We start from the raw sequence: 125,422 nt of genomic DNA, 5'->3' as shown, positions 1-125,422 counted from the left end.
ATATGTAAACATCCTATTGTATGGGAACTGTTGAATCACGGCCTGAACCACTGATTGACTGCCTGAGGCGAGCACTGAGTCAGCTGTGGGGGCACAGGTGAAGGCAATTCGCCTGTGTGACCAGAAGAGGTGGAGTTTGACTCCACCTCTCCTAGACCCCATTTATGGGCTGACCACCCCTGTGTGAGATCTCTTTTTCTGGAGATTGCACCCTTTGGAGCTTTTCTACTGCGAGCCTGGGATGTGATTTCATCTTTTTTGGTTATTCCCTTCTGCTGCGATAATCTTTCTTGTTATGCGTCCTGACTACCATACTATTTGAACTGCTTATTCTGTTAACTATACATCTGTCAACTATACACCTATTTTTGTTGACTGAAGACAGTTTTCTGGTTAAAGCAATTCCCTTATTTATACTGAAGTCTTAATTACACCAGGATGTTATCAGATGCAAACAATGTTGCACTGGAAGCTCTTTTTGATTTGTGTATGTCTTTTAGGATATTCTGGAGACAGCAGTCACTCAAAGCAGAACTATAGAATTATCACAGTATCGTTATTGCTTATAGTGATTGTCATTTTGCTGCTGAGCGTGCTGAACTATTCATGTTCATATGTATATAAGTAGCCCTGAGGCATTAATGAATCCTCCATTTGCGGAAGTTCTTGAAAACAGGCTGGTTGAAGGCCTGATCTATTTTACCTGTGCTCATGGCTGACTCTGTTCTGAGCAGGAGGTTGGACTACAAGCCCTCCTGAGGTGCTCTTCAACCACAGTTATTCTGTGTTTTTTTAACTATAAAATCATTGCTGTTGGAGAGCTCAATTAAAGGTCATTATGTCCAACTCCTCTGCAAGGAGCAGGGATAGTAACAGCTCAATCAGGTTGCTTAGAGTCTTTTTAAGCCTGACCTTGAAGGAGGGATGGGGTGTCTACCACCTCTATGGGGAACCTGTTCAAGTGCCTCATCACCTTTATTGCAAACAAATTTTTCCTTATGTGGAGCCTCAATCTCTTCTCCTTCAGTTTGACGTCATTTCTTCTTGTCTTATCAAAACAGGCTCTGCTTAAAGAATTTGCCCCCTTCTTTCTTATAGATCCATTTAGATAATGGAATGCTGCTAGCAGCTCTCACCAGAGCCTTCTCCAGGCTGAACAGCCCCAGCTCTCTCAGCCTGTCCTCATAGGAGGGCTGTTCCACCCTTGGATCATTTTTGTGATATACTCCAACATCTCTGTGCCTCTCCTGTACTGAGGACTCCACGTCTGGACACAGTACTCCAGGTGAGGCCTCACCAATGCAGAGCAGAGGGGTAGGATCATCTCCCTCGACCTGCTGGTCATGCTTCTTTTGATGCAGCCCAAGTTGGCTTTCTGTGCTATAAGGGCTTGTTACTGGCTCATGTCCAGCTTCCAATCCACCAGTACCCTTAAGTCCTTTTCAGCAGAGCTATGGTCTATCCTTTCATCCCCAGCTTGTACTGATAGTGGGGGTTGCCTCAGCTTGGGTGCAAAACCTCGCACTTGGCTTTTGAACCAAAAAAGGTTCACCTGGGCCCTCTCTTTGAGCTTATCTATGGCTCACAATGGCATCCCAACCCTTGGTTGTGTCATCTGCACTGCTACAGCTTAAGGTCACCTGCAAACTTGTTGAGAGTGCACTCAATTCCATTGTCAGTGTCACTGATGAAGATATTAAAGTGCACCAGCTCCTGTACTGATCCCTGAGGGACTTGTCACAGATCTCCATTCAGACGTCATTCTGTTGACCACCACTTGGTGATCTTGCAGCTAGCTCCTTGTCCATCGAACAGTCCACTCATCAGATTTGTATCTTTTCTGAGAGAAAAGTGTTGTGGGGGGAAAGTTATTTAGCTTCCTAAAGCTATCAGGGCTTGCCAGTTTTAGGAGTGAGCTATTAGTGTGGTTTGGACTGCCCAGTGAAAGTGAACAAGCCAGTGATAAGGAAACTTGATGGCAACACCAAGATGGACTGGAGTCCAAGGCAGCAGCAAGGTGCTGATGTCAGAGACCTTACAGGACAAGAGGGTGGAACTGATAGTGACTCCACTGTGTCTTCTGAGTTCCTTCTGTATTGTATGAGTCATTGATAATCGCATCACAGCAGCCCTATCTGTTGTAGCAGGGGAGTTGGTCTTGATGAACTCTAGAGCTAGTCTCTGCCAACCATTGCAATTCTGCCCTAAGTTCAGCTCTATATTCTCATTGTCTGATGTGGTACAGTGCTCTTCTACTGTTTCTTCAGCTCATGAGCATGCTGCTTCTGAAGATACACAACATCAGTGTTTCTGCTCCCGCAAAGAGAGTGACTCAGAAATAATCTGTGAGGCTAGTAGTGATCTGAAAACTTCTACTGCAACCTGCATGGATTGTATAGGCTGTAGAATTTAGGGTGTGTAGATGAGCCACAAGGGATGTGAAGTAGAGTTCTGGCACAGTGTTGACTGAAAAAAGGCATTGCGGTAGAAGAAATATATGTAGCTGAGGATCAGAAATGGAGAGGAGAAGTTAATGATGAGAAGGGGAAGGAGCAGTAGTCAAAAAGTACTGGGAAAAGGGGAAGAGTTTCTTTAATGATTTCTTGTTTCCAAAGGCTCACTCTGATACAGAGAAATGGAAATGAGCCTACTAAATGCAAATCCTAAGGGACCATTTCTGTCCAAAACATCTGCAAAAGAAGTCGGGTGCAGAAATAAGAGGTGCTGAGGGTGTGAGCAAACTGCTGAAATAGGCAAGAGAAAGAACTGTGGAAGTACCCCATGGCTTGTCTTCCAGATCTTGGAACTCCTCCAAGCCACCAGTGTGCATTTGACTGGATTGATTTTACAACCAGTGTATAAAAACACACAGAAAAAAAATGAGTGATGAAGTTTCACTCCAATAATTTTGAAAGTTAGATCAGTAGCTATAACTACTCTGAAATTCATATACATGTTTACCTGGACATTACAACGTGACTGATTGTAGAATCACAGGGTAGCCTGACTTGGAAGGGACCCACAAAAATCTCTACATCCACACAGTACCACTCAAAATTCAAACCCCGTGTCTGAGAGAGGAGTCCAATGCTTTTTGAGCTCCAGCCATGTCCAGCTCAGTGCTGCTCCCTGTGAGGCTTCTCTGCTCTGGCCCTGAGCAAACCCAGGGACTTCAGTTGCTCCTCACACATCTTGCTCTCCATCTTCATAGCCTTACTGTATTGTAGTGACTGAACAAGACTCAGCTGCTTGAGGTTTCTACACACACTGTGTAAGTGCCGTACTTCTGCTATTGTCTCGTCTTCAGAGACAGGCAGTGCTGGTGAAAAACAGCGGATTTATTTTTCTTTTGGTTTGTTTTACCTTATTTATTTGTTTATTTATTGAATGAAGATGTTCTGGAAGTGTATCCTTTGCTTGAGATCATTTGTAAGCTATAGCAGTTTTATGTAATGATCAGAGTACTGCTTACAAGATTAAGATATTTCAGAAAATAGACTTGGTTAAAATGCTACCTGTAGAATATCATCTAGCTACTTATAAAACCAGCTAAATAATAGGACCAAGCCTTTGGCAAATATTGATCTGATGAATGACACTCATCAGTTGTCATGCAGCTTGTTGATACAAAAAATATTTCCATAAGCATTGTTATATATGAGTGTGCCTTTGTTTAAGCATTAGCTCCAGGTTGACTGAGACAAAAATGAGTTTGATTTTGAGTTGATGTATTACTCTTACTTATTTTGTCACTTATGCATCTACTGACAGAAAATACTGTAAGCATAATCTGACTTCTCTGGGTCTGCCAGCACAGGTAAGACCAATACAACCACAGCAGTGCTGGCTTAAAGTTTAGCTTAATTTATCAGTTAGTGGGCTTTTGAAACAGATTCAGAAACCTCTGCAAGAAGAAGAGGGATGGGGAACTAGACTTTGTTAGTCCTCACTTGCAATTAGCTGACATTCATGTTTATTTGATGCTGTACTGTACTGTGCTGTGCTGTACTGACCGCAAAGGCGGTCTTACTTAAATGGCTCAGTACATGAAGGTAGCTTGAGTGGCAAATCTGAGAGTGCTAGCATGGCCATTTGATTCAGAAATAAGTTTAACTACTTGCTTTCAGAGGACTGATGAAGCTCAGTTTCATAGCATTTCTTGCAATTCTTCCTCTGCATTCATCCTGGCTAACAATGAGTCTAGTGTGTCTCCATAATTCTGACCTTGTGAATTATCAAGGCGAGCTCTTTTCCTTAGCAATTGTTTGCAAAACAGTGCAATATGGTATTAACAACTTTATTTCTATATGGCAGTTCTTAAAATATAATTTTATATGGCTAACAAATCTGGTGATGTGGGCAAATGTTCTTTGTGCAGTATTTCTTGCCTTCTTCCTAGAGAGCTGATTTAACAGCTGTGCAGAATATGGCCTGAGGGGTCTGAATAGATGTCAATGATGAACATGAGGGTTTATCCACAGAGACACACACATGATAATGTTTCACAAGAGGGGAGGAGACATGGTGTTTTGATTGCTATTCTTCAGAGTGGATATTTATCAAATCCATTATCAAGCAGATGGTGGCATCTAAAATTGGAGTGTTCTGCATATTCATCTTCAGGCTGGCTGAACAGGGGTGAGGATGCTATGTGGTATGAGCAAAACAAGATGAAATGAAATGGAGTTATTTCTGGGCAGGATGGTCGGGAGATTGTCTTCTGACCCAGCTTACTTGTGATAGGTTGAGAGAGAATGGCATCAGATTGTGCCAGGGGAAGTTCAGATTGGATAGTAGGAAAAAATTCTCCAAAGGATTTATCGAACACTGGCACAGGCTGCCCAGGGAGGTGGTGGAGTTACTGCCTCTGGAAGTGTTCAAGAAATGTGCATATGTGGTACTGAGGGATGTGGCTTAGTGTGCCACATTGGTTGTAGGTGGACAGTTGGACTGGATGATCTTATAAGTCTTTTCCAATCTTAATGATAGTATGACTTTATGATTCTATGAGGAACGCATTGAAATGAATTTATCTCTGTCAGAGCCACTGGGCTCAGCTGATGGAGTCTGCTGCTCCTGGGGAAATCACTGAGTTTGTTTTAAGCAAGGTATTGTAAATCCCTGTGCAAAGCCAGCAGTCTCAAAGAGCTTGCCTTTGGCTACAAAATTACCTCTGAGGGTGCACAGGTCAGCTTCTGGTTATGGAAACCAGTGGATTTGGATACCAGTGATCTTGGACAGAAAGTGCTGTTTTACTGCACTGGGAACTTCATGGCCTCTGTGTATATGTGTGATGGACCACCTTTTTTCATGCAGCATAGAGATATGTCTGCAGGACATGCACTCCTCTGAACTATTCATAAAGGTATGCTCCTCTTTGGCAGAACTAGTGTAGTTTATGTAAATTGATGAGTGCTAAAGAAAGAAGCTCTGTGAGGCTGGAAGCCTCACAACTGGGGAAGAAAAGTCAGCATCACATGTAGAAAAGTTGTTTCTAGTCCTTGATTGTGCTGGACTGAACAGCTGTTCTGCTTATCAAGGGAAATATTGAGCTACTGCTTTTCTCATGGTGCAGAAAAAAATATTTTTATCATAAACTGATTTTTAACTCCTTGCCAGTGGCACCACTCTCTGCTGCTACTGGAAAAATACCGACTGCTGCCTGGCAGAGTTTTAATAGGTTGCAAACAGCAGGCAAGGCTTGTCCAAACCAACAGAGTGCACTCTTGCATCAAAAAATGAAATGCTAATCTATTGCAGAGAAGTTCTTTGTGTCTGCTCCTTCCAGGCTAAGAATAATAGCAGCAACCCAGAAGCTCTTATTTCTAGAAAAAAACCCATATTTTTTTAAAGCCCTCTCCTCTCCTGCTCCTGGCAGAATCACCTGATGCAGAGGGTTGAGGAGCTTGTTGGGAAGACATTCAGCTCCTGGCCTGTTTGGTTGCTTGATCTTTGCAAGGACTACAGGGCAGAAGAAGCTTCTCCCTGTGTTTGGCATGGTGCCTGGTCCTTTGAAAGATCCCCAAAGTGGAGTCTGATCCCCATGTCCAACCCCTTTGGACCATCCCAGGTTAGCAAAACAGGGCAGGGCTCCCTGCTGCTTTCAACATGATGTTGGTCACACTGCACAGCTGGCAGCATGGCTTGATGAGCTGTCCCATGTCATTTGTAGACTGGTGGCCCCCTGGACTATGGGTTATGCTTTTTTTCTTTTCTGGGCTATTTCAGTGGTGAATCATAGGTTATATTTTGTGGGAGGCGGGAAGGGGAGAGATGACAAAATGATTCTTGGCGTATAGGTCTTACTAGACCCAAAGAAAAACAAGTTGGTAGTTAATGCTCTCAACAGATTTCCATTTGCTTGAGATGAGCTGAGGTAGATTTCTTAAAATTCATGAAGGATCAGTTGGTTTGGTTATAAACACTATGTACTCTGCTGCTGAAGAAAGTTACCATGATGAAAAAAATTGGCCTTTTAGGACTGGTTATTCTGTAGTGACTTCTATGAAGGAGAGGTGAGCTCTGAGGCAAGGAGTCTGGCTGAAGCAGAGTAGGAGAAAATGGAACCATGCAGCTATTTTTCTATATCCAGGAACTGAATAGCATCTTTGGAAGAGGATAATTCCTTCTTAAAGCTGAGTCATTTTTCTGGAACCAGGTTATTTTCCATCTGGGATTAGATGCCAGAGTGGGCCCTAAACTGGTATGCCAAAGCTGCTGGGATATCAATGCCTGTCCCTCTGTTCTCAGGTGGTGTCAGCTTTCATCCATCTGAAGAGAGCTCTGTACTCAGTTATGGCTCCCAAGGTCTAAAAATAGCAACTAACTTAATAGAATGCTTTAAACTGTCTATCAAGTATTATACTCGAAGCTAAAATGGCAGAAAATCTACAAGTGCTTCAATGAAGTTGTCAGTTGCGCTCAAGTGTTTGGTTTATTTTATTTTGTGTGTGTTTAAATGTGTTTATATAATCAGGTATGTCTGGCAAAGACCGCAGCCATCCTCTGCGGTCAGGATTACTTCGGAAAAAAATAAGAAATAAAAAAAGATTTGCAGAACTGGACTCTTACCTACAAAAAAATCCTGTCTTTTGGGGATGAATGCATTGACTGCAGCTGTCTTTCCCTGCCTCCTACCCTGGCCTACAGCAGAATTCTGCCCCAGGAAGCTTTGCAGGGTTTTCTTACTGCTTAGACTTGCTCTGTGGGGACCCATTTCTATGCAGGGACTGCTACAGCTGATTTCAAACCAATTTAATGGACTATTAGAAACAGCTTCTGATCTTGTATCTGCCAAATACATCTCCATGCTTCAATCACATCTGTGCTTGAAGCAGTGGCCATCTGAGGCTTACTGGTAGTGGCTTTAGGGATGATGAAATCATGGGTACTGATCCTGTTGCCAAGCCCCTGCTCATCTCAAACCGCAAAGATTGACTTTCCTGACTGACTGAGGGCTATGGAGCAGTTATAAACACAGCTCATTTTACACCAAGACAGACTTAGAATCATAAAACATCCCAATTTCAAAGGGATCCATGAGGATCATTGAGTCCAGCTCCTGTCTCTAGCAGCATGGGGAGGACAGGCTTTGCCTCATGCCTTTGGAAGTGCCCTGCCTTGCAAATGTCCTCATGACAGGTTGGTTTGAAATTGCCAGCACCAAAAACTAGAGTTATTTATTTATTTTTTATCTTGACCTTTCTGAGGAAACTCTGAGGTGGGCCAGGGTGTATGTAGCCTGGGACAACTCGTCCTGGTCTGGACCTGTTCTCTGGTTGCCAGGGACCTGGAGCTTCACCTCAGCAGGGTGAGAACAGGTCACAGTGCCCACATAATTCCCACATAATGATGAAATCCTTATGCTAGTTGCAGCTGTGTGGAAAGGTTTGCCCTGTCTGACAACAACTCATCCAAACTGCCGAGGCACAGGTCAGAATTTACATCCATTGTATTTAATCACACAGCAGTTCTAGACTTCATTACTGTAACAGAAAGTGCACTCTCAGTTGTTTCATATTTTGTTACTGTGTGTGTCCCTTATAGATTTGAGATTTCAGTGCTCAGCATCTCCTTGGGCTGCAGAAAACTTGTTTATGGATAGGTGGTGGGGGAACAGGGCGAACAGGGTTCGCTTCTTTGGGGAGGAAAGAATGCCTGAACTGAATAAAGATGAAAATGAATGAAGTTCTTCTGGGCTTTGGCACATCTTTTTAATACTTAAAAATAGAGTCCCTATCTCTGAAAATTATTGAATCATGCTGTATGCTAAATTATTTTGCTGCAGGCTTATCTTTGTTCTAACTGGGACAGAAGAAAACTGTGAGTGCATTGTACCATTTTATTTGTCTAAGTAAAAATAGAAAACTTCTGGTCTACCTATAAGCAGTACAGGTACTCCCTTAAAAAGAAGATGCTTCACCCCTGAAGGATGCATTACAACAGCCCTGGCAGCAGCCCAGGGAAGGGGGGAAGCAGTGGGGGAGAGGTCTCCATCTCATATAGAGCATCAGCATTGTATTCTATAGGCTCATATGTTGGAGCTCTTGCCAGGGCTCAAGTCAGCAGAAGGTCAGATGCAGATGAACAAAAGTGAAATGTCTCAGGAGATGCTCCAGCTTTGTGCTGCCTCTACTGTGCTTTGTTGAAAAAGCACAGAGCCCTGAAGGGGTGAATTTGTCGTATATTTGCAAGCTTGACTGAACTTACAATTTTAATTGCCAAGAAAGCTACTGGAAAGTTATTTTGTATAATTTTTGTATCCTTGTTATTGAGAGTGCTGCACAGCATTGCTGATGAAGCCAAGGGGTCTAACAGATTATTTTGGATGAAGCTGGTAGGGAATGTGTATAAATGCATACATTCATATTTAATGTCGTATATGCGTTCCTTTCTTCCATGCTCTCTTTTCCTGCTCTGCAGTAGGTGTCCCTGGAAGAGATGCTCCCAGACTGAGTTCTGTACACGTGAAATGCACAAAAGCCTCCAGCCCTCTAACCCTGCCAGCCTGGAAGTGTCAGAGATCCTCCATGGGGGTTTCACATCACCCAATTGTTTTAGGAGCTCTAAGAGACAAATCTTAAATATATTAATTCATAGAAAAATAATCAAGATAGGAGACAACAAATTCTCATTAAGTGACTAAAATTGGCCAAAGTGATGGTTGTTCCATGTGCAATCCATGCAGTATTTGAGTGTTCAGCCAGTGTGAGTCTTCCCAACCTAAAAAAAAAGACTTACAAAATATGACAATACATTGAGGGATTTTTGCCTTTGTAGAAGCAGCAGCTTATGCTCAGATCATGGGCCAGAGTGTTTTTTAATAAAATGAATGTGAGAAACAAGGTTTCTTCTCCAGGTAGAAAAACATAGCTGTTGTTATCTTTGGCACCAGATATGCAGCAATAAAACTTTCCAAATCTGTGTTCCTTTCAGCAATAAAAAATGATTATTTGTATCACAAAAGGCAAAGGCAATAAAATATTAAAATTCAATTCACAGTCCAGACTCTTCTCTGGTCTCAAGAGGTCTCCTGAAGACACTTTTAGTCACTTTACAGTCAGTTACAATTTGTGGTGGTTCAGCATGGTGCAGCAAAACATACAAGCAGGAATTCTGCTCAGTGTGACTGCAATTGTGTGACAAAACACCATACAAATTCCCATGTTTCATACATGTGACTCCAGATTGCTTTGGGACTAAGTTTATGATGGCATCACTGAGCACAGCTGACTCCTTTCAGATATCATAGAATCATTAAGGTTGTACAATACCACCTAGTCCAGCCATCAACCCATCACCAGCATGCTTACTGAACCATGTCCCTCAGTACCATGTCTCCATGTTTCTTGAACATTTCCAAGGATGGTGACTCCACCACCTGCCTGAGCAGCCTGTTCCAATGCCTCAACACTTTTTGCTGGGGAGAAATTTTTCCAAATATCCAACTGTCTGCCTACAGACTGTTCACTGTGTAAACCTCGTTGAAGAAAATGCTGTTTCTTTGATTTTCTGCTTGTTTTTGGTATCTTTCTCCTTTACCAAAAGGTAAAGAGCTCAGGACTGATGAAGAGGAAGCATGCTGCTGGGCTTGGATGCATGTGTCCCAGGAACACAAGCTGTGTTATTATCACTGAAATAGTTTGCAAATTTTATCTTCATCTCTGCTGTAGTTGTAGTGGTAAAGAAGGGATGGCCAGTAATATTTCCTAACAACAGAGATAAGGTGGCTGAATTTCAGAAGCAGAGAGGAAGAAATGACTGAAAAGATGCAGAGAAGTCTGTGACATTCTTAAACTGTAAGAGAGATGAACTTGGGGCTTTTAAAGAGATTTGCCTTGGAAGTCCTCAAGGAGGCAGCCTGGAGGTGTCAAAGTGGAGCTAATATTCTCCAGGCTGAGCAGCAGCTGGGGATACTCAAAGCATAGAATCATTAAGGTTGGAAAAGACCACTAAGATCATCTAGTCCAACCATCACATCACTACCATGCCCAGTGCCACACGACTCTGTTTGTGGGTCTGAAAACTTTCATTAGAACATGGCACTAAAGATGCCAGGGAGATTTGTGGATGGTATTTTGCAATGGTGATTTCACATTTCATCACAGTCTCCACAGACTTTGCCTGAAGACCATGGCATTTTGCTGTCTTTTTTAATATTTACTTTTTTACTGTCAATATTTAACTTCCCAGTGTGATTTTGCAAACTGGCTGCCCTAGACTCAAGTTGACATTTTCATCAGACCATTCTGATGGCAAACTAATGGGCACAAAATCCCCAAACAGATATACGATGTATAGTCATACTGTAATGATTTATATCTTCAAAATCTATTAAAATGTTATAAAGAGAGAGATTTAGCATGGTTTGAATGTTGATTTTATGGAACTGATATTATCTGTGTTAGCAGTTTCTAGATGGTGTTGTGCTTTTAAAATGGGAAGAGTAATGTAGAAATGGATGGAGGGTCTAGAATCTGCCTGCAAAAAGAGTGATATTTAAGTGACTGTATTCCCTGTGGTTTTTAATCCCTGTCTAACACCTGCTGCTACAAAGCTTTTGCTCTGACACTGTAGTTGTTCACTACAAACTATTCAAAGCTTTATAGGGTGCTGACATTTCTGTAAATGGATTTTTAGTTATCTGCTTTGAAGAGGTTGAAAAGTCACCAAATTAGACTCTGGAGAGACTGTTGCTAGCGTTGCAGATCACTTGAGCATGACATTAACTTCTTCTGAAAAGAGAACTACGTCAGATGAAAATTTAAAGAGTAATATATTTTAAGAATAATACATTAAAACAACAACAGCAAAAAAGTTAAATAAATACAAGTGATATTTTTTAATTGGGCACAAAATTGTTCAGCCTTTAGGAGTTTGTTGTGTTGCTTTTGCAAATTTTGCTGTCAACTTTCTTCAGTGACTGGAGCAGTTATTAAAAATGTGGAAATGTATTTGGAAACCTGAGTTACTGCTGCAGATCTGTTGGCAACAATGATACTGTTGTGTTTGCTTTCTCTCAGTGGTGAGGTCAGAAGGACAGTTTTCATCATGGAGGTTTTCCGATGTATATTAACATATCTGATTGTCACATTTCAAGCGATGGTATGGGAAAGAAAAGCTAGGAAAAAAGCCCTGATAAACCCCATTGGTGGCTTGGGCAGAGCTACAGCAACAGCAACAGCAAGCACCTGTGCGCTGGGACATCAGCTTTGGGAAACGGTAACTGAAATATCCCCATGCCCATGCAGGGCCACCTATCTGACATCAGGAATCTCTTATCCTACTGTCATGACTAAGAGGAAAATCCTCAGCTTTGTTTTCAGAATTCCAGAGCTTCGTAACATGACTAAAGCAGAACACCAAACAATATGGTTTTGGTGTGCAGGACCACATCAAGGAGAAAGAAGAGACAGTGATCTTCAGTGTGGGCTCCTAAGAGTACTAAAAACCTGAGGTCACCAATTCATCACAGGCAGGGGAGCAAGAAGATCAAAAAAATCTAAATATAATGGTGCCAAGAACAGCCACTGTCTTTTTTGAACATGATGGCCACATTGCTGGTGGAAGCACTGAAAGATTATTGTTCCCTCTGTCTTCATCAGCATGCAATGGATGTGGAGCAAGATACATGGTACTGTATTTCCTTTCTCCTATAATGTCAGAAGATGAGGAGTGTCAAAATCCTTTGAAGAGAGAAAGAGAGGGAAAGTGAACTACGTTCCCTAGTTTCTTTGGGGTGTTTTCAGGTTTTTTTTTGGTAGCTTATAGGCCAAAGCGTGCATGTGGCCTTTTCCAAGTGTTATGTTAACTGTTCCTTATGTTGGAAACAAGCTGTGGGCAATGAGGCACTGGGTGTGTTCTGTAGTGTGTTTTGTTTCCTTTCTCCATTTTGTTTTGCTCTGGAAATTATGGATGAAAAGGTTGTGTAAGAGAAGTACAGTCTGGACAATTTGTCACACCAGATGTTTCAGGACGTCACAAGTCTTTCTTCTGGAATAAAAATCACTTGAAGGGCTTCTCCTGATCATCTTTTGTTTATTCTGGAATGGGTTGAATTTCACTTCCACTGACTGTCATTCTGAATTCTGAAAACTGAAATGTTTTATGCATCCAGAATGCCAGTTACAAAGGAAAAGATTGAGCTCCCTTGCTGTGTCCCTCTTGCTGTGAGTGCAATCTGTGTTCTGCTGCTCCAGTTTATCCAAAGATTTCACTCTCACTTGTTCAAGTTTGCAAACCAACCTTCAGTCCTGTGCAAGGAGCACGATAGCAGAAAGATTCATGCCTGCACCAAACTCTTACTTGGTTCTTTCCCACTCTGTTTGAAGAGCACAATACTCACATTTCTAGAGAAAAGGTGTTAATCTGTTTCACATCTAACAAAATGAAGCAACAAATCGTTTAGGCAATTTCATCTGCAGAAGAGGATAAGATGCTCGAGCTAATAGCAAAGTGCTTATGTACGTGGTTATGTTATTATCTCTGATCATCCCTGAAAGAATCATCATAATATTTGTTAAAAATGTTGGCTGAAATGTCATCCCGTTTCCTTCCCAATTAAGGAAAAAAAGAAGTCTTTAAAATTGAAGGCTGAAACTGAGGCACTCCATTTGAATGACATTTTTTGGACAGATAGTTTGTATGTTGAAAAAAATGTAAACGAAATAGCTCTTTTTTTTCTTTTCCTTCCTGAACTGTTTGCTGATTTCATTTAAGGGCATTCTGTTGTCAAGCATTTTGCTTACGCTCTTCAGAGCAACCCAAGTAATGTGATACATAACAGCAAAATAGGACGAAGGTATTGTATTCTAATGCATCAGAGATACATATATTGCAGTAGATTATCCAATTCACAGAATCATTAAGGTTGGAAAAGACCACAAGACCATCTAGTCCAACCATCAGCCCATCCTCACCACGCCCACAATTCCTAACATAACCAGCAAATTCATGTGGTTAGGACTTTCAAAAGTACAGGGTTTACTGCTAAGTTATAGCTGTGTTTGCATTGTGTAGTTGGAAATGGCTCTGTTTCTAAGCACACACACTTACTGGCAGACTTTGGTTAAATGGCTGCTGTGAATGTGCCCTCAGCTGATGATGGTGCTGACGCTAAGGATTTGGCTCAGCAAGTAAAAGGACAAAACAGCCTGATGTTTCCAAAGAGTGGGGAAAAGCATATGTTTGTCCCTGGATGCTGGCTGTGGGAGGGTTTTATCCCACAGCCAAAATAGGAATTTTACTTACCTTTGAAATTACTGGGAAAATGACAGGACTGTTGTTAACCTTGATGCTGCAGTCACTGCAGTGTGGCGGGAGACAGATGCATAAATACAAAGGCAGTTTCAGGTGTGCTAACTTGGACTGTCAAGTGACCTTGGCAGTCCTGAGTTATTGACAACTACTGGCAAGATTCAAGGCTGAATCTGTCCCAGTGTCATAAATCACTGGAGCTTTCAACAACACGGGCCTGTGGGCAACACTGGTCTCTATCCTGACATCTCAGCTCTGCCTGGGAGATCACCATAGTTTTTTCCATTTTAGATGTAGAGGGACTGTGGTCACTCTGGGCAGGCAACGGTTCAAGTTTTCCCAAGCCACAGATTTACTTGACACTCTGAGTCTAAATTAGCCTGTGTTAATGTGAGCTCTTGAACACTCATATAGTTATGTCAGATGTCTTCAAGAGCCAGCCAGAGAGGAAATTAAAGGCAATGGGAAAGTTTTGACATCCTGGGAATTTCCATGAGAAAAAATTAAATATAGCTGGTGCTTTCTTGCAGACAAATTGGTTTTGGAGGTAGCTGACCAAAAAATGAAACAGAAAACATTAATACCATTCCTCAAAGTCTCCCAAGGTGCATTTACAGTGAGCAGAGATCTTGTTATTTTGTGTTTTATTCTGTTTGAATGTGTTTGCCTTGCAGCTCCAGAACTCAGCCCAGTCCCAGGCTCATACAGCTGCAGCAGTGGTGAGCAGGGGCTGCTGGCTACGAGGTGTGTGCACAGTCAGGGAACCTCTGAAATGCAGAGATTTGGCTCCTGAGGATGTGTATCAGAGTTCAGGACAAGGTAGTGTTTGCAGTGTGGGTCAGAGCTCTGCTCATGGTTCTGATGTTGCACTGCAGCTGAAGTTTCTGTGGCCGAGCTGTGCTCTTCTCCCCTGCTTGGAAAGGAAAGTAATTAAATGACAGAGAACTTCAACATCCTCCACCAGAAAATAATTAAAAAAAAAAAAAAAAAAAAGGAGAAGAAAAAAAAAAAAGAAAAAATAGCAAGGCTTCTTTCATTCAGTTCTATGCTGTATTTGTGTGAAAACATTATGACAGTTAAACGAGCTTTGTTAAATCTCTCATCAAACACAGCTGTGAAGGAGGCAGAAGAGATAAAAGGGAGCCTAGTGTTTTCCCTACAGACTTTCTTATGGAGGCTGCTACCAGTACTGAGGTCTGCAAATATGTGGCTCTTGCATGCAGTTGCTCATTTTTGCACACACAGTTTCTAGTAAGTGGCTATTTTGAGGGAGAAAACATTATTAGTGAAGTTTGTGTTTCATTTTTCTCTCATTTTCAAGTGGAATAAAAAACTGGTGTAAAAGAGACAGTTTCTAAAGTAACCATTTTTTCATGGAGGATCAGATTATAATTTTAGAAGAGTCTGTATGGAGAGGGAAGGAGAGGAGAGGAGTACTTGAGGGGACTACTGGAAAATTCTTAGACCATCCCAGTTCCTAGGTATCGGATATCAGTTATTTCTGGACGTGAAAAACCCATTCTGAGAACAATCCAGGTCTGTCTTGGACAGAGATTTTGGAAAAAATAAAGGCCATGTGTGCTAAAATGCTGAGGTGATGTGAGTTTATCACAGCTGACTGATAACTATATTTCAAACTCCAATGATTATTGCAGTGCTGCTTTGGCTTCATTCTTCTACTCTTTAAGTTTTAGCATGACTCAATTTTGTGGTGTTTTTTTTTATTTAATAATATCTAAGTTTAAATTAAGAAACATGGTTACAAGCCTACAAATACCTTTTACAAAACTAACATAAATGTATTGAAAATAGATTTTTACTCACATTTATCTCAGTAACTGACACAACGCTTCTGTCCTCTCTTTTTCACTCCCATATTTATATTCCCAGGGGCATTTGTCTGCCTTCCTCGCCCTAATGCAGTGGAGTTTTGCTGATTCAAAGGAAGCAGTTCCCTCACAGGCCGACAAATGTGCTTCCACGTCAGGGATCTGGGTGTTGAGGTCATTCTCCCTTAGTTTTGGTACTGCTTTGGTATGGGGTCCTGCAAAGCAGAGAGCTCTGTGTCCTGCACATCTTAAAGTCCTTGGAGCACAGCCCAGCCTGACTGTCCATGTTGACATCTCTGAGGGCTTTGGCTGTAACCAGCTGTGGGGACATGCTGGTAGCTGTGGTCCCTCAGTTTCATACTGTTCTGATTCATGATTCAGTATGCAGTTGTGTGCTGCCCCGTATAGGCTGTATACTGAAATGTACCCTAAGTTTGCTCAAGTTTTTAAGCATTCTGGGGCAGGAGTTCTCTCCTCTGCACAGGGCTGAGATTGTGGGACCCAAATTTTGGCTGGGGTCCATAAGGGGAGATCATTCTTGGTAAAGCAGGCACTCAGAAGCACTCAGCAGTTGATGAGGCCATTCAGAGAGTTGTAAAATGTTTATCTTCAGGCAACAGCACCATCACCTTTCTTAGGAAGAGACTGCAGTGACCAAGGAAAGATGTGAAGAGCAGACATGATGCCAAGAGGTCAAGTCTGATGACACTCGAAAGAATAACGTGGCCAGGTATGTGTGCCAGCTCTGCCCTCTCCTCCTTGCCCTGATGTGCGAAGCCCTGGCCTTGCATGTACTAGAGCAGCACATGGAAATACAACCATGCTAACAAAACTTTGCCAAAAGCACAAGGACAAAAGGCAGAAGAAAGACAGGAACTGGAAAACAGCCATTAAAAGATGAAAAATCTGGATCCTACTGGCAGAATAAGGGTGGGAGCTTGCATTATATAGTAGGCTTGAATTATTTGCAATAATTGCACCAAATTCTCCAAACTCTTAGGAATTTGAACAGTTGTTTGAACATTAACATCTGTAAACCACTCAAGGGTAGAGTGCTCCTGCTGATAAGACCCTGGGGTTATTCCTTGATTTCTCAGCCTGTAGGAACTTTTGTTGCAGATGTAGTTGAGTTTCTCTGCAACCAAAGCATGCTGAAAATGGAGAGGGGTATTTAAAGAACAGCTGAAGTTTTCAAATGATGGTGTTCCTACAGGCCAGGTAATTAAAAAGTAAAATAAAATGGTGAAAATGATGCCTTGCAAAAATTCTAATGGCAAAATCAAGATGAGCCTGGTCATGGGAATCCTTGTGAAAAAAATTCTAGCATCAGTCCCATCAAAATACCGACCTTGTGCTTTTTCCCTTCTGTGACAAGTCTCTTCCAGCTTGCTGCTGTTATTAGCAAACGTGCCATTCACCTGTCGTTTTCTTTAAGTGATTTGAACTTCTGCTTATGGAGAACTGATGACAGCAGAGCACTGTCCAGGATGCCGAGATGGGGGCCAGTTATCAGAAGTTTCTAATGTTGTAGTGGCAACTTGTCTTCCATGCCCAAGTTGTAACACATTACTTTGGGAATCTTGTTTAGAAATGCAGTCCTAGGTCAGCAAAACCAAAAGATGCCAAGTATGAGGTAGTGCTGGAGTTTTCTGGTCCCGGTCTGCAGCACATAGGACAGAGAGCTGCTTTTGCTTGATGAGAAAGCTAAGTGAGGGGTAGAGTGAAATCTCCTGTTAGGAAGTGGGGAGTGGGAGGGCTTTATCATATTGATGGAATTACTTTAGTGGCATTTATTTACAGCATTTGCAGGACTGTACATTTTAGGGACTGTAATACCTATGCTGGAAGCTAAAGACAGGCTGTCTATTTTTGGCTTTCTACCATATTTCAGTTTCTGAAGCTGGTCTGTAGTGATTTCAGGCAGCAAGAAGTGAGACTGTGACCTACTACTCCTGCAACTCCTTTTTGGTTTAAGACCTAAGTGTAGCTTTGAAGCAAAGCCATATGAAGACATCACCATTCTGGTCTCATTCTAGTTTGAGACATCATGAAAGAAAATTAAATAAGGAGATGATACAAAAACTGCCTTACAAATTATCCCACAGGAGAAGTGCTGCAAATAAAATACACGAAGCAATTTCAAATCCATTAGCACTGGATGTGCTTTGAAGCTCCATGTCTGTTATGGAAATTTGTGGGCAGCTGTCCATAAATTGATAAAGTACTCTAAGCAGAGTGAGTGATGCCGAGACTGGAACAGCAATGAGGGAACTGCACAAGGCTCTGGTGGTAAGTATTCTCCATAACGACACAGAAAACAAAGATGAGGTTGGGAAATTAATGGGAACCCAAGTTGACAAGTAGTAGTTGTTTCATGAGTGCTTATAGAAGGAGTTAATCTGTGAAATTCAAAATTTAGGAGAAAGAAATTTATGTATTGCCAGGGGCTCAATCTGATTCATTCCACTGTCTTTCCCTTGTGCTGTGGGATAGAGACTAAACATGAGAGGTATATGATATTATAATTGCAATTACTACCCAGTTGTACAAATCATGAGAAAACAGAAAAACAATTCTATGGGCAGTGTTAAATTTAAAATAACTTGTTTGTAGGAGAGAGGGTTTGAGAGCATCAGAGGAGGGTAATAAGATGAATTTTGGAGAGGAGAATGAAAGATTAGTGTGGGCAATGCTGAGTGAGGTTTTAAAGCACCAAACAGTCTGAATGAAGGTAGCTGAGGCTTGGAAGCTTGCCTGGAGGTGGGATGCTATTATGGACACTGCTGAGAAAATTCTGTACAAATTTGTCTCAGCTGAAGTAAAAAAAAAAAGCAAAATAGGTATCCTTTGACATACAAGCATAAAAATGTCACCCACAAGATTTTAGATTCAATTTAAATGAATAAACTTGTCATGGATTAAATAAACCAACAGAGCATATCTGCACAGAATACCAAGATGTTCAGCTGCTGAATATTTTCTTTCTAATGCAACACAGCTGAGGAAGAAGCAAACCAGCTTTGTCATGCTTGTAACTGCTATTGTGTAGACAAAAGTGTTTAACTTATACAGAATTTTATCACAGAAAGGAAACAAAACATCTATGCCTGAGCTGCATAGAAAAATGTAAGGATGCAAATGAGTAGAAGAAATTTATTTGATTCAAATAGAAGTCTGGCCATGAAAAATCCAGTTTCTCCACACTAATTGAAAAAAAAGGATGCATGTGAGGCAGGGACATCTGTTAGCATGATACCTTCAAACCACTGAAGTTCTCATGTAAAAGCGATGGGGTCCAGATAAAAACCTTTTAAGCTACAATTGATTTTGTTAAGTAAAAGTAGATGAAAGATATGGTTGAAACTTTGCCTGTGGATAAGATTGTCACGTGGAAGGGTAGATCAGCCTTGTGTATACTTACTTGATGTCTTTTCCATTTGCCAACACCAAACACTTGGTGGTATCAAATAATATGGTATGGGAAGGCTGCATTTTCAGCAAAAATACTGTGGGCTAAGATGGGAAGCTTGAAAGGAGTATACGAATAGGTGCATTTCATGATATTAGTTATTAGATACATTTTCTTGCTGTGCCAGTCAGTGTAGTATAGAATCACATTTATTCCACTCTCTCTTCCAGGCCATTGTCACAAATATTGAACTTGAACATGCCTAGATTGCTCCTCTTTCACTCCCACATCAGCTCTCTACGAGTATATTGGGTAAGCCGAGTTCTCAAAATGCCTCTTAATCTCCACTGACCAAGTTCCAGGTGACTGATTGACAAGTGGACATCCAGTCTGCAGACATCTGGAGTTAGAAGATGAAAGCCACCACTGTCAGCAGCACTGAATGGATCATAACCTAGCACCTTTGTGAGTTACAAAGCAGCTGCACTCTCAGCAGAAAGAGGAGAGAAAAGAGCAGAAGAAAGGAAATTTCACTATGAGTTCAAGTCCTTCCCTTTATTTGAGCACTGGGTGGTATGTGTCTGTCTTCATTTTTCACTTTGTTTGTTTGTTTGTTAGATTTGTGAGTTTAGCAGGGAAATGGATTGTGTTAATATGGATGTAATCTGATGAGATATACGAGGGAAAATGAAAGAGTGCTTTTGTTTTTGTAGGCTAATATTGTGCTTGCTTTCAGCAGAATTGCTGATGTTTCTATTGTAAAAACAATCATATAATGGGTGCGTCTGTGTGAGAGAAAATGCCAGTGTTGAAGGAGTTACTATAGGAGTTACAGAGATAAAAGATCTTGGCTTAGTTAGTTTCTTGGTACTTAGTCACAGCAAATGAAGGGGAAAAAACAAACCAGAGTACTTAAGGCACTCATGTCGGGAAGTCCAAAATGTGGCTAGAGAAGCAGCAGCATGACTGTATAGCACCCACATCTGTGGGTGCTCAGTAACCAGACCTCCAGGGTGTACTCGTTCTGTCCTATTGATGTTGCATGAAGGAGGAGAAGTTATACATTGTGCTCTAATGAGGCGATCAGAAATTGTTGTGGTGCTGCTATGGGGCTGGAGAGTGGAGCCATAGAGGGAGGACAGGGCTGTGGTGGTCTCTCTTCAACTTCGGATAAAACTTAGATCCTATGTCTGTGTTGTGATGGGACAAGGGGAAATTGAAAAAAAGGAGATTAAGATAAACTTCTTACAACCATTTACGTTCAGGGTAGTGAGGCATTGGAACATGTTGCCAAAAAATGTAGTGGATGTCCCATCCTTGGAGACACTCCAGGTCAAGCTGGACTATGAGAAACCTGATTAATGTATAAGTCCCTATTCATTGCAGGTGAGTTGGACAAGATGATCTTTAATGGTCGCTTCCAACTCAAAAGATTGTATGATTCTATGACTTTGTGCTGGATACCTGAGCCTCTCTTTGCTTTGCATTTGGAAATGTAGGATATAGCATCAGCATAGCCTGATCATACAGGAAGATAATAAAGAGAGTACCCCTCCAAAAACCTTTGTAGTGCTGGAAGCATCAAAACCTTCCCCCTTGGGAAACCAGTAGTGAAACAGGAAGTGTTCAGGGAGGATGGCTTTGATGATTCAAGGAATGGGAAACAGCTAGGAGCCACAGAGCTTTGTGACTTTCTGAAGGAAAAAGGAGATGAGGAAGCACATGGTAAAAGTCTTTAGGAGGGTTGTAGTTATCATCATCACTGCATATTCATATGCAAGGTTTCCAGGCCATGAACTTTCACTGAAGAGTGGTGTCAAATAAAAAAGGTTTGACTAGTCACACCAAATTTAGACAAGCTGTAGAAGGGGTGACAATGGAAATATGTGGTTGTTAGAGGTGCTAGGGTGAAGTACTTTAGTTTTCTTTATTTCCCAAATCAATTCAACTCTCAAGACCAAGAACAAATAACTCTTCTAGGGCTCGACCCCTCTAGCAGTGTTTGCTAGGGATGTGCCCAGCCAGCATTACCCAATAGATATTCCTCTTGTCTTAGGTGCTGCTCACTGTGTTTCTTCCTTCAGGCACCAGGCAGCTTTCTCCAGAAGGCTTGGATCTCCAGGAGACCTCATACCTGAATGATGTTTGGCCCACACATTTCTTGGACAGGGTGGCCCAGAATGTGAGAGAGAAAAGACAGAGGCTGCAGCCTCTCTGTGGTTCTCCAGACTCCACACTAGCTTCAGTTAGGCAATGTAAGATGGCAACTGTCTGCCTCAGGGCCTTCAGTTTAGAAAGCAGAAGGAGAAGAGCTATCAATATTTATGGCAAGTTGTAGGAAAGTTAATTTACATGAGAATTGTTCCATGTCAGTGCGTGGAAAATGTTCATACAGTAGTTGTATATGAAATCTATTCCAATCCTTTTACATCAACAACTCCTTTTTCAGGACTGAATTTATGCGTGGTAACCCATTGACTTTCTCTGAGAAGTCTGAATTGCTTGAGAAAACAAAGATAATAACTGATTGATCATAAATTAAAAAAATCTTATTTTAGAAAACTTTCTACATTTAATAATCTTGTCCTCTGTGATCTGAATGGAGTAGTTTTAGTCTGAGTCTGTTCTGGTGTATCAAGAGTATATGGTCCTGTGCTAACACTGACTAGTTGATGTGTAACAGCTGAACTAGTTCATGTGTTCAACGTGGAAGTTATGAATTTCCTGCAAAATGCTTCTACAGAGAGGGAAAGTGAATAGGTGTTTCCTTTTCATCTTTGCTGTTCCACTAATAATTTTACAAGCTTATAATATGTCCCAACCATTTGTAGTTTTGTAGGTATTACTTGTCTGGAAACTTGGTCACCTTGGTCACTCTCCTTAGCACCCTGGAAGTTTCTGCCATTCTCTTTTTGGAGGACTGTACAGAAAATGAAACCACATAGAATATTAAAGGTGTGTCTTTAGAGAGGCACATTTCTTCCTTCTTGTCACAGAACAAACAGATGATGGATGCTTGGTCTGCAAAAGGCACTCTCAGGCATTACTGCAGCATAAATAAAATATCCTCGTGATAATACCCCCAGATGATTTTTTGCAATAAACCAGTCCTTTTGTTGTACTTTTCCTTTTCTTTTTGGAGTGTATGTAAACCTCTGCCAGCTTTACATCTGAGCTGATCCCTTGTTATCTGTTTTCTCATTTCTGTCCAGCAACGTGCTTTACCCAAACCACGCTTCTCACTGTTTCAACAAATGATGTATTACCCAAGCTCGCCCTTGCTGTAATGATGACACTGTTCAAACTAATTGTGATACTGATATAATGAAAACTAACCACACCTTTTGGTTATTCTTAACTACACTATTTAATCAGCTCACCTTGCAGTCAGTGGCTGAGCAAACAGCGGTGTTTAAACACTGGTGAGTCACAGCTGCTTCTACAAGTCACCTGTCCAGGAACCAGGAAAGCATCCAGCTTATGTAACACTCAGCTAGGAGCTCTTCCTGGTCTACAACTTATCGTTTTCATTTATTTCCCTTCCAAACATGAGCAAACCTGTCACATAGCATGTCTCTTCTTAGAGAGTAATAATACAGCTGAAATCACCCGCTGTCAAAATTAATGCAGATTAGCTCCTCTGTTTCCCCCTTACAATAAGGCCTTTGGTGGCCTCCCACAGAGCCAGGAGCCTGGCTTTCAGAGAACTAGGGAAATAAAAATACATGAGGCAAGATTGCTGTCACTTAATCTCATAAATTTTTGTCAGCGGGAGGCAGCAAGGCACAACTCCATTGGCCTTCTTTGGATGGGTACATCAGGTGCCCTGCAGTGGTGAACCAAAGGCAGCTGGGCCTGGTGGATGTCAGGCACCACGCGGAGCAATTCTTCCTCCTTAAGATGGATCAGTGAACTAAATGTGAAACAAATTACACCAGTAATGGTTAAAATATCAGAGTTTTCCCTGACTGCTGAAAACTAGTGGGTCACATTCAATTCCCGTGATCTTCTACACAATGTGCAACTTGGGCTGCTTAAACACTGGCACCCAGTGGCATCACAGCTGCCAGGGATCTAAGCCATACACAAGGGCTGGCAGGTACAGCACAAGATCCATAGGAAATGCACACTTCTCTGGAGCAGAGACCAAGTGGGATGTCCTGAAGAATCAAAGATGGCACTGGTTGCCACTTTTGAGGCAGCTCCCAGTGAAGGGAAGGGATTGTACCATTCTGCTCTGCTTGCTCTGCTACGTCCTCACCCGGAGCACAGGGTACAAGGCTTGGGTGCCACAGTTTAAGAAGGATATAAAACTAGTAGAGTCCAAAGAATGGACTCTATGAGTCTGATTCTAGTTGAATTCCTCTGTTTGAATTCTTATTTCTGAACCTGGATCCTCTCCTGGCACCAGCTGTTTAATTGGAGAGCACCTACTTAGATATACCTAGAACCTTCCTCAGCTACCAGATTTACCATGTCAGGATCTTATCTTGGCCCAAACTTATATTTGGAACAAGGAAGGAAGACGCAGCTCTCCACAGTGACTTCAAAGGTAGTAGTGGGAGCAAGTGAAGCTAAAATGTGTTTATGACAGAGTTTTCATAAGCATTGAGTCTGCTCCATCTTTCCTCTCATCTTGACTCCTGTTTCCCACTGAGTAATGGCTCTTCCTCCTTTCCTCCAGGCTCTTTCATTACTCCTGCAAACCAGCTTCAAATTGTCCATTTGTTTTCAGATGGTGTGGTGATGTAAGGTGGGTCAGAGAGTGTTGCTATAGTTGGCATAACATAAGCAGCAGAGACACACCTGAGAGCAGAAAAGGAGGATGGCAAAAGGCAGTGATGCCTCCACCCAATCAGTGGGCTGTTGACTGACTGCTGTGTGAAACCTCATGAATGAAAAATATTTGGACTAGTTGGTATGAACACGTCCCTCTGTGTTTTCTTAAGCACATAGAACACTTATGCTGCCAGACCACATGCTAAAACAACCATGCAGCTTAAAAATTCCAAACCATTAAAAATAAATGTTGGTATTATTTACTGTGTCTGTCTGATAACCTTTTTAAACAATGTAGAGAGTGCTTTCTGTTAGAAAAGACCCAAATTAACATTCATGACGATATAAGTCATTCCTCTTACCAGGAGATTAGTCTTTTCTGCTCTTCCCAATTTGCTCTTCAACAGGACTCTTTGGCAGCACTTGAATATGAGTTGCAAAGTTACTTAACTGAGCAGTAAAATGACTATGCAGGCAACGTCCTGCTGAGTCTCCTCTTTTCTGTGCTAATCGTTTTAACTGTGCTCATTTGTTTATACCATTGCATGAATGGCAATTTTTGATATGTGAAATGGGTTTATTTTCACAGAACTTTGCAGTGCAGTGAAGCATGTATGCATTTCTGATGTGAAAGAGAAAAGGATCAGCTAGTCACCCCCCTCTGTATTTGGTCAGCAAGTTGATGTTCAGTTGGCTTAATTAGGCTGACCAAGGCATTGCCTGAAATATGACTGTGCTTTGTCCCTAAGTTTACATTCAGATTTCTCCAAGGACTAATGGTAATGCTGTATTTGTTGCATTTCTGTGACAATACAGAGCATCATTTTCTGTATGAATCATCTGAAAATTATATATTATGCTTGCAAATGCCCTAGGGAAATAAAGAACTAGATACATCTCCACATTGCAGATGAATAACTTGTATTTCAGAAAGGATATATGACTGGTGTATTCACAACAACATCAGCATCACTACAGGGAGCAGATTTCATTCTCAACACAAGCTATGAATACATCTGCATACACCATTGCCACTATCAGAAGATAGGATCATAGTATAGGATCAAGAGAAAACTGAGGTGGGAAGAGACTTCAGGTGATTCCTGATTAGAATAGGGGCAGCCATGAGCTCAGACTAGGTTGCTCAGGACCTAGACTAGTCTTTGAGAACTTGCAAAGACAGAGACTGTGTGCAATCTCACTGAGCAGCTTATGCTAGCACTTGATTGTCTCCATCATAAAATTTATTTTTAATACACCCAAGAATTACAGGGGATGATGCCTCTGAACCCCTAGGAAATTGTCCTCCTGCACTTTTTCTTGTGCCTATCCACCTCACCAGTCTCTAGCATCCTAGACAAACTTCCATTCTTTTCACTGAGATATAGATTACACCGAGGAGAGTAATCCGTACTGGCAAAAATGGTGATGGTATATCCTTGTGGGGGAGCAGGAAGTTTTTCAGTTCAGCAAACACTTGAACTACTTAAAAATATGCAAATGAAATTGCATACTCTTTTTTGTCATGGTAGCACTTCAGAACATCAGATAGTTTTGTTTCTGGAGCTGGTTTTTTAAACCAAAATGTCATCCATAATGTAAGCTGGTCCTGCCTGGCTATGGCGGCAGGGAGAACCTTCCAGGTGGGAGAAGGAAAGATGTCCCTGCAAAGAAGCTCCATTAAAAAAATCTACCAAGTTTTGAAAGGATTCACTAAGCAGTTAACTACACTTGCAAATTCCTGTGCTTTGGACAACCTTATCTAGAGTAAGAAGAGAGTCGTGAATATAATTGTTTAAACAGCCTCACCCTAGTACTGCACATATCTTGGTGAGTTAATCATAAACACAAGCAAAACCCCTATGGCATCCAAGAGAAGAAGAGTGGTGTCTTGCATACTCTGGATGAGCTGCTGAATGCCAACTTGACACTGGACAACAGAAAAGCAAAGGAGATGGAGGGAAAAAAAACAAGGTGATGTCTCTTTTATTTTTTCTTTATCTTTGACAGTGAAAATGCAAGACATCCCACAGAAAGGATGCTCAGAAATACTTCAGTACTCATAATTCCAATGTTGGCAGCTTGTGTGAGTGCTTTGTTTATGTCCACAAGTTTTGTGGTGGTACAGGCTCATCCTTTAAGTCTTTAAGGAAAGAGCATTAATTCTACTGAACTGAAAGTGGGAGGAGATAAATTCCCATTATAAGCATATTTTACTGTGCTTTTAGTTTTCTGTTAATTTTGTTTTTCCTGTTCACTGTGTTTTAGAAGTGTGGCATCTTTGGGATCACCCTGGCTCACAGTTGGTGTGCATCAGCCCAGCAGAGCCAGCTAGAGACCACAAATTATTTGGACTGCTCTGGTTCGGGGCTTTGGGGATTGAATGTGCAAAAGAGCTCTCTGTAGCTGCATCAATTGATCTGATACGACTGATATCTCTTCCTACAGTTTTGTATTTCTGCTCTGAGTGTGTTAATAGTACATTAAAACAACGTGCTGTGTTTCCTAAGTGTGTGCATACTTGACTTTACCCACTGAAAACTTCTTTGATTTCAATAGGATGCATCTCAGTGCACACGCTTTAATCTTCAATACTTAGGACAGCTTTTGGAAATAACCTTGGCTTCCTAAAATCAATCAAATTCCCTAAATTCTGAAGTGCTTATTTGTCCCAAGAAAAGAATACTGGCTTTTTGCTGAAAGAGACGAGAGAAATATATACATTTGCACCTCTGAGTGTATAAGTATTTTCTTGTTTCAACACTCTTTTTGCAGTAGAGCTGAATGTAAACTTTTACCCTTGCTGTAGCAGACTGAACGGAGAAAAGAAAAGCATGTTTTATTTCACTTACTGTGTTTCTTCATTGAAAAAGACCAGGAAAACATACATAAAACAATTCTAGCATTAGCTCTGATAACATTTGTAACAGCTTTTCTATTCCTTCTGCTGAAATGGATTTGTTCTCCATTGGATTCCTGGAGTGTTGCATTAGGAAAATTGCACCAGAAAATTTCCGGGATCAGATCTTTTCAAGTTGGCTCTAAGCAATATATATTGGATAATGGCCTGTTTTTCAGGGATTCAATATATCTAATTTCTGCAGATGTGTTTTTTTTTTGTTTGTTTTTTTTTGTTTTTTTTTTTTAAGAAACTGTAGTTGCAACAATGGTAAGGGTTGTAAACAAGAAGTACCAACACACTTGAAAATTTTGTTCACAGGAAAATGTGAAACAGCATAGTGAAGTAAATGCAATACAAAATATTAATCTTTCTTATTTGCTGCAAGACAAGATGTTCCTTTCTTACACTGCTCTATCTGACATCGCTAAGTTTTAGTTTGATGATACTGAAGTACTTGCTATTTTATTCAGTTCATGCTCTGCTATTTTAACTACAGAAGTGATACCAGTTTTGATAGGTGGTAGGAAAATGTGGGTAATATCAGAGCTTACATTCTATATATTGATCCTGATTTTATCTCAGATGCAGTTCTGGGACAGCTTCTAGAGAAATAAGTAATTGCTTCAGGGATTACACCCGCATACCTACTAGTAGAAATTGGTCCACTGAGAATAAACATTGCAAATAATAGAGGTGCAAATAACTGATTAAAAAAATAGAAGTAGCACAACTGTTAATAAATGAGACCCCAAATCCTTTGACAGTGGAAAGAAAAGCACATGAATTTCCACTTGAATGTATTTCTTTGCCACCCCATAGTCTATTCAGTATGGATTATCATCTGCACAGATGCTGAGCATGAGGAATGGGAGAACACCCAGACAAGTATTTTGTTCTTGTCAACCCCTACATCAACAGCACAATCTAACCCTTGTGTGTGGCATGAAATGAAAACTTGTCGGGGAAATAAAAGGGCTGGTTTGTTTAACGGGATCATGGTGACAGTTTTAGCACCTTAGGACTCTGATTCTAAATGTTGTAGGTTGATCTCTCCTGACTTGGTGAGCTATGTCCAACCATGGGCTCTGGATAATCTCTGTGCTTGTGGGTAGGCTCAGGTCAGAATGATCTCAGCGCCTATGTTTAAAAGTCTCTGACATGTGAAAACCCTGAGGGTTCAGATGTAGAGCTCTGAGCATCAGACTGTTGCTCAAGATACTCTTAATTCAGGGTGAGATATAAGCTATGGACACAAGTTTTGTGTGCTGGGAAGTATAAAGCCAGCTTGAGAGTTGTATGACACATCTCTTTAGAAGTAGCTACTGGTGTTAAGCCTTCAAAAAGAGCACTTACTAGTTTTTTTATCTAGCTAAAGTGTGGTGGCTTATGAGGTTCAGAGAATGTTTTCTGCCAAGAAACATAAAATGAAATCATATATCTATAGAACATTCTTTTTGCCTCAAATATCCAGAAAATGTAGCTTTCCTTCTCTTCCTCCCATGTGCTTTGTATCAGCCACTGATCCTCAAAGTCCAGGACACTAAGAACTAGGTTTCAGCCTCTTTTCATATGAAAATCCCCCTGGAAGTCTTGTTTCTTGGGGCCTGAGGTGTTATTCATGTTCTGTTTTTTTAAGCTTCACTTTTACGAATGTCAAAATCAAAGCCAAGCCTTGTTTTCCTCTTAGGACTTGACTTGCTGCCCTCAGAGAAGACGAGCTGTATTTTTTTGTCATTTTAGTATAGTTTCTAAAATACACAATCTTAAAATTTGATGTTTCTGGTGTGCAGACCAGAGCCATGAGAAAGAGTGAAAAAAGCAATCAAAATTCCTTTGATCCAATCAGCACATGCAGCCAGAGGCAAATACACACACTCTGCCTCTGGCTGTAAATCTGTACTTGTACACTCTTAGAAAATAGGAGGTAAATTTGATTGGATTTAGCCTTCAATGACAGACATTTAGGTTAAGTTAAATTACTCGGTGTTTCCTGCAGTTTATGTTATGTTCTCACACAAACTCATTTGTGTCTGAGCCCTATTCTCATCAGCTGTGTCTCCTCAAGCTGTAGCTCAAGACTTTTGCAAGCACTTATATGATGCCACTGGCTTGAAGGTGAATTATTTCAGCCAGTAAAACCAGAAATGTTGTAGAAGTGGGTGGAAGAAGGCACATCCTTCTGAAAAGGATCTTTCTCTACATCTCCCTGAAAGGAGGTTATAGTGAGGTGGGGGTCAGCCCTTTATCCCAGGTAACAGTGATTGAATGAGAGATAATGGCCTCAAGTTACCCCAGAAGAGGTTCATGTTGGATATTTGGAAAAAAATCTCAGAAAGAGTGGTGAGGCATTGTAGCAGGCTGCCCAGGGAGGTGTGGACTCACTCACCGTCTCTGGAGGTGTTCAAAAGGGTGGATGTGGCACTGAGAGACATAGTCTAGAGCAGTCACAGGCGTAACTAGATGACCTCAGTGGTTGTTCCAGTCTTGATTCTATGATTTTGTGAAAGCAAAAGGCAAAGGGTTAAAAATTCTGCTGTGCATAGCGGCTTCCTGCAGGCAGAGATGTTGGAGGATGTCCTAAGCAGCAAAAGCAGACTGCCATGTTGTCTCTTTGCTTCTCCCATCACTCCAGCTGATGGTTTTTGTACTGGGGATTTATCAGTAGCAGAATATTAAAGGAGATAAAAAAGAGGCTTGCTATAATGCATTGAGTGACAAAAAGTCATTAATCCTTTCTAAAGACAAAATTAGCTCTCACATCTCACTTTTTTTTTTCACATGCTTCAACTATGTCTCAGATAAGCCTGCCTTTTGGGCCAGCAGATAGGAACAATAGCTATAACTTATAGACTACCATCTGTAGGAGCATTAATGTTTCAGTTCCTTGATCTTGCTGTCTTTATAAATGAATTCATGCTTGCCCTTGCAAAGCCCTCTGAAATCCTCAGAAGAAAACATTGCTAGTTATTATCAGATAGATATTTCTGCTGTATTACAGTGGAATATATTTAAAACAGACAAGAGGGAATGTATCCTGAAAATAGCTTATCTCAGCAGAAAGACACTAGGAAGCTGGGTGGGATTATTCAGCTAGTTTTATTTCAGGTGCTACATAGGATCCAAGCTTCTTATATTGTTACTGGTGGGAGGAATTCCTCCTGGGAACAGTTCACATAATGCTATGTTGTGGCCCAACCCAGCAAACAGTTCAGTACCACACTGGTACTTGCTCACTCTTTCCAGGTGGGATGGAAAAGTGTGAGATTGGTATTGTGTGCAAACAGAGCAAAACAGGGAATTAATTCACTGCTTCCCACTGGTAGGTAGATGCTAAGCCACTTCCAGGAGTGCAGGGCTAACCATGTGTAATGGTTTCTTGGGATGACATAAACCATTGCTATGAATGTCTCCCTCCTTCTTTACCCCAGCATTTATTGCTGAGTGTGATGTCATGTGAGAAGAGATATGTCTTTGGTCAGCTGCCCTGTTTCTGTTCCCTTCCACCATGTGCACTGCCAGCCTCTCGCTGTCAGAGCAGCACAAGAAGTAGGGAAGTCCTTGGCTCTTCAACAACCAAAACACTGGTGTGTAATCACCAATGTTTCATTCTAAATCCCAAACATAACATCACATGAGCCTCTATTAAGGAAATTGACTTTCCCAGCTACAACCATAACTGATAAGCCTTGGCTGCTCAGTGTCTGACAGTCTGTCTCTCTCTAGTGACATTCTGCCTGCTAGTGGGCAGTGGGACCCTTCTGTCCCCAAGCCCAACAGTGATGAACCTGGTGGGTGACTTAGTTTAAGTCTGGGGCCACAGATTTATTCATTACAGCTCAGTCTCCATTCCTTGCAATGTAGGGAACAATGAATTTGGGTCTAGGGAAGAGGTGGTTTCGAGAAAGTAAATACGAAAAAAAGACTTCAGTGATGTTTGCTTTCATCCTTTAGTAATATGAACAGGAGATTTAATTATTAATTATGCTTATAAAGAAGAGGGCATTTTAGTAATTCTCCAAAAATCTTACTCCATATAGTAATGTATATCAACAATGTATATCAAATGTATATCAATGCATATCAAACAATGTTAGTGGCTACTGCTGGAGTTTGATTGCTTCTAAACACATAGAGAAATGCCACAGGAACCAAATGTGCTTGACTCAAATAAATGTGCTCATTATTGATGAGGGTGACTCATAGCTCAGAAGAGCAAGCTCCTTTGAGCTGCACCTTGTGAAGGCAGGGTGCCTTCAGGGATGGCGATGGGAAGCAAATATTGAGACATAGAGATGTTTATTTGAGGCCTGCATTTTAGTCATCTTGAATAGCCTTTGTTTGAACAGTTTTTCTCCAATTCCAGAGAAATAAAGGAGAGATACGGATGAATCATAGGATCATTAATGTTGGAAAAAGCACTAAGATCATCTAGTCCAGCCATGAATGATATTTTATTACTGGCTATGGCAGAAGTAGATAGAGGAGATGTTTGTCTGGGAAAATTTCAGGCCCTCTTTCCTGTAAGATACAGGAGATGGAAAAGTAGTTTTTTGGAAGGTGGACTGACTGCATACGTTCATTCTGGTTTCAAGAGGCTTGCGATCATTAGTGTGAAGCACTAGTACATGGGCTGACCGTCACTGCTACCTTAGTTAGCACCTTCAGCAGGTCCCAGCAACTGACCAAGAAGCCTCAAGTGAAGACCAAGGCTTTGGCTTTTGCAGTACTCTAACAATAACTGCTCGGGATGATATTAATTTTTTTCTCTCTTCTGATTACTTCAGAATCAGAGGAGGAAGGAGTTTTTTCACATTGGCAGAGCACAAACTATCTGGGTGGGATCTCATTTCACCTACAGTTACTGCTGTCTGAACCTGGGTGGAATTACTGTATTGTCATTTCTTAAAACACTTCATTTAAACTTGGCATGGCTGAAGGCAGCAGCTGCTCTCTGACCTTCAATAAATATAAACCTGTTGTAAGGATAACCCTGTAAAATCATGCTGAAGATTAATTTAAAGCAATGAAGAACAAGAGGCTATTCTGGAATAACTGTTAAGATCTATCACTTCACAGTTCCACCAAGCCAGAAAGAAATGAATTCTTAGCACTTTAAGAGAAGTGGCATATTCATTCCTGCTTCAAAAAAAAAAAAAATATGCAAGTAACACCTGTTCCTAACATCATTATCTGGGAGCAGCTTTTCCTCTTTTTTGTTACTTGTTCATACTAAGGCTAAAGTAGGCACCACAAGAATAGATATATGACAGAAAGACAGAATTAAAAAGGAAAGAATTTCAACACTGGTGATGTAACAATGCAGGGAATAGGAAGATAGGATGTGCTGTAACCATATAGACAGTGCATAAATCATGACTTAAATATCATATGTGTGCAGTTGTAAATTCAGAATTGTATTCTGTGGTCAAGAATTGACAGTAGCTTTGGGAAAACTCTGAGAGGGTAACCTGCATCCATTATCCTCCACATCTGCTCATGAGGCTCCTTGGGTGTGCCTGAATGGTCACTCAGTGTTGGATCTCAGTACTTGTGATGGACTGGGTGAGGTGGACAACTTTTCTGCAGCCTTTTGAGTGGCTTATGACATCTTCTTTATGTAATCAACCTAGGTGCTAAGCACTTCCATCAGCAAATATTCTGGTTTTATCTGTGTGCCAAAAAGAATACATCTGGGATTAATGCAATCCTCCTGAACAGAGCTAATGGTTGTTCCAGTGCTACCAACGTGCCCATAAAATCATTGAATCATTTAAGTTGGAAGGAACCATTACAGTTCATCTGGTCCAACTCTCCTGTGATGAACAGGGACACCTACAGCTAGATCAGCTACCCAGAGCCCCAACCAGCCTGACCTTCAGTGTCTCCAGGGATGGGGCATCTACCACCTGTCTGAGTAATTTATTCCAGTGCTCCAAAACAGAAGCATCTCTGCAAATGTCATTACTTAACTGGCATTCCCAGAATATTTTACGTCTTCACTGAAGAGTGATGAAGCAGCCAGCAGTCTGTGGGTTGCAGTTCCTGGCAACATGTCCTAACAGCTGTGTGCAGGGCTCTGTTCTGAGCAGAAGGCAGAGGCTCAGTTCCCCATTACGGGAGAGCTTGTGGTTCTACCTTTGAGACAGCAGGGTTTGGTACAAAACAGAGCAGCCCTACAGATGTTTTACATCCATGTTCCAGGCAGCCTTCAACAACCTGGAATGTTTGCTTTCTATTGTGAGGCTGATCCTACAGCCATGTCCAAACCTTACATCTTACTGTGTGCTAAAACCACCCAGATGGGGCTTATTATTCCTCCTCCTTCCAGCTCCACAGTAATTGGCTGACAAATCTCGCTAAAAGCCTTTGAAAATTTGAAGATACAAAACACAGGCCTGAATGCTGAGAGCAGGACTCTGAGCTGCGTTGTGCAGTTTGACCACAGTGCTGCACAAATTAGGTAGGTGGGAGGGAAAGCAGTGGGCAGGGAAATGGAATCATGTGCCAGCAACTGCTGCCTGCACTGTGGTACGGCTGGGTTGACAGCTCAGGTCTCCTGAGCACCCCTGTGCACTTCAGTATGATTTTCCTAAAACTAAAATGGCTAACAAAGTAAGTGCAAAAAGATTGCACCACACCCACCAAACCTGCATAAGCCCGGGGTCAGTGCTCCTGTTCTGGTCCTGTATGGATGCTTCCATAACTAATCCTCTTTCCACAGGCGATCAGCTCTGCAGCAACAATTTTAAAAGTCAAATGCTGCTTTTTCTACCAGTCTCCATCAAACCTTGCCATCAAGTGGATCATTAACTGGATGTCTGCTAGATTTCCTCCTTCACAAATTACAACGATCTCATTTTTGAGGCCAGTCAGTCGCTGAGATAACCGTGCCCATTGATAGCTGCTGAGCAAGTGACCTATTTGAGCTTCTTGATTTTTCTAACAAAGTATCGTTTTCTCTAAAAAAATATTTTTTTCCAGCACACTGAGGATTCCCTAGCAGCTGATGATTTATGGTTCAGGCTGTCTGCCATACCACAAAAGGAGTCAACTCCTGTTTGTAGCTGATTGCATTTAGCATATTTTTGCAAGTTCAGATCTGCTTATCTCTGTCCAGGTCACACAGAGTAAAAGGTGCTGGGTCCCTCTGATTTGTCAAAGACCTGAGGACAATGTTCTATACTCCATTAGAGAAACCCAGAATAAAACTTCTTGATTGCTGAGTGCCTTCAGTAGTTGCAAGCAACCACATTGTTCGAGGAGTCTTTATTTTTATGCATCAACCCATTGCTACAAATACTGCAGTTCAGTACACTGCTCAAACAATACTGCACACTCCTGATACTCTTTCCATGCGACAAATAAATATTTTACACCCATTGGCTGAACAGACTACCTAATATTACATTACTTGATGGATATGACAGAAATGAGGTTGGAAGTAGTCTGCCCTTCTATTCTGACTTTCTTATTATTCCTTCCCTTCCACTGGAGGCCTGATTAGCTCAGGATCATGCTGTTTATTTATAAGAAGAGGGTCTGAGTCACTCTTTTTAACATATCAACTATTATAAAGCTACCCTTATGTAAGCTTTCTATTCCTTTATAGTCTAAGCCCCCACCTTGATTTATCAAGCAGCTCAGAGGAACACCTCCTTTGTAAATAAAAGGGAGTTTTCTGTTCAGCCTCAGATTCAGTAAATAAAAAGAAAAAAAAATGTTCAAACTCACAGCATTTTCTGTAGCTCACTGTACTGTCAATCAGCTCTTCCCATCACACTGAGCAGATCAGGGCCTTGTGGTATGAATGTTCTGTGATCAGTAGTGAGGGTAGGGTCCCCTTGTGCCTGTTTGCTACCACTTACTGCACTAGCATAATGGCCAGGACCAACCCTCCTTGTGTAGCACCAATTTTAATATGGCAATGTCTACCATTTTCTGAAAAAAATCACTTCTGGCGATCATCTCTCTGAAGACTGTTATTCCATCACTTTCCACAAAACAGATGTGGAACTGTTGGATAAGGTCCAGATGAGGCCAGGAAGATGATCAGAGGGCTGGAGCACCTAACTTCCAATACTTAAAGGCAGATTATAAACAGGAGGGAAAACAGCTCTTCATAGAATTGTAGAATGGTTTAGGCTGGAAGTGACCTTTAAGATCATCTAGTTCCAAACCTCTGCTATAGGTAGAGATACCTTGCTTCAGACCAGGTTGCTCAAATCCCCATCCAGCCTGGTCTTGAATGCCTTCAGGGAGGAGACATCCACAACCTAACTGGGCAACCTGTTCCAGTGTCTCACCATCCTCACAGTAAAGATTTTTTTTCTAATACTTAGTTGAAATGTACTCTTTCAGTTTAATGCCAATTCCCCTCATCCTGTTGCTACATGCCCTTATACAACGTTCCTCCCCAGCTTTCCTGTAGATCTCCTTCAGGTACTGGAAGGCCTCTGCAGGGTCTCCTCAGAGCCTTCCCTTCTCCAGGCTGAAGAGCCCCAGCTCTCTCAGCCTGGTTGGATGGGATATCTGCGCAGATATAGCTCTGAAGATACTTTAGTTTCACTAGTAAAGACAGACAAAGTGTGAGGAGTAGGGAATTGTCAGCACAGCAGTCATGTAGGAAAGAAACATCACAGGGTGATTTCAGTAATTCAACATTTACCTTCTGGATAGCAGCCATCATTTTTTAGTGATCAATAATAAAAGTGTAGTCCCTAGGAGACAACTTATTACTGCACCAGGTACTCTGCAAACATAGATTTATTTCATTGCATGTCTAGACATATGTATGGAGTCAGCTTCTGTGCTGTTTGTTGCACAGTAGCCTCAAAATGTAAACTTTGGGAAGCATGAGCAGGAGATGCAGCTGTAAGCATAACAGTGGGGGACTCATTCTTAGGCAGTGTTGTGCTAGGACAAAGGGTAACGATTTTATAGTAAAAGAAGAGAGATTTAGATGAGACATTAGGAAGAAATTTTTACTCAGGGAGTGGTGAGGCACTGGCACAGGCTGCACAGAGAAACTGTAGATGCCCCATCCCCAGAGCTGCCCAAGGCCAGGTTGGGTGGGGCTTTGGATAACCCGTGGTAGTGGAAGGTGTCCCTGACCAATGCATGGGGATTAGAACTAGATGAGTTTTAAGGTCCCTTCCAAATAAAAAAAAGAATAGATAACATCTACTGCAAGTTAGTGAAATGATTCTGTACTGGTAATGAATCATTTCTGAGTTCAGCCATGCAAGGTAAATGTTGGAAGTTATGCAATGAAAAGTCTGTCTCGACTATATGAGCTAAGCCTGTTAGGGGAATTAGATAATTAAAGCAACAGTGGCCAACCACAGCAGAAACACACTGTCACCCCAGTCTAAGATGTGCTACTGGTGATTTTTGTTATAATTATTATTTTTATACTGGCTTGTTTGTGGTAGAAACAGAAAGAATATGAGAGAAAGTGAAAAAAGGAATTGACAAAAATACAGCATTAAAAGATGGAATAAGAACCTGAAGCTAAACACAGACTTCAGAAGGGAGAATGAAAAATAATAAAAACAAAATTCATTTTCTGCTCCACTGGAGAAAAAAGGATTTTGCATGTGCTTTTTAGAGATACAGGATTGTATGAGATAGCTGATTTAGGAAGCATTTTTCCTCCTAGCAGTGCTTTGCCCATCTACACATGCCAAGTGAGTATGACTGAAGGCCAAGGCAGCTTCCCAACTGGAAGCTTGAACCTCATTGAACCAAAAATATCAAATAATGGGACTGCAGAGGCAGCCATCTCCCTGAGTCATCCAAGATCTGCATTAAACTGTACAAATCTCTTTTATTCATCTACTGCATTTCACACTCCAGTAAAAGTGTTGTTGCTTCATGTACTATGGATACTTCATCACAGCAGAAAACTTAGGTATGTATCTTGGGAAGAATGCCTCACTGACTATGTGTCAGATGCATAGTTTCAAAGGTGTCCTTGAAGAAGAGTACAGCTTCATGACAATAACCCTTCAGATCTATGGGTCAGTTCTGTCTTATTTGCTTAAGAAAAGGTTAAGAATAGTGTGAAAATGATCTTATGGGAACTGTAGAACAAAACAGGTCTTGTGAATCTTTAACATGTTCTCAGCGAGGAGCATGGGCAAGAGGAAGTGTCAAGGAAGTAATTTTATATACAAGAGTGGAGGAAAGAAATGTAAACGGTTTGTATGGTTAGTAACTAAAAATGGCATGTTATTAACTGGGGAGATGGGAGCAGAAGAACAGGGATACAAAATCCAGAGCCCTGCATTTTGAGCTGCAATAAGGAGTCAGACAAACCACAGCTGGAAAGAATAAGGAAATTGAGAAAATGGAGTTCTTATTTACTTACAACAGAGTATAAATACACAAAAAGTTCAAATAAGACTAATGTTTCAGAGGGTGATAGCTCAGTCTGGAAGCCAGCACTTCTCAAAGTCTGTTGGTGAGGTGAAGAGGCTGATGCTCTAGCTTGGAGCTGTTGGAGGAGAGTAAAGTGTGGCATGCTGGCTTCTCCTGGAGACCTCCCCAGAGCAAGAGCTTAGGGAAAAGTCTTTGTTCCGGTTCAGTGTTTACCGAGTAGAGTGACCAGGCACAAGGGCTACTAGCAGCAAGTAGATGAGTCTTAGATAGAAATATGAGCTTGGAGAGCCAGTTTGCAATGTAAGAGGCAACGGCTGGAAGGAAACCAGCAGAATGGAGCCCACTGTATCTGCACCTCAGGCTTTCAGGTATGTCTGATACCCTTGGGGAACTGTTCCAAGGGCTGGTTTTAATTCAGCTGGTTGTTTTTGAAGAATTCTTTTGGATGGAAAAGAAAATACACAAATCCTCTTTCTCATGTTTAGCTGCTCATGCCAGAAGTGATTATTATTGCCTCTATATATTCCATACTGTCTTCTGCTTTCTCTTACCACTTCTACATACATGAGGTCAGGGCATATTTGTTCAGCCAGGCATCTGATGGCTCAAGCTGCCTGTGGAGAGGAAAACAGACTCTAAGCAGTGCAGGAACAAGAGAAATGAACACCCCAACACTGGATGTAATAACTGCATTCATTATTTTGTGGGTGTATGGTTGTATTGATCTACTGATCTGCTACCCAAGTCTTGTGCACTGACATAAGGCTACTGAGTATGACCCTTAGTTTGCATTAGTTCAGGATGTATGCATCTTTTCATATACAATAAAGCTAAAAGTGTCAGTAGAAAGTAATTTCTTTTCTGCAGAAGGACTTGCAAGAACCAGAGCATTATATGCCTGCGCAAATGGCTGGCATTTGGAGAGGGGCTGAGTTGTGATGCACAGTTCAAAAGTTTGACTTACATTTGCCCAGAGTGCTTGAATAAGCCCGGTACTTATTTTAAGCCTGGTACAATCCAGGCCATTTTTTAGATATTGTGGGTATAACAGTGTATAGGAAAATACGTTGAAATTAACAAACCAAGAACATGAGAGCAACTAGGTCAAATTTTAAGTCTCCTTCACATCAGTGTCTATTTCCCAAGAGGGACAGAGGGAGGATGCTTGGGAAATGAGTCCGTCAAAAAGATACAAGCAAATGATCCTATCCTCAATACTTCTTACTGCGGAACACTTAAGCTCAATTTTTTAAACTTATCACCTGATTGAGTGCTCCTGTGCTGTGATATGAGGACTCAGAAGCTGAGAAACTCCTTTGTTCTTCTCCTCCACATCATTCCCTGTTCTAGAGGTCCTTTTGTGACACCCCTTCAGCTGCAATTAGAAGGTACAACGATACAGAAGATCCAAGTACCTGATCAAGAGCTTAGTGGTCACAGGAGGCAGCACTAATTGGGATAAACTCACTTTCCTGTTCAAATGTGCTCAAAGAATGCACAGCTTTTCACTATCAGTCCTTACATCTCATTTGGTATAATTCTGGCAAAAGTTTGTATGGTGTGCTTTGATCATTTTGACAGAAATGCAGTAATGAACCTTGTCATGATTCAAATCTAGTGCGACTTCCATTTGATCAAGATCTGTGTTTATGATACCATGTGGATTCACCAATGCTTTACAGGCAAAATGATGTTTCTGAAGTCCATCCTGAAGATATCCAGCATGGTGCTGCCTTTCCTGGCAAGCTGATGACTTCAGAGACCATCAATGATGACTCCATGATTATCACCATGGAGTTGACTACCAGTTCTGTGTTCAGTGCCACACTTGCTGTTTTTTTTACCTCAGTGTACCACCTTAAAACACAGGCTGTCATTTTTTTTTCCTGGTTGAATAAACTCTTCCAGGAGCCATTGCCTCTCTGCAATGTTTTCTGGACATTGCTGAGTTGAGCCATTCAAAACAACAATCAGTAGCCGAAATACAATAATTTAGTAGCAATACAATGCTCTCTATCGCATTTTAATCTAATTTACAGCTCTTAATAGGTGATTTCACCTTTTGACTATTGCAGTACACCAAACTGAAGTTTAATATTGACATAGACAGCAGAATTTCTTTCCTGAGTAGTAATGGCTAATTTAGAGCCTATTATGCTACGTAAGATTTAGTGTATAACTAACATGGACTGTGATATTGTCACTTTGCATTTTTTTTTCATTGCTAATGATAAATTAATAATTCAGAAAAAATATATAATTCTCTAATATCACATAGATGGATAATATAAAAGGAGTTTAGGAGCTGATAGCAGTGTGTAAGCCAAGGCTGGTCTTTAAATAGCAGCTTGTCATTCAGAATTGTGGATTCACCTTCTTGAGAACTTGAAGGGTTTCAATTGCAAATCCATGGACCTGACAGATGGGAAATCAGGACGAATGAAAGCAAGTTAAGAGCACAGGGCTATGGGCTGTGAAAGAACAGCAGCAAAAATAATGGATCTGGGGAGAAAGAGAGTCTCATTACTGTATCAGTGTAAAGTATCTGACAATATATTGAGTGAATCAATCTTGCCCTAGCAAAAGAGATAAATTAAACAAACAGACAATATCTTTGCTTAACTCGCCTATGATCCTGAGAAGAGAAAGTATGAAATGAGTTCACCGTTAACTGCTCATGTTTCTTTCTTTGACTGATCATATAGATGATATTTTATTAATTTCTCTGTGACAATTCAATTCAATACATTTTTTCTCTGGGACTTAATTTATTATCAGAAATGAGATACTAGCTCAATAACAATTGTTGCCTAATTAACAAGTTAAGCTTGCATTATAGTTTTACGTTGATTAGACTGCATTATCTGAACCTCCATCTTTATTCTGTAATTATATTTTGAGCTTCGAAATGAGTGGCTTAAAGGAGAACGTCATTTACTTCCCCTTTCAATTTCCTTGATTTGTACCTATTCTGAACATGATAAAATGGGCTGAGTCTTTCTTTTGTTTTTGCATTTAAAAAGGAGTGAGAAAATATTTTTAAAACTTAGATAATTATTTGAGGAAAAAAGGGATTAATTATGCAGAAATTATTATTCCTCTAATGCAGTATTGTTTGATCAACTGCAAAATTATTTGGAGAGCTAAGTTTTGTTGAAAGAGGCAGAATTTTAAGAAGTTGCAAAATATAGCATCTATCTACCAATATGCAAAGGACCAAATGCAAAGATGCAAACCTATATACCAAGCTAATATGTTGATGTCTGAAAAAGCTGAAGGCTTTTTTTTTTTTTCTCTTTCTTTGGTTTCTAACACTCTCAGATCAGGCACTGGAGTGAGATCAGATCTGAGCCACACAAACCTTTGATCATCTCTGAACTGATCATTTTGGTGCTGAAAGGTTTGCTGAGGCTGTTTCTTCCAGGGAGGAATGGGCCTTAGGGGAACAAAGGCAGCTGTCCCAGCTAGGATTGTCTGCTGCCCAGAGTGTGCTGACAGGTCATTCATCTTGACCCTGTGTAGACTTCGGGGTGGTCTCTGGAGATATTCCAGATAATAATGGGTTTGTCTTGGTGTCTGCCCCCAGTGTTTCCCAGGGTTCCCAACAGCCACCTCCTTGGCTCTGTTCCTCGGTGCCCACAAGGAGCACAGCTTGTGTCAGCACCACAGAAAACCATCCTGAGGCTGATGGCTGCACAAATTGGCCTTGACCAACAGAGGAAAAATGTTATTTCCTTCATCCCATGGGAGTGTCTTGAGTGGGTCAGGTAACCTAAACCCTAGAAGTGCCCTTTTGTCCCCATTGATGGTAAAAACTCTTGGGTTGTCAGAGGCCAGTGCCAGACTTGGATGAGATGAGTCTTTTCAGTACCTTTTGGGGATGAAGTCTACTATCAGTGTCTGGAAGAGAAGTCTGAATGGATTATGTGTGACCATTCATTCAGGAAGAAAGGATTCTCCTTATATTTCAGTTCTAAGCACATGGACTTCTGGAAGTGTTTTACTGGAAGATGAAACTAAGTTTAAACTTTCTGTAGAAAAAATCAAAGGAAATTCAGTGCATGGTAAGGTCACTTGTACTCTTATGCTGACAAGTCTGAAGTGTTCTTTTCTGCCATCTTTCCCTCAAGTTACGTTGCAAATAGCAATTATGGGATATCTGAGAGCTCATGCAGTGCACGATGTGATCATGAAGCCTATGTGATCGCAGGGCAGCTTAAATGAAAAAGAAATGGCATCAAAGGGTTTTTTGGAAAAATGACTAGCTCAAAAGCTGGAAGCTGTAACGAATAAATCTTGATGAGAGGAAAATAAAATCTGTGAGTCTTTCAAGAAGTAAAATAATGAAGTCAGAACCCCAATGGTCCTCTGGCAATGGTAGAGGGAAATGAACTCTTATACATCCAACACATTCTCACTGTAATCAAATGCTAGTGAGTGGTTGGTGAACCACTCTTACTACTCATGCCAGGGAAACTTCAATTAATTGCAGTCTAGGACTCATGTTGTCGCTGTACATATGCAGAAGAAAAAAGATTATCCTTACTCCAGATTTGTCGCAATCCCCATGCAGGCTGAGAGACTCAATCTTCTTTGCATTAAGCAATGCTCTCCATTAGCTGAGATGGCTAATTTCTAATTGCTTCTTTTTAAGGTAATTATAATAGAAAAATTCCAAGGTAAGTGTATCCATAACTGGTAGAAATTTTTTCCCTACCTCCTCTTTGGAAATGATTTTTTCCACTGTATGGAAAAAATCCTTGATGGCCCCAGGAAGGAACAAAAAACTTCTCTGTCTTAACACATCATGTAATACATGGGGACTAAACCTTCAATGCAGTCTGTCAGCTCTACCTTCAGCCTCATCACAGGCCAAAGACAGATGAAACACTTACCCCAAATAATCTGCACCTCAACTCCTTCCCAGTTCACCAGGTTCTTGCAGTGTTGTATTTGTTTCTTACTGACACCCAGGAGATCCTCCGCAGAGCACTGGAGTATGACTTCAGTATTATGAGCTTCCCATGCTGGTTTACTGTAACTTTTTCTTCACAATTAAATGCACACTGAGTTTGCAGATGACTTAAGGTGTTTGAGCACTGATTGCCATCAGATTTGACCAGTTCATGGATGCTGATTTGTTTGAGCTAGATGGTCTCTCCTTTTTCCCAGGAAACCTGTTTTTATTTCTACAGCAATTTAGGGAGACAAATCCTTTGATGACAGGGGAATAAAATGTTGCCATTGTAATAAATGCTTTGTTTTCACTCTCACCACTGGCATTACTAGCAGAAAATTATCAAGCAGTATAGATTGTTTCTCCCTCTGAAATATGAGGCATATTTGTTTCCTTGGAAAAACTGTAGTATGAAATCATGCCCACAGAGACCTCTTCTTGAACTAATGCTACCAGTAATTGGGAAAATGATAGAGCAGAATACTAATACAGGGGAAATTCTGTGTGGGTTGGTATCTACCACTGCTATCAAATTTGTGTGGGTTTTGGTGAATGCTTCAGCTTTAAAAATGAGATGTAGAGAACTATATTTTCAAAATATAAAAGCATGTAATTTCAACATTTCAAGATGAAATGGTTCAGCTATGCTGATGTGTGTTTTTTGTAACTTTTCAGGATGCCTGCAAACAGAGCCATTTATTTCATTCTGAGTACATAGAATGTGAAAACTGAGCTAAGCTGAGAGTGGGCATGGGAGATCTGCAACAACATGACTTAGGTTTTCACAGTGATGTACAGCAAAGTGAATCCTTTGCAGCGAGTTTGGCTTTCTGAGTATGTGTCAGAGTGATTTGATTAATTCCAAATTAGTCTATGGGTTTTATCTAATGAAAATAGTTTCCCAAATACGTTTTGGTTCTATTATTTTGCTTCCTCCTTTCCTCCCCCTATCTTGTTTTTGGTCTTAGTTCAGGCACTCAAAGTGCAGAGTCCATTATTGCCCACTGCTATTGCAAGCACTCTTCAGTTCCTTGTTGAGGTGGAACTCTTTTGTGTGGCCCCTATATTGTTGTGACCATTTTGCCAAACCTTGACTGTCATCAAGAGATGATACATGCAGACTTTAAAGGTCATTATTAAACACTGGTTCAAATCTCTAGAAAAACAGAAAAATGAAATGACACACTCCAGTGCTCGGAGGTTTGACATCCACTCCAGCCTCTTCTCAAGCACTGCATCATGCAGCTTAAAAGCACCCTCATTGTTAAAGAAAGAATAGATAAGAAAACCATGAAGATCAATAAAGAACAGACCAGTCTTTTCTCAAAGCGTAAGGACAGCTGCGTTAAATTTCCTCACTTCAGTCTCTAAGGGAGTCAGATGCAGGGCAGCAACTATGTCCAACCCACTGCTCAAAAGTTTGGGTTAAAAAGAGAAATCTGGGCACAGTCTTAGCACAAAAAATAGTGTGTCTGTCATGTTGCTGAGGATAGATTCTGTGCTAATCTATCCTTAAGGACAGTGGGGAGAAGTCCCATCTTTTCTTGGAACTTGATCTGGGTGTTGGAAATAGATGATCTTCCAAACTAAGCCATTCTGTGATTCTATGATCTTCTCCTCTTGACTTTTCTATGCAGTATGTTAACTCCTATATTGGCTCTAGAGTATGGAAAATAAGTTGGAGCAGTAGGTCAGGTCGGAATTGGAGATTATTACATTTATTAGTCTTATAAGCATATTTTGCCTGCAAAATGACAGAACAGCCTCAATGCCTTGTTCCAGGACAGTACTCCTGGATCCCTCCACAGTGCAGACAAAGGGAATTTGATGAAGTTATGTTATCTGTCCACCAAGTAAGTATTCCTTGGAATAGACTATGGAAGGAATAAGAATCACGGAATCATAAAACCACTTAGGTTGGAAAAGACCACTAAGATTATCTAGTCTAACCATCAGTCCACCACCACCACCATGCCTACCAAAACATGCCCCTCTGTGTGACAGCTAATCTTTTCTTGAAAAGCCCCAGGGATGGTGACTCCACAACATCAGTGGGCAGCTTTTTCCAATGCCTTGCCAAGAAGATTCTTTGTTGAGGGGAAAACGCTGTATGACTTATAGAGATGTTTTCTTTTGTCTTCTGTGAAACTGCAGAATACAGCTACTCTTTCTCTCCTCTCTAAAGAGCTGAACGACCAATGAGAGAGTAAAATAACAAAAAGCAGAACAGCTCAAAGCTTTGAATAACCAACCTGGCTCTGTGCTGTTGCTGGAGGTGCTTTAGCTTAGTTCAGCAGCTGAACTGCTTGCTGCCACAGGAAGATTTGCAGTGGGTCCCTGACGAATGACTTGTCATATTTTCTCTGTTATGGCAGCCAGCCCAGGGCTCTTCTGGCCTGCCTGGACCTCGCCCTATCAGTGCCTGCTGATTCTGAATGATGTGGTAGGCCCCTGGCTGTGGTTAAAATAAAATGAATGCAAGAAATAAGAAATCCATAATGAAGCCAAAACCACTTGAATTAGACATGATCATAGAAATGATCTACTTAAAGCTTGGTTTTAAGCTGCATCAATTCCCTAATTCAATATGGGAAGGAGTGGGGCGCAGAAAAGCCAGACACAATGGTAGCTGGTGCTGGTGGTAGTCTGAACCACCCCTGTAACACAGCTTGAGAAGAAACACTTGTCCAGCTCTGCTTGTAGCTTTGCTGCTGGAGGGAATTAGAACTAACTAAATAGAGCAAAATCTGTTGTGGTGAATATGCCACCAGTGCTGTGCACATCCACACCAAGGAAGTTTAAACAAATGCTTTTATGTTTATTGTAATTCACTGGAAAACTACTTTTGTATGGAACCTAAAATTCATAGGAAGTTTTTGTCTCTAGTATTGCCACACAGTGAGACTTGTCACAGGAGTGTGGGCAAGTCAGCAGAACTGGAAACTTGAATTTTTTTTCTTTGCCTCTTCCTGCTGTCTTAGTTTGAAAAGAAGCTCTGGCTCCCTGTCAACATGCTTGCCTGTATACTGCCAAATTTAAAAAATAAACTAAGTTAGATGAAGCATGAAACTGGAGCACTCCCTTGTTTGCTTTCAATAAAGGGAAAATCAGATTACAATTATATCACTTGGAAATCAAAATGCCCTCTCAGCAGGTCTTTTAGTTAAATCGGAGTCCAGCACAGAAAGGGGCTGGAAGCTGTTACAATGATTGCTTTTCTTTAATTTTTCAGAAAGGGGCTGTTTGGTGGCATGAAGATGAAGAAGAAGAAAAAAGGCGAGAAAGGGTTGACTATTGCAAACAAGGATGCACTGGGTAAGGCCTCATAAATCAATACTGTGACTGGCAAGAGCAGGTTGGGGATCAAATTATACCTCATTTCATGTGAACTCATTTGAATTGTGTCTTACAGTTGCTGCCTTAGTGTAGATAAAATGGGCAGTAAATTATCACTCTTAGGTACACAGAGAGATTACTCTTCTCACATTAAGTATTTCATTAAATCTACCTTTGGATCCTGCAAGTTCAGACTACTGTATCTGATAGAGTAAAACAAAAATAGGTGGGTGGCAGGATATTAAGAGTTTTTTCTGTGCTAGGAGTGGAAACATCATTTCACAATTCCTTCTGAAGATCTATTTCTTCTAGAAATTTGCAGAACGGTGGCTGGATAGGCTGGGTAGATAAAGCGATTCTCCACTTAAATATATGGTGGAGTGGTTTCATTTGCTTCCTTCCTCTGTTTTTGCTTTTGGTTTTTTTTATGTTTAACAGATGTAAGACATGCGGAGTCTTTTATTTCTTACCCTCTAACAGGCTGTTGGTTTCCAAGCTAAGGTTATGCTCTCCAGCATTCCTACCACTGCCATTTTCCTCCTCTGCCCGTAGTCCTTCCATTCTCCTCCACAAAAAACTCAGATTTTGGCCACAACAAATTCTTTGCTTTCTGTGGTGTTATGTTAGAGTTTCATGCCTCAAATTTAATGAGATGTTTAAAATGTGGACTCCTAAGTGTTTAGTGCAGCCTGTGAATTACAGTGCTGCCATAAACCAGCCATGTGTATCTTGACTCACTGTTGGGCAGAAACAGGAACACTTATTTTGTGTCATAAACAATATTTAGCTAAAGGGCACTACTTTAAACAAAAAGATTCTGTTCTGCTCCTTACAGCAAGGAAACTCTGCTTCTGGAGAAGAGAAACCAAACACAATTAAACTTCTCAGTAATGACAGTTATGTTAGAGTTTATTTATCTTATGCTCTATAAAATATACCATGCTCTACAAGATGTACTACACAGTAGCTTGCTTTAGTTTACCATGTAAACATTTCTATCTGTGTAACTGCTTATTTCAAATGATTCTGTCTTTGTGTCCTTGGATAGACTGAGGTCCCTATGTTGCTTCTTCATATATATCATTATTGTTTTTTTCAAAGAGTTGGAATTAGCAAAGATGCAGATATTAACATCTCTCTCTTGTGTTAAATGGGGATTTGGGCTTAAGAGACCTAGCAGAGAAGTGTGCAGTGAGGGAGCGTTATGATTCATTGATCCATTTGCTGAATCCACACAAGGGAATAATTCCTGCTGATCACTTATATGCAACATATGTATGGTTATTGAGTAAAAAGCATATTGATTCAAATAATCAAGTGTCAAGAGAACAGAACTGTAAAGCAAAAGACGTGTTGCAAAGAGTTTACATCTCATCAGAAATATGGACCTTGCAGAGTGTGGCCCAGGCAAGATGTCACAATGGCACACGCCTGTTCCCAGCTGTGGGGTGGAGGGGAAGATTTTTCTGCTTTAGCCCACAAAGCAAACAATACAGAGTACTACAAGCCCCTAACCAAACAGCATGCTCCAAGGTAAATAGGATATGGGTAGTAGTCATGGGGACTTGGTACTACAGATGCAAAACTGTGGACAGATACCTTTTGCTCAAGGGCTGTAAATCAAGTCATGTCTACGTGGATACAGAGACAACTCACTTTCCTCATTCTGGGCAGAATGAACAAGAGCCAGAGGGGCAGTCATAGAACATACACAGTATGTGAGATTGCTCCATCAGGAGGCTGGGTTTGTCAGCTCAAGCACAGAGCTGCACAAACTGGGCAGTGGGGCACCCAGGATGGAGCTGGCTTATGTCTGGCCATCTTCTAGAATGAAAATCCCATCTCTGTACCTGTCTGATGATTTGCTGGGAATCCAGCTGCAGGAGGAACATATTCAGACCTGATGAGTGCTACAATTAGAAATCCAAGTGAGTTTTACTGTATAATGGATGGTCCAATGCTACCATTAGCAGTTTCTAAGTACTCCTGAAAACACCATGTCTTTGCAAAAGGATGCTAAAGCACTATTAAAACCCTTTATGGAATTAAGTAATTGCTTATTTGGAAAAGGCCTTAAAGATTATCCAATTCCAACCCCTTGCCATGGGCAGAGCTGCCACCCACCAGCTCAAGCTGCCCAGTGCCCCATATAACCTGGCCTCAAATGCCTTCAGGGATGGCAGCTTCTGTGGGCAATCTTTATCTAGTTTTGTAGTTGGAATACAGTGCCACAGAACACTTGAAGAAGACACACTTGGATGTATTTCCTTTCATTTGATGCAAGGATATCTCCACAAGGTTGTCTAAGCCTCTGAGTATTGCTGAACAAGTCAGTTCAACTTTTGTGGGGGCCAGTTCACAGCTTCTAGATCAGAAATAGCCCAAGTCTAGAGTCACTGAACATTTCTTGCTTATATATATGTATTAGAACCAATGAAAGGCAATCAATATCTAGACTTTCACCTAAAATGAACAGGTCTCTTCCCAAGGCAGATGCTGAACACAAACACACTCAGCAAGGGGCAAAGATGCTGGCAGGACTTCTGTTGGGCCAGGAGAGCTAAGCAGAACAGTGTGGGAAGGGCTCTCTGTCCAAATGTGGATGTGTGCCTCTGAGATAGTTACTCAAGAGTGAGGAAGAAAAATAGGCAGTTCTGAAAGCAAGTTGTCTTGTTTGAGCAGAGCTGTCTACAAGAGATCCAATGAATTATGTTCTTCAACTCTCTTTCTGTCCTGGATCTACCATTCATCATCTCTGCAGTGGGTAATAGTGAGAAATGATTTAAAAACTAGGCTCCAATTTGGTCACTTAGAAGGAAATGGGGGGTGTTGGTGTGAATGACAGATTCACTGCTGCTGCAAATACAGGCAAGTAACAGTGATTATCTGTCTCACCATCTTTCTAGTAGGTGAGCGATGAGGCAGTCAGGTGCCATTGGTGTATGTGCCTGTTGTGCAAGCACACAGTGTGACAAGAGGGGCTGTACTTTCAATTTATATGTAGTACAAATTTTTTGCACAGAAGAGAACCTGCTGCTGTCATCAGTGCTGCTCGGTACAAATCTTCATTGTGACTTCCGTGTTACCGAAATATGCACCTCATACTGATGAATTCACTGCTCTGCTCTAAGTTAGCTTTTGCTGGCAGAAATCAGAAACAGAGTTTATTTTCTTGATTGTTTTTACTCACCAGGTGACCATGATGAAAATGAAAATCTTCACCATGACACTCTTGGAAGACAAGAAGAGGGAGAGGAAGACTTGATGAACAGCAATGCATTGTCAAGTGCTTTTGGATCCTTAAGCCCTGAGAGGAAAAGGTTCTCATTGGAGTATTTTATGTCCCTCAGAACATCTTTTCCATCTTTCTCAGGAATGGTATTGGCATACACCCGTTGACAGAAAATCCATTTACTGATCCCTTCACTCCTTCCACATGACAGAGTGGATGTGTTTGTCAGAAAAATATTATCAGCTCAAGACAGATTGTCACCAGATGCTATCTAGTGCAGGGAGAGATTGAAATGGATGCTAGAGGGCCTGAATTCTGCTGCTAATGAAAATGAGCCAAAGGGGCCAGCAATCTTTACAGTCAGGGGTTTTATGTAGTTCTTTTTCATATGGGGAGGAAAGAAGGATTCAGGTTTGATGGGATCAATGGGTGAGATCATTCGCATGCATGCTGTTCTGGGCTGTGCAGATGCCTTTCCCTGTTACCAAATACATGAAAGACAGAGAGATCTAAGTGGGATGGCATATAAATCCAGGTATGAAATTTTATAGAGTTCAGGGAGTGATTATACTGAATTCTGCCACTTGAAGTAGACAAGAAAGTGCCATCCTATTTTCATGTCTTATGAAAAGCAATAGGAAAAAGTGAAAGACCAGCTGGGCACTGTTCTGCATGTAAGATGGATTTGCACCATACATGTGCTACTGACAGACACAAGCAGAGCAATGCTCATACCCAGCGTCCAGCAGAAGATGGATTTTGTTTTCCATGTGCATGGCCTTGCCCTTGGACAGCTGCAGTGGTTCAGCTCACAATGCAGCTGCCATCTGATCACAGGTTTGAGCCCTTGGAGTCACACATGTCCCTCTGATTGAAAGACTGCTGGTGAAATCAAGCCTAACAAAGCTACTTGCTCAAAACAAAGACAGCTTAGTGACAAAAACTCTTTGCAACTTATGTCCAAGTAGTAGGTCTAGCCTAGAGATAACTAATGAACTATTTTGTGGTTGCTACAGGGCAAAGCTCGTGCCCAGAATTCATGAAGTGGAGATGAAAACTCAGAACTACCAGGTGAGCAAGGGGTGACAGCCCTTATACATCTTTGACATGAGCTGGGAAATATGTGTGGTGTCTGTGTCCTCCACAGATTGCTATCACCATCATTGAGGCCAGGCAGCTGGTGGGTGAGAATATCGACCCCATAGTGATCATTGAGATTGGTGATGAGAAGAAGCAAACAACAGTGAAAGAAGGCACAAATGCTCCATTCTACAATGAGGTTGGTGCTTTCTCTTGTGGAAAACATTTTCTTCAATGACTCTGAGAGGTCTTCACTTGGTGACTTGAATTGGAATGGACAAGTTGGTAGCATCTACATAAATGAGCAGGGATGTCTATTCAGTAGCAATGGGGTCTGGCCTTTCCCTTTTGTCCTGGGTACAGGGAAAAGGCTTTGCCATTCCCACCACCACCTCTCTAGCTCCCACAGTTTTTCACCAGGGCTTTGTAGGGTAATCTAAAAAGCTAAACCATTATGTTGTCAGTGCTGCTACCAGCACAAGGATGATTCTGACCTGCTCTCCCCTTCTCCCACAGTACTTTGTGTTTGATTTCATTGGACCACAGGTGTTTCTGTTTGACAAAATAATCAACATCTCTGTAAGTACCTAGCTCAGTAAGTAATGACATCTGTGTCATTTTAGCTCTATGTGTTCTTTTCCTAATGTAATTATAAAAAGAAATAGTGTTAGGTACCAAGGGTGCTATGAAAGCATCATGAAGTATCAGAAGAGGAAAGGAAAAGGAGGAAAGGCAGCTGGCACTGATTTGAAGGAATGCAAAGCTAAACATAAAGAAAGATGAGGTGTGCATTGATGGCTTGGCAGCCTGTGAGACAGAAAGATAAACTTTACCTTAGAAATATCACAAGGTCATAGAATCACAGAATTGTAGACTCATAGAGTCATACAGTCATAGAGGATGGAAAAGACCTCTGGAGATCAAGTCCAAGCCCCCTGCTAAAAGCAACTTACCTATATCAGGTTGAGCAGGAAAGCATCCAGAACCTTTAATGTTCTGTTGTGTACAGTCAGTCTTTTGGATCTGATGTTCTTTACATAATACTTCCACACAACCAGTGGTGGATAGGAATACATCAGCTTTCTGAGTGTGTTGGTGTGTGGGGGAATGTGCCAGCATTAACTAGTGTCAGTCCGCATAGCTTCATCAGGCTCAGAGAACATTTTGATATAAAGATGGTGAAGGTGAAATTAAAGGAGGCCTCCTAGATAAAAAGGACATTTCAAAATGAAAATATTAACATAGTACAATGCTCTCCTATGCTACTGAAATCAGAAACTTGTTATTTTTCATCACAGTTTTAGAGAATGCGACATACTGGGATAGAAATAAACAAGAAAGGAAATGTATGTTGAGAAAGAAACCCTGGGGGATGGAAAGCTTCAAGGCACTTGCTTAGCATGAATATGACTTAAGAAAAACGAAGATTAGTAGCCACCATTATCAGTAATCACTCATACACTGCATCCATGTAATCTGTGAAAACAAATTATTTTGCACCTGGAAAGGAAAGCAAAAAAGATTAGTGCTGTTTTGCATGAGTTCAGCGGTTCAGCTGCATTCAGGCTCTGAATTCAAGAAGAAAATGAGATTTTCTATTTCCTAACACCTACTAGTGAACAAACACTTTTCTCTTTCTTACATCTATCAGTACATTCCAGAAACATTGTAGTAATGCTACAGTAAAGTTGAGATGCTCATTATGCTACAGTACTGAAATATTCCTCAGTTTAATGCTGCTCGTACTTGTCCTCATTCAGAAAATTTGAAGAAAATTGTTCAGTCCTCTCTAGAGTAAATCAAGTCTGGAAAGATGCAAGCCTTTAATGATGTGCAATGTAGATGTGATGCTTCCTTCAGGGAAGGCAAGGGGTGTTTACTATAAGCTTCATGCTCACATACTTTGTTATCATAGAAAAAAAAGTATGCTTGAAGATGTACCAGGAGAAATACAGAGCACTTAACAGAAGCAGTGAGGTATTTTCTGAGCAGTTAGAAGTGCCATTCATCCCAGGACATCATGTTTCACACGGCAAATAACCAGATAGAGTAGTAAGGATTACACTTCTATTGTTAATACCCTGCCACACCCTCGAGAGAAAATACAAAGAGCAGTGAGACAACACTATGTCAGACTTAAGCACATCCCCTCCTCTTGTTTCCCAAGTCATAAAGAAACTTCAGTGTTTTGCCCACAGGGAGCCTACATCCTGCTTCCCCTTTCCACCCACACTGAGGTGTGATCAGATTTGGGCAAGCTTCTGTTCCCATGCAGTTCCCCCAGAACTATGATTTTGCCACATGACAGGATGAAACCCACCAGTTTTCATGGCTTCTTCCTCCATGGGTAGCTTAGTTCAGCCTTGTTAGAACAAGGCTCCAGCACTATGCTAGGGTCTAGTGGCATCAGGGATTGAGAAAACCAGCATCTGTGCACAAAGCACCGGCTTCACAGTGACCCCTCACCCACACGAAGCTCTATTAGTTTTTAAGCTTTAATCATAGGATTGAATAAAATTTCTCCTTTGTCTTTTGATTTTTCTGTCCTACTTCAACACCTTCCTTGCTGAAGTGAGGTTTTACCAAGGACAGGTGAATGTGATCCCAAAATCACAGTGGCACAGTGCAGGTAACACACTAAATGAAGTCACATGACAAATCCAATGTAAAAATGTGAATTCCTATGTCTGTCTTGGATGTGCAGGTTCAAAGCCAGAGTATGAAGTCTTTCAAATTCATAAAATGCTCTCAGATGTGCAAATATTTATCTCCATCTTCTAGATTTCACTTTTGTTTGACTAAATCCAGGGACTAATTTGCAGTTGGGCCAAGATTTTCTAGATGACTCAGGCTGTTTTCAGAAAGTATTCCACAATCAAGTATTGGATTCCAACCTTTTAAGCTGTTCAGGTGAGAGGCATGTTCTTTGAGAAATGCATTTCCATACTCAGAACATGTTGCTACCATCTGCCCTGCCTGTAAGATAGACCACACAGACATATTTGAAAACTGAACACAAAAGTACAGCGATGTAGGAATCATCTGACAAAGAAAAATTATTAATCAAATTTGAGTTGAATTGAACTAAATGAAATTCATTACTTGCCAGGAAGGCTGAGGAAACAGACTCACTGGGGCCTGCTTGCCATCTCATTTACATCCACATCACTTCCCTGACTTCATTAATATGGTGGGGGTTAAATCAGGACTGAGTCTCTTTGTTTAGTACATGATGAAATGTTGCAAAGGAATACTTTAATTCTTTCTCTGGTGGGTGTAGTCAGCTCATATGGCAATTCAGCTATTTCACAAAAAGTGATACAGTTTCTGCAGCCTAATGTGGAACCAGCTGTGCCCCATGTGTCTATCTTTTTAATGATTTATTTAAGATTACTGGGATAACTAATATAACTACATCTGCTCTGAAGACATATCCATCTGATTCCTCATCTCTTTAATCCTAGGATGAACCTGGGTGATTCCAAATGAATGCAACTGAATTGATTTCTAAATTGGCACAAGGCATGAGGGAAGAAATTCCAATTGCTCTCTGTATCTGCAGCTATGAGTGATTGTCTTCATGTGGTGCTGAACGTCACTGTTTACTGTCTCTGAAACAAATGTGATCTAAGTTGCTCTTTCTTATGGTGATAGAAAAAAAAAAAAGAGGTAGTAACACTGTATTTTTATAACAGGTTATGCACCATAAACTGATAGGGAGTGTGCTGATAGGCTCCTTTAAGGTAGATCTGGGGACAGTGTATGCTCAGCCAGGTAAGTGGTTTCCTGCCTTTAAAATCTGTTAAACGAGTTGGGAGGAAGAAAGGGGGAGGTGTGCTGCTTTTCCACTTAAATGCTTGTGCTGTATGCCAAAGGACAAACTTAGCTGGGTTTTTGGAAGGTATGTTTTCATATGTATATGACAGAGAACCAGACAAAATTGATGCTCTGGTGGGGAGAAAGTTCAGCCTTGTTAACATCTTAACAATCTGCCCTTTGCTACGAAGCACTTATAGAGTCAGCATTTAATTATGGGGTCAGAGTAGGAAGCTGAATGTTTAAAAATCTGAACCTAATTGTTGATTGCCACTTGTGCTGGGGTAAAAGGGGTGGAGGTGAGGAGAGAGGGTGGAAAAAATTGTGAGGAGAGCACAAGGTAAGAGGAGAGGCAGACCAGAATGAGGAAGAGAAGAACAAAGTGGGAAAGAGATGATCATGGCTCCATTGCCATCTTTAGAGATGCCTGCTGCTTTCTGAAATTTGTACCTAAGGAGAGCTTACCTATACCATTTTTGGCCTGTTTTTACAATCTTCCAAAAAGCACCTATTTTCTTCTCTTCCACAGTTACTCAAGGACCTCTTTAAGGTCCCTTCCAACTTAAGCCATTCACTGACATGATCTCTTCTTAGTCTTTAGGGATTATTGTATTTAGGCCACTTGCTGTAGATGTCACACAGCTACAGCACCTATAGACACAACAGCAGAGCCATTCAGGCTGCTCTTTTGCTGCAGGAGAGTACCAAAATCTTCAGGCAGTTCTCATCAGAAATCAGGCCATTCTTAAAGCCTCAGTCTAGGCTCAGCTGCTGAAATCTTACCCAGCCTTCCCCTGGTTTTTCAGCCACTGATGCTATTAAACACTGATGAAAATAACCTTAGTCCCAGTGAGACTTATCTCAATGCTATTGTCTTCTTTTGTGGTCGTGAAACATTTTATACCCTCCAAATGTGCCTGGTAAACAAGAGTTCTTCAGCATAATCCTGCTGAAAAGACAAATGCTCTTTCTGCAAATGGAAGGGTGCAAGTTTTGCATGTTTTGCAGCTTCTGTCTTGGTGTTTAAATTTGTCCATCTTACAGGTCATCAATTTTGTGACAAGTGGGCGGTTCTCACAGACCCTGCTGACATTAGGACAGGAACCAAGGGATACCTGAAGTGTGACATCAGTGTGACTGGGAAAGGTGACACGATACAAGCCCCACAAAAAACAGTTGATACAGAGGAGCAGATTGAAAAGTACTTCAATAGTTTCTTACTTCTAAATCCTTCTTTACTAAGTACCTGAAAAGTTCTCTGCTCTCTTTTCATTCCTGTCATTGCTAAGACGGTTAATAGCTGAAGCTATCATATGCCTGGCTTGAAGAGAGTACTCTTTGAGTACTCTCTAAGAGAGGTTTATATAATGCCTTCAACTAAATTGAAGAGCATGTTATGATCACTTCCCTGTAGCTGATGGAGCTTACCAGAACCTGTGACTAAGTGCTAGATTAACCTTGGCAGAAGATTAACTGATTTTAAATCAGTTGAAATATTTTTGAAAAGCAGTGAAGTAAGAAGAAAAAGTGTGAAAAGCTATTCCTTCCTATCTATCAGATATGTGCGTATTATGTTTTCCATATTCTTAAATAAATTCAAATGCACTCTCCATGTAAAATGCAGAAATTCAAGGTGGCAATGAGCCGCCAGCATACTTTACATTTTACAAGAGCAATGTTTCTAGTTAATACTGACATGCAAGACCAAGTTCATGGAGGGCCACCAAGATATGGGACTGGATTGCATGATCTGCAAGAAGAGCTGGGAGGACTGGTTACTTGAGCCTTATGAAAACTAAGTTAAGGGGGACCTCACTACTATCTCCAGCTATATAATAAAGAGGACAAAGCTGGATTCTTTTCAGAGTAGAAGAATGAGAGTCTTTGAATGCAAGTTAGAACAAGGGAATTGTCGAGCTGAAATAAATGAATTTACATATTTTGTACCATGAATGTGATCAAATGTAGCAGAGACCAAGAGAGAGCAGGTGGAGATACTCAGAATTTGTCAGACAAAGTCCTGAACAACCTGATCCACTTGGGCATCCTCTGAGAAGGGTGTTGAAATAGATAATTTCAGAATCACAGACTTGTAGGGGTTGAAAGGGATCTCTAGAAATCATCGAGTCCAACCCCCTGCCAAAGCAGCTCCCTAGCCCAGGTTGCACAGGTAGGCGTCCAGGCGGGTCTTGAACGTCTCCAGAGAAGGAGACTCCACCACCTCTCTGTGCGGCTGTGCCAGTGCTCCGTCACTGCACTGTGAAGAAGTTCCCATGCACATTTGTGTGGAATTTCCTGTGCTTCAGTTTGTGACCATTTCCATGTGTCCTATCACCACACACTGCTGAGAAGAGTCCAGCCTTGTTCCTTTGCCTCCTGCTCCTTAGGTATTTATAGATGTGGATCAGATTCTCTCTGAGTCTTTGTTTTTCAAGGCTGAACAGACCCAGGCCTTTCCTCATAAGGAAGGTGTTCTACATCTTTCATAATCTTTGTAGCCCTCTGCTGGACTCCTTCCAGGTGATCCCTGTCTTTTTTGTATGAGAGAGCCCAGAATTTGACACAATACTCCAGGTGAGGCCTCATCAGGGCAGAGTAGAGGACCACCTCCCATATAATCTAGAGGTCACCTACAGATGTTGTTTTCTGTGCTTTTAGAAGCACATATATCACATAGACATATTTGCTAAATAATGCTGTATTTTCTCATGGTAACCTGAAAACGTGGTTTAGATCCAGAAATAAATGTATACCCCTTTTTTGTTTATTCTCAGAATGCAAGCTATCTTGAGATAACAATTTTGGGAAAAAAATCACCTTCAATTTTAAGGAAGTGTCTTATCTTTTCTTTCAGGAACCTTTTGGTCCCCAAAGGATTTCCATCTGAAAGACCATGGGCCAGATTTTATGTGAGAATTTACAAAGCAGAAGGACTTCCAAAGATGAACTCTAGCATCATGGCAAATGTTACCAAAGCATTCATAGGCGACAGTAAGGACCTTGTGGATCCCTATGTGGTGGTCATGTTTGCAGGTCAAATGGTAATTGGGATCCTCTTGATCACAAATGTAGGCCTTCTTTCTTGCTAGTGGTATAGCAAGCAGGCAATAGAGCTGAAATCTGTTAACTTCTTGTTTTGTAAAGCAAATATTTCAACAGAAGGAAAATTTTTAGTTCTTAAATTATGCTGGAACAAGGGGTAAGAAACACTTGATGTCAGCAGAAGAAATAGTATCATCCTCACAGCAGTAGGTTAGAGTCAGGCAGAAGTAGGGGAAAGTGAATTCTGCAGACTTTTATAAGTTACGAAACAGGGAGGTATGCAGTGTCGTATTAGTTCAGTCCTATATTCTGATCTCCTTAAAGACAAAAAATTAAATGAGATTGAAATCAGTAAGGTAGGCTGGATTGCTTGAATTGATGGCAAAGAGGAGCAGAGAGGACGTCCAGGGATCCAGTTCCCCTGTTAAGACCATGAAGGACCATGTTAAGGAGCTTGTTTTGATTACTGACACAAATAATGAAAGAACCTAAGTGAAAATTATTTGAAAGCAGCAATACTTTATGTGTGCAAGGAAGTCCTGGGGAGAGAGGAGGAGTATATTTTATCCTATGAAATTTTAGACATGAGAATGTAGTCTTTTGTGCTGAGTTCATGTTTTTCTGTGAACTCAAATTGTGAAGTGTTAGAAGTCTGAAACTAGCATGGGTTAAAATGATTGGTCAAATGCGTACAGTTAGTTCAGGCTTAATAGAGATCTGAAGAAAATGTAGGAATGGGTCATCGATGTGAGTTTGGATACTGGCATGTTAAATATGGGTCTAGCCCACATGGACTTTCTTACTAGGCTGTTTTCATCAAATACGAAACTAGAAGGCCTGTGGTTGCTGCAGTATGATCCTGCTGTCTCCTTCAGACTAGGAGAAGCTCCAGTCTCTATATCTGTGGCAAATGGATGTGTGCCTAGACCATGAGCCATAGTAATCATATTTTATACTAGATAAATTACCTCAATTAAGGTAATTCCATTGGTACATAAAGCCTGGTAGCTATAATGAATTTAAGCATTTATGAGACAAACTGCACAACGTTACTACTGCTGAGATATTTCAAAAGATATTTTAAGATGTTCATTTTGTAGCAGAAACACAAAAGCTGGCTTTACAGATGTGTTTTGTGCATAAGGGTCCTGAAGGATTAGGAAAGGAAAGGGATGGGAAGGGAGAGGATAGGATAGGAAGGGGCAGGAAGGAGTGGGAAGGGAAAGAATTAAGAATTAAGGAAAGGAAGAATTAAGAAAATGTAAGTCCAGGAGGACATATCTGGATGGAAAACTGGGGTATTCAGCAACATTTCTGCCTCAGTTTTTACTACTGACTACTCTACACTCTGCCCTTGAGCAGATGGTACAGAAGACAGGAACCAGGGGAGCAATGCCTCTCCCAGTATAAGCAAAAATCAGGTTTGATTTTTGCGACCACCTGGGAACCTGAACATCCACAAGTCTATAGGTCCTGATGAGATGCATATCAGAGTCCTGAGGGAAGTGGTTGATACAGTCACCAAACCATACTCAATGATATTTGAAAACTCATGGAATCAGTTGAAGTCTTGGCATAGAAGAATAGAAAAGATGACCCAGGGAACTACCAACCTGTTTGTCTTGCCTCACCTCAGTGCCAGGGAAGATCATGGAGCTTATCCTCCTGGGAGCTATGCTATGGCACATGGAAATGAGGGAGGTGGTAAGGGACAATCAGCATGGCTTGAACAAAGGCAGGTCCTGCCTGACCAACCTTGCTGCTTTTGTGATGGCATAAGCATATTGGAGGATAAGACAAGAGCCACTGATGTCATCTATCTGGACTTCAGTAAGGCCTTTTACATGGTCCCCCATAATGTCATTTTATCCAAATTGGAAAGGTATGAATTTGATGTGTGGACTGTTTGATGGATAAAGAACTAGTTTTGAGATGGTACCCTGAGAGTGGTGGTCACTGGCTCAACATCTGATGGAGATTGGTGATGAGTGGTGTCCCTCAGGGTTTAGTAATGGGACCAGTGTTCTTTAACATCTTTAGTGACACTGACAGTGGGATTAAGAGCAACCTCAGCAAATTTGCTGTGATGACACCAAGCTGAGGGATGTGGATGACACACCCAAGGGATGGGATGCCATCCAGAGTGACCTAGAGAGGCTTGAGCAGTGCACCCAGGAGAACCTCATAATGTTCAACAAATCCCAGTGAAGGTCTTACTCCTGGGTCATGGTAACCCCCACTATCAGTACAAGCTGGGGAATGAAAGGATAGACCATAGCTCTGCTGAAAGGACCTAGGGGTACTGGTGGATGGGAAGCTGGACATGAGCCAGCAACAGAAAGCCAACTGTATCCTGGACAGCATCAACAGAAGCATGGACAGCAGGTTGAGGGAGGTGATCCTGCCCCTCTGCTCTGCACTGGTGAGGTCTCACCTGGAGTGTTGTGTTCAGGTGTGGAGTCCTCAGTGCAGGAGACGAAGACCTGTTGAAGTGTATCCACAGGAGGGCCACAAAAATGGTCTGGGGGATGGAACAGTTTCTCTACTAGGACAAACTGAGAGAGCTGGGGCTGTTCAATCTGGAGAAAAGGCTCTGGAGAGACCTGATAATGGCCTTTCAGTATCTAAAGAGGGGCTGTAAGGAAGAAGGGGACAGACCCTGTAGCAGTGTATGCTGCGAAAGGATGAGGGGAAATAATTTCAAACTAAAAGAGGGGAGATTTAGACTGTATGTAAGGAAGATTTTTTTTTCATAATACAGGTAGTGAGACACTGGAACAGGTTGCCTAGAGATGTGGTAGATGCCCCATCTCTGGAGACATTCAGCGTCAGGCTGGGCCAGGCTCTGAGCAACCCGATCTAGATGTAGATCTCCCTGTTCATTGCAGGGGAGTTAGACTAGATGGAGTTTAATGGCCCCTTCTAACTCAAAAGATTCTATGAATCAGATTTTATTCTAAGCTCTGTTGTGTGCGAGTTCTTAAACAATAATGTGGTCTTTTATTAAATACTGAGGGAAGAATAAACAAGCTAACAGAAAAAGCAGAAGTACCTTTTAGACGAGATAGTTGTGATTAAAAATTTACTGGTGAAATGTTGCTGAGTGATTTTTGCTATAATTACTGCTATTCTCTGAGTCTAATCTCTGCAGAGTTACATACGCTGGACTTTCATTTCAGGGTAGGACAACTGTGCAAAAGAACTGTGCAGATCCTGTATGGCATGAACAGATTATCTTCAAGGAAATGTTCCCTCCACTCTGCCGAAGAGTCAAAATCCAGGTCTGGGACGAAGGCAGCATGAATGATGTGGCCTTAGCCACCCACTTCATTGACCTGAAGAAAATATCCAATGAACAAGATGGTGACAAAGGTAAAGGGAAAATAGCTGTTCCAAAATATGCCCCTACAGTAAAATCCATTTAAGATCTGGGCACCGACTAATCACACTTCAAGGATTGCCAGTGTTCAAGTAAACATGTTTTTCGTTGGTTCTGAAAATCCTTCTCTTTGTTTAATTCAAAGTTATATTGCCTTGTGTTTGGTGTATGGTAGTGTGCTACTACCTTTCTTGTTATCAGGTTGCAGCATTAATTGGTACCTTCTTTGTGACTGGCAATAATTTTCTCCAGTCCATTAGCAATGTATGTTTACAGTTTGTACTAGTATATCTCTGCCAATGAAAGCACAAAGCATGCACCATAGGCAGAGCAGGCTTGTGTTTCTAATCTATTCAGGAAGAGAAACATGTTTTGTTAGCACTTAGGTGGGTGCTACCACAGCTAAAAGAGGTACCATAAACAAATACCTAAGCCCTCCTGTATATGAAGCTCACAACCTAGAGTCTTTTCACTGGTGTTTGAGCATATGTCTCCAGCCTATTTTATACTGTGTTATCACAGTGTTGAACATGGTCAGCTATCCCTGGCAATTCAAATCCATATCTGACTCTTTAAACAATAAATGTAAGATAAATCATACAAAGTGAGAAGTGGCATGGGACTGTGAACAGTCCAGACAAGGTGAGGAAGAGTCTCCCACTATGTCCCAGCCCTCAGCCTTTTGGAGCAAGTCATTTTTTTCAGAGGAATTTGCTAGGTCCTATATTCTCAGCATGTGGAGCATGAATAGCTTCTGATAAAGGACTTCAGATTGGAAGAGGTCCTGGTTGAGTATTAACAGAGGCTATTCAGTGCCTAAGATTTGCCCTGTGAAACAATAATCTATATGAATTGGTTCTTACCTGCCTAGAAATTGAGCTAGGCATGGCTCTTGGATCTCAAGAGACAAGCATCATTGAACAGACTGCCAGGAGTGTGTGATAATGCCTAATGGAAGTATCATAAAATGTGCTTTATCCACAGGGTTCTTGCCTACCTTTGGGCCTGCCTGGATCAATCTCTATGGCTCAGCCAGGAATAGCAGCCTCATGGACGACCACCAGGAGCTTAATGAAGGTTTTGGAGAAGGGGTCTCCTTCAGGGGACGTCTCTTCATTGAAATTGCTGTGGAGATACTTTCAGGAGGAGCCCGTGAGTCAAAATTTGCAAGGATCATCAAGGATATCAAGTTGTCACCTAAAGATAAAGACGCCAAAGCAGCCAAAGGAAAAGAGAGAACTGAAAAAGCAGGAGAGGATGGAAAGTTGGTTTCTCCTTCAGATAAGACTAACTCAACTGAAGTGGAAGTTGAGCCATTTGATGTGCCTTCAGAGGTTGGTATTACATTAAGAGATCGTTTGACATGTGCCCCTAAACTTCTGAGGATGGCTTTGATTTGTGTAGTTGCTGTTACGTGCTCCCTTCTTGATTCCCCCATAGTCTTAGTATCTTCTGATAATAAAGCAATTCAAATGGAAAATTAATGTATATCTGAAACTCACAGAAAGTATTGCTTAGGACTTGGTTTCCTTAAAACTTACCTTCTGTCCTGTTAGTCCTTCTGCACTGTCTGTATCTATGTACTCCTATTAGAAACATGTCAGGTAACACGCTGCTAAATGACAGAGAGCCAAGGGAATGGATGGTAATTATTAAGTCTCATTTCCTGCACTCATCTGACTGTTGTTAATTAAAGTCTGTAGGGAATGACTAATGTAAAATTTCTGCAGGCGTGAAGAAATACAGCTTAGATGGCTTCATGTTTTACTTTCCTCCTCTAACCCCACATTGACAGCGCAGCTCTAGATTGTCTTATCTTCAACTGATGTTAACTGATGTAAGTGAACTCATACAGATTTGCATCATAGAAGGATCTGTGCAGTGTTGCTTGCACGCGGTGGTGCATTTGTGGCTAGAAGTTGTGGACTCAGATGCTAAGCCAATTCTTTGCTCCATCACAGTTTGGTCTGGGAGCAACAGAACATTGTACATAATAAAGTTATATTTTTATCCAATAATATGGAAGAAAAATATTCTTATAACCATTTTTTTTCCCATGTCAACATGCAACTGATCAAAATCTTGACTTTTGTCATGGGTGCCCCACCTCCATGCCTAAGACTTTTGTGTTCTTAAATAGACCTGATTCTTGGTCTTCTGATTCCATCTCTATGAGAAAATAAAACAAGATAAATAGTTCTCTGGTCTTGAAGACTTGCCTTGACAAGTGCTCTTCCCTAAACAGTGTGCCATCACTGCTTGCATGAATGCTGGCTGGAACAAGTCAGAGTGTGTTGGCATAAAAATGGTATGGATATTTGCAGGCCAGTGTGCAAGTCTGGGCCCTGGTCTTGCTTAATGTAGGCATCTAGCTTTAAATTGCCTTTGTCCTTGTGTTCTTCTCTGAAGACTGTAATAGTAATGACATGAGAAGAAATCTATTTCCATATAGATTTTCCTCCATTTAGAAGAAATCCATTACTGAAAGGGGCTCAGGCAATGTGGCTTTAGCTACTAGCTAAATACTCCAGGTAGAGGAACAAACCCTGCTGAAGCATAAATATTAATAGTAGAAATAAGGATTTATTTCTGGCAACTGTGCCTCAATTTCCAGAGTGGAATGAGTAAAAAGTAGTAACATAATGCAGTGCTGCTAGATATTCTTTTGTTTCAGCAATATTTCATGCTACAATAGACAAAGTAATTGTATTACAACTCTTTGAAAAGAAAAGCAGGAAAAGGAGCCATTACAAATAAGGTGGAAAATGTCTCACAGAGCCTCTGAGACAAAAGAGGCAAATTACCTCGCCCCACACATGAACTTTGCTGACTGATTCCAACAGCAGGAAGACATCAACATTTGTAATTTGCTTCCTTTGTAATGGGAGGTAAATGCATGTGTCATAGTCTCTTAGCCTCAGCTTTACTAGGCACACTATGCTCTGGGTTCATACTGAAAATAATCAAGGTGAAGAGAAGCTAAAGCTACTCTGGAGCTGCAAATATGCTTGTGAAATTATGTTTGATTTGAAATGCTGCTAGTTCTTTTGTTGGAAACATATGCCCCTTCGCTGTGTCTAGCAGGGGGTTGTTTTCAAAAAGAAGAGATCATGGGCTATGTCAGAAGCTGTTTCTGCTCTGCAAGTCAGAGAAACCAATATTCATATTCACTTTCTCACTCTGTTACAAAAAGATCCTCAATCTGATCTTGCCTAAGGGCCTTCAGCGAACTGATATTCATATGAGGAGATCAGTAGTTTTGTACTGGGGAGATTATTGCAGTCAGTATATGAACTTGGGAGAATTCAAGTTGTAAAATTCATTTCAGCTTAGTTTTGGTTTGAGGTTAATAGCCTGCTTTGTTAATGGCCCAAGAGCACTGGAGGTCTCAGCTGGCTTTCCTTGAATGTGTCTTGAATGAGTTTATGCAGAGCAGCACTGAGTCTCAAAACTCCACATGGAGTGACACTTTTCAGAGTGTGCTGCTGTGTTGAGATTGTTTGATTCCTGTGCTTCCACTTTCTGTGAAAATCTGACAACACCGTTAGCAGTTTCTGTGCTGATGCAAGGGAAGACAAAATCAGAGAACCACATACCCCTCAATGAGTGCTCACCTTTGTGACTGTAGCTTAAAGCGCAGCAGGATAAATAAATCAGTGACTTCAGTTTCAGTAGGCTTTTGTTCATGGCTGGCATCTAATAAAATGTAGATGCGAGAAATCTTCACTGGGAGATGACTGTTCTTAACCAAGGTCAGCGCCCTGAAAATGCAAACACAAGGGCAGTAGGTTAAAGTCAATCCTAGGGAGCAGGGCTGGGTAAGCAGCAAAAAGTGCCTTTGAACTGCCCGAGGCATGTAGAAGGAGCAGTGGTTTAAAAGTATGTGGAAATAAAGAAGAGACTGCTGGTGAAGAAGGCTATGAATTGAAGGGTAATGACTTTTATGTGATCAGCTGGACACATATGTGATATTGTTGTACGCTGTTGATATGACCAAAGTCATACATGTTTTTCTCTTTTTCTAGTAAGAGCAAAGTGGTATTAGTTCTCACTGTATAATGACTGACAATCTCAGACTGATAGATCTACAACAGAAATACAGCTGCTGGATACTTGTGAAGTCTCTTTGATGCAAAAAAAAGAGCAGAAAGTAAAATAAATGTTATTTTTTCTGCCTCCTCCTTCTTTGATAGATCTATGGAGAGAAATTTGAAGAGTTCCTTCTCTTTGGGACATTTTTTGAAGCGACAATGATTGATAGGAAGGTTGGGGACAAGCCAATAACCTTTGAGGTTTCTGTTGGTAAGTGCTTTAAGCTCTTCTCTGAAGAAGAGAAGATGTCTCACCTGCATGTGGACATTATGTGTCTCAAGCATCACCTTCAGAACAAGGCTTACAAGTTGGAATTAAACCCTGATCATCAGGATAGCACCTGGGTAGTACCATGCTCATTCCAGACTTAAGAGTCCTATTGCACAGTAGCACCCTGACACTCACCATCTTTGTGCCTGTGTACCTTGGTGTGCTCAGCCATAAGGATAATTGTGCAGGGAGAGATTGATCTCACAAACAGAGAAATCCATGAGTGATATTGATTCATACTGAAACTTAGCAGGAAATAGTGGTAGGAATAACAAGAAACTCATTTTTATAAATGGTTGAGAAATGATACTGATTTTTGTATTCCTACTGGAACTGGTTACTACTAAAGATGAGTCAAACTCAAAACACGATCATCTGCCAGCAGTTGAAATTCGAATCCAAATTTGGCAAATTGTCTTTATTTACATTAAGGGCTGAATCTAGAATCCAGATGGGAATGTTGTGTGGGGTGACTCAGCACATCTCTATCCTTCAATGAATATGTTCTGCCTCTCTCTGAGCTGTAATTACCACTTTGATGGATTCACATCTTTCCCAGTGCTGATAACTTCCCTTAAAGGAAAAATCTTATCAGAGAAGATGATTGTATTACTGGCAGAGTTGCCTAGCATCAAGCACGAGGCTGTGGCCTCAAGGTGTTGTTCTTACTAAAGATCCCTTTGCAATGCTACTTAACAAAAATTGCTTGGCTGAAAATGAGCTATACCACTTCTGAGATCAGGCTTTGTAATTATCATCCATATGTTGCAAATTGAACATAGTTACTATTTAAGTCAAACACACTCAGAGTCCTGGATCTAGAAATATTAGCAACAGTACTGATCTTGCTTCTGAAGTTCTTTAGTAAAAGAATTTCAAAAGAAAATTATTGTCTTCCTGTGGTTCAGCAGGCTGAGAATCACTCAGTGATGGGGATTGGTATTCTGGATTCCTATTGGGTAGGGCTGTTAAGGAAGCATGGTTCTGGAATCTGAACATACAAAGGAAAGGACACTTAGGACCTTTCTATACTTTGGTATGTCTGGAACAGGTAATGAGAAGAGTGGAGGGACAAAGATATTTCAGTGGTATGAATCTTCTTTTTTAATCCTCATTCAGTTTTACTGCCTCCATGCTAGTCATCTCCTCACTTGTAATCCTGTGTCTCTAGGTAACTTTGGTAAAGTTACTGATGGAATGTCAGCAGCAGCTGGAGGGAAGAAGAAGGCACGTGATGGAGAAGTGGAAGAAAGTCTACTACATGATATAGACGATGAGATGTGTCATAAACTTGGAGTACCCCTGGCATCCACTACACACCCTGAGAGGCCGCTAATCACAGGTGGGAACAGGTGAGAATCTGTGCTTTAAAGCCTCATCATATGCAACTTTGGTTCCTCTTTTATAATCCTGTGGGACTAATTAATAAACCCTAGCATTAAAATGATTGTGTGGAATTAAGACTTTCAAAGATTTTAGTGCATCTTTGATTGCATCTTTCATGATGGTTAATTTGCCAGGCTTTACTGTAGTGAATGGTCTATATCCAGTTTTTTCACTGTCTTCTGATTTTGGCTTCATGGGCTCTTGAACTTCTGGTAATTTTTATAAAGGATGTGTTATGCCAATTATGCATCCGTCATGTTGGCATCTCCAGCAGTAGAATAACACATCAAAAACACTGACATGTGGTCAAGACAGAAATCATTTCTCAAACACTTTTGAGAGCTAATAGTTACATACGTAGACTTAAATAGCAGGTTGTAACAAAAGAAAGATGTAATTTAACAAACAAATAAACAAAACAAAAAAAGGATGAGCAATGGGTAAATACATGCAGAAGAATTCTTCTTGTTTATGAATGGAAGTGTAAATGCTTAATTCATTTCAAGGATGCCAACAAAAAGTAATCTTTTCTTTGTTACTTTGGTAGGTTGAACAATCCTTGATATTGCTGTAAACCAAGGCTAGGTGTATCTCTATCTTTAGAAGGCCAGGCACTGACAAGTTTACAGATAGAAGGACCAGGTTGGAAATTTGAACCTGGGTCTTTTTGGCTTCTGGGCTTCACTAGAATTAAGAAGTGCTTTCATCCTTTCTCATGATTGGTGGTTCAGAAAGATTAAATAAGATGTAGTGGAACAAAACAAATAGGAAAATATAGGAAAATAACATAGCAGAATTATTGTTACTGTAGCTAACGAATAAATTAAAAACTGAAAACAATTTTTTTGACAGAAAGATAATTGCCTCTCCTCGTTAAGAAGATTGCAGAATTTTGTACATGCTTGGTTATTATCCTCCCTGAGAGACATTAAGTTCTCCCTTAACAAGAATGTAAAGAACTGTTGAAAAAGAATAAATAATTCTTCAAATGTGCTATTTGCTTTAGGCAATATTAACCAAGTTGCTCTCACTAAAGGCCTCTGTTTCTCAAATTTATGTAAAATGCTGCACTTTTCTTTTCCTTCTGTGTTATCTAGAACAGTTTAGCCAGCCAAACAGATACTAAGTACTGACTTTATGGCTCTCACCTTTCGTTGGAACTTTACTGGTCTCATCATTGATTTTAGCATTAATTAGTATTTAGCATTAATCAGTACTGAATGGGATATCCAATATTTTAAGTAAACTCTGTGTTTTAGAATCATAAATGGAAAAAAAAAACCCCAAACAATAGCAAATATCTGTTTTGGAGATTAAACCGGTTACTAATTAAATAAGCAGGAAGAGCAGTAAGACTTCTAATGTAGACATCATGTAATTACCAGTAATATTCCACATTTCTATCAAAGTGTATGGCATGGGTACACTGAAAAAGCAGTTCCCTCAAATTCTAAGAATGGAGGTATTTGACAAGAAAGCTCCAACTTCCATATGAGTGATTTCATGACATATAATTTTCTTAATAAATTCCAGGAAAGGACTCAAGGGCTTTGAGAATTTCTGGTCAAGAAGTTCTGACATTGAGAGAGAGTTGAATTGTTCCTCCCTCTTATGAAAGCACCAAATTCATTACTGCTTGAGACCTACGTAGCCCTACTACATACTAAAGTTGATACACAATGCTTGACTTGCTTTAAGTTACTGAGGAGAAAGTAATTTGCAAATTTTGTTTCTATCCTATATCTCATAGGACAGTAAAATTGTAGAGATGACCTTCTTTTTTTATTTTTAATATAAAAACTCATACATAAGACTGCTAAGGTTAAGTGGAATTTAGGGTTTATGGTTAGGATGTTCAAGAGTGACAGGTGATATGGTTTCTGTGGCATGGTTTAATGTTTAAACATATTGGTACACTTCTGTCTGAAATGGCTCAAGATATCTGAGGTATCCACACAAGTAAATGTGGGAGACTCAGGTCATTTTAGGCCCATAGGTGCATGACCATGTTTAAGCAACTCAGAGTCTGGAACTCTGGATTTGAAGTACAGGTGGTCAGAATTTTCTAAAAACATGGCTGTGCTCAGATGGATGCAAGTCAAGTCTTTTCTTCTTACCAAATACAATCTCCTTTCTTGGGTAGCACAGCCCCTCCCAAAGGAGAGGAAATGAAAAATGAAACCAATTTTTTTTCTGTCAGTTTTTGAACACTGTAGAGAAGTGGACTCTGGAACCTTTGTTCTTTTTTATCCGGAGGATCAAATTCAGTGGAGAAATTCTGCAAGGTCACAAGATGGGTACGCACCAGAAAATAACTCTTTGGTACATCTTCTCAGCTGCAGAGCATGTATTGGTGGTATTGGAATGAAGCCAGTCCCAAAAGAAGATAAAGCAGTTTACAGAGTTTTATTTCCATTAAAAAGCTCTCTGCTGTCCTATTGTTAATAGCTAAAGTGATGAGGCCTCTAGTGTAATTCCAGTATGGTTCAGTGTGATGTTTCATAGCACTGTGACGTTATATAAAGTGAGGACAATGTTCTCATCAGGCACATAGTTTTTGCATTGTGGCATTTTTGATTAGAGCACAACTCTAATCAAAACACCAGGCTCCGTGCTGCATTAGTTTGCAGAAACCCTGTTTGTGCTGGTGACTTGCTCATCTTTTAGTACAAGACATTCTTATAAGTAAACATCACAAGAAAGTAGCTCTACAAAAAGAGTCAATACTGCAACTTGGCCCTAAGATTGAAAGTGGGAAAAAGAGAGAGCAGCTGATGCTCTATCACTGAGTTGTTATGAGCTAGGTATTGCTTATACTAAGGATATGCCAAGATATGTCAATATCAACTAGCCATTTGTTCTGAAAAAAACCTGTTCCATACAATGAAAATGGCAGTGAGCCTCTGCCATGCCTCTCCTGCTAGGCAGCACACAGAGCCATTGCTCTTAAAGATGTGATCAGGTTTTTATTTTTGTCCTTGTTTCTGCTATATGTTGTACCCACAAATGTAGCAATGAAGCTATGTCTTCCCACCATTACCAAAGTATTTCAGACCTCTGCATGCCTCTTTGCCTGACTTTTCTCTCACTCTGAAAAGTGGAATTAGAGCCATTAACTTCAAGTTTTTCTCTTCAGGGATCTCATGGGTAGCCTGTGACCTTGTAAGCAAGTGGTGCTTCTGTTTGTTCTTTCCATGTATTTACTGCATAGCTCATGAGAGGAAACCAAATAACTTTTCTTTCCATTGCCTTCCCATGAACTCCTTTCTCACTTTTATGTTCTGCTCTGTACTTTACTTCTACAGGAACTATCAGTACTTGCCATACGATGAGAGGAAGCCCTGCATTTGTGTCAGGAGTTACTGGGGTGACCAGACCTTTCGTTTATATTCTTCTAACACTCTTGAAAATATGGCAGATCACCTGGTAAGTGACAATCGAATTCCCAGACTTAGGTGCTCTGCAGAGCATGACAGTGAGATGTCACTTACCCCAGAACAGGCCACTGTAATTTATCCCTGCTGTATTTCTTACTGTTCAGCCATTTATCTTAACTAGTGAGGACTGACTCCAATTCTCAGTGGCAGTAGATGTTGGGATAAACCTTCTGCGCTCACTAAAGTTTGAGAGGTTAACTCCAGTAGCTTGCTAAATCTAAGCAGAAAGGCTGTAAACAGAACAAAGAAGAATTATAGGATTTCCTCCTAACTAGTGGATAAAGTTTCCCTTCAACCAGTCTCTATCAAAGAGAGGAAACAAATCAGCTCCCAGCAGTAGAAGCATGTTGTAGAGGCTTGGGAAAGGTCAAAACAAGCCACGCTGTGCACCAAGCTTGGCATTCATCAGAGATCCTATTTTGTCATAATACAAGCTCACCTCCCTCATTTTTGCTAGTTGTACAGTGAGCGGTGATGTCACAAGATCAGCAGAATGGCAAAGAACCCTATTTTGCCTAAAAACATTTTTGTGTGTTTTTCTTAGGAGGAATCATTACTGCAGGTAAAAGAATTGATCAAGATTTCAGAGACTGAAGCTGAGGAGAAAATGAGGACAGCCCTAAGTGACTTCATTAATCATGGCAAGTAAGTACATTTACTACAGGAATACTGAAAATTGACTTTATATGTTGACCACAAATTAAAGACTAGACAAGGAAATTGATTATAATAATAACAAAAAAAAAGTACAATAAAGTTACTGGTATGTATATATTTGCATGGCAAAGGCTTCCCAAATTGCAGTTTTTATTTATACACAGGAAATATTTTATTGCTACTTTCAATATTCAGTAATATTGAATAAACTAATATCCATATTAGTTTGGCCTTCTGGACATTAAGAATAAAACATGTGGGAATAAATAGGATTTAATACAGTGTATGATAGATTTTCTGCAATAATGTGCAAGATTAAGATAAAAATATGCATGCTGGGATAAATTCCCCAGGGGGCTCTGTGCCAGACAATATGATTTGACTCAAAATAGATATAAGCCTTAACTTATTAATTCTATGGGGTTTCGTGAAGGGCCTGGGGACTTTATTCTTTGAATCCTGTAGGCACTTGGTATTTATTTTAGACAGTACTTTAGTATCTCTGTCTTCTGAATCATGTACTGCAGTGGGCAGGGAGCATTTCATTCAGATCTACACTAGCAACTCATGTAAAAAAACAACCAACCAACCAAACCTTACCTTAACAAACACACATTCAAAAAAACTGTTGTTGTGTCCTAGGGCCTTCATGAGCGTTGTTGAAAAGAAGCCCAAAGGGTTGAACTACACTACTTTGGACAAAAAAAGACTCGTGCTGTTCAGGCAAGAGCTGGTATGAGTGTTTCTACTACAAGCACTGATGCAGTGATGTTAATGAAAAGCACATTGGTTGTATGCATATTAATTTTTATTTGATTTCAACCACACTGAAATGTTTTATAATTAACATGAATATATAATCTAAGAACACTTTTAAAATAAAGCTTGTTCCCACTGTGCTTTGTTGTAAGAGACCCTGAAATAATTCAGAACATGTTTTTAAATACAAATAAGACATAATAGTAATGATCTGATTTTTATTTACCCTTTAAAATGGGATGATGCTGAGTTCAGTAGAATAATACCTAATCAACATTGCTGTTGGATTTTTAATTATTATGGTGGGGCTGAGCTTTAACACTAGTAGAGCCTGGCATTTGTTATACCTGGACATCTACAAACAGACAGCAGTTTCAGTGTGTTCTTGTGTGTTCTAGTTTCAATCTGCTCCTCATTTCTACATTTTAAATTTTCCTTTACATTTAACTTCCCTCAGATTAGCATAAGTGAACATCTGGATTAGACTAAGCAGAGCACAAGAATCACCTATGAATTTTTTAAGATTATGTCTACTGTCTATGAAGATGTGACATGTTTTGGCAAAGTAGATATATAAAATAGGCTCTATCTTTGCATCTCTATCTTTTCTTCTTAACTTGCATCTAAGACTGTTTTTGTATTCTATATCCAGTTCAAAATACATGACATTGCATAAAAATACACGTTGTCATTTCTGATTGTAGGAAGCAATGTCCATTGATGCCAAAGGAATTGTTCAGCACCAGAAAAAGATGTCACTGGATGAAATGATACGTACAACTCAGATCTTTATAGATAAAATTCGATTCTTGGTTGATGAGGTAATCCATACAGAAACTGAGACAAATTTACGATTTAATTTTCATAATCCAGTGTTAATAAAAGATCTTGATCTGACCAAAGAGTAGTCTTTTGGATGATTGCCCATAATTCTGTCTTGCAGTTCATGGAGCTGTTAGTAAGATGGAGTAGGAAACACTGAGTTAAGTGGTACTGAAAAGATGTGGTACAAAGTTTTTATTGTTGTTTTAAGAAATAGCCATCCCACTGGTGGCTTTTCCTGGTGGTTTGGAAACAGCTTTCTGATCTGAGTTCATGTCTCCATTTGTATGGCATAGTGATTTGGACTCAGTGGTCTTTATTTATACTTGACTGTGCAGATACTGTTTAGACATACTATTTAGCCTTAGAATAACAACAGGACAGCTGTATTTGTTGAGGCTAAAATCCTGCCAGTCAAGTTTTCTCTTTCTGCACGCCATCTATGCTAGCAAGCCAAACAAGACTATGAATATTCCAGAGCTCATAGAGTGAGTGAGACAATCTGGCCTGGTTTGAATCCTACAGACAAATTCTCTTCCTTCCCAAAACGATGATCTTGCTTGTAGTGCCTCCTGGGAGCAGCTTCTGGGCTGTCCTTTGCTTCAAACAGGCTTTGCTTAGGGAAGAGCTATTTGCCATAGTGCAAGGCCATGCCATGGAGCGTCCTCACAAGCAGAAGAAATGATGGTTGGTCAGAGCTTGTGTTTGGCCTTGGACCAATTTTTTGTCTTGTAAGATAAAGTTGATGAAATTTCCATGGGAGGTACTTTCAGCTTAATCAATTTATGGGTAAGTGTCTTCCTGCATTTTTAGTTTTAGTTTCTTTGGAATGATCTGAAGAGTGGATGCTCCTTGGTCACCCTGAAAAGCTCTCTATTTTCAGGTCTGTTTATGAGTGAAAATATGGATTACAAAGCATGAAGTTACAGCCTCTTTTATTCAGTGTATTCATGAGAGAAGTGAGGGATCTGCACTTGGTTGAGTACATTAACAAAAAATAATGGCGATGGCTCACAAAAAGAATTCCTTGTTGTGTAACAGCCACAGAATACAGTACCTGATGTGTTCATCTGGATGCTCAGCAACAACAAGAGAGTTGCATATGCAAGAATCCCTGCAAAATCCATACTCTACTCCCCAGAGAAAGATCAGAGAGGCAAGGACTGTGGGAAGATTAAAACTCATTTCCTGAAAGTAAGTCTGGGGTATTCTTTGATCACAGCTAATGGCTGAGGAGACTTTGGTATTTAGGTTTCACCCGAGGATTGTATTTTACTTGCTTATCTTCTTAATATACTAAAAGTGTGTACATGTTTATATAGGTCATCTGTTAGTATTTACTTATGTTTATGCCTGTTCTTCTTTAAGCACTGCATTGTTTCAAAGCTTTTGGTGTTGGAGTAATTCATTCTTACTACTTGTCAGACCAAGTTTATAGCACTGTTTATCTATAGCTATATGTTTAAATAGATACCTCTTTGCTGGCAAAGACTTCAGAATGCAGCACATGGAAGTAAGGAAGAGAATGGTAAGAGCTCCATATACATGCAACTTGGTAGCAAGGGAACTTAGGTATTTTGATCTAAAAGAGCAATTGTTTATGCTTGCCATTTAAAATATGCCTATGTTTGAGCAATATATATATATAAATTATTCTGGAATTATTCATCCTGAAGGAAAATCTTAGAGGATATTATACACCTACAAAAGCCATATGCCTATTCCAGCAGTAGAATACTATGCAGTAGAATTGTTACTATGGCCAGAAGGAAGTCTGCACACACAAGGGAATAGTAATGTCATAAAATTATTTTTTTGTGACCTTTTTTTTTTTTTTTTCATTTGGAGCAGCTGGTTACATGCTGGTAAAGTGTAGCTAAAGAGCAGATAGATAGAAATATCTAACCTCCTGATAGATGTCACAGGAATTTGTTAAATACAGTGCTATTTGTCTCCATAAACAAACTAACAACAACAACAAAAAGCTTTATAATTCATCCTGCAGCCCCTGCAACATCAAGAACAACCTTAGGAACAGTTAATAATAAACACTGAGCTAAGCAGAGGTAGATGTAGTGGCTGAGTAAGGTAAGGAAATATTCATATTGTTTGTCAAGACTAGTAACTTTTTGTACTGGAATATGCTTTCTGATCTGCCCAATGAGATAATATTTTTAGAAGGACATGGGAGTGTCTATTGGAGGCCAGCAAAACTGCATGAAATGTGAAGTGGGCTGCAGTATGGGAAAAGTAGGATATCAGCTAGTCTGCACAAAAATGTGAACAGTAACCAGTACATCATTTACACAGTTTCAACCAACTACTCCTTTCTTCCCTAAGAAATTATTTGTGCTAAATGAGTCTTAGGGCACTGTGGAGAAATGCTACATTTTTAATTTTTTACATTTTATTTTTAAGCTACCTGGCAAGCGGCCATTGGGCTGGACGGTGCAGGCAAAGGTGGACATCTATCTATGGCTTGGACCTGCCAGCTATACCCACCATACCATGGATAATTTGCCTGTAGGGTATGAGACTGAAATACCATCCAGTGCCAGCTCAGGGCACAGCACTGTGTCCTCATCTGCCTGCCTGCGGTATAAAAGTGAGACACTGTTTCTTCTCCGTAATAGTGATGGAAGAAGTCTTGCAAAGTAACAGGTAGTCCCCAGAAGCTCTAATTCAGAGGGTTGCAAGATCCCCATTTGAAGCAACTTCTCTGAGTTAATCATAGGTCAAGAAATTTTGGATAAAAAATAACCACCTTGTTTCTCTGCTAACTCCTTAGTCCTACCAATTCTGATTTGCAAGTGTCAGGGAAAGAAAGGACTGTTTCCATACATTTTCTGTTCCCTGTACCATCAGCCTGTCTCCTTGTAATGAGGAAGCATCCCTTAGTTCAGAGAATCATAGAATCATTGAAGTTGGAAAAGAGCTTTAAGATCATCTAGTCCATCCTCACCATGCCCACTGAACTATGTCCCTTAGTGCCACATCTACACATTTCCTGAACACCTCCAGGGATGGAGGTGTTCGCCTTCCTGGGCAGCCTGGGCCAATGCATCACCACTCTGTTTGTGAAGACATTTTTCCAAATATCCAAGGCTGAACCTCCCCTGGGGCAACTTGAAAACATTACCTGTCATCCAATCACTGTTATCTGGGAGAAAAGGCAGACCATCACCTTTCTACAGCCTTCCTTCAGGGAGTTGTAGAGAAGATCTTTTCAGAAGGATGTGCCTTTTCCCACCCACTTCTACATGGACAGCATTCCTGATGGCGCTGGCTGAAATAGTTGGATGGCAGGTGGTGGATCTTCCCCTCTTGCCTATGTACTGCATCATTTCTATGAGGCTGATGTTGCTGTTTTCTTTGCAATGCTGCAGCTGTGCACCTCTTCCAGCTGAGAGCCCACATGTATCAGGCAAGGGGGCTCATTGCAGCCGACAGCACCGGTCTTTCTGATCCTTTTGCAAAAGTTACTTTCACGACACATTGCCAGACCACAAAGGTAAGTTACAAAGACCCTTGCAGTAAATGAAAACTCTTTAGTTGGATGATTAGAGCTTTAGCTGGATGTTTATTTTTGTTCAATTGGGCCACAAAAAGAAAAAAAATCTTGGTTTTGCAGGGATGCCTAGCAAGAAAGGTTAGATGCCTGCCATTAAAAGACAACTTCAGAGAGTTCACTTTAAGCAAAGCCAAAGCATAGTGTACTCACTGCTCAAACACAAGTTGCAGTAATACTTGTTCATTTTAGTTCCTTTAGATATCAGATTCTCTGGGGCTACTGGGCCTTTGCAGCAAGCAAACATTTTTTTCTGTATATTTTCATTTTGGGCCTTTGTTATTATTTGATGTGACTATGAACAAATATCTTTTCTTATAGGCTTTGTGTATTAATTGACCAAAGAGTGAAGAAGACCTTTATATGACGTTTGTAGCCATATGTTGTCTGCATGGCTCTCTGCAGGGGAATTCATTGTGCATTGTTGGTTTTAGAATAAGCAGAAATCACAGGGGTGTGAGACCTTCTGTACCCTTTAAATGCTGTAAAGATATGCTCATAGGGAGTGATCCCACTTATTCCTCAGGCATTTTGGGGGGCAAATCATTGCCCATGCATGTTTGATGAAGCCTCTAAAGAGAAGGGAAACTACACAGCTTCAGCTAGAAGAGTTGAAGTACAACCTTGGAAATGAGCAAGGTTCTAGAACATAAGGACTGACTTTCAGAGGTCCTAAGCCATCTACAGATATCTTAAAGTGGGGCCTGGAGTTATAAAATCTGTGACACAACCAGAATTTACCTCAGCAAATATGGAACCTCTGGGATAAAAGTGTTTAAAAACTTCTCCTACTTTGAATTCTTCCCCCCAAAACTCCTCAGAAGACTGACTAAATGTAATTAGCAGATGCCTTGAACACTTCTACTAAATGCAAAAATGCTGGTTGTGCACTAAGGAACTCATCACCAGAGGTCAACAGAGTAGCACAAGTATAAAAGGGCATCTATTTTCTCTATGGCATTTTGAGTTTGCTGACCCTGTGCCAGATGGGAAGGCTGACTTAAAAGATAACCAGTGCCCCTTTCCTGAACCTTCAAATGTTTTCTGACACCTTCTTATCTTAGGAAGAAAGTGCACATGCCTAAGGGAGGGTGAAACAACTAAAGCAACTAACTAGGGGTGCTCTAAACAACTGTGCTCCTCTTGCCTCAAGGACATGAATTGACTTTTTCCTGTAATGTGATTCTAACTTCTAATAGAAGCTGATGAGTGCAGTCAGTGAAGTTAGCATTTATATGCACCAGGTTCAGGAAAGTAGAAATTGAACAAGGGAACCAGTAGTTTACAGGCACAGAATCATTATTTACTCTCTGCTTGAATAAAATATTGTAGCCGATAAATTAACTTGCATGTATTTAGAAGACTCTCAGCCAAGTATCAATAAACTAAAGTCAAGAGCCTTATTACCATGAATTATTATTTATTCATTAATATGTATAGATTTGGGGTTGGCATATATTTTCCTCTTTAAATATTTTTAAATACATTTCACACCAAACCAGTTAAAACATTGCAAGTGATGAAATACTACAAGCATCCTTGTTTGATAAATTAAAAAGTATTATTATGTGTGATTAGAGTGTTATGTATTATCACACTGAAGTAAAACAAGATTGAAAAAACTGTACCCTGAAGAAGTGAAAACTTGTCTCAGTTTTGATGATTCATTTCCAATCAAGTAATGTATAGGTTATTGAACATTTCTTCTCTTTCATTAGATCATTTCTCAGACATTGTCCCCTACTTGGAATCAGACGCTGCTCTTCAATGGCATTGTGCTTCATGGGGATGGAGAGGAAATTGCTCAGTTCCCTCCAGAGATCGTCATTGAGCTGTATGATGACGATGCAGTGGTAAGCTTGAACTCCTTCTTAGGAAAAAACCTAGACTGTACCATCTTTCTATCAGTGTAAAGGCAAAGCTGTGCCAATGTAAAGATATTAAAAGGCCATTTGTCAAGTAATATGGGTAACCTTGCTGAATGGAGCTCAGTGCTAAAATGGTTTCCACTTTAACATCTGAAAACAACCCTGAGACTCAACTTTATATCCTTGAAAAGCTATGACTTTGTTTTTCCCAAGTGAAGACTGTTCCCAAAAACTTGCTTAGAGCAACTAGAAGAATCTTCTTCCCCACTGTCCTTGCACACAACTGGAAATATTGTAACTGTGACTGTTTATCTCTGGCCATGCAAACTCTGGCACAGTCTCACTGGCTAAGTGTAGCTGAGAAACCTTGGATGTCCTGATGTACAATCAGTATAATCCACATCCCCATTTACATTGCTGCCCTGACCTTTTAATTACAGTTTACTTCAAGAGAAGAGGTGCTTTTTTTAATGAAATGTGCTTCTGACAGCTGCGTTCTCCTTTTTCTAGGGTAAAGCAGAATATATTGGGTCTACAGTGGCTGCCCCAGTGGTGAGGCTTGCTGGTCACAAGTATGAACCACCTAAGCTCTCTTACCACCCAGTGTATTGTGGGAATCTTTCTGGAGGAGACATTCTTGCTGCGTTTGAACTTTTGGAGGTAAACTGGACTTCCTTGATAATTAGATTTTACACCATGGGAATTAGTGGAAATGGCAGCTGGAGTAGGGTTATTGTGCTGTTGCACATCTCAGTCCGTATGCAGTCTTTATCACTCCTTCCATTATGCTGGGAAACGGGACACTGCCAATGCATGAGCAATGGCCAGTTCCTCGTGTGCTCTGTGCATTATTTGCCCCTCACTTACCCCACCCTAATTTGGGCTCTAGCTTGAGAAACAAAGATTAAACTGATACCACCATTGCAACAACTTGCTCTATGGACAAATGCATGGCACTGACTAGCAACTTGAAAACAGACTGAGTATTGCTCTCTTACTTAGAGAAAGAAAGTAGTGAATAACAGTAGTTAGATAAGGGAAACTGAGTTTCCCAATACCAGTGCATAGTAGGAGAAATGTTACACTGTTCTCCCAATGAGGCATACCTCTTGAGCTCCCCCAGCACATGCAGAAGTGTGGTGTAACATACCTGGGATTACAGGCCCCAGAATCACTACTTACATCAAACTTCCCTCTGCTATGAACTTATGATAGTTTAGTCTCAAATCAGAAATTGTAAAGATGTGAAGCTCTGTGATACTTCTACAGATAATTCCAGGATAAAACAGGCTTTTAAGCACAATGGGCTGGTTATGTTCGTAATTAAAGCCTGTGATATGATACCACTGGGACCATATCCTCATTATGATGAGTACCTAAAGGTATTCTAGTACCTTAGCAATAATTCTCCTTCTTTTTTATTGAAATCCATTGATTCGTGAACAAAGAGAGTACTGCATTTTGGTTTGCTATCTTTCGGGACATGAAAAGCAGTACTACACATGAAATAGATCCAAATGTACCTCTAGCAGATCTTCAGAGAGTGGAGAAGAACTGTAAGCAAAGACCTTGTAGTCCTCATATTATTCTTTACAGTGACAGCTTTCTCAAGCATTTCACATGGCAAGTATCAGCAATATGGACATAAAAGAAATATTCAGGAAAGTGTGTACATAAATATCTGGCAGGTTTCAAAGCATTTCCAGGACTGTTGAGCCATTGGCTCCTTCCAGTATCTGATAATTCACTGTCTGAGTATGGAAATGAATATCTCTAATCACCAACTGGTTCTCTTCTTCAAAGCCCATAATCCTTCTCATGACATACTGCACTCCATAACTGATCTGTGGTACTGTTCGATTCAGTTGAAAGAGTGGAGCGTGAAAAGTGAATGCTCAAAATGAATGTTGCTATGCTAGAAGGCTAGCTTGGTTCTTGTGATGTAGCATCTTGTCATTTAATTAATATTAACCATAAAGCAAAGTCCTCTCTGAATTCTACCAAGTGAATTCCCCTGAAATTAATAGATTTTCACTATGTAATACAGAAGCACCCTCAATGCCACTAGAGTTTGTTAGAGCTAAGAAAATTCCAATACCTTGCAAGACAGTGGAGAGCTGTTCATTTAATTGCAATATTTGAAAAGAACAAAAGAAGATACAAGGATTCATGGTTTGGTATTGGTCTTATTTTGTCAAATGTTATGATGTAGGCAGGTTTTGCAGTCCTAAAGTGCATGGGATAGTTTAATGAATTTAATAAAACTCTTTATGAGGACATTTTTTCCTCAAATGTGACATCTCTGATCTAGTTGTTGGCAACCCTGTTCGCAGCAAGGGGGTTGGAACTAGATGATCTTCGAGGTCCCTTTCAACCTAAGCCATTCTGATTCTCTGAGGTCTGTAGTCTTCCTATCCTAAGTTGCATCTTTGGAAATTAGTCCTTTCTCATAGCTTCACAGATAGCTAAGTGGTTTCCAGTTTAATGGAAATTACAATAAATTGAACAGTTTAGAAATTGTATTTTCATAAGGCACTATATAGATGAGCGTACTTTCTAGTATGCAAGTCAAATAGCACAATGAAAGAGAGTACTCTGAGAGGTTAATTATATATGGGAGCATAGCATCTGATATGTGTTCTGGTTCATGTGATCCTTGCCTTTTATTTGTTTACTCTGTTATTCATAGTGCTACATAGATTAATAACTAAGAACCTATTGTTGAACAATTTTTGGAGTGTTAAATGTTAGTTAATTCAGAATGAGAAACTGGAGCAACAATAATTAAAGCCAAACAATTGTCTTTTTAGCCAGGTAGGTATTGTTCTTGAAGTTGTATTTTTCTGTTTGGCTTTTTAAACAACAGCACAGAGGTGACCAATATAAACCAGATATGTTGGAAGAAAACTAGGCCAAGATCTCTGGCCTTCAGCTCTATGAAATCTACGCAGTGAGTTGTTTTGGTTTCATACTCTCTTACTGCTGAGAGTATGAAACCATAGCCATAGCCATAAGCATGTTCATGTGAATTATTGCTGTTATAACTAGCTTATGCTGCAGGTGATATAGAATCATAGACTGGTTTAGGTTGAGAGGAACCCTTAAGATCATCTAGTTCCAGCCCCCTGCTCTAGGCAGGGACACCTCCCTCTAGACTAGGTTGCTCAGAACCCCATCCAGCCTGGCCTGGAATGCTTCCAGGGAGGGGGCATTCACAACCTCTCTGGGAAACCTGTTACAAGACATACTTTCCACCCGTCTCCTCCCTCACCTACTAGGTCCTAGGGCACAAATACTTTCTCCCTTAGGCAAATTAAACTCCCAAACAACAGTATATAGCTGTACAGGCAGATGGTCAGATTAAAAGAAGCAGGAGACTTTCAATTTATAGGTCCTTTGAGAACTATCTCTCAGATGCTTCACCTTTCAATAGTGACAAGTTAGGCTGGGAGTGATGAAGTTCTCCAGAGAGTGAGTTTATCCCAGAAGCTGTCTGTAGTTTACAAGTTCTCTGAGCATGCTGTGGTACAGTACAATTACACTCAAGTATAATGTGGCTGAACAGCACTAGCATTATCTCTGGCTCGCAAATGTACAGCTTAGCTCAGGAGTACTATCTGTTAACCAGCCCTTCTTAACTAGAATCAGATCTATCTTTTCCTGTGAACGTCTTCTATGCAGTTTTATGCAAAATTTTTATCAAACAGAATTACCGTGCTTTTCATTTTTAGTAAATAGAATTACCATACTTCGATAGATGCATGTCTTTAGGGCAGACTATGTCCTGCTATGACAGCAGAGACTATTGTTTCCAGCAAGGTGCATAACCCCTGTCTATTGAACACACTCCCTGCCAAGTGTTTTAGCATCACAGCAGGACAGATAGTGATCCAAGACACATTACTCTTTCATCACAACCTGTCTGTTCTGCAGCGTGTCATGCAAAACCACATGAGATTGATGTGTTCAACATACTAATCACGGATACTTCTGATACTGTTATTTTCTTCCAAAAATTGGCCTGATCCATGACTGCTGAATTGTTCAGATTCCCGACTCTGATCCAGACAGACTTCCCCCCATGGATCCACCCGATGTTAGCCAGATCTACCCAGTTCCAGCCAATATCCGACCTGTTTTAAGCAAGTACAGAGTAGAGGTAAGTCACCTGGAATATATCCTTTTTGTTTTATTTTGTTACTGAACTATAAAGCTGTAATTACCTGTGATGGTGAATTTAAAATTCTAATCCATAGGAATGACATAAGTTTAGGTCCCATATTTCAGCCAAGATTGCACCTTAAAATCAGGGAAATTACATCCAGATCTGGATAGTTTGCCACCTGAACGGATTTGTGGTTGAACTCTGCATTTAGTAGAATAGAATAATGAAAGGTATCTAGCCAGGAAATGACAACACTGGATAAAGATAACTATTTTTGTCAAGATCTTGTGAATTATATGCTACAGTAGTGGAAATGGCCACAGAGACATTGCATTTCAAATGAGAACCACTGGCAGTAGAGTAGGATCTCACTGGTCATTGCCCTCTGCCATTGAGATAGCTTCTGTTGACCTGCTGAGTTTTACTCATATACCCAGTCCTGCTGGAGTTCAAGCTCACTGCAAAGTCCTTCATGGGTCTCTTTGATCCCAATAATTTTTCTCTGTTCTGAGACTCATGGCTTTGCTCACTGACTGTAGTGAAACCGTACCTTTCTGCTCAGCCCTATCTTTCAGGGTCCTTCTGTGTTTCCTATATAGTCCCACTTTTCCTGCAGACCCCTCATTTGTAGACCCAGTCTCCTGTTAGTCTTCCAGATTGGGAACATAGTTCTTTGAAGGAAAGCTTCTTGGAGACTTCATGCAGACTCAATGGCCAGCTCAACTGGCAAACATCTGTTAATCACCTCTGCTCATATGGGAATTCTTTCTTCTCCAAGAGCTCAGACACCTTAAACAAACCAAGACTTCTGTTCAGACTGATAGTCCCTTTGCCCTTCTGAAAATATGACTTCACCATTCATGATTATCATCAGATGCTGTTGGTAATAAATCCTTGATAATAATCAGATGTTATTGCTTGCTTTAACTTCCACCATAAACCTGATGGTTAATAGTTATCATATTAAGGTTATGGACATTTCTTGTTTGTTGTTTTCCTTTTTTTTCTAGCAGTCCTGCATTCCCAAGTGGATACAAGGAGATGGGATCCCAGCAGTGGCTTCCCACTGATAGAGGGATCACTTGGGCAACTGACGTTTTTCTCTGCCCACTACAGGTCCTGTTCTGGGGTGTTCGAGAACTTAAGAAAGTCCAGCTGCTCTCTGTTGATCGCCCCCAGGTTTTCATTGAGTGTGCAGGGAAAGGAGTGAAATCCTCTGTCATCCAGAGCTACAAGAAAAATCCCAATTTCAATGTCCTTGCAGACTGGTTTGAAGTTGTAAGTACAGTATACTGTTTCTTGTCTATCCGCTCTCTGTTTAGGCAAGGTGTTAATTACTAATTTTCCTTTCTTCCTGTCAAATTATTTCCTCCATCTCTGTTAAAAATACTAAGGGACATCAGTTCTCATGGAAAAAGACAACAGTTTGAAGATCTATTAAAAAACTTCTGGTACAAATGTATGATAAAAAAAAAGAGAGAGAGATTACTTGTTATGTCTCAAGTAGTCAAGGAAATACTTTGAAACCAGGTTTTTACTGATACATCAGAACTTGTTGCCAGGTAACAGGGCTGGTTTAATACTTTTTCCTCCTTATATCCCATTTTTCAGGGTACAGCTCTGGTTGTTTTTGTTTGTTTTATTTTTTAAATTTCTTTCAGTTCATTTAATTGACCCATTGTGTTACCAGGCTATTCAAAGGACTGGTCATTTCTTGTTCATGAACTCCGGACCTTTTCATATTATAATCTTTGTTGTTATGGACTGGTGATTTAATTATTGCCTGTTTCCTGGGTTATAAGGGCTAGTAGTTTCAGTAGGCAAAGGTCAACATCAGAAAAAACATCGTGTCCAGTTTGCTCTATTTGGCAGCATTAACAGAGGTGAAAGGTTATCAGTACACTAACTTGGATATTGAAGTACAATTACTGCAGCATTTTTACCTTCCATTGTACATCACACGTCCTGAAGTGCTGTTTTCCCTTTTGTAACTCATTCTGTAAAACATGCAACCACTGAGTGTTTCCTCCTCATGGTTGGGCAGGCTGAGACAAGTAGGTTTAATAGCCTTGGGCAAAGCAACAGTGGCATTGAGACTCACAGTTTCCAGTACTATGTTCATTCCCTTTGAACGTTCCTGATTCTCCTAATTTAACCTAACAAGATATGCTTGCTTATGACAGCATGCAACTGAACTGCATAACACAGTTCATATTGTTTGCTCCGCATTCTAAAGGACAAGGCCTTCATAGAATCATTAGGGTTGGAAAAAAACACTAAGCTCATTTAATCCAATCATCAACCCAACACCACCATGCCCACTAAACCATGTCCCTCAGTACTGCAACTATCCTCTTGAACACCTCCAGGGACAGTGACTTCATCATCTCCCTGGAACTTCACATCTGACTTTGCAGAAAATCGTGTCCAGAACTACAATGCCTGTGCTGTATGCATTTTGTCTTTGAGTATGTAAACAGTTGTGGAGAAGGGAGGGAAGGGTATCAATCTCATTGTTGCACATGACAAATATGTGATATGTGAGCTATATTCTCTAGCATGTCTCATACCGCTGTGTCCTTCTCCACTAGGAACTCCCAGAAAATGAACTCTTGCATCCGCCACTAAGCATCTGCGTAGTTGACTGGAGAGCGTTTGGGAGGAGCACTCTTGTTGGAACACACACCATCAATTGCCTTAAGCAATTCCTATTTAAGCCTCAGTTGGGTTTTCAAGCTACACCAAGCAGACTTGACATTGTAGAAACAGAGAAAGGTAAATGGACAATTCAGATCCCAAATAGAAAAACAAAGCAGTGTTTTGTGAAAAAAGTGAAGCAATGTCTCAGAGGTTTCACATGAGGTACACTCTTAGAAGGTTTTATTGAGTTAAGCATAGAGTCAAACCCTCAATGATATGTTCCTCATCATCTTTGATGATAGCATTTCTGGCAGAATCTTACCTAAGTTGTAAAATTTTCATTACAGCTTCACCTGAGTCATCCCAGCCTCCAGACTTACCCCAAGAACCTTGTTTAGCTGATCACATCTATGCTGAGGTGGAGCAGGGTAAATGTACAGTGATAGAGCTAGAACCAGGTCCTGCAACACCTCCTGCTGCAGAACCGGAGCACTCCATCTCTGAACCAGAGAAAGACAGAAAACAGAAGGTGAGCATAGCTAAATGTCTGTTGCAGTCTTGCAGACTTCAGCCTTTCCTTATAAAATGGTTATCTCTTGATTGAACTCAAGATTAGTGAGATCCTTCAATGTTGTAGCATTAGAATAGTATTTTCCAGATAAAAACTTCCTAAATGTTCTGGGTACTGGTGTTAAAACCCACACTTCTAACTGGATCTTAGTAGGACTGGTTAGCAGTGCTGCTTTAGCTCCACATAATTTAATTAACTGCATTAATAGATACTGCCTTTCTTTCCTTTCGTGTTCATACCACAGACAAACAGTACTGTTGTGGTAGGATTTTTGCTTCTTCTGGCCTTAAATAATCTACTTAATTACAAAACTGTCACTATGAACAACTGTTTCTACGTCCATGACGTGTAGGCATGGATGAAAGTCACGTTGTGCTAGATGCTGTATAAAAATTGAGATAAAAGTCTGTTTTCCAAATATTTTACAGTTGAAGTGTGAAAATGGTGTCAATGTGTGGAAATAAAGAGACAGAAAAGCACAAAAATCAAGGCAGTTCTTGTCAATATGCCCCTTACCATACAGTATATGCACATATTACCGTACAGTATATAATGTGCACGTTATATTTTGTTCATGTGCACATGTTCTTCCTTTCTCTGCAGTTTCTGCCACCACAATTACTAGTTTATTAGCAAAACTAAATTCAGAGAACAAAGGAATGATTTTCATTTCACACGTTCTTTCTGCAGCTGCAAAAAGCAGGTTTCTTTAAACCACGATGATTCAATGACATTTCCATAAGCCCTCAAGGTTAGGAGGTCAAGAAAAATGATGGAGTTTCTCATACCTACATGTATAACACCTCTCAGAATCTTTCATTTGTTACAGAAAAATTTAAATATATTACTACAAATACAGTAAGAAAAGATTCCTAGTAGGAAATTTGTAATTTAACTCTCTGTTTCATATTATCATCTCCACATTCTATGTGTGATCCTACCTCTACAGACAAATCAGCAATTCCCTGTGAGGTTGTAGGATGAAGCTATTTGACAAGGGTCAAGTCCTCTTAAACAAGAATGAGGCTAGTAAGATTTGCTGCCTGTTTTTAGCTTTTTGCTTGTTTGTTTATTTTTAACAAAGAATACAGATGAATTGATCTTCAAAAGGCATTCGAGAGTCCTTAGTAATAAGAAACATTAAATTTGTACTTGCATGTTTATATCCTTTAAAATATTGCTACTTACAATGATGTGAATTTACTTGTTGTATTAGCAGTGTCTCAAATATTCAAAGTTTTAGCATCATAAGTAGGTAATATAGTGATTGCTTTATTAATACGATGATCATCATGAAATGTCTTGGAATAAAAGACAGAGATGCTAATTCATACTGCATTTTATGTAGCTCTTGGAGATTGAGATTTTTTTCCATATGCATTTATTCATTCTGATGTCATCTGTAAGGTGAATAATTTGAATCAGTTCTAGAGTTCAACTGTGTATTCTTTGTCAGGATAGGAAAAAATCCCAGCGACGGTCAACAAAGAGAAAAAAAAGAACTATTGCAGATGAATCAGCTGAGAATGTTATTGACTGGTGGTCAAAATACTATGCATCTATGCTCAAAATGCAAAAAGTAAGTCATTCAGTAAGCCCTAACACCATAAAACTAGATGAACCTGATATTACACTAATACTGAGGAGTTTATCCATTATCTTTTTTTTTTTCCTTGAAAAGATGAAAGAAATTTTTCCCACTGAGGGGAAAGCTGAAGACTGTAAGTAAATCATTTGCATTTTTCTATTAGTTTCTATTTTTAAAATTTTCTTCTCTTTTGCTTTTCTGTTAACCTTTAATGTCTGATAACAGAATTCTGCTGCTATAGGGGATTCTTTCCTCTACAGATGATCAAATGGTGAGTAGGTTAAAAGTTAACAAATAGTGTTGGGTTAAGCATGAGCTTTCTTTTGTTCCAGTATTATACTCAATGATTTTTAATGTCAAAATGATAATGATAGAAAATGAATATTATCCTAATCTTCTATTGCATTTATAACAGGTTCAGAAAAGGAGCTTCTCTCAAATTTGAATCCAATTCGGAATCAATAACATAGGAACAGATTCTGCTTATACAGTCCATGATCATATTTGTGACTTATGGCTGTTAAATTTTAATTCTTGATCATGTTCAGGGGAAAGTTATTTTGCACGAAGTTCCTAGAAGAGTTGGCCAGAAATAAACACTGTGTGTATGTATACATGTCCCTGAACATAGAATCTTTAAGTTTGGAAAAAGGATTTCTAAGATCATTTAGTCAAACTGTCTGTCTGCCACCAAAATTGACCACCAAACCATGTTCCTTAGTACTACATCTACATGTTTCTTGAACAATTCCAGGAGTGGTGACTCCATCACCACCCTGGGCAGCCTGTCCAGTGCTGGAACACTCTTCTGGAGAATTTTTTTCCTAATACCCAACCTGAATCTCCCCTGGTGCAACTTGAGGCTTATTCCTCTAGTCTTATTGCTGTTACCTGGAAGAAGAGGCTGGCTCCTACCTCACCACAACCTCCTTTCAGGGAGTTCTAGACAGCAATAAGGTCTCCCTTGAACCTCCTTCAGACTGAATAATCTCAGTTCTCTCTGCTGCTCCCCATAAGACTTGTGATTCAGACCCTTCACAGCTTCACTGCCCTTCTCTGGACACACTCGAGGGCCTCAATGTCTTTCTTGTAGAGTGGGGCCCAAAACTGAACAGAGCACTTGAGATGTGTACATATGTGTGTATATATGTATACAGATATATTCAACCCAAAGACGACAGTCCATGGCTTGACAGGTTGCCCCATAGTCAAACACAGTTCTACTCATTATTTTTTGATAAAGGTAACTTCTTGAGCAGCCTGACAAAAAAAACAAATGCTCACAGTTTGCACTGAGTTGTTCAAAGTTAAACTTCAACAACTTTGCATGGTATGGCTGACTGCACTTTGCCAGTGAGTTTTTTATTTTAAAGAAGATTATGAGATTGCTCTTCACTTGATATGTGCACCTATCTGCTATCAAGGCATCTGTGGCATGTTTTTTGTCTGATGATTTAAGATCTTGTAAATTCTTTTCTGGTAGGTTTTTTTACTTGTTTTAAGCTATGGTGTTAAGCATTATACATATAGAATAGCACTGATATAATATGTACATATATGTGTAGTTCTAAATATTGAGTAGTAGTATCAGACACACATGAACTATTCTAAAACTGAAAGAGAAGTGAACTCAAAATCCAGACTTCAGCCCAAGAACCGATCTCAGTGCCATTTTTGAGGAGTCATCCTCTTTTTGTTGGTAAGTCCTTCATTGTTTGGAGTCTGGCTCATGGTAGGGCAGATACCTCTTACAATTTTTCCTTCATTTGGGCTTTACCAAGGTGAGATACATTCTATTTTATGACACCTCTGAACAGAAAAAGGCTTGGATTTTTTGATATTTTAAGTACTATTCAGCCTAAATAGCAGCTTCCAATTTTAAATAAGCTTTTAATATCATATGAAAGATACTAAGATCTGCAAGGAGGGATAGAAAAACCAACAGTGTTCTGGGAAGTGGCCAGCAGGGAAGGAGTTATGCAGGACATCATCATTCTTTAACCACCAATCTAATCATGAAGTCAGTCGACCACAGACAGGATGAATTTCCACCTGTGTCTGCAGTTCTTGGAAAAGAGAGGACCTTATGCTTCATAGCAGAAGGATGAATGGAAAAGGAATGAGGGAGGAATCTTCAAAATGTATTTTCCATTCTTATCTGAAGAACTTAATGTGCATTACTGACCAGAAACCTATGTGATGTCATGAAATCTCTGCAGGTAAGCAAACTTCTGACTATATTGCACTGACAGTAGAAGAGGAGTCAAACAAAAGGAAGGACAAGACATTTAAAAGGAAACAGCAAGAAACAACTCCAAACCTAGCAACACTGCAGGTGAGAGAGAAATAAGATTGTTAATCAGTCTGTCCAAGGCTTAACCCCAGGGACAGAGTTTAGTCAAACAAATTTTCTTCAGACACTTTGAAATTAATACAACACACACAATAATAGTGTATTACATCCTATTAAGATTGACTTAAAAAAAGTATAGAAAACATTACTGCAACTGCCACTGCATCTCCCTGCTGGGGTGATAATATTCAGCTTGCGTTGGTTGGGTAGGGATAGAAGGAATTCAAAGAAAAAAAAGTAAGTCATGAAGAGATACTAAAAGATTAGGACACTTTGGATTAGACTGTAGCTGAATAAAAGTAAATTTGCTGTTTCCAAATTTTAGGAACCCATTCTCTTTACACACTGAATAATGCTTCATAAACTTATAGGCAGAGAGTAGGAGGAAAATAATGTCCTTTTTAGAACAATTTGATCTTGCTACCTGTCCTAAAGCTGTGTCAGCCCCACTGTTGTCTACTTGGTTCTCACGTGGTGCCTAACATCAGTTAAAAAACATCAGTACATCTAAGGTACACCGCAGAGAGTAAGCAGTGCATGCACATTGTTTTTCCCCTGTGTCAGTACTTATTAAATGTTCATTGCAGCTCTTCAGGAGTCACTTTTACGCATTGCATTAATGTGATGTTTTCAGTCCTTAGGAAAGGCTTTGTTTAAGGACAAAGCTGCTCCTGTTTTAAGTTGTGAATTAATTTTTTTTTTTTTCCCTCAAGGAGTTTTGCAAAACCGTGGCGTTATTACAATCTGTGGTTTGAGTCAAAATGGATTTTAAATCATCTTGTAATAAAAAAGTTGTTATAAATATATTCACTGAACCACAAAAAAAAATAAGCATTCTTCTATTTTCAAAGATTTATGAAGGAGACTTGGAGAGTGAATTTAATAACTTTGAGGATTGGGTGAAAACTTTCCAACTCTTAAGAGGAAAATCTAATGATGAAGTTAATGTTGACTCTGAAGACAGAATAATAGGAAAATTTAAGGTGAGCTCTCATGTTAAGTGGGTAATAATTTAGAGACTGCATATTTTCATGCATATTTTGGGTGTATCAGAAAAGAAGGAAGTCTGCTGTCAATAAAGTCATCTTTTATTGCATCCAAAGTCATATTTTTCCTTTCCAATGGATAAAAGTAGCATCCAGGACCAAGTGTTCACTGTTGATTTGAAATAAGGAATTACAAAAAAGTTTTGAATCACAGAAGAGGAAGAAGGGATTTGCTAAGGGCTTTGATTTAGTAGTTGGGTAGGGATAGTGATAGGAGGATGGTTGGACTAGATGATCTTGTAGGTCCTTTCCAACCTAATGAACCTATGAACCTATAAGAGACACATTTCCTGTGCAACCTGGTCTAGGGAGCCTGCTTTGGCAGGGGTGTTGGACTAGATGATCTCTAGAGGCCCCTTCCAACCCCTACAGTTCTGTGATTCTGTGTTTCATTATGTCATTCAGATTTCACTTATGCAACTTCTGTTACTACATTTTCAGCTACATTGCCTTATATGTTATTTTGAATATTTTAACTGAAGGCCCTTATATATGCTCCATGTGAAAATAATTACGTAGTCTGATCCAGAGCACCATTAGGCAATCTGAAAATGCAGTTCAAAGCCTGAATAATGTTAGTAGGATTTCAAGCACTTTATACTTCAGAGGAACTGATTAAACTAATTGATACCTTTGTTAGTTTGCAGTGCAAATTACTGTTGAAATAGCTTACCAATTGCTTTCAGGCTGTATGAGCAACTTAGCAGCACAAGTTAATACTGAGTTATATGAGTTGTAATGTGGTTTCAAAAACATATGGCAAACTGGGTGCCAGTTACACTGCTGTGAAACTTACTCACTGAAATTATCATTCTGCAAATACGTAGGCAAGATAAAAATGTTGTTTTTAGAGTATTAATACTAAAGAAAGCATATTTAGAGCATCTGGGGGCATTTGTCTTTAGATAATAAAATGGGGATCTAAGAACATGTATGTATTTCTCACAGTCATCTAGATGAAATGACTATGATGTTATAGTGGAAAAGTATTTTAACAGATGATGTTCAGTACACTGAATCCTGTTTTCCCCTGGAGCGGTTCCACAAAACATTTTGTGACTATGTATGTGCTGCATGAGTGATGTTTTGCTTGCATTTGAAGTGCACTGCACTTGATCTATTTTTGAGAAGAAATAAAGACAGTGTATTACCTGTATTACCAGGGCTCCTTCTGCATATACCCAAGTCCTGAGGATGGCAGCTTGCTGGACGGAGGGCAGCCACACATCCTGCAAGGGATACCACCAAACCACTCCGTCAATGTCCTTATCAGGGTGTATATTGTGGCAGTAAGTAGATAGCTGCTCTTTTAACTTGGAAATAACTGGGTTGCTGCTTTTCAACGTTGTTTAACTCCAGTGTTTTGCACTGAAGCTTCGGAAAGTCCTCATCTACATGGTGGAGTTTTTATTGTTATTTCAAACAGTGTTGCATGCCATAGAGAAGAGTGTTCAGAATAGGAAACATTTTGCATTCCTCATGATAAATCACAAGACAGAAGAATCACTTTGCTTGTTAAAATTGAAAGGGCTAGTGGTAAATATAACAAATATTCAGCCAGCTTATTCCTCAGCACTGACTTTTTTTCCCCATCTCTTTTCCCATCTTAGCAGTAGTGGGGCGATACTTCCACTTGCAATGCTAAATGATCAATTTTTTTATTATTCAAGTAAGACTCCTGATCCCCCGGAGCACATGTAAACCAGGCAGAGAACCCACAGATTTGCACTGTAACCACATTACCTTTAGGAAAGCATCCTGAAGATATAGTCTTTCTTTCCAACAGGCATTTAATCTCAGCCCTGCTGATCCAGATGGCAAGTCTGATCCCTACATTGTGCTGAGACTGGGCAACACAGAAATTAAAGACAGAGAAAACTACATCCCCAAGCAGCTGAACCCAGTGTTTGGAAGGTCAGTGAAGGCTTTTTTCCATTTTCATTAGATTTCTCTTTTGTCTCTTGTCTTGCTGTTACCATTACAAAGTGTTTGTTGTATTCTGGTGTCTGCCTGTTCAGACGTTTTGTAATACTGCTGATTAAAATGTTGAAAATTTATGTCACCCTGTATAATTACAAATCTTTTCATTTTCATACCAGTCAATACATCATGAAATGCAGTCTGTGAAAGTTTTTACAAAGTAATGCATGAGAGGAAGTGAAGCAACAAATAATCTTGTCTCAGCAAATTAATACAAAGTTTAAAGGAAAATAAATATTCACAGAAAAGTGTGATTTCAAAATCTGTTTCCATTGCAGGCTGAACAGAATACTAAATAAATGTCCTCATTATATGACTAGTTTTAGTGTGTCTCAGTCTTCTGAATGGGGGTTCAGACTCTCAGAAAACATCAAGTTGGTATTATCAAGGTGTTATTTAACGTTTTTAATTCCAATAACCATCATTTTATGTTAGTGAATTTCCTTCTTTTAAAGTGATTTAAAATGTTTTGAGTTGAGATGGAGATGATCTAGAAGAACATTAAGACTGAGAAACTGTACTCCATTGGACTGAAAGACCACTAGGCCAGCGTCCTGTCTGCGACAGCAGAGACTTGAAGAAAAAAATTAAAGAAGACAAGAAAAGAGTAATCCCTCCAGAGCACACCATCTCAGTCTCCGAGGCTAACTCCCTCCTTTGGTAGAGATAGCAACTGAGCTTTCATTGTGCTAAACCCTGAAGATTATAGATACATAAAGATAGAATGGGAATCACTACTGTGTTTGGTTTAGATAAGAACTGACTAATTCACTTGGATAATACTTGCTGCTGCTACCAAGAGCAGTGGAGTGACTGCACAGTAAGTGTTCCACAGCAGTAGTATCAGTCATGGTAATCAACTTTCACCATCTTAATTGCCCTGGTTGACATGGCACCACCAACCCCAGGTCAACCCCAGACCTTTCCTAAACTCCTTCCTCCCAAAATTGCTCTGCTGTTGCTACAGATTAGAGTTTGGTCACTTTGAGAAGAAAGATAAAATTTGTCCTTCAGGAGACAGTGATCGGTTTTTATTCTGAGAAATTTGGAGACAGTAATGTGCTGATGTGGATGCCCTGCCTTCCAGCAGTTAATAAAACCCTTCTAAAAAATACTTACAGCTTCCCTAACATCTCATGACAATTATTTTTATCCCTTAAAATATGCACTCAATGAAAATGGACTGTATGAATGATTCTTGTCTGTATTCAGTATTTAATCCAAAATATCTGGAATAAAACAGAAAAGACTGATATATTCCTTTAGAGCCTTTTGGAGATCCTGAAAAATCTGTAAAAACTCTCACATATACAATGTCATAATCCTCATATTGCTAAATGTTCACCTATGATGGACTAAGGAAAAATCTCTGCAACAGTGACTCTACTTGCTATTGTTCTATCTACCACAGGTGACAACAATCTTAGAACTCTACAGGAGGTGGTAGGGAAGCAGAAGAAAAAAATTTTTGCACTGTGTGTTTTCAGTGTATTCAGACATTTCATTAAAATAAAAAATACAATCAAACAAACAGAAAAATCCATTGCTTATTAGAAGAGAAAATTTGCAAGTTGAGTGAACCATCCACACATTATTCGCATTACATTCAGTAAGTTAAATTTTTAGGCTTCAAAACTGATTTGACTTCATGCTCTTCCCAATTTTTGCCATAGGTCATTTGAAATCCAGGCTACATTTCCCAAAGATTCCCTCCTTACAGTTCTGATCTATGACCATGACTTTGTGGGAACTGATGATCTGATTGGAGAAACCAAAATTGATTTGGAAAATCGTTTTTACAGCAGGCATCGAGCTACCTGTGGGTTACAAAGTCAATATGAAATGTAAGTACCTCTTCAGACAGCCACAGAGAGCAGCATGTGGTGAATGAATGTTTTTAAGGAGAAATTCCAGATGTGGCCAAAAATTAAAATTTCTCCAGGACAAAAATCACAGGAGGTATTTTAATTAAATTCCACCACAGAGCTTAGCAGTAGCTCTGGGTATCTGTCAGCCTAAGCAGGAAGTAAGTAGTTCAAAATAAACAACACTGTTTGTTCAAGTGTTTTAGATAATAAACAACTTCTATATAACATATCTGCTTGCATAATTGCCTTTGGACAGGCATATAAGGCCACTGTAGTGGAAATGACTCACAGAGCAGTGGCACTGAGCTTCTGATCCCAGTTGCACAGCTGGACTCTCAAGGTTGCTGTTGTGCACAAAGATTAATCAATATTGAGAAAAAAAATATAACCCCATTGCCCTGGTGTGGAGCATTTGCCTGACAGATGAGAATTTGGCATTCTTGTACTATGACTGTTTCACTATTTTATCTATAAAAGGTGGAAAATGTAAAAAAGAGATCCAGTAGCATGGACTACACCCAAAACCTTTCTAGCTCTAGTATGAAGTACTTCTTTATCTTCCAGGTCCCAGACAATCTCAGCTTCTCCCTTTGCACAAGGGAGCAACAGAATACATCTTCCTTAAATGTCATCCTGAAGATAGAACATGTAGATTTGAGTTCTTCAGGTAGAACAGGGAAGAATACCTAGTCCTTCTTTTCTCTTGGCTGCCCATTTTGCCAAGGGAAAACCTCAGCCATTTCTCTCTACTCTGTTCCCTCCTTGCAGAGAAGGATACAATGCATGGCGAGATGCAACCAAGCCAAGTGAGATCCTCACTAAGCTGTGTAAGGACAACAGAATAAATGGGCCTTTCATGAGGCCAGGAGAGATACAAGTAGGAACAAAAGTCTTCAAGGGACAGACAGTGTTCACTGAAGATGAGAATGGTAATGAAGTAGTTCGTCATTCTTTGGCTATAGTAATATTTCTTATAGCTGGGGCCTTCTTCTTGTGCTACGTATCCTGTGTACTATTAAAGTAAGAAAAAAAGAAATGAGGATAGAGACAAAGAGGAACCAAAGAAGGTGATCTTGGAGATAGCAGAGAACACTCGGCTCACTTCTCTGTGTTTATTTATTTCAGAGCAAATTCCTTTTGGCATAAAAAAAGTACAGGATACTCCTCCAGTGAAATGTTGTTCATGCAAAACTGTTGGAGAGAAAATGCTGGTCTATTTTCAGTTTGTTGGCCTAAGAGAGTTTTCAGTATTGCTGCTTGTTTCCCTCACGCACATGAGCAAACATAACACCATGATATAGATTAAAGTCTGGTTCAGTATAACGAGATTCAGAGCAACCAATGTCAGACAAGATCATGATGAAAACTAAAAGCAAGGAAATACAGAATCAGATGGTGAAGTCCATCTCTTGAGAAGCTTTTGCACACAAGTTTTTCAGCATATTGTGAAGTTTATAGTGCACTGCTGTTCTCACAGGCCCATATGGGTTCTTATTTCCTGCTGAGTCCTTCTGCTGTTCATCACTTGGGTCTGTAAAACTATAAAAGATCACAGATTTGAGCTTTAGAGAAGTATTGAAAAGGGGGAAGCAGTAAAATTTCTACTTTGCAGGTGTTGAAAAAAGTACATGAAGGCCTTATGTCCAGATTTAAATAGCAAGTGAAAATAATTTAACTTTGCTCCAGAAGTATGGAAGTTAAATATTTACTCCAAGGTAATCTGGGGCTGCTAGTATCCAATAAGACCAAACAGCATCTTCAGAAGATGTGAGAACAGTCTTTAGAAAGGAGCCTGTGACAAACAGAATAATCTGTCCCAATAGCCAATTAACCCATGATTGAGTAGCAGATCCTAAAGGCCTTGCCTTTAGCTGGATAAAATTAGATGAAATGTATCACATCTCATATATGTGCTACTGCAAAAAAAGGAGTCAGGACTCAGAACCAGAGGGTTATCCTGCCTTTCTGTGTTATTAAGGAAGGGTTCAATACTGTTTAAATCAAACCTTTTGAAATCTACCAGCAACTCTGAGATAGCAGAACTCTTGGGAAAGTGAGACACCCTGCTTCAAATCTCCAGAGGAACCCACACAAAAGGGAGAAATGAGAAGCTCAAGGGCTCAAAAGGCTTCCTTTCCTTTTCAATAACCACACCACCTGCACTATTAAGACTTGCCCCTTCCTTGAAATGCTTTCCTCCAGGCTGAGGAAGCTGGCAAAGCTGAGCTGCTCAGAAGGTGTGTCCTTGCCCATGGCCTTCAGTCCTCATATTGCTGTTCTTCCCTTGAGGTGTGATTTGGTTCTCCAGAAGAACCTTTGCTGTTGCCATCAAAAGGCAAAACAAAGCCATAGGTATAATTTCTGGTGAAATTATTCACTGTAAGCATCGGTGAACTGTTGCCTAAGTTCTACTGTTCTATTTACCACAGTGAATGCACTCATTTACAGTAACTAAATGTGCTTTGAGACTCTCCTTAACTGAGAGCTAATCTTTCTTTTAATTTAATCAGATTTTAATGACCATTTTTAATATTTAATGGAACATATTTCACAGGGGTTCAGCATGCTAATTTAGCTCTGGTTGTTCTTTTTGTTTTACCTTTCCTGTAGAGGAGCCAGTTGAATCGTATGAACATCTTTCCTTAAAGGTTTTACGTTCTTGGGAAGAAATCCCTGGAGTTGGATACAAACTGGTCCCAGAGCATATTGAGACTCGGCCTCTCTACCATAAGGATAAGCCAGGCATGGAACAGGTAGAGCAGCTCAGAGATGGTAGGGTAATGGTAGACCCAGGAGAAGTTTTCCTTTCTTCCAGGTACTGTAACTTCAATTTTTATCTGCAAACTTGCAGAGACAGCATCTAGGTGTTATACCATACATGAGAATTTGGAAGTATCAACCTGGATATTGTTGCACATCTGTATACAGTGAGTTACCTAAATACTCAGTAGCCACACAAGGTATAACTGTTGAACTTATTATTTTAAATTTAACTTTAGTTTATTAACCTAATACAATCACTGCTTGTGTTTGGGATTTGGTTCTTTTTAAATGTTCATTATGCACTATTTTTGTATGGATTTTACCTTGCACTCAATTACAACTTTACCAAACTACTGAGAGATTGATAGAATATATGTATGAAAAATACATTGTGTAGATAGCTTATAGATGAGATTGTTACAGGGTAATGAACTGGTTGGTGCCCAGAGAGGAAGCGGTGGTTTTGAAAGACTGAACTACACTGAAAACCTTTAAAAGTCTCAATAAATAAAGTTACAGAAATGTTTTTCCTCTTTTCAAGGGTCGTTTACAGATGTGGGTTGACATGTTTCCAAAACATATGCCTCTGCCAGGACCCCCAGTGGACATTTCACCAAGAAAACCCAAAGGGTAATACTCTATGCTTTCTTTGAAGCATGGTGGCTTAATTCTTCAAAGACTGAGTCTTAAATATGTGAAAAGAACTAGTAAAAGAGCTATCATAACAAATTTCTGTGATCCTGAGAAAAGTCTTCATAGATTCACATAACTTAACTCCAAGAAATTTGTCTAATAAGGTCTCTTTAATTAAACAAATCAAAGAACTGCTGGTGACTTTTACAGTCAAGGCTACTGCACTTCTTCTAGAAGGACATCCCTCTTTCACATAGAAGTTACAGGTGCCTAGAGGCAATAATTCTGGCCAGATCATCCATCTGAAAAGCTGGAAGAAGTAATTCTGTTTCAACACTTCCACCAGCTATGTAATGTTCTTAGGAACAGAGTGAAATCATTAATCTGATGCAGTAGTTTACCTATTGGATTTTCAGTACTTGGTTGAAAGTAATGATCAAGAAACACATAAAGTGTCAGTAGACAGAATTGGAACAGCAGTTTTTCAAATTTCAGATGGACACTACTGCTTTATATTCAATATTACATATAACTCTTCAAGCTTATTTAATACTTGTAAGTGAAAAATAAAAAATGACTTACAGAGTTGTCAGGTCATCCTATATCACTTTTATTCCTATCCTTCAGCAAAGATTTCTTGGCAATTTTCTGTCTGAAGCAGCAGTAGATTCTACTCATGCCTCATCTATGTTTGAACAATTTAATAAAGACTTGCTTATTTTCCTTTCTTTTCATATAAGCCAAGATTAGACCAAAATAAGAATATATGTAACAATCAGTTTCTTCAGACCAGAACGTTCTGTACCTTAACATCAGGTTTTTTTTTCCAAGGAAAAAAGAGATTTTAAACAAAAAATACGTACAAAAGCAAACTGCTGCTGTCATTTTTGTAGTCTACAAAACCTATAGAAAAATACTGTCAAACCATTAATTATTAAACATAAAACATAACATGCAAAGATGAGTTACAACTTTTGCCTAGACATGTTTATTTGCTGCAACAAAAGATGTTCCAGGCTCCACAAATTCTCAAAAGCTTTGTGAAAACATTCCACATTAGTGATCATAGAAGCATGGAATCATAAAATTATTAAGGTTGGAAAAGACCACTAAGATCATGTAGTCTAACCATCAGCCCACCCCACCATGCTCACTGAACCATGTCCCTTAGTGCCACATCTGCACAGTTCTTGAACACCTCCGGGGACAGTGACTCTTCAAAGTTTCACATCTGGGACCGAGTTCATTTCCAAGATAAATAAACAAACAAACAGACAGACATTTGTTGGTGTTCCCAAACATATATATATATATATTAATTATTATTATTATACGGCTCATACAACAGGCATACTGAAATTTTTGAACATTATTTTTTTTATGTCACCTGCAGTGTATTTCAGTTCAAACTTGTAGAGCTTTGGATGGCTGCCAGAAATGTTTGCACATAGAGAGTAGAAAGGATGGGAAGGATTTAATTCTTTTTTGCTGTTGCATTAGAAGATGATGATTGGGCTTGCTTAAGTGAAATTGTCTGAACAGTATTTTTCTTCCTTTTAAATGGACTGAATTGAACCAAATATAATCATTTTAGCCATTTCTTCTGAAATGCACCTCTTATGGAACTCTGATTTTTATTACAAGTTGGTTACAGTTTTGGAGGTTGCTCTGATGATGTCATGAAGATCAACTTCACCTGATTCACTGCAGCAGAGTTGTAAAGAAAACTGCAAAGAACGAGCACATAAAAAGCAAGGAATTTTCCATCCCTCCAAAGCTGGCTGTGATGCTGCTGTCTTTCAGCATGCTCTGAGAGCAGAGAGGACCCTCTATCTGTATTCTATCACTTAACTCTCTTGTAAGCAGGAGGGATCTGAAACTGGTGCTGTTTTAAGAGTTTTGCACAAATGCAGCATTTCTCAGTTTATAAAAGTGGAGGCCTACATTTGTGTCCAACCAGTGGGCATACAAAGGCCTATGAAAAGAATGACCACGATCTTAATTATGCAAAATGTTTATTTTCTTTTTCAGCTATGAACTGAGGGTAATTATTTGGAATACAGAAGATGTAATTCTAGAAGATGAAAATATCTTTACAGGGCAAAAATCAAGTGATATCTATGTAAAAGGGTAAGTTCTTTACAACTTGTCTTTGAAGGGGAAAATAATTTTTGATTCAAAGATCAGTCACAAAAAATGTTTTGCGGGACTCTCAGAGGAGCTATTTCTGTGACCTTGATACTTTGCTCTAAATTCCTGTCTGAATTGGTCATTTATATTGAGTACTGTCTAACCATTTTTCTCACTTAAAATCAACTGTAAAAAATGACTCTTGTCCTTTCTTTCCATTTGGGAAGAGATCATAATGAAGAATATTAAACCCACAGCAGCAACCAAACACAGAATTTGAACTGTAAGGGATTACACTCAAGCAGAGAGGTATAAAATAACCAAAGAAAAGGGAATTAGAGCCATCTGAGAGAACTATAGCCAGAATATACCAGACTATTTCTGTGAGAAATATTTTCTAACTTCATTTTAGGTTAGACATTAGAAAGAAATTCTGTACTCAGAGGGAGGTGAGGCACTGACACAGGCTGCCCAGGGTATCCGTGGGTGCCCCATCCCTGGAGATGTTCAGGGCCAGGTTGGATGGGGCCCTGGGTAGCCTGAGCTGGTGAGGGGTAGCCCTGCCTATGGCAGGTTGTTGGGACTAGATGGTCTTTAAGGTCCCTTCCAAACCAAGCCATTCTGTGATTCCATGTGGGGAGTGTGTGTGGATAAATGGCCATGGCCACATTCAGAAGAACCTCCCATGAGCGCTTTCTGCCATCCATCTCCTCCCTGCTACGGACAAAATGCCTGTTGCAGTTTCAGAGCCATCAGTGGAATCATCAGTAAAAGGGAAAGAATTCAGCTAAAGGAGAATAAACCAAACCATTCAACCCAGTTATTTCCTGTGAGTGAAACAGGTTACTTCTCAAAATACCTCTCCTGTTTTGGAGTACTTCCTATAGTAGTCCTGAAAAATCTGGATTTGTAGGGCACTAGGGATACAGAAAAAATAAATTTTCCTAAAAACCTATTCCTGTGTTGCCAATGACCAGAAGCAAAAAGCTGGAGAAGAGTACACTGGGACTGATGGAATGGAGAAGGGAGGATGTTCTCCCCCTTGCAGGTCCTGAAAATCACAGTAAATTGCAAAGTAAGCAGAAGAACAAAGCATCTCTTACTCCTTTTTAGGATATAACTACACATGTTTTACCAGGGAAACTTGAGTTATCTCTGACCATGCTGTGTGGTAGCTGTCTCTTCAAGATGGTGCCATCAGCTCAGGTGAAACGTCCACCAGCATAGCCACATGGTCTCAGTGAGAAGCAAGTGCTGCTATTGTGCACACTGGATAAGCAAATCTTCCCTCACATTTCCCTGAGAGAAGCTGTTATTCCAGTGTTCGCTCAGATGTAGCCACCTCTGAACTGAGCATATTCAGAGAAGTAGCAGAGTAGCTCTGAAAGCATAACATTCAGTGCAAGCTAAAAACCAAGGACATAAATGGGCAGCCAGTCTTTGTACTGAGTTATATGATTGCATGAGGACACTGCTATCACTGCCAGAGCTTTCTGCTTTTGTGCCTTATTGACGAAGACATATCTCATTAAGCTCAGAGTGCACTTAGCACTGAATATGTCACCAGGCAAGGATTTGTCCTGGAGCAGTGTGATGCTTGGGATTGTTACAGTTTTCCACATTTCTTTTTGAACTGATAGAGTTTGTGGGAAAAATGCTGCTCTTTGGGCGCAGCACAAAAATGTTAGAATCAGGGAAGTGATCCCTCCCCTGTACTGAGCTCTGGTGAGGCTTCACATCAAGTACTGTGTTCAATTTTGGGTCCCTCACTATAAGAAAGACACTGGGGCCCTGGAGTGTGTCCAGAAAAGGGCAGCAAAGCTGTGAAGGGTCTAAATCACAAATCTTATGGCAAGCAGCTGAGGGAACTGAGATTGTTCAGTCTGGAGAAGAGGAGTCTCGGGGGCGACCTTATCACTGTCTACAACTCCCTGAAAGGAAGCTGGGACGAGGTTGAAGTCAGCCTCTTCTCCCAAGTAACAGTGATAGGATGAGGGGGAATGGCCTCAATTTGAGCGAGGGGAAATTCGGGTTGGATATTAGGGAACATTTATTGTCAAAAAGAGGGGTCAAGTGCTGCCCAGGGAAGTGGTGAATCACTGTCCCTGGAGATGTTACAAAACCATGTTGATGTGGCACTGAGGGACTTGGTTTTGTGGGCAATTTTGGTGGTAGGTGGGTGACTGAACTAGATGATTTCAGAGGTCTTTTCCAACCTTTCTAATTCCATGATTCTATGATTCATGCTGTAGCAGAAGTCAAGAGAAGAAGACAAGCAGAGTTAAGGAATTTTCTCCAGCTACATTTCTGCTATGCTCATACCCTCAGACTGCAACAACGATCAGTATAGACTCTAGTACTGTCCACTCAAGTCAGTCTTGGGACATAGAATCTAATGGCATGACACATGAATATGTGGTGATCAGTAATGAATAAAGTAATGAATGATGCTGTGTTTGCCTGTCCAAAACAAGCCAACAATAAATTGCTAACTGGCATTTTGGAGTTGGATCTAAATAAATTTTATGTTTTCAGTATTAACTTTTGGCCATTGACATAGCCTGTGCTTGGAGGTAGCTATGGCTCCTGAGCTATGGCTGTTACTGCGTGTCACAGACCTGGACAGTGTGTCACTTCCTACTGATTAGGGAAGATTTATTAATTTATCATGCCTTTTACCAAATGACAACATTGGCAATTTAAGCTCCCCTGGTGATGGAAGTGTATTCCACTATCTGCTTCCGTAGGTGGATAAAGGGCCTGGAAGAGGAAAAACAGGAGACAGATGTACATTACAACTCCTTGACAGGAGAGGGCAACTTCAACTGGCGCTTTGTGTTTCCATTCCACTATCTCCCAGCAGAAAAACAAATGGTTGTTAGTAAAAGAGAAAACATATTTTCCTTGGAAAAGACAGAGCGCAAAATACCTGCTGAGCTTGTACTTCAAGTGTGGGACTTTGAAAGGCTCTCTTCAGATGATTTCTTGGGTAAGTATGCTGTGAAACAAGCTGAACTCCACCTGAGTTCTCTCTATATCTGTATTGTATAACGGTAGGTACAACAAGGTGTCTGAGACCATACTATTTAATATCATTCTTTGAGGCACCAAATTATCACCTTTTCTGTTCCTTGTAGAGCAAATGATTAGGAACTCTGATGAAGCAATGCAGAGGCAATATAAATGAATCACTGGTAGTACAGAATGATCCTCACTTACCTGGGTATTGGGGCCAAGGTGCTGCATTGCTCCATGTATCTTCTATGAAAACTTCTGTTTGAATGAAGTGTTGTTACATCCCTTCTCTCTCCAGGCACCCTTGAACTGAACCTGAATGGGTTCCCTCGAGCAGCAAAGACAGCCAAGAGCTGTGATGTTGGCATGGTTGTGGCAGGATGTGAAGAAAACAAGATCTCCATCTTTCAGCAGAAGCGTGTCAGAGGCTGGTGGCCTTTCATCAAGGCTGGGGAGCTCACGGTAGGCAGCTCACTGCCCATGCACAGCTTTTCTCTGAAGATGATACGCTCTGCTGAGATCCTGACAGAAACAAGTGCTAATTATGAATATGTCACTTAAAGAACAAGCATCACTGTCATTGCACAAGATCTCCCTATGTGCTTCAGTGGTCTTCCCAGAGGTTTGGTTGAAATAATCCCAGTACAACCAGAGCACTCTGTATTTTTACTTTCCTCCACTGCATATCTCCCAACACCCTCGGTGGCTAGAGAAGAAAGTCAGGTGTTTCTGTGGGTGCAATGGCAGAAGATCTAACTCATAGTTAGGAAGCTCAAAATTCCACAGCATAAGCTGTGGCTGATTCTAAGAACACAACTAACTCGAATTATGTATTGCATAGTATCACAGTATCATAGAATTATTTGAGTTGGAAGAGATCTTTAAAGGTCGTCTCATCCAAATACCCTGCAATGAGCAGGGACATGTACAGTTCAGTCAGGTTGCTCACCTTTCTACTGCAAGGTGTAGAGGATATGGCATTTTATTAGTGCTAGTATCCTGTGGGCTACTCAGCAAATATTAATGGTTTGTCTTAATGAAAACAAACAGAACACCAGTTATATTCCCCTGTGGCTTTTCTGAATTATGGAAATTATCAATAAATTGGTGCTGAGCAAAGCTATCCTTTTGCATTAGCTCTCAGTATCATCTTCTGACCACACACAAAGAAAGCTGATTTTATTTCCAGCTGCTGGAATCTTCTAGTCTTTCTATCACCTGAGCACAGCTCTAGGACTGCGTGACATTTTCTGCACATACATCTCATTTCTAGATATCTTATTTTTGTGACATGGGACCCAACTGCTTACTCACTCATGACTGCCTACATTTCTCCCCATTGCTGGACTGTCTGGTCCACCCAAGCCACTCATTTCCCAACAGAGCCATTTAGGCTTTGCAGGGACATGTGATATCTGATGTGAACAAAGTAGGCTCCAGAGAGACCTGATAGTGACCTTTCAGTGTCTAAAGGGGGATTATAAGAAAGGAAGGGCCTGTTGTGATAGGACAAGTGGAAATGGCTTCAGGCTAAAAAAGGAGAGATTTAGACTGGATATAAGGAAAAAGCTTTTTACAATAAGTGTGGCGCAGCATCTTGCCCAGAGAGGAGTTGGATGCTCCATCTCTGAAGACATTCAAGGTGAGGCTGGATGACACTCTGAGCACTCTGATCTAGCTGTAAGCATACCTCTTCATTGCAGGGGAGTTGGACTAGATGACCTTTAAAGGTCCCTTCTAGTTCAAACAATTCTGTGATTCCATGACTAATCTTGCAACAAGTCTTCTCAGACAAGTTACATTATAATTTAGAAAGCAAACAAGTTATTTATGGGTCTTGGACTCCTCCCTCACAGTCCTGTAGCATAAATCAGGGATTTTGTGCCTGGCTTTTCCTGTGTGTTTTTTCTTTAAATGCAAAGACTTTCTCTTATTTTCTTTAATCAATTTCCTTCATCCTCATCTGGTTCCATAATTTATCCACGAGCCAGTTCCTGCTAATATTTAATTATAATTACCAGTAATGGATGCTTACATATGATCTCCTTCATGCAGGGCAAAGTGGAAGCTGAGTTTCACTTAGTGACAGCAGAAGAAGCTGAGAAGAATCCAGTAGGCAAAGCACGAAAGGAGCCAGAGCCCTTGGAAAAACCCAAGTGAGTGGGAGCACACTCATTAAAAAGCTGTGCGGGGCATTCAGCAGGAGTTCTCCTTGCTCTTCTTCTCTTTCCAACTTTAACCTTGAGCAAGCCATTTGGCTTACTTGTGCATCGTTGCACTTTCTCATGACAAGGCTGGCTGCCGGTGCTCTGAGCTGCCAGCACATTCCAGGTGAACTGAATTGTCTTCCTCTGGAAGCCAAAATTAATCACACTGCTGCTTGTCTGTCCTCATCTAGAGTTCACACACAGGCTTGTTCTGTAGCTGATCTAATGCATGATAACCTCATTAGTAACTACCTGTCTGTATCTGATACCTGGCCACCAATTAAAGTCAAAGGGATATTTATTATATTAAGAGGATAAATATAATCCATTAACATTTCAAGTGCTGTAAAACAATTATATTAAATAGTTATGCCTGTTTTTTTTATAATCTGACCATTAGGAGTCAGAGTTTTAGTACTGGGAAAGAATCTGCACAGGTTGTTCCTAAATATCAGTTAAAAGCTGACTGCTGCATGTACCTTTCTATTTTTGCATAAATTAATCACATGTACAACATTAAAATCAGGCCACACTGCAATTGTTTCTCTTTAACTAACAATACATGTCTATTTTATTATTTACTTCATAGTCAAAGAATGAAGATGCTTATTTTTTATCAGTGCTTTTAATGAGGGCATTTCAAGTGGTTTAACAAAAGCAGATGACCTAAGAGATTTTATCTTACACTATTTGCCACATTAAAAAAATATTTAATCAGCTGAGGGTTTGGCATGTAGAAAAAAATAGATTCTATTATGACTCAAGTACTTTATTCTACAATAATAGGGAGGTAGATGTTATATAGCCTGCTATTAAAAATTCTAAAAATCAATAGCAAATTGTAAAGGTAATCACTGCAAATTCTGCTTATTTTTTGTTTGTTCCATATACATCATGAAACATTAAAAATGAGAAAATGGCATAAAGGTGTAATTGCCAATAGCCATATAAAGGATATAAATTAGGTTTGGACATTAGAAGCATCAAAGCCTCATTGAGAATGAGCCTTGGAAAGCCTTTAATTAATCATTTCATCCAATATCTTTCTCTACCCAAAGGCAGAAAGGGTGGACAAAGATTAAACTTCTGGAGACTTAAACAAATGAGAAATAATGTGCATGGTTTTTAACAGTGGATGTGATTTCCTACTGGCAAAACCACCATCTCTCCATCTCTGCCAGAGGATGCTTTTTGGGTAAACGCTCTGTTACAACACATGTACCTATAACTGGTACTAAACTCTGTTGCCTGTGTCACACAGAAAACAAATTAAATGAGCCAGTTGGTTGGGTTGTTGTTTTTTTTTTCCCTGTAAAGGTTATGAAAAGACTTTTAGTTGGAACATGTGATGTAATGACTCTATTGCATACACTTTTTTGCAATTCCTTTTAATCCAGAGGGCATTTTATGTATTTCCTGGCCATTTCCACTCTCACTATAAAACAAACTTAAAATATATTCTGTTGGCCTTTGAGATTCCTGAGTTTTTGACAGGTTTACATTCTGAATACTGAATTCTCCAGATGACTTATTGTTTAAACTCCTTAAGCAGCTCTCTGAAGTAAAATATGTCCATTATTTTTTGTAACTCTCAGTCTTAAATTTATTCTCCTGACTGCTTTACCATCTGCACTGTTATAGAGGTTTTTGATAACACAGAAAACTCGTACTCAATTTTACTGTTATTAGTGCTGTTCAACACTACTGCACTCTGCAGATCATGCCATCGTACACTGCTGATAGATGTCGTCTCAGTTCATTGCAGGGGTAGGGCTGCTGAAGTCAGAGGTGTAATGACCTCCCATGTAATGTGGCATACCAGAGGAGAGATTGCAACAATATTTTTCCTAAGGGGAAAACTGCCTCCCTGGCTATGCAGCCAGCTTTGCTGTGCAGTGTGAAGAAACTGGTTATGGAGCAGAATATGACATGGGACAACATTTGGAAGAAAGACAGGATTGTAGAGTACAGATATGCCCCACCATAAGGTGGCAAGTCTCCCCCATATACAGTCTACCTAGATTTTGGGTTTCCTCTCATCTTGTTTTCAGGAGGCCTGTTTTAAAACTTCTTCTGACTCTGTCATTTGAGGCAGTATGCTAGACCTGAGTTGACTGCCTGTTACGACACTGACTATCATCACACAATCAGACTTTATGTAATGACTCTTTACTCCCTTCACAGTGCTAAATTCTTTGCAACAAATAGAGAGATTTCATACTCAATTTTAAGATGCTCACATTTCTTCTTTAGGATTTCTCACAGTCTTTTCTCTAATTCTGAACCCAGTATCTTGCCCTAAATTGGAGAATGGATGAATGACCTGAGGGAGGTGAAAATCACAGCATTTCTCTCTAAACCCTTTAATGGACTCCCAGGAGCTAAATGTCTTTTTTAGAGTCAAATATATATTTTATTATGGGGTAGTTTTGAAACTAACTGGATCTGCCTTTACAAAAGGTTTTATTTCTTTTTTTCTTTCTTCTTCCTTAGCCGACCAGACACATCCTTCTCTTGGTTTGTCAATCCTTTTAAGTGTTTGTACCACCTGATCTGGAGAAATTACAAGAAGTACATCATCATCGGCATAATTCTGCTTATTCTCGTCGTCTTCTTAGTGCTCTTCATCTACACATTGCCAGGTGCAATCAGTCGTAGGCTAGTTGTAGGGGGAACATAGGATTACAGTTCTCACAGTAACCAATTGTATATAAACACTTCAGTTAAAAATAAAAATCAGCCAGAGTTAATGAACCTGAAATACATCTCATTCCTTGTAAACACTAAGCATAACTACTCCTCTGAGAAATTGGAACTATCTCGGAATATTTTAACATCTTACTTCTTTGGCTGCTCATTCAGACACTGACTTAATATATATCATTAACATCCTGCTATAGCTTCAGTGGCAATGAAAACTTAATTCTGCACCTAAAAAATGAATTTAAAAGTTAATTCCTTAATGGTATGCACAAACTGATTCAACAATCCTGTATTTAATATAGAAAAGTGATTAAATATTGAGGGAAAAATCTATACACAAATAAATGTACAGCTTTGTTGTTGCATAGTTTTGCAATTATTTGCAGTGGTTTTCAATGATTTTATAAAGGTATGACTATTATGAGCTAAAAGGTTTATTAAAAAATCAAAAGTTCAATTGGCTCATTTGGTATTCTAAGCAGAATTCAACCTGCATCTCTCAAGAGAAGCTTTATGCTCTGTAAACACATATCACAGATAAAAATGCAGTAAGTGGCAGTGATGGGAGGAGGCAGAAGAAGAGATGGAAAGAAATTATTTCAACTGCAGTCTGAAAGTACTGAAGATTGCTGAAGGGTAGGGATCAGAAGATGAAGGCACTACTGCAGGCATTGCAGTAGCAAATGACCCTTGCAGTGGAGAGGGAAGAAGAGTCCTGATGCTGGACTAGAGGGAATGGAAAAGGGAAAGGTTGCAGTGTGGAAAAAGTCATGGAGGGTTAGAGAAATCAAGGAGTAAAACTTTATAGAGTAGTCAATATGAAAATCTTCATCCTACTTAAAAATACAGAAGATAATGCAACTATCATACATGAGCTGTCATGGCCAATCCCACCCAGCCTCAGCATGAGAAAACATGAAGTATGCATAAAAACCTCCTCCAGTCTCACCTGTGGTTAAACATACAGATGACTTCTGAGAAAATGCCTTCCATCATACCCTACTTGTACAGACAAAGTGTGAGTACCATGGAAAGACTTCACCTTCAGCAAATTTTAAAGTATCAAAAGGCGAGACAAAGAAATCCTAGAAGTGCTGATAATTCTGCCAGGCTCAGGGTGTGGGAATGTAAGTATCACCATCGTTATTGGAAGTCCATTCTATGTGAAGCTTGTGTGCTTTGTTTGCACTTAGCCTGATTTAAAGCTGTGAAAAGCACCTTTGTGCTTCCCTCTGGCCAGCACACAGGTAATTGTGTTACTTGGAGAAAGGTATGTCTACAAAACTTACACACATAAAATCTTTTACATTTAAAAAGAATTTTAGAGCCTTATCTTGGATATATTTTATAGGTTCATAGGTTCATCAGGTTGGAAAGGACCTACAAGATCATCTAGTCCAACCATCCTCCTATCACCATCCCTACCCACTGAACTACTAAATCAAATCCCTTAGCACCTCATCTAAACGCTTCTTGAACAGCGCTAGGGACGGTGCCTCAACCACCTCCCTAGGCAGGCCATTCCAGTGCCTGACCACTCTTCCAGAGAAAAAATGTTTCCTCAGGTCTAATCTAAATCTTCCCTGGCACAACTTGTGGCCATTCCCTCTCGTCCTGTCATTATTTATCAGGGAGAAGAGGCCCACCCCCTCCTCACCACAACCCCCCTTCAGGAAGTGGTAGAGTGCAATAAGGTCTCCTCTGAGCCTCCTCTTCTCCAGACTAAACAATCCCAGCTCCCTCAGCTGCTCCTCATAAGACTTGTGCTCCAGACCCCTCACCAGTTTTGTTGCCCTTCTCTGAACACGCTCCAGGGCCTCAGTGTCCTTCTTGTAGTGAGGGGCCCAAAACTGAACACAGTACTCGAGGTGCGGCCGTACCAGAGCTGAGTACAGGGGGATGATCACCTCCCTGCTCCTGCTGGCTACACTATTTCTAATACAGGCCAGGATGCTGTTGGCCTTCTTGGCCACCTGGGCACACTGCTGGCTCATATTAAGCCGAGCATCAATCAACACCCCCAGGTCCTTTTCCTCTCTACATTCTTCAAGCCATTCTGCCCCAAGCCTATAGCATTGCATGGGGTTATTGTGGCCAAAGTGCAGGACCCGGCACTTGGTCTTATTGAACCTCATAGAAATATAGAAAAGTTTAACTTCCTCTTTCTTTCCCCTGATGACAGAGGCAGATGCAGGCTGAAAATTTCCCAGTTTGTCCAGCATGTTGTGGCTCTTTGTAATTCTTCTAATCTCCTATTTTAAGTATACCATAAATATAACTGAAGTATTTAAGTAGGTGAGTAGTGACACTGCAATTAGACATTGATCATGGCACTGAGCTTGCCAGAATTCAAGAAGCACTTAAATGGTTGAATCTGCACCAGATAGACATAGCAATGCAAGAAAAGGATATGGAAGTGGGCTGAGCACCTTGAGTCTGTCATCGTCTCACAGTCATCTACACAGGGCCCTCATCTGGTACAGCCTCCAGTTCCACAGTGACACTTTCCTCTGAAATTTTTAGTTTTTCACTTTTGACCTATTTTGCAGTTGATTTTATATGAAAGAGAGAAGGAAATTTTATTTTTCCCACCATACCTGATTATACTATGAATTCTGGAATAACAGTTTAAAAGTTCCCATAAGAGAAAATAAAATTATTTTTATGCAAAAGATAAGAGATAAATTGAAACATCTGGAATATGTTGTGGCAGTCATAAGGCAGTGATTCTGATCTTCCTCCAGTGTGCCAAGACAACAGGCCTGATTCTGCATGGTAGCTTCAGTATCCATCTGTCCTTACTCAGCTTGTTTTTCCTTAGTGCATTTGACTGCGGCTGGGAAGCCCTGCCCTTGCCAGAGGGTCATAGGACCATTAAGGTTGGAAAGATCACTAAGATCAACTAGTCCAACCATCAACCCATCCCTACCATGCCCATTAACCATGTCTTTTACATACCACATCAACACAGTTCTTGAACATTTCCAGGGATGGTGATTCCACCACCTCCCTGGGCAGCCTGTGCTAACATCTCATTACTCTTTCAGACAATAAATTTTTCCAAGTATCTGATCTGAACCTCTCCTGGCACAACTTGAGGGCATTATCTCTCATTCTATTGCTGTCACTTGGGAAAAGCAGCCAGCCCCTACCTCACCACAACCTCCCTTCAGATAGTTCAGAGAGCAATAAGCCTCCTCCAAACTGAACAAACCCAGCTCCCTCAACCACCCTCCATAAGACTTGTGCTCCAGACTCTTCAAAGCTTTATTCCCCTTCTCTGGACACACATACAGCCTCAATGTCTTTCTTGTAGAGAGGAGCCCAAAACTGAACACCTGCTTCATGGCTCCAGAATCAGGCACCAGTGCTGGGCCCAGCACCAGGGACAATGGCAGCACTGTTATGATGAGATGCTAGAAATGACATCTCTCTGTGAATTCTGGTCAGTCTGGATGAGCAGTGACCTTATAAACAAGCTGTCCCCCTTCATCCCTTGCATCCCCTAGCAATTAGCCACCCCCTTCACCTGATACCCCTGGGGTCTTCAATCCTCTGCAGCACAGCTGTTCCTAACCCTTTGTATTGCTGAATACCTATCCAGAACCCTGAAGTCTGGGCTAAATGTGATATCATTCATTCAGAAAAACAGCAATCTAACTCCTTCACAGCTCTTAAACTGCTCAGGCTCAGCTCTATCAGTACACTCAACACACACAGGCAGAGCTAGATAATGTCTCACCAGAAAAAGAGAAATTAAATATTTTTTCATTATCTTCCAGATGACTGCAAAGTAGCTGGAGAAGTAGGGCTGTCAATGGACATTAAAGAGACAAAACACAGCACTGCTCCATATCAAAGCACTCCTTCAGAAGCCAGATGTTATAGTTTTGCATCTTATGTAATCTATGGTGGCATGACTTTGAGGTTAAAAGACAGACAGGTTAATACTGAGGATTATTGGTATTGCCATGGTCTCCTATTGGTCTTATACAGAAAGAGATTCTTGTTCTGAGCAGTTATGTCAGCATTGGTCTGCAATTACACTGGCTTAATTTTGAGACCAGCTGGCATAACTTGGAGCTTTATCAACTGTTTGCTGACCAGAAATATCTCATTAAATAGCTGAGTGCTTCCACTGGCAAATATAACATCTGAGATGCAAGAATGAATCCTGAAAATATTTGAAAATACTAGCCTACCACTGCTGATCTAAAAAGGTATGTCTTGCTTAGAGACACTTGTCTTGCAGCTATAAACACTGCTTTTTGCTTCTACAAATCTACTCTGGTGGGAGTAAATGTTGCTTTTCTGGCGGTCAAATCTGAAAAATGGAGACACCAATGCCAGTACTGATAAAGACAGATTCCGTTTTGAAATCTAATCATTTTTGAGTGCCCAGTTTTGAGTACCTTGGGACTGATTTTTAGACACAAACTCTCTACTTGCTGACAATTTAAGGAGCAGAGTAGGAAGAGAGCTTTGTGATGAAGCATTTGTGGACAAAGCTCTCTATTGGTCATCTCTTTTGGCTCTAGGCTCAGTCTATAAGTAATTCAAACTTTACATTAAAAAAAAAGTACGTATCAGAGTTCACGGTAGAGCAACTCCTATAGAATAAAGTTCCTCATTCTGGCTCTTACTTGGGAAGACTGCAACACAGACCAACTTTTCAGGACGAGAGGGAATGGCCACAAGTTACGCCGGGGAAGATTTAGATTAGACCTGAGGAAGCATTTCTTTTCTGAAAGAGTGGTCAGGCACTGGAATGGCCTGCCTAGGGAGGTGGTTGAGGCACCATCCCTAGCGCTGTTCAAGAAGCGTTTAGATGAGGTGCTAAAGGATTTAATTTAGTAGTTGGGTAGAGATAGTGATAGGAGGATGGTTGGACTAGATGATCTTATAGGTCCTTTCCAACCTTATGAACTTATGAACTTATGAACTTTTAACTGCATAAGCAAAAGATACTCCATTCTAGCTGCAGAACACCACCTGTTCATGTGTGCTTATCTGGAAAATAAAAGTGTTAAATAATTGCCAAACTTGATGGAAGTTAAGGATGGGACCACGTGCAGCACTCATTACCAGCTATTCCCAACTTGAAATACCCTTTTCCACAACAAAACCCTCCGAATAATACCTTTTTTTCCGCTGGTGTGCTAGCTGCTTTCTTTGAGCCACAGCTCTCTCCAGTGCATTGGTCAGCAGCTGGGTTGCACAGCCATGTCTGAGTGCAGCAGCTGGCATCTTCAAAATGAAATGATGAAGAACAGGTGGTTCAGCAGGTCAGTTCAGGGGATTTGACACCAATTGAAAACAAATCACTCTATCAATTAGCCCGTACATCTGGAATGTTTCATGAGGACTTTCAGGATAAATCAGGTTTCACCAGAGAGTCAGAACTGTCCTTTCCAATGCAACTATTTAAAGACCGTATAACCATGTCTCAGGTGAGTTGCTGGACTTCGAACTCTCCATGCAGTAAAGCACCACAAATAGAGAAATACTACACCGTTTCTTGGTTCTGCCATGGACTCCTCCTTTGCCTTTCATAGAATCAAGAATCATTAAGATTGGAAAGGATCACTAAGATCATGTAGTCCAAACATCAACCCATGTACACAGAGTCAGGCTTTCAGGCAAACCACAAAAAGGATCAAGAACTGATTAAATCTATTCAACTTTCCATGTAGAGACACCTAACTATAAACAGCTTACTCATTTTTGGTGGGATTACCATATGAAAAGCAAGCATTCATACCCAGGTTGCATTAATGTTGTAATGGATGCTTTGGCAAAGCAATTCGTCCTGAAAAGCAAAGGAAGGAGGAAAAGCTAAACTCAAAAATTCAAAAGCTCTTATGCATCTTGGCAGAGGTAATTCTTCATGTTTTTTAAGTCCAATATGAAATAGCCTGAGATCTCGAGCCCTCCTGGTTTTTGGGGAGGTGAGTGTTTTCTATTTAATTTTTGGATTTAAATTTTTTTTTATTTTTGGCTGAACTTTCTTGAACGTTGGTATTCTGGACAAATTTAAGGGACTTTTTAAAGACATATTTATCTCCTACTCAGAAAGGTACTATAGCTGATGTTCACATAACAATAGCTCCAGAGACTCAATACATGGGCATCACCCTACCCTCACCCCTCCTCCCTGAAGGTCTCTTCCCATTTTACACTTCCTATTTCACATTATCTCAGGCCAGCCCTGGCACCTTGTAGCAAGTGCAAGATCACCTCCACATCCACCTAGTTCTCACCAAGGAAAAATATGGTCACCATCTCCCAGGATATGTTAAAGGACATATGTGAAATAGGAGGGCATTACCCACACTTTCAAGCCTTATTCCACAATTAAAGGTACCCTACAGGCCTTTCATGCTCTTCCATCCATGCAGGTTATCATAGGATTATAGAATCAAAAGTTCCCTAAGATCGTCTAGTCCAAATGTCAACTCATCACCTCCACACCCACAAAGCCATGACCTTCAGTGCCACATCTGCACATTTCTTGAAACGTTATGTGAAGGTAAGAGACTGCATGGAATGTTAAAAATCCAATCTTGATCCCACTGCAAGGTTTGTGTCACTTTTTTTTTCCATAAAGACCAGAAATATCTCTGCAATATTGCAGTTAATGATGCTTCTGAGGTGCCAGTGAGTGTTTGTTCAAAAGATTGCTTATTTGGATCATGAAATCAATAGGATCAGTGGGAGCTTGCAGTGTGTTTGACCTGCTCTGTGTACTGCACAATACTCTGCTTTGCTCCCAGCCAGCAAAGGGCACTGCATCAGGCAGATTAGCTTCTCTACTGACTAATGACTACATTAAAATGACTTCTACATTTGCAGAAAACAAATCCTCTGATAAGATGATAGAATTTGTTTTCTCCACTCACATCAAAGAAATTGCCAGGAGAAGCTCTTCATTGTGCTGTGTGCTGCTGGGAGCTCCAAAAGGGATGTTTATGAGCTTGGCTGAATAGCCTGGTTTGCCTTCAGCTCCAAAGTGCAGGGTGTTGTCTCCTTGCAGACAAATGGATTCATTTTCTATCAGTTGTTTTTGACTGGGGAAAAGTTCAACCCAAGACCAAGCTCCAGACTCCCAGACATTTGGTTCAGGACAAACCCTGCTCCCTTCCATTTTCTAATTATAATTTCTTTTTTGATGACTGCTGCAAGAAGACACAGAGACCTATTAGAGCTACATTAATTAGTGGAGACTGTGCATGTGCTTCCTGGATGCCTCTCTGCTGTGGCTCAGAAATAGAGGCCACCTTCACTAAGAGCAACCTAGGAAGATTTCTCTCTCCTGCTGTTCAGCCAGCCCTGGCTATGCTCTCTGCAATGATACTGACAGCTAATTAATGAGCTAATTCCAGCATCCCACTCTTCCACATTTAACTGCTCATCACAGCACAGAACTTCTTCATATTGCAGCTTCTTGTAAGGGCTGTACTTAACCTGATGGTGCGGGAAGACTGCTACAGTAATGCCTCTTGCCTCTGCTCTGCTGGTGGCAGCCACTCATCCTGCCAGAGGGAAAGGGAGGCTGGCAAAAGGGAAGGGAAGCACCTCTGATTTGTCTCCAGCCTGCATTATCTTTTTGCCACCTGGCAGTGCAAGCATGTAAGGGCTATCTGCAATGTTAAGAAACCTCCCCCAAAAGACTCTTCAGAAAGTTATTTACAGAATTTGGCCTCTATTTGTAGATGTTCACTTCCCACCAGGACAGACCTTGCATATCAAGGCCAATGTATATGCTTAAGAGATAGGAATTTATTAGTTCCTACAGTTGTTTGAGCTTTGCACATGCCTGAAGCGTTTCCACTCTGAAAGGTGAAGCTGGGATGCTTTGTCATGATTGTACTTTTATTTCTGCAGCATCTGTATTGGGGAGAGGAAAGATAGAAATGCTCAATTCTTTTATTGACTCCATAAGTTTTGATCAGAACCTTTTGGGTTTGTAAGAACAAGGATTAAGCAGACAGCTAAAGAAAAGCATGTCCCATCAATTCTGCAAATAACTAGGTAGGTCACTCGGAAGATAATGCCCCCTATTTGTTTCCATGGAAACTACAACAGATACAAAGAGCACAGTATTACTATGTGATAGAGCAAATTCTCAGCTACTGAGCACTATTTTTCAACATACTCACTGCCATTAGCTGTGCATTTTTGCCAGTGATGAACAAAAGCCTGCATGCTCATATTGATCTGCACTAGTGGAGATGACTTGCAGTTGTCAGTGCTGAAGTATTTCACCTACCAACTCACTGTGGTCACATCCACTGTATGGTTTCCATAGATGTGCAGCAAGCATTGGTAAATGTAAATATGTGCTTTTTTTTTTTTCCATGGAGGAGATCAGTGACACACATTTGCTTCAAAAATACTTCCATGTCAGAAGCCATTTTATTAGATTGCCCCTCTGCTGCTATCTGTCATGTGGCAACATGTAATGGGACACTGGTGAGAAGGTACAATCTCTACTGCCATACCACCATCTGCCTCTGACTTCATGGCCCAACACTGTAAAACAGGAGGCATTACTTTTGGAGCAGCCCTCATAGGTTTGTGGCCCAAATTTCATTACAGGCCCCTAAAATTCCATTGACTGCAGATCCTCAATCACATCCCAAAACTTACAGTTTATTTCCAAGAACAACTCCCCAAACAACTCTAATATGAGGGCTGAAATTACACCAGGCACGTTATTTCCCAGCAAGTGTTTGATTACCTGAGGGGTTCTTTCTATTGCAGCCAGAGGGGTATGTTGCACCTGCAATTACTGGAGTAAAGAAATAATTGGATTTAGAGCTGGTTTGAAGTGCCCCATGGGAAGTATGATGGAGGATGGGCTCTGATGCTGCTGCAATCCCTCAATATTGATCAGGATCAACATCTTGAGCCACATGATCTGTTCTCATCTTATTTCCTTGGGATCACATGCTATGATTGAGACAAAACCACGAGAGAGAACAAGTTTCCCCTGGAAGTGATTTAAATAAATCATGATCTCTATCTCAGGAAAAGAAAACAAAACAGTATTGTTTTGTCTATGCTTTTGAGGAGGCAAGGCAAATTTGTCAGTGAAAAATGCTATTTTAACCTGGGGCAGTCTGTGAGTACTTTGTACATGAGAGCTCTCTCACTGCGTTGCTTATAATTATATTAACTCAGAGCTATAACTAGGCTCTTACAAATATACATGACTGTGATCTCCTCCCTCATCCATCAAAATGCTTTTCATCCTAGGGTCTTAGAACCCTGTGAACTGGTGAGTTCCAGAACCCTGTGAACTGGTTCTGCTTGCTGCGGCACACCCCTCTGAAAGGCAGGTGCACGGAGCATGGCTCTGAACACTCCGTGCAGCTGCCAGGCATCTGCTGAGCTGCTCATGCCTTGCAGAGCTCTTCTGTTGAGATGTGCTGTCAGAGCAGAGTTCCTGAAGCACTGCTAATCACAGAATTGTAAAATCACGAAGGCTGGAAAAGACAACTAAGATCATCTAGTCTGATCAACAACCCATCACCCAGAAATTGGGAATATAACCAAATGAACAATGTGAAGATTCTACCACGTCATCTGATATTTTTCACCACATCTACCTGATCTAGTGCCTGATTTAGAAGTTGGCAACTTTGTCCACAGCATGGGGTTGGAACTGGATGAGCTTTAAGGTTGCTTCCAACCCAAGCCATTCTGTGATCCAACATTTAAACATGAGGTGTGCTGTACTTTCACTGATAAACCTCTTGTTGTTGACTGCAGTGGTGCAGCCTCATGCCAGAAGTCTATCACATCATCAGTCTGAACATTTATATATTGTCTTGCCAAGACCCAACAGGTGAAGCATGAAGTGGCTGCTTCCATTAAAAAGCATAATTTGTCTCATTTACCCACTCTTTCTTAATTTCCTGTTTGTAAAATCAGTAATTCATGGTTATATGCAGTTATCTTTTTTTTTTTTTTTTTTTTTTTGAGCAAACCCTTTAGAATAAACTCTTTTATTCCAGTGCATTTAGCAGCTTGCAGGGCCCTCTAAATCCACCCAGCCTAATGAAGACGTCAATAATGCAGATGTGTCACTGCATCCTTTGTGGGCAAACTGCAGCACTGAGCTCTGTCACTCTGGCATCCTAAAGTAAATGCCTATGCAAGCATTTCTCTGAAAAATAAAAACTGTAGAATTTACTAATTCAAGGCAAGATATATAAGTAAACACATCATCTAGTTTTTAGACTTAAAAAAAAAAAAAAAGCAAATTTCAGAAAGTTTATAGGCACACATGAGCTTCTTCTGCTCTGCAATAGAAGCAGGAAGCTTCCAAGGCAGGTAATGGTAGAGAAAAGCTGTCAGTTTGATTAGCTGTGTATCAGACCATCTCTGAAGGAGAAGAGGTTGGTACCTATCAGGTGGAAAGATACTAATGGAATGGAAAGAAGGGTGTGGAGGCAGTTATCTCCTGAGGCAATATAGTGTGGAAAAAAGGGAACATGGAGAGGTTATCAGGAATGGAAATTGTACACCATAAAAGTAATATTGGTACAGAACCACTAGTTTGGGTGTAGAATAAAGGCTCGTATTTGGCAGCAGTCTTGTAAGTTTCCTTAACTCAGTTTTTGAACAAGCCAACAGGGAGAGCTTGGATTTTTTGAAGGTTTTAAAAAGCCTTTACATAGCATACCTTAGCAGAAATGGAAGGTGAATCCATCACACTTTGTTACTTCTTGAATATCCACAACATGTATTTAAAAAAAAAAAAAGCCTCCAGAACCCATTGTGTTCTCTTCAGGGAAGACTTACATCTACTCTGAAAATCTGAAGAGGATGCAGCCAGGATGGTGTCTTGTGCCCAGTGTCCCTGTGCTGTATCCTTGGTGGAACCATATTTAATAACACTTTAGTTCTATATAGTCGAAGTCATACCTGCAAGATAGTTTAAGGGCCAACAGTCTGTCCAGGTTGCAAAGGCTATTATTCCCAGCAAGCTACTGTCTGAGATGGTCATAGGAGATGGAGCTGCAATTTCTGGGTAATTTCAGAGAGCGTATTTATTTAATGTGTGGAAATTCACTTTTTGCAAGCTAAATTCTGGAAAATTTTGATGTTTTGGGGAAAATGGAGAAATTTGATGTTGGGACAGGTTTTTGAAGGACAGATATTCTCTATCCTATGCATACAAATGGGTTGCTCCTGGGCACAGGAAGAATGGCTGAGCGGGGAAGTTGGATGACCTGTGTTTTTTGAGCATGTGCTCTAAGACAGCCACAAACACACTTCAGCAGAAAGTTGCACTGAGGACAAGGAAAAGCAGGGAAAAGTAATTGCAGTTTACTCTTAGTGCCTACAAGATGGGAAAATGAGGAATTTACTGTTTGAGAGAGTAATCTGGAAGATGCTGAACCACTCCTATTCTCCTATTACAGCTGAAGGAATGTAGTTTTCCCTTGTGCTCACAGTGACCCTTTCATTTCTTACAGTTCGGAAGATAAAATCAAATGTTGACTGCCAGAAAGCCTTGAGAACACAGGAGGGAGCATCTGAAACCTCTGCCTGAGCTGTGAGATAGAGCTTTATAACAGCTCAGAAGGGCCTTTTCTCCCACGTAAGTAGCAATAGCACTAGAGGAAATGGCCTCTAGTTGTACCAGGGGCGGTTCAGACTGGTTATTAGGAAAAAATTCATCTCAGAAAGAATGGTGAGGCATTGGAACAGGTTGCCCAGGGACGTAGTGGAGTCACCATCCCTGGAGGTGTTCAAGAAACATTTAGATCTTGTACAGAGGAACGTGGCTCAGTGGGAAATATTGGTGATAATTGGATGGTTGGACTGGATGACCTTGGAGGTCTTTTCCAACCTTGGTGATTCTATGATTCTATACTCTCACCATCCCTCCTCTCAGCTTTACCAATTTGTTCTGTATATTCACTGTAATCAATGTTAGATGGGGGTGGAAATTGCTTTTTAGAGCAGGTCTTCATTCAACATGACATACCTTCTCTATTAAACATAGACAAATTGGAAGCTTTCTGGGATAACTAATTCAACCTTGTGCAGGCTGCCATTAAGGCAGGCTGCCTCCCATAAATAAAAACCATACATTTTGGTTGCGTCTCCGAACAATATGTACGGAAATGGACTCGCTTGGAGGATGCTTCCTGCCCCTCCTTTAGGTCTCTAAATGAAAGAAAGACTGAAGTAGACCTATTTTGTTTAAAGTAGCCTGAGATGGCAAAGAACAATCAGAGCTGTGAGAGCCACTGAGCACAGACAGCACAAGATGGGAATCATGGACAGACACATCTGAGCTCTTGGAGGCAGTGAAGATGCGTTGAGTCACACTTAGAGCAAACTTGTCTTCCTAAAAAACAGCAAGAACAAAGCCTCTGACAGAAGACAATGGTTTATTTCTTCTTCTTTTCCATTTTCTTTCTCACAGTTCTCTTGAGCAGGAAGAATTTTGTTGCTAATCAGGATTTACCTTTTTTCTTCTTGAAGAGAACATCTGTGTAGCCTTGCAGCATCCTGATGAGAGTCTGAATGCTATGAAATTGGGCACTCAGACATGACTCAAAACTGAGAACATTGCCAGCACAATGGGATATATCCATGCAAGGCAGTGGGGCTCCAGACTGCATGTCCTTATCTTCAGTGTCAAAGTAGTAATCAGCTGAAGTGTATGCCTGGTCACCCCTTGATGATGTGCCTGAAAATGAACACATACTGCATTGCCCCAGTTACAGACAGGTGTGCTCTGTGACTTTGGGACTTCCTTAAGTGTCCCTAATATGCCCTCTGAATATCATCCTCAGGACCATTTAACATTTTCGTACTGTACTGAGCAGTCTGCTTGAATTTCATACATCATTCATGTCAGAGATATCTGCAGTGGCACCAATTCGTGCCCAGCTAAGAAATCTCCCATCTGATCCATCTGAAGCAGTTACACGGCCCCTTCTGTTCTGAGACCACTTAAAGCCCAGTGAAGCAATAGGAGATTTGAAGCAAGCTGTGTTTATACCCACTATATTGTGCTGGCCTTGAGAATCACTGCACCATTTTCAAAATATACAATTAGTTGAAAGTTGAAATAAACAAGTGGTCGAAAATTCTTCCCTGTGACATGTCTGCTAATGAACACTTAAATAACTCTGCAGCCAAAGTACTGCAGCTGTGAATCTCTCCAAAGACTACTGTATTTCTGAAAAAAATAGGACATTTTCTTTCAAATGGTAGAAAAATATAATGTATGTTCTTCTTCTGAATGGATGCTCAGCATAGCTGCATCTACCACACAATCTGAGAGGGTTTTTTTTGTCCTTAGCTACTATGGGCTTTTCCAAACTTCCACAGCATTCCCAACCCCCCCACCGCACCCCCACACACAAAGGCATCAGGTAATCAGCATATTAAACTTAATTCACATGCTCTAGTAGGAAAAAATAATGCAGATTTTCCCTTTTCCAGTGGCTTTTCTGCTCAATGTCCTGCTTCCAGGTAGTGACTAAAGTTATGAAAACAACTTCAAAATCACCAGAGGACCCTCTCTGACACAAGTGGGGGTTGGTGTGGGAGTGAACAAAGTTTGGACAACTCCATCTTCAGTAGCAGTGCTTGTAGCTCTTTGGGGAGAGATAAAGCTCAGTAGAACAGTGGGTTGCCTACAGAGTATGTACAATAACACATCTTACAGTGTGTGATTTAGTAAAGCAAACTAAATGCCCAGCCAAAAAAGGCACTAGAACTGCAGGGATGGCTGGGAGGACAAAGGAGCTTCGTTACATTTGCATGTTATGCCTCCAAATCTATCTCCAAAAGGCGTACAGTGGAAGATGTTAGAGCAAATGGCTCCATGTAACAACAGTCTGATTTGCCCAGGCTGCCTTCTTATTACAGGGAAGAACCAGCAAGTGAAATTAAAATATAAATGGGAGATAAGGTGAGAGTTTGGCCATAGCTGCTGCTCTGGGAAACACATGAGTCTGGCCACGGCTGAGATCTCAGCAAGCTGCAGGGTCAGAGACAGACTAGCAGTATGCAGGAAGGGGAGAAAGGTGATGCCTGAACTTCTGTTTCTGCTCTCCTGTTGCTGCAAGTGCCTTAGAGATTCTCAGCGAATGTCAGGAACAGTTCTGGACAGGAAGGGTCTGAGGTTGGCCTTCTTTATCCTGTTTTACTCCTTTGTAATCTTTTCCTGTGCTTGAAGTGCAGATACCTGTCCTTTGGCTTGGTTGAAATAAGCCTGTCCTGTTGCCATCCCTGCCTTGCCTGCTGTTACAAGTTTTAGAGAATGCAAGGATCCTCTTAATCAGTAACACAGCAAATTAGTGATGTGTGTAGGCAGCACCACTGGAATTTGTCACCAAGAACAAGTTTGGAGATTGCATATGTAAGCAAATAGTTATTTACAATCAGGGTGGTGAAGAGCTGCAACAGGTTGCCCAGAGGTGGTGAATGCCCCAACCCTGGATACATTAATGTAAGTTTAGTCTGGACGGGGCTGCATTTGGATAATTGTTCCAATACAGACATCCCTTGTATTCCTGCCTGGTGTTCAGAGCATTGCTGTTCTTCAAGTAATCAGCAGAAAAATCATTGCAGAAACTTCAGCGTGCTCTTCCAATCTGCTGACTAGTATTTCTATTGGCTGAAAAGTTAGTTAGTTCATGCTGCAAATCGGTGTTTAACTAAATAAAGCCCATGTCATAATGAAACCAGTCCAGAAGAACTGCAGCAGCAAGCAGATGCCATTTGGAAAATCTAACAGTGTCTGAATAGCTCTCTCTTCCTGAGAGTATCAGAAAGATACAGAAGGTGTAGGAGCTTTGTATTGCACTATGGCAGCAGAAGCAGTTGATATGGTGACACCTGCACACTGAAATTGAAGAGATATCAAAGGCTTGTGCTTCATCTCAGTCTTCAGATTCAGTGAGGGTGTTTAAAGTTTGCAGAGATAAGGGACAGAGACTGGTTCTATATCAGTTCTTGGAAAGGAAATGAATGACGCTTTCATCACTTTCTTACTTTTTTCAGGTGCCAGGGGAAAGTTACATGCAAGACATTAATGGTGTTTTGAGAGATTTTTACATCTGACAAAAAGTAACAATAAATGAACTTCTCCAATGGCTGAGCATATGTCATTTATTTCAAAGGCCATTAGGGTAAGGCTGATTCTCTAAATGCAGTCTTTCAGTTTGTCAGCTATAAAAAACAGTTGTCTCTGCTGTGTTTGTACAGAAGTCTTGTTTGTTTTTTTTAATATTTTTTAAAGTAGTTCCTTCAATTTGGATCACAGAATCAAGAACAGCAGAGATTGAAGATTTCCCAAACTCAGTTCTTCCAGTTCAAATCAGCCATAGAGCAAAGAGAAGTGGTGGAAAATTGAACTTTGTTGTTGACTGGGCTGAAAGTTTTGCTGTACCTCAGGTCCAGGGAGAATTTCCAGGCTGGGAAATTTCAGCTTAAATGGTTAAAACCAAGCAAAATGACAAGTGACAGGAGATGTGTTTATTAGGGATGGAAGGGACCTTGCCTTCAAAGCAGGCAAGTGAGTTATTCCTCATTTGCTGACCTCATTGCAAATGCATCGTGCTCTGCAATCTGCACATTTTTCTATGTTTTTTGATAGTTTCTTCTCATGTCCATTATAGGATGGAAATGAGTCAGAGAATCATAGAATCACTAAGTATGAAAAAGACCACTAAGGTCATCTAGTCCAATCATCAATCCATCTCTATGATGCTCACGAACCATGTTCCTCAGTGCCACATCTACAGGTTTCTTGAAAACCTCCAGGGACAGTGACTCCACAATCTCCCTGGGCAGCCTGTGCCAATATCTTACCACTCCTTCTGTGAAGAGCTTTTTCCTACTATCCAACCCGAGAATTATTCTCTTTCATAGGAACCTGCCATGTATTTGAAGACCTTTTCTATATTTCTGCATCGCTGCCTCTGAACAGACACAAGTGCTCCAGCTGAAATGTCATCTATGCTGAACAGGCCATTGTAGGTTAATAGCAAAAGTCACTTTAATAACTTCTCTAGTGTGACTGGTTAAGCTGTAATGCTTGGGGAAGGGTGAGAGAGAGTCAGGCAAATCCAGTCACTTGTTTTTTTTCTCTTTTTTTTCTGAGGCATATACTGCAGCCAGCCTTGGAGAAAGATGGAAATGGTCAAAGAAAACTGTTTCTTTACCCTTCCATTAATCTCAGTGGATTTATAAAGCTCTGAAAACTTTTCAACTGAAAGGTGGCTAGGGTATATGAATGCACAAGAGAGTTATGCACAATACATTGAACTATGGCACTTCTCCACCTGTCTTCATAGCAGAAAAGCTCCAGCCCTCTGATCATCCTTGTTGCCCTCCTCTGGACACACTTTAACAGGTCCATGTATTTCTTATGCCTTAGGCTCCAAAGATGAACACAGTACTCCATTATATCATAAGTGTATTTATGGAATATTAGATGCTGAATCCAAGTGGAAGAGATTGCAGGAGAAAAGCTTCTGTAAGGATCTGGATAGAACACAGACATTTCAAAAACTAAGTGAAAGGCAAAAACAGGGCTTATCTGTGTGACATCTATATTCTGTGTCTCATACTGAGCTCAGATCAGATCACACTAATCAGACAAAAGACGTGTCATGTAACTGTATGCCACAAAGACTGTCTCCAAAGAGAGCTTAGCCTCCCACTTCTGTCAAGAGTGGATTACTCACAACAGGGTGGTCTGCAGATTGATTATTCCTGTTATTTTATGATAGGCAGGAGGCAATGATTCAGCTATGCAAAGAGCAGTAAATGAAAATAAATGAAGGACTTAGTTAAAAGTAACTCTAACTCAGAAAATAGCTGGATTTGTTTAAAATTCCATTCATTTCTTTTTATTTTTGTAATGAGGCTCCATCCAATGTAAATCAGCGATAAAGCCAAGAGAACCATACTGGCATTCCACCTTGACTAATCACAGTGAAGCATTTTGAGTGGGCTTTTTCTATTTCAGTGTATTCTTTTGTTTTCTTTTGTTTGAAATTAGTCCTTTGTTAATAACAGTTTTATACAGTGTACTGCAGTTTCTTTGTTTGTATCAGTGCAGCATGAAAACATTCCAGAGACCAGAAGAGATGAACTGTGCAACAGCATCTGGTTTCTGTTGGCTGGAAAGAATAAAATTGCTACTTCTGAAATGGATATTCTGTTTTCCAGAAGGATATTTTAATTGGATATTAAATGGATAGACCAGGACAGAAAAAGGAGAGATACAGAGGTCTCAGGTGTCGAGACTGGCACAGGCTGCCCAGAGGAGCTTTGGATGCCCCATCCCTGGAGGCATTCAGGGTCAGGTTGCATGGGGCACTGGGCAGCCTGGTTTGGTGATTAGCAAGCAGCCCACTGCGGGGGGTTGGGACTATGTAATCTCTAAGGTCCCCTCCAACCTAAGCTACTCTATGATTTGATTATTTTTAAGTAATATTTATTTCATCAAGCAGGCGCTGGGAATGACTCAGCATGGCAGCATTTAAAGACAAGGCCCATTAAGGGAACTGTCAAAACTCTGCATCCCAGCACCATGAGTCAAGATACCTGTCCCATCACCAAATCCCCTGTGGTGAGCCCAACATATAAATTCTCAGTGTGATGTATGAATCATATTGCACAAACGCCAGAGTGGTAAATAAGAGTGGAACAGACCCTAAGACACTGCAGGATATGTGACAGGGAAAAGGGAAATGTTAAATTCACCTTTGTCTATACATTTTTCCCAGAGTTAATTCTTCAGTTGTGACTATAGTTTACTACCATCTTTTCAAAAAAGTGAAAGACTTTGTGCCCCATCACTCACTAAATGGAACAACACCACAATGACAGCACTTCAGCTGATGTATAAGTCCTGTTTCTTTTGTTTCCATAGTCAAAAGTCATACGTAAGTTTTTGCTTCTTCTCAGTGTCTCAATTTACAAAGCAATCTTTCATTTGTCTCAAAAGAAAAACCTGTTTCTGTGTGCTTACAGATTACTTAAATATGCCATTTTTCATTCGTAGATTCCATTATGCTTAAATGAGAAGAAAATACATTGTCTCACTGTTCCTTGCTCTCCCTGTGCCAATAGAAGACGACAGAAATTCAGACAGACCCCTGATCGCTGTTGCTGGGATACGGTCAGCAGGTAAGTGTGAGATGAAGCAAGATAAAAGATGTGTTACTGCAACTAACAAGAGTCAAAGTGTTACGGATGCAAAATTTCTCAGTAAACAGCCTGAAAGTTAAATGGAAAAAAAACTGTATAAATGGAAAATATCTGTATAAAGACATTTAAATAAAACCAACTTATGTTAAAATTATTTTAAACTTCAAGGAAAACATGGTAAAAAGAGAGGCTGTGATCTGAAGATGGGAGGATCATCAAACATGTACAGAAATGATTATTTTCTTGTGGCTGGAGGCTAAGCCAGTGAGGTCCTGTGCAAGAAAGGACAGTACTTGCACAAAAAATACTACTTGGTTTTATCATCCTGCTTTATCTGACATATCAATAGATGAATGTAGCCACTGCCCAGTCCCAGCTGTGTCACTGATCTTCTGGCGATGGCAGTCAGCTGCCTCCCCCTACACCAGCAGAAGTTGATTCCATTTGGAGATCTGTGAATTGTTCTTTCTTGCTCCTAACTTTCTTCAATGGAAAATGAAAGTCATGGTAATAGAAATCTTCCAAGTATTCCCGAATATTCCTGAGTGCCATCTGCTGGCACCTCCTCGGAACTCTCACAACACCTCTCCTTCCTGAGCAGACCCTAAGGGCTACACAGTTCTGCCTTTATGGACAGACATGCCTACAGTGAGCCTAATCTCCCTATCACCTAGTCAGAAGCAGTTCAGCTGGAGGGTATATAAATGGCAGGAGGATAAATCTTCAAACATATGTAAATGGGATTATGCTCAGGTTTGCCACTCTGATCATCTAGGAAGTTTCAGTCTCAAACCGAAATCTTTTCTT

At 40.3% G+C, this 125,422-nt stretch overlaps 1 protein-coding gene across 1 annotated transcript; it reads left to right on the top strand.

The window, feature by feature from the left end:
• Positions 1 to 25,641: 25,641 nt before the first annotated feature.
• On the top strand, positions 25,642 to 107,398 carry FER1L6 (fer-1 like family member 6). The gene is made up of 41 exons (XM_065752143.1): positions 25,642 to 25,746; positions 45,244 to 45,326; positions 48,541 to 48,667; positions 49,596 to 49,650; positions 49,727 to 49,858; positions 50,176 to 50,238; positions 53,355 to 53,433; positions 54,520 to 54,676; positions 56,330 to 56,516; positions 59,697 to 59,889; positions 60,881 to 61,230; positions 64,090 to 64,198; positions 65,430 to 65,610; positions 68,950 to 69,070; positions 69,626 to 69,726; positions 70,381 to 70,471; positions 71,202 to 71,318; positions 72,361 to 72,513; positions 73,738 to 73,924; positions 74,706 to 74,830; positions 76,606 to 76,740; positions 77,266 to 77,415; positions 80,804 to 80,914; positions 82,037 to 82,198; positions 83,512 to 83,695; positions 83,908 to 84,089; positions 85,588 to 85,710; positions 85,813 to 85,852; positions 87,939 to 88,054; positions 88,924 to 89,055; positions 90,282 to 90,407; positions 90,905 to 91,032; positions 92,772 to 92,942; positions 93,735 to 93,895; positions 95,577 to 95,719; positions 96,271 to 96,359; positions 98,394 to 98,492; positions 101,240 to 101,481; positions 101,806 to 101,969; positions 103,563 to 103,663; positions 106,208 to 107,398. Exons 1-41 carry the CDS (start codon positions 25,727 to 25,729, stop codon positions 106,392 to 106,394), a joined length of 5,577 nt encoding a protein of 1,858 aa, XP_065608215.1. The 5' UTR covers positions 25,642 to 25,726; the 3' UTR covers positions 106,395 to 107,398.
• Positions 107,399 to 125,422: the final 18,024 nt, after the last annotated feature.

The sequence above is a fragment of the Cyrtonyx montezumae genome, unplaced genomic scaffold (assembly GCF_038088225.1).
Source record: "Cyrtonyx montezumae isolate F1298 unplaced genomic scaffold, pur_monq_1.0 scaffold_8, whole genome shotgun sequence".
Classification (NCBI taxonomy): domain Eukaryota; kingdom Metazoa; phylum Chordata; class Aves; order Galliformes; family Odontophoridae; genus Cyrtonyx; species Cyrtonyx montezumae.
Note: the sequence above shows the minus strand (reverse complement) of the source record. Positions and strands in the feature narration are given on the sequence as shown.

Coding starts and splice junctions, on each gene's coding strand:
- FER1L6 (XM_065752143.1), top strand. CDS start 25,727: ATGGAGGGAAAAAAAACAAG. Junction 61,231..64,089: donor CATTTGATGTGCCTTCAGAG/GTTGGTATTACA, acceptor CTTCTTTGATAG/ATCTATGGAGAGAAATTTGA. Junction 77,416..80,803: donor CTGCGTTTGAACTTTTGGAG/GTAAACTGGACT, acceptor TGAATTGTTCAG/ATTCCCGACTCTGATCCAGA.